Source organism: Orcinus orca, chromosome 21 (genome assembly GCF_937001465.1).
Source record: "Orcinus orca chromosome 21, mOrcOrc1.1, whole genome shotgun sequence".
Lineage (NCBI taxonomy): Eukaryota > Metazoa > Chordata > Mammalia > Artiodactyla > Delphinidae > Orcinus > Orcinus orca.
Window position 1 is genome coordinate 23,020,060 of NC_064579.1, and position 144,179 is coordinate 23,164,238.

General features: G+C 40.8%; 3 protein-coding genes across 12 annotated transcripts; 1 reads left to right on the forward strand and 2 right to left on the reverse strand.

Annotated features, from left to right (window-relative positions):
• Nucleotides 1-347: 347 nt before the first annotated feature.
• Nucleotides 348-40,532, reverse strand: TRAPPC11 (trafficking protein particle complex subunit 11). 4 transcript variants are annotated; one of them, XM_033409197.2, is made up of 30 exons: nucleotides 39,543-39,567; nucleotides 37,692-37,916; nucleotides 35,687-35,856; nucleotides 34,961-35,031; nucleotides 34,047-34,161; nucleotides 32,965-33,064; nucleotides 32,521-32,594; nucleotides 30,601-30,697; nucleotides 28,789-28,922; nucleotides 27,989-28,136; nucleotides 25,777-25,870; nucleotides 24,749-24,828; nucleotides 24,572-24,650; nucleotides 24,435-24,489; nucleotides 23,941-24,086; nucleotides 23,222-23,283; nucleotides 22,998-23,154; nucleotides 22,277-22,407; nucleotides 18,735-18,890; nucleotides 16,800-16,987; nucleotides 16,548-16,696; nucleotides 16,244-16,365; nucleotides 15,604-15,723; nucleotides 12,857-12,922; nucleotides 12,591-12,747; nucleotides 11,664-11,775; nucleotides 7,969-8,060; nucleotides 7,672-7,805; nucleotides 5,857-6,024; nucleotides 348-1,307 (listed from the first exon to the last, which is right to left on the reverse strand). In XM_033409197.2, exons 2-30 carry the CDS (start codon nucleotides 37,893-37,895, stop codon nucleotides 1,263-1,265), a joined length of 3,426 nt encoding a protein of 1,141 aa, XP_033265088.1. In that variant the 5' UTR covers nucleotides 37,896-37,916; nucleotides 39,543-39,567; the 3' UTR covers nucleotides 348-1,262. The 4 variants fall into 4 exon arrangements, with proteins under 4 accessions (XP_033265088.1, XP_049560264.1, XP_033265089.1 ...); XM_049704307.1 differs by having other exon boundaries at nucleotides 22,998-23,130; nucleotides 39,543-39,566; XM_033409198.2 differs by lacking the exons at nucleotides 35,687-35,856; nucleotides 39,543-39,567 and adding an exon at nucleotides 40,338-40,532.
• Nucleotides 40,533-40,688: 156 nt separating this feature from the next.
• Nucleotides 40,689-56,682, forward strand: RWDD4 (RWD domain containing 4). Of its 7 annotated transcripts, none has more exons than XM_033409211.2 (8): nucleotides 40,689-40,979; nucleotides 43,513-43,593; nucleotides 47,646-47,755; nucleotides 47,837-48,008; nucleotides 49,350-49,467; nucleotides 51,143-51,243; nucleotides 51,373-51,422; nucleotides 54,890-56,682. In XM_033409211.2, exons 1-7 carry the CDS (start codon nucleotides 40,956-40,958, stop codon nucleotides 51,418-51,420), a joined length of 654 nt encoding a protein of 217 aa, XP_033265102.1. In that variant the 5' UTR covers nucleotides 40,689-40,955; the 3' UTR covers nucleotides 51,421-51,422; nucleotides 54,890-56,682. The 7 variants fall into 7 exon arrangements, with proteins under 7 accessions (XP_033265102.1, XP_033265104.1, XP_033265108.1 ...); XM_033409213.2 differs by having other exon boundaries at nucleotides 55,261-56,682; XM_033409217.2 differs by lacking the exon at nucleotides 51,143-51,243 and having other exon boundaries at nucleotides 40,691-40,979; nucleotides 54,890-54,965; nucleotides 55,261-56,682.
• A 74,633-nt stretch (nucleotides 56,683-131,315) lies between these two features.
• Nucleotides 131,316-137,932, reverse strand: ING2 (inhibitor of growth family member 2). Its single transcript, XM_004281743.4, has 2 exons — nucleotides 136,730-137,932; nucleotides 131,316-132,137 (listed from the first exon to the last, which is right to left on the reverse strand). Exons 1-2 carry the CDS (start codon nucleotides 136,899-136,901, stop codon nucleotides 131,467-131,469), a joined length of 843 nt encoding a protein of 280 aa, XP_004281791.1. The 5' UTR covers nucleotides 136,902-137,932; the 3' UTR covers nucleotides 131,316-131,466.
• Nucleotides 137,933-144,179: the final 6,247 nt, after the last annotated feature.

Genomic DNA, 144,179 nt, shown 5'->3' on the forward strand with positions numbered 1-144,179 from the left:
ATACCAAGTCTATGGGATAGTATTATCATCATCCACATCTTACAGGTAAGAACAGAGACAAACAAAGGGCAACATGAACAGTCACCGGGGCTGGGATTTGGCCCTAGACAATCCGACAAACTCCTGTGGCCTCCACCTGTAAAGCTGTGATAACAGGGAATTCACGTCCTCCCAGCCCGTCACCGCCCCAGTGTCCCCGCAGATGCGTCGCGCCGGCTCTAGAAGGCGGCTCTATTTCCAGTCCTACGCGCCCCACCATCCCTCTGCAACCGTGTTCTTAGTAAAAGCTGCTCCTCGAAGCTGAAATCAAACAAGCGCAAAAGAAATAAAAGATACAGACAAGCATGTCTGAAAGAGAACACATTTATTCACATTATTCTTCTCCTTTTTGAAACTCCTACACTTTTAAACAATAAAAATCTCTGGGAAATGGGGTAGTTTTAAATTAAGATATTTTAACAAAGAGGATTTTCACAATATGATTTTTATTTACATGAATTTTCAGAAGTTTTAAATAGTTCTTTTCAAATCGCACAACATAACTAAAATCTCTTATTTAGACCTTGCACCTTTCTCAAAAACTTTTAGTTTAGGGAATTATGCTTAGAATCAGAATCTTGTTAACATACTTATAAATACAAACCTGCTTCATAAATGATCCGCCTTTCGGCTGCAAGCTGAACCTATTTGACACGTTTTGATGGTAAGCAAAGATATTTTTTAGACATCTTAAATTGCTCTGATTAAAACTTTCTGGAAGTTCTAATCAGTCACGTGCCTGCTTTCCGGTTCCTGTGGATGTATCCTGAGCACAGACTAGATTCACGAGGATGGATTTACCTGTGGTTTAGCCAACTCTGAAAGAGACACTCAGGGATTCAGAACTTTCCTGGGGCAGACACTGGCGCGTGTTCCCCTTGTCCAGTCATATTTCAGATGCTTATCTTTCCTCGGCCACTGCATGTGCAAATCCCTTACTTTGAAAAGACGTTACTACCCATAAAATGACTTTCAACAGTAACAAAGGACTGACATCCTTTCACGTCACACTGACAGATTTCAAATATTTATTAGTGAAAACTGTAAGAGAGGATAGATTTTCCTAATATTTTAAGCATGAGTTCCTCTGAAGAGTTGCTATAACATCCATTAACAAACAGCAAAGATTAACTTGTACCACGATCAAGCTACAGTTCACCATGGAAAACGTATACACTTCTGTCCAGCGTCTCCGTAAGAACAGCCGAGGCCCGTCCTGAACATCACGTGGCAGCAATGGAGGCATCGTCCATGAGTCTGCCCTGGGGCTGCCGAGTGGAAAACAAAACGGGTTTACAAAATGATAATGGCAACAGTAGCGCTATTAATTGAAGAGATTTTGAAGTTCTTGGAACTGTTTCACGAAAACAGAATAGACGTGTGCAAGTACCCAAACAAAATGTGTTGCTTTCCTCCTTTCCCCCCCACCCTCTTTCTTCACGTGAGCCGGGGATGGTGACGGCACAGCCTCCGTGCTGCCACACTCCCTCTGTGCCCAGTGGCAGACATCACCAGCCGATCACACCCACCCGCGGAATCTACCTCGTCACTACTTTTCTCTTAACCCGGTGTTCTGGCAGCTACCACCAATCTATCAATGCACCGCGCCTGAAAGGGAACCTGGCCACCATTCCTGCTCAAGCGGTAACGCTCTATCCTCTCTCCCTTGCTCGGCCTGTGTTCCGAGCTTTAAGCCGGCCACAAACCTGAGCTGACAGCAAGCTCTTTGGGATTCAAGGTTTCCCAGTCTCCTGTTTGAGAAAAAGTGATTCACAATGAACTCTAGGGTATTAACAACAAAGATTGCAAGGATTGAAGCAGCAGATAAAAACAAAATTTCCCTTTCTCGAAGTTCAGTGATTGAAAAAATTTAAAACATCACATCAGAAGAAGAAAAACTGAGAGTGATTAAAAGGTATCATGACTGTTTTTAGGTGTAAAATTTCTGACAGGTCAGCAACACCCCAGAGAGTCATCGAGTAGCTAAAAGAATGAAATTCTTGCAAGTGACTACTTTACTGCTGTACGTTAGCAGACCTCTGTGGGAAAAGCATGAGAGACGGTGTCTGGGACATGAACTAGATTAGCACTGCAACCTCAGCACCACAGCCCACTGCTGTGTTTCAAGCAGCTGATTCCTGTGGGTTCCCTGGAGCAGCGAAGGGGGCGCCCCCGCTCTGATCTGTTGCTGGGCAGCTTTATGTACGTATGTATGTATGTACGCATGTGTGCGTGTGTGTGTGAGTCAACAGGCATCTGAATGGGATGAACGAAAGAACAGGTCGCTGGTCTTTCATACTTCATGTAATTTGCAGGACTCATGGAGGACGTTTAGCTGTAGAAACAGAATAAATGGCTCCACCAGGTCAAATCCTTAACAAACACAGCTTTACAAACAGGGACAGAGAACAATAAATCTGTTTTCTTATCATGCAATAAGAAAACAAATCTATTTTGCGAAGGAAGAAAAATATGGATCCAAGCTTGCTCTAGGCGGCACTGTCCAACAAGACTCTCTGTGAAGAGGAAATGCTCCACATCAGTGCTGCTAGCTGCACGCCTACTGAGCGCTTGCGACACGGCTAGTGCAACTGGTAACTAAGCTTTAAATTAAGTTTTAATTAATTTGAATCTCAATAGGCACATGTGCTCGTGGCTACCATACTGGAATAGCACAGGTCTAAAGGTTAATAAAGGTATGACGGGATGTAAAATTTTAGTCAGTGATTGTTCATGAAGTGGAAAAAGGGTAATCCTCATTCACTGCCCTTAGTGTGACAGGTAAAACAATTTTAATTATTGAGTTTTCCCAGATGATAAAGGAGCTGGCTCTGAATAATGCAGTCAATGATTTTAGCAGCAGTCAAGTTACTAGAAGATGGTTCTTAAATTTAGAGAAGAGATCATGGCAGTTAGAAAAGGGTGTGCTGATTAGGTTAAAACTTATGAATGTTTACTTTTCTGGAACCTTTCCTTATGGACTTAAAACACCACCACCCAGAAGAGGTTTACTGTGAAAGAAAATCAGAAGACGGAACTAGATTTATCTGGGATTAGTTTGGGTGTTCTGAGCACTTCAGGGAAAGGAATGAAAGAGATTAACTGATGGGAACAAAATGCTGGTTCCTCAACATGACCAACTCTCACATCTCAAACAAGCTCTGTTTGTTCGGCTAGAATACGATCAGGTCTGTACATCGATACATACTTTCAGGCTGATGAAAGCCATACTTCTGAGTTTAGGAAGAGCAAACTTTGGAGGGTCAAACAGCTAAAAGGACATCAGAGACCACCCATCCCACCGCCACTCCCCAACCCAGTCATGACTTCTCCCCTGCAGGGTAACCTCAGACATGACAGTGAGGAACAGCAAGGGAAATGGCTTTAGAGTGTGATGAGGTGGAAATGTTAAAAAAAGCCACTGCTGTGTGCAGGCGGGCGGTATATGGGAAATCTCTGTACCTCCCTCTCAATTTTGCTGTGAACCTGAAACTGCTCTAAAAAAAATAAAGTCTTAAAAAAACAAAAAGGCCACTGTTTAAACACAGGAGATCCAAAATTATGAGATTTAAAAAATGATAATTTAAAAGTATGGTATAAAAGGGAACCCTTTTGCACTCTTGGTGGGAATGTAAATTGATACAGCCACTATGGAGAACAGTATGGAGGTTCCTTAAAAAACTAAAAATAGAGCTACCATACGACCCAGCAATCCCACTACTGGGCATATACCCTGTGAAAACCATCATTCAAAAAGAGTCATGTGCCACAATGTTCATTGCAGCTCTGTTTACAATAGCCAGGACATGGAAACAACCTAAGTGTCCATCGACAGATGAATGGATAAAGATGTGGCACATATATACAATGGACTATTACTCAGCCATAAACAGAAACGAAATTGAGTTATTTGTAGTGAGGTGGATGGACCTAGAGACTGTCATACAGAGTGAAGTAAGTCAGAAAGAGAAAAACAAATACCGTATGCTAACACATATATATGGAATCTAAAAAAAAAAAGGTTCTGAAGAACCTAGGGGCACGACAGGAATAAAGACGCAGACGTAGAGAATGGACTTGAGGACATGGGGAGGGGGAAGGGTAAGCTGGGACGAAGTGAGAGAGCGGCATGGACTTATATACACTACCAAATGTAAAACAGATAGCTAGTGGGAAGCAGCCGCATAGCACAGGGAGATCAGCTCGGTGCTCTGTGTCCACCTAGAGGGGTGGGATAGGGAGGGTGGGAGGGAGACGCAAGAGGGAGGGGATATGTGGATATATGTATATGTATAGCTGATTCACTTTGTTGTAAAGCAGAAACTAACACACCATTGTAAAATAATTATACTCCAATAAAGATGTTAAAAATATAAAAATAAAAAAATAAAAGTTTGGTATAGAATAGAAGCTTAGAGGGTTAATAAAAATGATTTGTTTTGCAGATGCAAAAGAAAAACATAACAAAACTGTGTAAGTCTAGAAAGGTAACAGGTGGGATGATTATGACACATACATGAACACAGGCTAACTTACAATTTACCAAATCCCAGATTATATAAACAAGGCTTCCCCAAAGCCTGACAGATACAAAAACGGAAATTGTAACTTGTCATCCAAAAAGGGGGTATAAACTTAAAAAGAGAACATACAAGGGACTTCCCTGGTGGCACAGTGGTTAAGAACCCACCTGCCAATGCAGGGGACACGGGTTCGAGCCCTGGTCTGGGAAGATCCCACGTGCGGTGAGCAACTAAGCCCGTGCGCCACAGCTACTGAGCCTGCGCTCTAGAGCCAGCGAGCCACAACTACTGAGTCTGCGCTCTAGAGCCAGCGAGCCACAACTACTGAGCCCGCATGCCACACTACTGAAGCCCACACTCCTAGAGCCCATGCTCCACAACAAGAGAAGCCACCGCAATGAGAAGCCCGCGCACTGCAACAAAGAGTAGCCCCCACTGGCCACAACTAGAGAAAGCCCGCACACAGCGGCGAAGACCCAGTGCAGCCAAAAATAAAAAAACAAAGCAAAACAAAACAAAAAACAGTGTGATCCTCTATCAATTATTTTTAAAAAAACACAACAACAACAACAATAAAAAAAGAGAACACACAGGATTCACATATGTTCATGTATCTCTGGTTACCAAGGGAAACCAGAACTATCTGGAGAAACAGCCTTCATTTAGGCATCAAGAGTGGCTTAACCTGAGGCAAAGCGATGACAATCCTACAGGGTCCTGTACTGAAGGAACCTGGAAATCGTATCACTGTTAAAAAATCAAAATATTAAACCAGAGTATAGCTTCTGACTGGTGGTCGCTTTCAGAAAAGACCCAAATCCAGTAGTATTACACAGTTAGAATCAGAGAAGTTCAGGGACTGTATTCAGAAAGTTAATCCATTTTGATTAAAAAATAGTTACAAATTAACTACAATTTTAAAACATACTTTTAAAAAGTAAACAAAAAATTAAAATAAAGAAATTTAAAAAAGAAAAACAAAAATAGAAATACACTTTACTAAACGCCAAAGAAAAACCATGTTTAAGGATGCCAGGAAGATAAACCTTTACCCAAGGGAATAAAAATCTTTGAAATTACATCTAGAAATATCTATAAAATAGAAATCTAAAAAAAATCTATAAAATAATAACTTTACAGAAATGAATAGCAATATTGCCAAATTTATACAGTAACAGTCAAAGTCCTATCCTGCTAGTCTCCAAATACTTAGTGAAGTTTACATGAAAAGACATCTTCTTTTGTTTGTTTTCAAGACAGTGAATTTAAAAAGCAGAAAATGTCTAAGCCTCACCTTTACAAAAATCCTGGTGGGTATAAAACGCCTGAGCAGTTGATTTGTGAAGTTGGGGAACCTGAGCAAGTTGATGTTGAGAGACGGTAGCTGCTGATACCCGGCCATCAGAGGGTAGAAATTATATAACATTTCCTGTTCGGTGCCAGGGAGGATACGTAATCGAATCTAAATCACAAAAGTTATAGAGAAAGATGATCAAATATAGATATCAAATATATCTATACGACGTTACCCATACATTACTAGCAAATGATAGGACACCTAAATCTTTCTGGTGAAATATTCACACGCTCTCCTATCCCTTCTTCCAGACAGATACCAAAATATACAGCGAATTAATGAGGTCAGGATCATGCAGTTAACAAACGTAACAAAAACATGTGCATGATTTCTCAGTTTCTACCAACATCTAAAAGGCAACCTGTACCTGCTTAACAATGGGACCACAGTGTGGATCAGTATTTCCTGTGCCTTAGACCAGGCAGGCTTTATAGGCACGGCACAGGGCGCTATGGGATAACGTGCGGAAAAGCATCTTTGTAAACATTATGTCAACATGAGACAAACAGATTGTTTCCTGTGTTTTGTGTTAGGGACTCTACCTTTGAGGTAAGGTGAGTAACTTCAGGGGAAGAAAAGATGTTTGTACTTTAGGAAAGAACACCAACAGGTAAGGTTTTTGGTATCTTACATTATCTAATTATTTTTAAGTCAATATGTGAAAGAGATCAAAACAATCAAGAAAAGCTTACTCATTTGCAAGTGAGTACATATAGGTGCATGTTGCGTCAGAGATAATACATGTGTGTGTAACCAACATATTACAGCTAATATTATATTTGGTATACACTATAAATTTAAATTACTGTACAGATTTACAGTATACTTCATGTGTAATTCTACTTTCATTTAACTGCAAACACAGCACTAAGGACATGCCCAGCCATGGCATGGCTGGTGAGTCAGGGCGGATGCTACTAGGTGTTAAGACAAGTTTGTGCTCTAATTACATCCTTATCTTACTGACCACTGAGGTGTGTCCCTGTTGCCACTCTTTTTTGTTTTGTTTTTGTTTTTGTTTTTGTTTTGGCCACACTGCACAGCTTGCAGGACCTCAGTTCCCTGACCAGGGATTGAGCCCAGGCCCTGGCAGAAAGCCCAGAATCCTAACCACTAGGCCACCAGGGAGCTCCCCTCTGTGGCCACTTTGAAGAGGAGGACAGTATTCTCACTGCAACATGGTTTTGCCTGAGAGTGTACGTCCCACTCAAAAATCTGATGAACTTTTCTACCCCTGATTTGAATAGATGAATCAAAACATCTTAATCACTTACTTTTATGTATAGATACAAAATCGTGCCTACACGAAACAAAGATAAGTAAATTCTATGCAAGATCAAAATCCCTTAAAAACTGTACTGATAGTTCAGAAGGGAATTAAGCTTTGATCTGTGTGGTCATGCCTCAAGGCCTCAAATTAAAAGACACACACACACACAAACTCATTAGTAATAAAAGGGATATTTTTAAATTTTCAGGAATTCTATTGTAGTCCAAGAATTTGTGAACTCCTGTTTTATATGGAGAAAGAACCTATATGTGTGATCTCAAAGCAAAAAGGGTTGCCCATTTAACTCAGTTCTATAGCAAGCTGTAATTAACCTTCAAAAGTGACTGAAGATTCCCCACTATCAAAACAACAGGGACCACAGTCAGCCTTATCAATTCATTTGTACACAAAATGTACAGCTTTCCACTTCCTGGCCATACTTTTGTGTCTTCATAAACAACCCAAAGAGATATGACCTGTACCTGTTTAAGACCTGAGAACATGAAGGCATCACTGGGCTCCACAGAAATCTCCACATCTTGAACTAAGTCAGTCTTATTCTGGAGGTGATACTTGACTGGTAACGACTCTCTAACACGCCCGAATGATGGCAGATCTGCAGAGAAAGATGACACATTACTCTTGGTTTAAAAAAAAAAAAAAAAAGCTCACCATTTATGGGTTCTTTTTTTTTTTTTTTTTTGTGGTACGTGGGCCTCTCAATAAAGTAAATATTCTTCCTGGATTTTTTTGATCAAATAAAATGTGAGTGCCGTTACCTGCGTTCACATGGAGAGGGATATTTTCTACAATCACGTGTGGCAGAGTGATGACAGTGCTGATGACAGGGATGTCGTCCATGGCTGAAGTCCTACAGCAGAAAAAGGTACCTTTTAAATCCACATTTCACGCGAGAAGTTAATAAATCAAAACCAGGGAACACGTATATTCACCAACTAATTACGAAGGAAATATAAATTATTCCTTTTCTAAAAGTTTATTAATGGAAGGAGTTTTGTGAAGAGCTTTTACAATCCCATTTTTGTTTTGAGGATTTCCGATTAACAAATGCTGTAACTCAAGGCTGCTGTTTGGTCCCAGTGATGAAGTAAGGAGTTGCGTCAGAATGTAAGTCAACGGCACACGAGCACGCCACGTAACATAGTGTTTTGGCAGCAAAGTGTTCTCAATGTCAGCAGCAGTGCGGTGCTTTACATTATGACACAAACACCTTCTCACACCAAGGACCATCTCCAGACGAGCACCAGACCACTGGACATGCCCTGCTGAAACTGCACTGTGGGCACACAGGAGAAACTGAAGACTAAAAACATTTTACTATCAGTAGACACAGTGGCATTCCAATATTCCTGAGATAAAGTGAGTTACATTATGAGACTGTCAGATATTTTTCCCTGTAGTACAGTCAGGGTGGGAACTCCTGGCATCTATCTGACTGCTGAGCATGTACGTAGAGGTGGAACCGCTGTGACACTATTACAGTAGTGCAAACCACTGACGGGCAAAAGCACCCAACCTCTCACCATTGAGAAATACATGTCTTTTTTTTTTTTTTTTTTTTTTTTTGCGGTACGCGGGCCTCTCACTGTTGTGGCCTCTCCCGTTGCGGAGCACAGGCTCCGGACGCGCAGGCTCAGCGGCCATGGCTCACGGGCCCAGCCGCTCCGCGGCATGTGGGATCCTCCCGGACCGGGGCACGAACCCGTGTCCCCTGCATCGGCAGGCGGACTCTCAACCACTGCACCACCAGGGAAGCCCCAAGAAATACATGTCTTTATAGTAACACAGCAGAGTAATTAAGCAGCACCTTCAAAATGCTGTTTTAATTCCTATAAACATGTGAATTAAACTAAACATCAATATGGTAAATTCAAGGGGGGGGGGAAGAAAGACAAGTCAATTTTTTAAAAATAAAATTACCTATTTTTCCTTTCTCATTTTTATTATCTTAATTACTGTTTCAAGACTTATAAGATAATTGAGCCATGCCAAGAAAATAACACATGAAATACCATGCATCTACCTCCTGGCCTAAGAGAACATAAGAACATAGCTGAATCTTCCTGTGTACCCCTTCCCACTTGCATCCCCCCAACCTCCACTCTAGAAGTAACTACTAGCCTGAATTTGGCTTCTATCATTCCTATGTGTTTCTTTATGCTTTTCCAAATTATACGTATAGCCCTAAGAAACATGTTTTACGTGTTTTCTAATACTATATATATGCAATTTGTTCATATTCTGCAGTTGCTTTGTTTCATTTAGTATTAATAGGCTGATAGGTGTAGCTCTGGTTCCCTCATTTTCACTGCTATATAATATTCCACTGTACGAATGTGCCACAATTTATCCAATTTCCTGTTGGTGGACATTTATTTTCTAACTTTTAACTATCATAAGTAGTGCCGCTATGAACATTCTCAGACATGTCCCCTTTGTGTATGTTTTTGAATCTTTTCTAGGACTGACTGCAGGGTATAGCCATCAGATTTACCTGGTACTGCCAAATATATTTCCAGAGCAATTGTTCTAATTTATACTCCTCCTCTTGACAAATTTTGCACTGTTTAACCTTTTTATTTTTTCAAAGTAGTGGGAGTACAGCTGAATCTCAGATAAACTTATAAGGCTGACCTTCTCTCCCCCTATGTTTACTGGCCATCCAGCTTCTTCTGATCACTGTACTGCCTACTCAAGTATTTTTCTCAACTCTCAGTTAAGAGACTTGTGTTTTTCTTATGATCTGAAGAAGTTCTTGATCTGAATTCGAATCCTTTGTCAGTTTTAGATGTTGCAAATAGCTTCCCCCAGTTTGTATTTTCACTTTCTTCATGCTGTTTTCTAATGAACTGAGAAACAATTTTGAGAAATCAAATTTATCCATTTTAGTGGCTTGTACTTTTAGGGTCTTATTTAAAGAAATTCTTTCCTATGCCAAAGTCATAAAATGATTCTCTTATTTTTTTACTAAAAGTAATAAAGTTTTGCTTTTTACTATTAAACTTTAATAAACCTGGAATTTTTATATACAGTATACAGTGGTACAGCAGATATCCCATTTTTTTCCCAAGTCAATATCCAACTCTTTACCACCAATTATAAAGCAGTTCCTCCTTCCCCTACTGATCTATAATGCTACCTCTGTGAAATGTAACTTCCATGTGTGGATCTGTGGAACTATGTCTAGACTCTCTCTTCTGTTCCATTGGTTTATTTATATCTCCCAGAGCCAATACCATAGTGATGACTACTTACAATAAGTCTTAGAATCTGGAAGAGCAAGTACCCTTGCCTAGTTGTACTTCTTCTGGAATATTTTGACTATTACTGCCTCTTTGCCTTTCCATACAAATTTTAGAATCAAGAGTGTCAAGTTCCACAAAAACAAAAACAAAACAAAACAAGCTGTTGGGATCCTGAAGGACACTGCATTGAATCTATAGAACAATTTACAATATTAAATCTTATCCAAACCCTATCAGAGATTATTTTGTATCTCTCCCATTTATTTAGGTCTTCCTTTAATGCTTTAAATTTTTATAATTTTCTCCATAAAGGTGACATCTTCTACTAGATGTATTCCTGTGTATCTTACCATTTTGTTGTTATGTAAATGACACCTATTTAAAAAATATTTTCCCTAGACGTTTATTACTGATATATAGAAATTCAGCTGATTTTTGTATGTTGATGTTATATCCAGCAACCTTGCTGAGACTCTTTATAATTCCAATAACTTGTTGATCCCCTTGGGTTTTCTATGCGAACAATCCTATTCACTGTAAATAAGGGCAGTTTCTCCTAATGTTTTTAATGGTTGGTTCTATCATCAGAATTAATTTGGCTAAAATTGCATAATAGTTCACAAATTGTAACAAACACAAACGAAAGTTTATCCTTTTAAATCTTTGTGTTTTTGACAGAAGGTCAATGACAGCATGTGACTTCTAGTTTGTTCTCCAGGCTGACAGAAGCTCTCAACTATTAAATGACAATGAGAAGGACTTCCCTGGTGGCGCAGTGGTTAGGAATCCACCTGCCAATGCAGGGGACACGGGTTCGAGCCCTGATCTGGGAATGTCCCACATGCCTCACAGCAACTAAGCCCGTGTGCCACAACTACTGAGCCTGTGCTCTAGAGCCCGCGAGCCACAACTACTGACCGCACGTGCCGCAACTACTGAAGCCAGCGTGCCTAGAGCCCGTGCTCCACAACAAGAGAAGCCACCGCGATGAGAAACCCGTGCACCACAACGAAGAGTAGCCCCTGCTTGCCGCAACTAGAGAAAGCCCATGTGCAGCAACGAAGACCCAACGCAGCCAAAACTAAACATAAATAAATAAATTTATTAAAAATAAATAAATGAATAAATAAATAAATGACAATGACACATAATAAAGGCATTAGAATAACACAAATAATGAAGAAAAGGTAGGGCTGATACAATTTTACCTCTTCCAGGAGATAATATAATGCCCAGTTGCTACTCCACCTTCAACATTTCCAACAGATGGGCAACGAAGACAAAAGCATTCACTGGCACTCTCTGCAGTCCGTAAGACAACTACAAGAAAGAGACTCATAATCCTCATGTAGTGATTTCATCTATAAAAAGAGAGCTTTACATCCAAGAAATACAACAAAAAAGAATACTTTATCAATTATACATTATTTGTAGAGACTTGGAAACTAAGGCTTAGAGATGTTAAATGACTTTTTCAAGGAGACAGGTAAACAGAGCAAATGAAATGACTCACTTAAACAGAGCAAATAAAATGGCTCACTTATATTTGGTCTTAAGAATGCATCATGATTTTTTCCCCTCACAATATCTGCCCTTATAACCTAGTTGAGCACAAGTTTGCTTGGGTTAACATTCAAACTAATTTTTATTCTCTCTAACAGCTCGAGAAATATACAAAAGCCCAAAGTACCCTGAACCAGAAAGGTAATATCGCCTCTATAAACTGTTTTCAGTTGGATAATTTAGAAAACTTATCGTCTGCTTTTCTGTATTTTCCAAAGTTTCTTTGGTAAACATCTTTTCCCATTTCAAATTATAAACAACAGTAAACATCAATTAAAAATTATAAAAAACAATCTATAAAAACTCCAAATATGAAAAAACACTTTATCTTCAATTACATTTTTCAGTCACTTTCTTACAGTATCAAGAATCTGATTTTTAAAAAAATAAGGTATACTCAAGCAAATTGTAAATGATGCTAATTCTAACTTAATTCTAAGTGTACCTGCTTTTTGTGAGTGTAAGTCTCAAATTCCCTTCCTTAGCAAAAAGCTAACTCTTACACCACCAGCCTACACACGCACACACACTACTGTCTCCTGCTAGTTAAGGGGGATGGTCCACATTCTCACCGTTGTCCACCTGGGACTCCAGCTGGTCCACGGGTGTCATGGAAGGAGCAAGCTGCAGCTCACTGGAGACAATGGTGAGGGCCCAGGGAGAGGCACTCAACAGGTCCGTCATCAGCAGGAAGGGGATGTCGGCATAAACCCTTTCCAGGTGCTCAAACTGTCACGGATGGAGACAAAGGTCTGTCAGGAAGTAAGTTAATCCATTTTCTCTTTTCTGTTAATTTCTACAACCTCAATGATTTCCAGTATGCTTCACAGGAACGTACCTTTGTAGAAACAAATTTAACTGCAACGTCAAATGGAAAGACGGTTTCTATTGTTACAGTTTCATCCTGCAAGGAAATGTAAAGGGCACAATCAATGGCTTTTCTAAATCTTAACAACAAATGAAGTTTTAAAAACAGAAGGCATACAAAACACAATCGATTACTGATCAATAAATAATTCCAATTTAAAAATTAAGAAGCTAGGATCTTTCCCTTAGGTAGTATTTGTAAGAATCTATGCAGAGAGCAGACTAATAGTTCTAATTATCTGTGGTTTTGTAACAGTTCACACTGCAAAGTGCTTTCTCATACATTATCTATCTCAGGATCTAGCAACAGTGGGCAGGGTAGGCACTGTCACCATTTTACAGAAGAAGAACCAGAAGTTAAGGAAGGTTAAGTGATTGGCCTTAAGCCACAAAACTAGTGGTGCAAAGCCTAGAATCCGGGTCTTCTTTTTGTCTAAGTCCTTCACCTCACCTTGACTCAAGACAACTAAAACAATGATAATAATAATAATAATAATGTAATATGACATAGCATTATAATCACTGCACACATATTAGGAAATGCTCACAGTAACTCAAGGAAACAGACACCAGTATCACTGCCATTTTAAGATGAAGTGGTCACACAGCTAGTAGGTGACAAAGGCAGAAACTGAACCAAATCTGACCCTGGAGCCTGGACTCAACCATCCTGCTCCATCTCCTCTGCACAGGGCTGTTCAAAAACCAGTGGGCTTATAAAGCAGAAACTAACACACCATTGTAAGCAACTACACTCCAATAAAGATGTTAAAAAAAACCCAACAGAGAACGAACAGTGGGCTTACTACATCTTTTTAAAAAACAACCCACACTGTTGGTGAGAAACCTTTAAAAAAGACCACGTTGGGTTAAGACTCCGGCTGTAAGGCCAAACGGATCTGGACTTTATTCCTGGCTGGATACGTACTTACTAGCCATGTAGACCTTGGACACAGTGATGTGACCTTGGGAAGGGTATATGGTCTCTTTAAGTCTCAGTCCTCCCAAGGTTGTTGTGATAATTAAATGAGATAATGCACACAAAACACTCAGTGAAATGCCAACATCATTTTTATTATTATTATATGCTTCAAATTATTTCCTCTCTCAATTATTATCAAGCTATCCCACCCCTCTAGGTGGTCACCAAGCACCGAGCTGATCTCCCTGTGCTATGCGGCTGCTTCCCACTAGCCATCTATTTTACATTTGGTAGTGTATATATGTCCATGCCACTCTCTCACTTTGTCCCAGCTCACCCTTCCCCCTCCTGGGTAAAATAATTTTGAAAAATAATCATTACAGCCTTTTGCGAAGCTTCACAATACACACTAGCAAATTTAAATGCTGTGCTAAGTCCTGAAGTAAAAATACCGGTTTAACACCCTTTAACCCAGTATTTTCCAAACATATTTGACCAATTAATTCTTTTCTTGTGTAATATCTATTTCTATTCCTCAGAATTAGCGTCCCTTACAAGCACATCTTGGTAATGTACTGGCTGATAGAAGAATAAATACATTCTTCTCTAAAAAAGTGGCATGTACCTCGATGATCTCATGTCTTGAGAACACTGCTTAAAGATGTAGCAGCACACTGGTTTCGCTCGAGTTCAGGATAGTTCCGAGGTAGCAAACGGTTATTTCAAAGTACATTCCAAGTCTACCATCAGCTTCATTATCAGAAGTAGAAACAACATCCAAGGCTTAGGACTTTAAATGTGCACAGAACTTTAACGTTCTTATTTTCTAGATGAGGAGATGGAGGTCGAAAGGAGTTACCTGGCTGACCTGGGTTCAGGATTTAGGAGGCAGTGCTGAGACTGGCACCCTTATCTCCTAGTTCACCAGTAGGGTCTTTTAATTATATCAGGCTGGTGAAATTTTTGACAGTGTATTATATGCCTTCCTCCCTGCCACTTGGGGAATCCTCCTGAACTCTCTTAGGATGGTTTTGTTTCCCAGTGACGTATAAAACAGCCTGCGACCCAGCCCTGTGCAGTGACCAAACTACAAACCCCCAAATTCCTAGGGCTTCTCCTCTGCTGGACTGAGGACCCCATTCCTAAGAAAAGGCTGCCAGGACTAAGAAGATACCAAATATCATCATTTTCCATTAATAAAAGGGGATACAAGCATTATATACAATGTGGTTAAGTCTATATAAAAACACGTCCCCCTGCAATCTCTTGAAACAAAAAAGACCGATAAGAAATTCATCAAGGAGTTAATAGCAGCTGCCCCGGAGTTGTTGGACCCGATAGCTTTCTTATTTCTTCCTCACCAATGTGCACTCACCAAAAAGTGATGTTCAAAAGAATCTTTTTTACTAACAGAAGAAATATTCCACAAAGGGAGACCTCCCTCCCACAAGATCTTCTTCATATTAGCCAACTTACAGATTTTATCTAATGTGTGATTTTATAAAGAAGCAGATAGGTTTAGAGTCTCAAGACTTTTTTGCATGAGATCTTAAAGCTTTTGGTTCTCTGTACAAAAAAACCATATAGGCCAATTTTCTAATGTTTGAGCAATGAATACCATATCATCCCATCATTTACAATAAACATAAATGATAAAAAAAATCAACAGATGTTTCATTAAAACTTGTAATGGACTGTAAGCACCTATGCTGTTTATTTTACAGGTTAACTAAGATAATACAAAATAGGAAACACTCCAAATATGGTATTTCTCGAAGTAGCTATGAAATAAATACCTTGTGACACTTGCAAACAATTTCTTTTTCTTCAATAGTTGTATTGATCAGGTAAGAAACATACACAAGAAACATTCTTGAGCCCACTGTTCCACAGCGAACATATAACATTTTTTCCAGCTGCAACAAAATAAAAGTATTTTAGTTTAATTACTATTACAGAGATTGCCTCCTGATATATATTCTAGGATAATGCTCCCACCTTTCAGAGTTTACTGTACCAACTGGCTAAATTCTTGAACACTTTTTATAGCTGTTCCTGTCGCAGCATGAGTGGGATCATTACTACTCCATCTTTTTTTTATTACCATTCTCAATTTCCCAAGAATTCTTTGTGTTTGGCTTGGAAATAAAAGTTGACCGAAAGGTTATTTAACTAAGCTACAAATTTTGTGTTATTTAGTTATTTTATCAGGCAATGAATTCTCCACATTAGCATCGTTTGTTCTAAAATCCCTTGTATGAAAACTGAAGACATTTTACACATTAAATATGTGAAATGTGAATAAAACGTGCATTAGTTGAATCACTTTTTTAGTCTCGGGATATGCTGTTAAAATGCTCTAAAACTAAAACTCACTACATATTTAACACTACAGCCTAACCGATTTCCTCTCCAATCACAGTTGGCCAAGTTCACCTGCTCCCCGGGATGTAGGTCTCCAACAGGTATGTCAGTGAGTAGAGCCGGGTAGGACTCATCACACGGTTCTGTTCCATGAAGAGTCACATGAGTTTTCTGAGTTAAATTGGCATCCTGTCCTAAAAGTATGAATGTTGGCGTTTTAAAAATACAGGAAATTCAATCGCTATCTTGACAATTAATACTGCATAGAGAGCACTAGATCATAACCATTTTTTAAACCAACTTCCTGAAGTTGATATCACTGATGTTTATTTTATGTTGGAGCAACACGGCTCAAATTTTAAAAAGGCAAGTTTACCGGGTTTTAAACCAGCAGTGAGCTTCACGTCTCTGATGCAGGTCTTCTCGTGGGATTGCACAGTCACAACCAAACAGTACATTTCGTTAGTCAGGGCAGGAGGGTCATGTCGCAGATGGACAGAAATGTTTGGAACTCTGGAAATGATCCTTTGGGAAAAAATGTTAGCTAAGTCACTGATTTTTTAAAAGAAACAAAGTATTCAAAAGAAGTGAGGTGACCTTCTCCCATCTGCCCACCAGGCTGACTCACATGGTGCTCGCCTGGATCACTATGCTGTCCCAGTGAAGCTCGCTGTCGGGGAGCCTGGGCCTTCTTTTGAAAGAACGGGCGGCCTGTAAGGCTTCCTGGGTGGAAGCGGCATCTCCTCCTCCCCCCTGCCAATTCAAGACCACGCATCTTCCTGCCTCGCTGCCCAGAACCAGATCCAAGGATGTGATCTAGAAGGAGGAGGTCTGTCAGAAACGCCATCTCATACCAGTTCGTCACCATCCCCTCCCAACAAATTACAGCGTGGGCTGCTGGGCTGTGGCGTTCCTCGGACCCACGACGTGACACAGGTTGGAACACCTGCTGTGGGAGTCCAATCCCAGACCCTTCTCAGCTGTGACACTGGCTAGCCGTGTGTGGAGTTTCAACCTCTTCACCTTTAAACAAGGATAATGAGCTGACTCCCCAGCTCGGACACGACGGTGAGGTGCTGCTATCCCAGTGCTCGGCGTGGTGGCTGAAGGAGCAGACACTGCAGTAGTGGCTGCTGAGTGAAATCAATGAATGTTCTGCTAACCATTAACATACTCACAAGCTAACTCCTAGTGGCCACACGTATTCTTCCCGACGACATCAACAGTATTAGCAATGAAATTCTTTATTAACTGAATAAATGTCCTTTCCACTAAATCCCTTAACAAATATACTCAAAATAGTATTATTAATTATGATTTACACCTGGTAGGCTTCCTTAGGTACCTTGTAAAAAATTAAAACATGTCACGAGGGATTTAGCCAAAATCATGCAGAGTTTTTTTTTTAATGAATAAGCAAAAACTCTGGATATTGGTAAATAATAAAATCAACAGATTCACAGAAATTGTTATGAGAACATAGGGGTACAGCCTTAAGTTTCTGTCTTGGAAATGGTCTCTAGTTCACGTTAGCCGACCATTCCCGTTCCAGCCATGGGAGAGCAGCACTTCATGAGTGCTCACCTCGTCCTAGTCACTATCCCAGGAGATTTACGTTAACTAACTGATTTAATTCTCATGAAACACTGAGAAGTAGGTAATGTTACTATCCCCACTTTACAGATGAAGAAATGGAGACGCAAAGAGGTCAAGTGGCCCAGGGCCACAAGCAGGTGAGCCAGAAAGCTGGCATTGAAACCCACGTAGCTTGGCTCAGAGTTTATGCTCAATAAAAATATGACTTCCATCACGTATTTCTGAAAGCCATTTTAATTATCTACATTAAATGAATCCTTTGAAGTATATATCTTCATTTTTTCTTTAAAAATATGCAATCAGCAATGTTTAAAGGTCAAAATGATATAGCTCTTTAGTGTGAATTATGTCATATTTTACAAAATATAATTACTACATTATAATTATTAAATATAATTACTATATATATATATATATATATATATACAGTTTAAAATTCCTTAGCTGATTATGCAGCCATTAAAAATGAGGTTGGTCTCATGTACTAACAGGAAATGATGTCTAATATATCACTATCAAGTGAAAAAAGCCAACTACTGAATATTACGTATAACATATTCTCACTGGGCTTCCCTGGTGGTGCAGTGGTTGAGAGTCCGCCTGCCGATGCAGAGGACACAGGTTCGTGCCCCGGTCTGGGAAGATCCCACATGCCGCGGAGCAGATGGGCCCGTGAGCCATGGCCGCTGAGCCTGCGTGTCCAGAGCCTGTGCTCCGCAACGGGAGAGGCCACAACAGTAAGAGGCCCGTGTACCGCAAGAAAAAAAAACAAAAAAACAAAAAAACATATTCTCACTGAGGGGAAACCTACCAAAAAACCATAATGAATGGGTTCCCTTGGGAAGTCCAAGTGGAAGATTTTCATTTTTTACTTAATAAACTTCTGTATTATTTTTATTATAATTTTTTCTGACATACACATTATTTCATCACTTAAAATATTTTTTAAACACATTTCATAACTAACCTCAATTTTCTTTCCCACATCTTCAGTTTTTGCCACAAATTTAAATAAAAACTTCCTTGTTTCACCAGGAACTAAGCACATCTTTCCCTGAGTCAAATTTTCTAAAACGTCACTCGCTTTGGATGCTTCTTCGATTACACAGAACTGGTTGTATTCCTGAAAAAGAGGTGAGCAAGGGTCATGGTTTATGAACTCAAATGTCATATGTTTTGCTAACACTAAACACCGAATTACTTGGAGCTTGTTAAGGTTAACTGCACTGATACTGAAGCATTATGAATTTTCTATTAATAAAAGAAAAAGTATTTTTATGCCAGATGGTAGCAGTTAACCACTCACTGCTGCCACAAGATAAAGACGGTTCACACAGAAGCTGACCTCTGAAAACATTTATTTAGCCATCCCTTTCCTGGAGACAGAAACAAAGACTTTTTGTTTTGCGTCGGATGCTACTGTCTATCATCTTTTCTTAAAGAGCTTCCTTTTTACCTGGCTTCTGTGACACTATAATAGCTCCTGTTTCTCACTCTCCTGCTTTTCCCTCAAAGGTCTTTTTTCCCTCTTGTTCCCCTAATTCAGAGGTTCCAAAAGTTTCAGTCCTTAGCTTTTGGTTTTGCTTTTCTCTTTATGTTTACTTCACTGCAAAGTCTATCCATGTCTACGTATTCGGCACCTCTGTGCTAATATCTCCCACATAAAAACTTCTAATTCTGACCTATTCCTTAACTAAAAGCTTATATCCACAATTGTCTCAGGGATAATTCCACTAACACTTCAAGCTACCTTCCCAGAAAAGCACACTCCTTACAGATGAATAAACAGAGACATCTTTCATATACATATCTAAGGGATCACCATTCTCATCCTTTCAATAAATACTGAGAACTTTCCAAGAGCCATCTTCTATCCCAGCAGGTGAATTATCTTCACAGAAGATTTAATACAGTTAAGTTTTATACCTTCCTTCTAATTTTCATTTCTATTCCAGGCTTATGAAGCCTCGTACCCGCTACTTTTTTCTTTGTGATTTGCATCCTGCATTTCAAATAACATATATTCAGAATACAACTTTAAAAACAAATTGTTTTATATTTTATTTTAATATTTTTATTAGTTTAATTACAGATGTGGTCTGTGTTGCTAAAAGGGAAAAAGAAGGAAGGAAAAGAAATGCAATAGTAGGCTATGATGTGAAAGGAAAATGAGAGTGCCTTCCTTGACCCTCTAAATTCCAGATTTAGAATATTTCACAGTGAGTGAAAAAAAAAATGTCTGTCCTCTTGGAGCTTACATTCTAGTAAGAAAAACAAGCAATTTACCAAATAATCACATGACAAGAGTGAAACCACAGCTGTGACAAGTACTATGAAGGGTTATGTGAGCCTGGCTAGGTCAATCAGTCATGTAGGTCAGGCGAGGTGTCCCTGAGGAAGTGAGGCTTTTAAGGGGATAAAACATGAGGAGGAACTAAGCAAATAAAAGAGGAGGGAAGACCAATCCAAGCATAAGAAACAGCACATACAAAGCTCCTGTCCTAATACTGTATGATCTTACTTATATGTGGAATCTACAACTTATAGAAACGGAACTCATAGAAACAGAGAGTAGAATGAGGATTGCCATAGGCTTGGCGTTGGCAGAAATGGGAAGATGTCGGTCAAAGGGTATAAACTTCCAGTTATCAGACAAATAAGTCTTGGGGATCTAATGTATGGCATGGGGACTATAATTACTGTATTATTTACTTGCACGTTGCTAAAAGAGTAGATCCTAAATGTTCTCACAAAGACAACAACAAAAAGGTGATTATGTCAGGTGATGCATGTGTTAACTAACCTTACTATGGTAATCATTTTGCAAAATATGTGTATCAAATCATCATGTACACTTTAAACTTACACAATTTTATATGCCATATCTCAATAAAGCTGGAAAAATAAACAAACTGTTTTGGGCCTGCAAAAACCAAATAGCCCATCCTTTATCCATCCTATTCCCATTCTGTATCCTCTGTATACACTCAGCAATCCAAACTTACCTATTTTTAAATGACTCTTATTCCTTTATCTCCATTCCCATCACTAAAATCCTAATCCAAATCCTCATACTTTTGTACCTGGGTTCATACAAAGAGCCTCTGGTTTCTAAAATATCATTTCTTTCCCTCTATTTTGCTACTGGAATAAAGTTTCTTAAACATAAATTTCATGTTCTTGATTTAAAATTCTCAAAATAATTGGAATCCTTGGGTAATGGTTTGAAGTTGAATAAAACATACTAATCTTCAAGTGACCCAGGTTCATTTTACGAATTCTATTACAGGGACATTGCTCAGTTCTTATGAGTCAAAAAAAACCTATTTAAACCGATAACATTCTTTCTTTACCACCATTCAATAAATAAACAGGTAACGAATAGATGAATGAATAAATCAATCTTAAAAGGCTTCTATTGATACTTCCCAGACTGACTCTGCTTAACTCTCCAGGTTCCTCTAAGCCACGCAGCCTGACTCCCACTCACCCCACCTATGATCCCTCTGCTCTCGTGAGGCTGCTGTCTTCACTTGCCCAAAAACACAGAACATTCACTCCTGTTTCCATTCAGCGTTTCCTCATTGCCAAACACATCCTTTCCCTCTCATCTTTTTAAACCTATCTTAATTGCATCTTCAATTTTGAAACTTCCTCTTTTCTCCAGCATGCCTGCCATAACAGTATTTCTAGGCTACACACACATTTAGGCCATCTGTGAGCCAGTCCTGGCCTTGCTCCCAAAACGCTTATATTTTAGTGGGGTTGATATATGCTAAACTTTTTCAGGTTCACCATGATGCTAAGAATATTGTAACTCTCAATAAATGCTTGCTGGTTACAGCTCAGTACACTTTCTGTGTGACCAGAAAATTAGAAGTGAGCTTATAACTGAAACAGAATGTAATCAAGCACTTGACTACATCACACTATAAAAATGTTCAAATGTAGGAAATATAGTACGATCCCAATTCTGGAGAAAAAAGTTGCTTATATATGCGTGCACATAAGATGTCTAGACTATTCACGAAGTTAATTGTGACGCCCCCTAAGGAATGGAATTGGAGGAACACACATTTACTTTCTACTTTATATCCATCTATTCCACTTTCATTGCTTTAACATCAAACATATAACAGTTTTATAATATAAAGCTAATACCAATGTTAGAATAAAACAAATGGTTTTGAAAATTATATTCATTCTGAATATATCTTATTTGAAATTCAAGATACATGTTACAAAACTTTTTGTCTATGTGTAGACAAAGTTCTCAGGTTTCCTAAGCAGGGAGTGAAAACAAAAATTAGAATAGAAAAGTATAAAACTTGAATTGTGGATACAGAAGTTGAGAACTATAAATACAATTATTCTTAAATAGACTCTATCAAAATACATTTGTTAATATGAAACCATTAAGACCTAAAATTCACTAAGCACATTTTACCTCATTTAATAAGCTAAAATAAGATACACACATGGTAAAAACACCTTAAAAGGTGCCATTACCTGATTATTAAAGCTGACACAGAGCTTAGAAAACCTAATGGGATGTGGGCAGTCAGCCTTCAGATAAATATCGAACTGCACGGGAACGTCGACATGAAAACTTGGGGCGTGGAACTTGGCTTTGCATTGCACTAGAAATAAAACAAAAAGGGCCGAGTCAGACACCACCAGACACGCTAGACACACACACATTATTCTCTGGTCCACATCTGCTCTTCAGAAAGAAAACAGCTACACTGGATATTCTTACTGACTTCTGCACCTGAAGCATTTCAAAAGACATAAATCAAGCCAAATTTAAATAAACTCTAGCTCCAAAACCTCTCTAATTTTAAAAACATGGTTCCCCCTAAAATGTAACTGACACAGGATTTTAAAGAAAAAAGAACCATTTTGTTATTTTTAACTTATTTCAAAATACCTGCCTAGACAATAAAGCATAAACTTTTTAAATAACTGTCTTTCCAAATGCATTTCAAATAACATCTGAACTACAAACGAACAGAGTAAACGTTAAGACCTCAACTAAGTATTTAAAATTTTGACCATCTTTAAAGTCGATGGGCAGAAAATTAAAAAAAAAAAACAAAAAAAACCACACAGTTCATCTACAAAGTGACCGTACTTGGAAAATTCTTTGACTTCATTATTCTGTGTCTATTTATTTTGTAAAAATAAGGACGATTTCTCTAAAATAATACTGTAGACGTTGGTTACCCACCAAATGGCACAAAGTCCTGTACGCCTATTGTGAAAAGATTGCTGCCGGCCAGAGAAATTCGGTCCGCCCACAGCTTCTGAGCAGTTTTCACAGCTAATATGTCACAGTCAGGTTCAGGAGCAGGACTTTCATTCTGTGCCAACATGGAGTTAAACATCTGTTCAGCTAGTTTTATAATATACACACATCCAGATACAGATGTTATATAAAGAATTCCAGCCTACCATTAAAACGTTTATGAGGTTCTTCTCTATCCGAGATTTCTGGTCATCTTTCAGAGTTGAAGCTAATAGGAAGGAAGAAGGAAGAAAATTAGAACTATAAGACAGGCAAGTAAGCCCACTACCCCCATTTCAGGTATTAAAACCCTGCAGATAAATCTCTCTTCTTTTTTTTTTTCTTTTTTTTTGCGGTACGCGGGCCTCTCACTGCTGTGGCCTCTCCCGTTGCAGAGCACAGGCTCCGGACGCACAGGCTCAGCGGCCATGGCTCACGGGCCCAGCCGCTCCGTGGCACGTGGGATCTTCCCGGACCGGGGCACGAACCCGCGTCCCCTCCATCGGCAGGCGGACTGTCAACCACCGCGCCACCAGGGAAGCCCGATAAATCTCTCTTCTAAGATGGCTAAGCACAACTCTGGAAAACTGACAGCACAGCTTCCTAAAAGTCAGCCCCAATGCTTTATGTATGTGCGTTTGAACTCTATGTGAAAAATTATTTTATGTCATATTTTAAAAAGGCAGATTTTTCTCAACTACAATAAGACCTTCAACTCTAATAAGTTCCAATAAAGTATAAAACCTCTTCACTCCGCAAAGTGACTTGCATGTGATAACAGTACTACCAGATATTTGATACTGAATTATTCTTCCAATTTAAAGAAGCTTAAAGATGCTATGTAATTGTAAAGATTCAGAATTTTACTGAAAGAACATCGAGTTACCTCTTCCAAGGAGTTCTAGGGAATAAGTGATGTAATCTTTCAGTTGGGCCATGAGGTAGGAACACTTCAGAGCTGTGGTCAGTATAGACGTGAGCAGGGTCCACCATCCTTCACTCCGATAATCACACATCACATAATCGAGCAACCTGACAGAGGACAAAATGTCAGACGGGCCAAGACAGCTTCACGAGGAAGGGTTTGAATAGTTCATGGAGAAACTAAAATAAAAGTGCTTTACTCATTTTATATAAACTTCAGAAAATCTTACTGAAATAGTTTAACAGGTATTTTCACATTAGGTAAATGTGAGGTTTCCTTAGACTCTGATAATGACTGTACCTGCAGACAATACTCGAAAAAATATCACGGAAATGGTGTTTAATAGAAGTAGGAATAAATATGGAAATAATAAATCCTTCAATACAGATTTCCATGCTAATTCTGTTGCAAGAGAATCAGAATACTTGTAAAAATAAATAGTGAACAGAACTCACTTCAAAGCTTTGGTATAATCCTTTGCATAATAATATTCCTCTCCCATTTGAACCACTATAAAGGAAAAAAGACTGTATGAACATAATTTAAAATTACTCAAAGTTGCACAAAGTTGTGGCATGTTATGGATACCTACTCAGATGACTTTTCATTCTTGGACACTTATATTTCTTAAATTGTGCAACAGCATTGCTCAGAAGAGTTATTATTATTTCCTGTTAGAAAAGATAAAATGTGAAACATTCCAATAAAAATAATCTCATGTTTTCCTGGAATACTGTAAAAAATAGTTCATACTGGAAAAAAGACTTACAGAGTGAACAACACTTCTCTCCTTCAGCTGAATGGCAAGAATCCCCACCTTCTCTTTTTCAGGATCAGAAAGATCAAAACCTGTATAAGATAGGACACAACCCATTTTAGATAGCTCATTTAACACAAATCCTTCACACGAACACTGGACGGGTACACTCCCTGAGTCCTTCGTATACAATGTACTTAAGATTCTTAAACATTCTAGAATTCTAAAGATTCTAGCAGACAGCTTTATTAGCATGGAATCTTCTCTGTGGTCTCTGTTCTGAAGGGTAGTTACTGAGCTCTGTACTCTTTTGCCCAGTGGAATCAACCACCTCAAAAGTAATACCAATATCATTTTCTAGACAAAATACATTTCCTGTAGATTAAAGTAAATAATTTCTTAACAAAAAGTTTAATGGCCACAGAAATTGCTCAAATTAAGTGTGTATAAAACAAAAAAGATAGAGAAATCATTTTTAAGGTGGTTCAGGTAATGATGTTCTAAAATGTCAAACATAAAAAAATCGTTAAACTTAACTGGAATTAAAATATTTAAATAGACCAGAGTGGCTTACTAACTGTGTCATTTAAGACAACAGATGTCCAAATATTTTAGTCACATCTACATCTTTAATTATAAGTCATTCTAAGACGTAGTGATAAAAACAACACATTTTTAAAGTAGGTCTTAAAAAGTGTTTAAAAAGCACATATTTTTACCTCAACATATTTTTTTTTTTTTTGTGGTACGCGGGCCTCTCACTGTTGTGGCCTCTCCCATTGCGGAGCACAGGCTCCGGACGTGCAGGCTCAGCGGCCATGGCTCACGGGCCCAGCCGCTCCGTGGCATGTGGGATCTTCCCGGACCGGGGCATGAACCTGTGTCCCCTGCATCGGCAGGCGGACTCTCAACCACTGCGCCACCAGGGAAGCCCTACCTCAACATAATTTGTTATTATGTTGTGCAGCCATGGAAAAATTATGATAGCAACCTTGTGCTTTTGAGGTTGAGAGGAAGGGAAAGAGGAAAAAATTATTTACTTAGGATTCCTTGTCGCCATGGTCGCTGTCCATAGAAGTCAAGAACTCCTGTCTGTGTTTCTAGGGGATCAGGACTGGGGTGCGCTACAGAAGCCTGTAAATCAAAACACAGCCCATCAAGACCAACTCTCCCTTGATCTTTGTTAGAATAAAAAAGCTTTCATAAATATGAATAACACATTCAAATATCAAAGTTGTGAATATTTTAACATAAATTAAATTTCCATAAAATTAAACAAGAAATGTTTCATTTAATATTAGGTAGTCTTATAAAAATTAAATTGAATAAATCAACCTGATTCTGACAAATGATTTCATAGTAACTAACTGCTCTACATTTTCTTTTAATTTATACACCAGTAAAACTACATTACAAATTAAATTTGATGGTTATTCCATATGTATAAGTGTTTTTTGTGCAAATAAAAATAATGTTATAGGAGTTTTCAAAAGAAGACACTATTTTCCTTTTTTATTGCATGTGTATTAAGTCTTGGTATTGATGGGGGGAGGATACTTTTGGCACCAGAATTTACAAATTTATACTGCTTTTCTTTTTTATAACTTTTCCCTCTAAAACCTAAATGTAATACAAGTAATTGTTAAAAAAATGCAGAAAACGTCCAAAAGGAAAATGATAAAAATTTAAATTACCTATAGAGCTACTACCACGGTTAACAATGTATATACATTATTCTTCCAGATTTTGTATGCAAACGTTTATTCGTCATCAGCTGAAATAATTTTTCAACCTGCTTTTTTCTTTTAAATACATTCTGTATATCTCACCATATCATTAAAGATTCTTCCAAAATGTTATTTTTCTTGGCTGCCTGCTGTTCCACATTGTAACAGATTCCCTATAGCTGTTCACACTGTTATTTTTATTTTACATTACAATTAATAAATCTGTCAGAACAACTCTATAAATAAATTTTTTTTTTTTTTTTTTTTTTTTTTTTTTGCAGTATGCGGGCCTCTCACTGTTGTGGCCTCTCCCGTTGCGGAGCACAGGCTCCGGACGCGCAGGCTCAGCGGCCATGGCTCACGGGCCCAGCCGCTCCGCGGCATGTGGGATCTTCCCGGACCGGGGCACGAACCCGTGTCCCCTGCATCGGCAGGCGGACTCTCAACCACTGCGCCACCAGGGAAGCCCTATAAATAAATTTTAATACTTATCTCTTAGGATCTCTTATCTGTCTTAGGCTTCCTGAATATGAAATTCTGGGTCAAAAGAAAGGCATGATTTTGAGGCTTCTTAATTTATTACTTGACAGAATATTATTTTACATTCCAGCCAATATTTGCTAATGCCCATTTTCTCATAGCCATACAAGACCCAGTTTTAATCACCTTTTAAAATACTGTGCTCAAATATAATATGCCAAACTTTTAAAATATAATACATGCAATGAAATTATACATCATATACAAATAACATGGTAGAAAATAGTCTAGGTATATCATGATTTAAGGGGAAAAAAATCCAAGCATTTAAAGTACTAATATGCAAACTGTTTTTTTTTTTTTGAAGTTTTTTAAGTAGCACTGTTGTTAAAATTCACCTATCTTCAGAGAAGAAATCTGAGGTTTTAAGTGAAAATAAACTGATATAACTATGTGAATGTAAATATCTCTATCTATATACACACACCATGTTCTTATTTTAAAGGTGCTTATGGGGAAACTGGTATTTAAATATAATCATCCAAGAGAAAGGCAAAATGAAATGTCAAGTTTAAGAAAATATGCAGTTAACATTCTCAAATAGATTCTTTAGAGTTTTCCATGGAGAACCCCAGGAAGAGAAAGAAGGCCAATGTTATGCTCTCCAGTGGGTCAACATAAAGCACATTTCTCAGTGTCCTTCAAACTCTAGCAGTGATCACAGAAACGAAACAATGGATTTACAGTATGGCATGGACTAAACTGTGGCTTTTATTTTAAAGTAACTTTCTCTCCTCTAAATCACTGACTTATCGCTAATCATAAATCAGTTCTTCAAAGAAAAACTTCTGCTTAATTCACAGGTGAAAATAGAGTACTCAGGCTAAAACCGAAAATAATCCTAATTCCTGAAAATATAAAAGATAAAAACTTGTTACATGCAAAGGCTTGGAAAAAATTATCAACACCAATCAGCATTATCTTCTTTCAAGAGAAGGTTAATAGATTTCCTAAATGCCAGCTAATACAGGAGTCAGTGACTTACTTCATGGTTACAGAGGGTTTTCGTAAGCTGTTTCCGCTCCTGGGCATAGTATGCTGCCTGCTGGTAATAGAAACCAGGATTCTGAGTTTGAATAGCTGTCAACCCCAACTTGATAGCTTCATCAAATAAATCTCCAAAGGCCTGGAATCTTAAAGAAAAAAAAAATCAAGAAATAAAAAAATGGAATGAAAAAGAAAAAGGAAAGAAAAAGCAGCTTACTTCTAGTAGTTATTCATCCAGGAACCATAACCTCAGCAGACTGTATCAAAATAATGCTACTGCTGAACTATTAATTGTGGGGATTTCATTGTAAATACTAACACACTAATCGTAGGTTACAGAAAAATTCTTTAAGTCATCTCCTCTGTGTTAGCAGGTCTTTATAAATATACCATCAAGCCAGATGTCAACATAGTTCCCACCACTCAAATACATCCATGTTTCTGGGAAAATTTTCATTTTAGCAATTTTTAGTCATCAGTCTCAGAGGGCAAGTTCCATGTCAGTAGGGATACTGTCTATTCACTGCTATATTCTCGGTGTCTAGACACATGGTGGAAACTTGATATATATATATATTGAATGAAAGAGATGGTCCCAGGAACTAGCTAATTTCCATTAAGAAACTGTATGAATCAGTATCTACCATTACTGGGAACATACTTATGGTGGATCATTAAAAACCTACTTACTGACAAAAATCTTAGTTCGATTTAGAACCAAAGTCCATGCTTACTCCATTCCTCCAAACCCCAAGTATTTGTTTAAAAAACATTCTGAAAATATAATTTAAAACATACTGTTTAGACATCCATGCAGCATGCTCAAAAGACAACTCTGCACTTCCGATTTTTTTCTTACACAAGTCGATGTGCTTTCGGAACTGAGCAATTGCGTCCAGTGGGGTGTTGTGCTGAAAACACAGCCTACAGATCTGGAAGATGTAAAATCAACCCCAAAGTAAAGAAGAAAACCAAAGTCAAAAGGCGTATTCATTTAAAAATATATAAAAATTGAGACTAACTTTAAAAAGAGTATGGAATTTCCTTCTCTGAAGTTCAGTAGAACTGAAGTGCAACAGAACTGATTTTCTCTATTACAAAGGTTATGCTAAAAACAGAGGATGTCCCTTTGATTCATGAATAAAATTATTCACTATTTGTGATGAATCTATTCTATACCTTACAAAGTTTTTTAAAGTATAGAATAAAGAAATATTAAACCCAATGAAGAGCATAAAGACGGGCAAAAATGAAGTATTTGCAACAGGTAACTGAGAAAGGACAGATTAACTTTCTAGTTTTAGAACTGTCAGAAAGCAAAAGATTTTTTGTAGAACAATTAGAGCACAGTAGACTCCATATCAAACAAGGATTACAGAAATTCTTGAAAAATTATCTGGGATGTTATTTCAAAGTAATAATCTATATGTATGTAGGGTAAATGAAAAAAAAAGAAGAAACAAAGCCTAAATTTATTTCCACATGCTTATTACCACTTTTAATTTTATTTTTTCAGGTATAAGGGAATACATGAAAAGTTAAATCTCTCATCCATCCCTGTCCCTCAGCCATCCAATTCCCCTCTCTAGAGGCAACAAGCTCCCAGCATACATTTGGTGATATATTCTGTCCACAGACAAGTATGTGCATTTACAAATAAACTATTATTTTTATACAAATAGCATCACACTAAATATGCTGCTTTGTGCCTTACTTTTGTCACCTAACAATATACCTTGGATATCATTCCATTTCAATGCACGGAGCTGCTTCATTCTCGATAGTTGTATAATATTTCGTTGTTTGGAGTTATAATTTATATTGACCAGTCAGTTATTGTGGGGTTGTTTCCAACCTTTTCCTATTACAAGAGGCAATAAATATCCTTACATATGTGATTTGCAAGTCTTAGCACATATGTGGGATAAATTTCCCAAAATGGAATTGCTAGGTCAAAAGGAATATCCACTTTAAATCTGCACTGTCATTGCAAAAATAGCCTCTATAGAAGCTGTACCAATTTACACTTACACATGCAGTGAACAAAGTGTCCCTCTACCCTTACATCACTAACCCAGTGCCAGCCTCTTGAAAAGATGAGTGTGGAAAGATTAAAAGCAAAAGACAAAGCCTCATCTGCCTTCTGGGGGTGTCTATTTCTACCATATACAACTTTAAAATGCTCACATAACAGATATAAAAGTTTTCTCTAAGGGGAATAGGTACACCTTTTCTATGGCTGGCCATTAAACCAAGGAAGGCTTACCCAGTTCTAATAAGTTGCAGCTTCTAAAATTCAATACTGTAGGCAGCTTTCTTCTCACTCCCTCCTGCACCCACTTAAAAACAAACAAAAGACCCTCCTCAAGGAGTTTTACCAAGATAAAACTCCTCTAAATGAGAACTCTGGGACCATAGCTCAAAACCAAGCATTACAATTAGGCTGCTAAGAACCAGGGTGCTCCTGGAGATAAAGGACATAAAATAGCATAGCATAATTCATCAAATACTCACTTTTCAGAGCAAGTGAGTCATCTGGATTTCCAAACTTTAAAAAGATACTCCAATATTTAAAGCCAAATTTTGTTTATTTGGAAGTAGAACTATTACCTTGTAGTTTATAAATCCTGCCATGGTCTTAATTTCCAGAATATTAGTTTCATGGGCTCTCAATTCATGTACAAGATTATAGGCAGTCCTGTAATTCCTAATATAGACATGGGGAAGGTAGTTAATTATGATATAAATTAATTTTAAGAAAAGATTCCTAAGAGCAAAATTATTAGAAATAACAGAAACAATATTTACTCAACATTTCTTAGCACTCAACAGCTCAATAATAACATATACATAACAATCTCTGATGTCCTGAAAAATGATATATTGATTCACTATGTGTGGGAGGAATCAATGACTTTTCTCTAAGAACAGAACCACTGTACACTGCTGTCATTAACATCTGCCTATAACTGATAGGAGTTCAGCTGCAAAATGAAAGTGGAAAAGTGTCCAGAGTTACATGACAAAATTAACATTGTTAAAAACAATTAGTATTTTTTAAAAGTACCATGTTGAGCTTCTCAAATAGAAATTGTATTAGCGAAGAAGGTGCTATCAAGACAGAGATGGGTCAACAGCTTTAAACCCAAGTATCTCCACAACTGAAACGGGTGTCACTGGTCTCGGGTACGGGCTGCAGTGCGGATACCCTCAGGGCAGCTAGCGCTGAAGGAAAGAATAGTGTGAGAAAGGCAAGTCTGATAGAAGATGGAAGGTGATGAGAAAATCTCAGTCTTCTCCAAAGAAAAGTGTTTGCTCCTAACTTCTCCACGTAACATTTTTCTTTCCAGAACTGTGTTTGAACAGAATTGGAATTGAGGGTGTTTCACTAATACCACAGATAAAAAATGAACTACACTAAAACCAACTAAAACTATATGAAGTTTGAGATTTATAGAACACAATTTGGTGCTTAGCACCTCATTAGCAACAAAAGAGAGGAGGTTTCTGCAATATTCCTCTGAATGACAGACTTATTTATTTCTCTGTTCCACCCTCCCATGTATATTTAGCCTCTCCCCAGTTTTAGGATATATAGCTGGTTTTTATCCTTTTGCTACACTGGCACTGTTAATCTTAAAAAACTGAGTTAAAGCTAGAAAGAGATGTTTTATTAAATTGTGTTTAGTAAATTAAAAGCAAAGGGATAAAATGCCTAACCACTGCCAACACATCTGCAACTACTCTTCAAAGCTCTAAGCAGAGCCTTAGAATGAAAAATGGGACTTCCCTGGTGGCGCAGTGGTTAAGAATCTGCCTGCCAATGCAGGGGACACAGGTTCGAGCCCTGGTCAGGGAAGATCCAACATGCTGTGGAGCAACTAAGCCTGTGTGCCACAACTACTGAGCCTGTGTGCCGCAACTACTGAAGCCTGCATGCCTAGAGCCCATGCTCCGCAACAAGAGGAGCCCACTGCAATGAGAAGCCCGCGCACCGTAACAAAGAATAGCCCCCGCTCGCCGCAACTAGAGAAAAGTCTGTGTGCAGCAACGAAGACCCAATGCAGCCAAAAATAAATAAATTTTAAAAAGAATGAAAAATGATGCTACTGGCAGGTATTATAAACTGAAAAAAAATTAAGAAATTCAGTCTGATTCAGATAATGTTTAATACACATGAAACTTTGAAAATCAGTCTTAACACAAGGATTTTACTGAGTATACAAAGAAGAAGTAGGTAACAGAATGGGAAAAATTTTAATATGTTTCTTTAGATCATGAAATTTAATTAAATTATACCAGAAAGCTTTCGGACACTATAAAATTTACTTCTGATAATAAAATGGATATATTTTTTAAAAGCTCAAATATATTCCATTTAACTAGAAAAATTAAAGTGAATATTACAAACCTGACTCTAACCAACATAAACATTTTAAACTTAAAGTTTGGTTGAGATTCAGAAATTGCCACTACTATGTTATTGTTAACATAAAGAAAAAATTAGTTTGACAACTGTTAGAAACTTACTTCAGAGCATTTTGTGTATCTTGTTTCAACTCACTGAAGAAAGCTATTTTGAACTGATGTCTAACAAATAAAAGCTGAAAAGAAGAATGGAAAAAAATATCATTATTACATATATTCTCTTAAAAATGTAAAAATTACAATAATGTTTAAGAGGAGACCTAAAAGTATGAAGGCAAATATCCAAAATTAAAGTTCAAGAATTATTCCAGTAAACAAGTGTAGTTAAGAAGGCTACCAAAATCTGTCTTCAAGAGCTTTAAAGGCAAAGAGGACAAAAGACAAAATAGTTTTTAAACGCTTTAAAAAAAAACTTCAAAAGCACAGAAGCCATTTAAAGACATCAAAGTATTAAAGACATTAAATCATCTCCTCAAAAATAATCAACGATGAATAATCTACTCTAGAATGCCGCTATTATTTCCTTCTTTAGGAAAAGACACGTACCTGGTGTGTTGTTTTATTCAAAAATTCTTTATGAGATTTCACTCTTCTAATCTCAGTGTAGTAATAAGTCTGTGCATGTTCATAAAAGGCGTTTTCTAATCTGTTAAAAGAGACCAACATTCAGTGGGCTTCCCTGGTGGTGCAGTGGTTGAGAGTCCACCTGCCGATGCAGGGGACACGGGTTCGTGCCCCGGTCCGGGAAGATCCCACGTGCCGCGGAGGGGCTGGGCCCGTAAGCCATGGCCGCTGAGCCTGTGCGTCCAGAGCCTGTGCTCCGCAACGGGAGAGGCCACAGCAGTGAGAGGCCCGCATACCGCAAAAAAAAAAAAGACCAACATTCAAACACTGAAGTTATTTTAAACCAAAGTGTTTCAAGAATCATATTTATAAGACCTGAAAGTAAAATCCTGACAGAGATAATGTCTGCTTTACTTCATGATTAAGATAAAAAGTAAAGCAAAATATAAGCTAAATTTTTAGATTAAAAAATCTAAAAAGAAGACCCACCAAAAGCCATTTAAAATTTTACAATCTAAGAAATAACTGATAAAAATAACTTTCTTGTAATTTGTAAAACTTAGGTAATCACTAATAATCTCCTATTATTTTATAATTTTATAAGTATGAAAGAAACAAATATCTAATACTCAACTAGATTCAATTACCTTTTGTGACTCTGACATTTAGGGTTTAAAGATTAAGGAAAATAATGGGAAAAGGACCAAAAATGAGAACTGGCAAATGAGGTGAAAATAACATTTGTATAAATTAAATCCTGCTTCATTCTATAACTATGAGACTACAGAGGAACCAAGAAAATTTGCCCAGAGATGGATAAACAACTCAAAGTTCTGTTTGTGAAAATAAGTACATATCAGAAGTATCTTCCTAGGGCATGAAAGAAAGCTGAATTCAAAGTCAGATAAGGATTGAACTTCAAGGTTCTTCCTCCTCAGAATAAAACAGAGTTCTGAAGCTGCATTCAAAGGGTTTAAATACATCTAAGAAAAATATGTAAAAAAATGAAATAAAATGGAATAGTCAAAACTTAAAAGATTCAGTATATATTCTAGGTTATTTACCTTATAATATAGCCCACAAGGTGGTCCGTATGGGGCAGTACAAACAAAGACTTCCCCGAGAGTTCACATGCATTGCACAAGGCTGCAGCCCTTTCTGAAGCAATGACATCTTCTCCTGTTGACAACAAGTGCCATAAAGAGAGAAAATAATTAATGCATTTTTTCTAAATGGACATTTCCCCAAATCAGGACAATGTAATTAAGAAAAAAAACCCAAACCACTTTTCACCACGTCTGTAAGACCCCTGGAATCCTTGAGAGCTCTGTGGGGTGCTTAGAAGTTACACAGTACATATATGTTAGGAGAAAACTGGAATTTTCTACTAGGCCAAGACAGGCCGAGTAATGCCAACAGATATACCGCATAACTGTAACTAAAAATGGAAGCAACAGTTCATGAAAGTTGTTTCCAAAACTATTTAAGATGCTTCAAGTTTCAAGATAGAAACAAAAATAGTATTTTGGCTTCTAAAGTCTGAGATGGTAGAAGAAATACGCATTTGAAACCAGGACATTTTCTTATAGGAAACTAGAAATCCTGCAGCATTTTTCTTTGCTCTATTGCAAATTAAGAAAAAAATATTACGTAAGGAATATAATTTCAAATAGATCTCAGATAAGCAAAAAACCTTCTTTTTTAAAAATCAAGTGAATAACTCTTTTGTCAATTGACATGTGCCTCCCTGGAGGGAAGGGGAACCAGGCAGCAGGACTTGAGAAGATCTACACTCTTTAATGTTTTTAATTTTTAAAATAAGCATTTACTCATGCATTACTGGTACTTTTTAAAGTTAACACACCATATTTCCCATAACTGAATGCATGAAAGATTTCAACATTAAAAACTATGCCTCCTGGTAATAAGAATTGGGAGGATACACAAATCAATTAGTTATTAATTAACCTTTTGCTACCTGGGGGCAAAGGGGTTTTCTTCTGAATCAGAACCACTGCAACTTTTGTGTTTCTCCCTTGTAAACTCTGCCTGCAGTGGAAAAATAACAATAAAATTAATTAAGTAATTAAACTGTTTTAACTTAAAAAATGTATTCAAGACTACATAAAATACAAGCTTGACAATTCAAAGAAAAACAAACTGCAACTTAAAAACCCCAAGATTGGGGGAACTCTTTTCCTACATACAAAGAAACACACATGCCACAATGATTTAAAATTTAAAAGTATAATCTCAGATCAAGCTTCTGTTCCTTACAAAAACCTGCTTTAAAGGCAAAAGTTTAACATATACTTCAATGTAAAAGTTACACTGCAACTTATTTCTTTATAGTGATATATTAGTCATCCAAAAGAATTACTTTGAAATAAATGGTGATAAAGCAAAAAGTGTTTTATGAGACTAAACAGCAAATCACTATATCTCCCCCCCAAAAAAAATTATAAATGCAAGAAAAAGCATTTGGAACTTCAGGTCAATTTGTCTTAGAAATTTCTTCACATTGCTTACCATTCCTTAAGTTAATATTAATGCTACCTGTTGGAAGTGAACAGGTTTCATTGGAGGCCAGTGATCCCCAAATGACCACTGCAGACTTAACGGCACTCAGCTGCCTTCGATAAATGTCAGTAAACTCCAGATGTGAGTTTGACCCCACACAGTCAACCTGACAAACGGGACATACCTAACTATTTCCACTCTGGTCGCGCACTCAGACTGCTTTTCTTTCCACTGGGGCTCATCCCAGTCTAGTTCGTAGAACACAACCACCAGGGCTGGCACCAGATTCAGATGTTTATTCATCCAGCCTGTCTTTAGGATCCCTTTGGGAATGTACCATTCATACGAAGTTCTCTGCAAACATTAGCCAAAGTTGAAAAGAGGTATTCTGACAACAAGAGCAGCAGAAATCACCTGTTATGGAGTGCAGGCACTTTCTCTGTATTTATCTCATTCAGTATACACACGCCGCATTTCTAAGATGAGGACGTTCAGGCCTACAGAGATCAGGTAAGAGCCAGCAAGTACTGGAGGTAGAATCTCAACCCTAGAGCCAGTACCGTTTCCATTTAAAGACTGACCAAAGCCAAAGCATTTCTAATGATGTCAAGGCTTTCAAATACCCTGGAAGTAAACAGCCTTCTTCCCAATAAATTCTACTTATATTCCTCCCCATCCCAGATTCCGTTCTTGTAAAAGCTGCTCAAATATTCTCTAAAACCCAATATGGCTTCATCTGCTTCAGAGTCGTGTCACCAGGATGGCATTACACCTCACTTGTGGGTGAAAGAAAAAAATGAAGGACAATTCTTAAATACAGAAGCGTAAGGGCAGTCACTGGGGGTCAGCGCTAAGTGCCACGTCGTGGGGAGGGGATGCCCTGAAGAAGCCGGGTGAAATCTCAAACTACCCCCAAAGCACCCACACTGGCCAGACTACTCCAGTTCACGCTGGTCCAACGGTTATTCCACGTGAGGAAAGAGAGGACAGGAAGGAAGTCTGACACAAAACACCTTGGGAACTCAGGAGAGAACCAGGAGGAAAATGAGGATTCTGAAGAATGAATCCAGGAGGAAAAGGGTGAGTCCTGCTGGGTCGCTGGGCTTCCTTGACACAAACACCGCATTAAAAGTAGTGTGTAAGAGCCAGGGGTGCTATTGCTCCCACAGTTTCAGAGAAAGCTCATAGTTCCTGGCGCTGGATATATGAAACTGTGTCTGTGGTGTGTGAGTCTCAAACACATGCAAAAGAATCAGCAGGTGACCAAATCTACAGGTCCTATGCTCCCCCGAGTTTAACTGAGGACAGCCAGTATTGACATGCTTAATAAACACCCCAGGTGATGATATACTTGGTCCAAAGACCAGTCTGTCAGAAACATTGCTCTAGGGGGAAAAAAAAGTAGGCAGTTTATTTTAATCAATGTGTCTTATTAACTGACTTTCAGACCAACCTGAAAAGATTACAATAAATGACAAATCAGTCAATGTACACAACTTTCTTAAAAAGCAAATTGACATAATAAGCAATACACGTGTATGAGCTGCTATTATTAATTCATACTATCATCATTCTAAGTATTTTTTTCTAAGTAAATCAGAGTCTCTACCATGATGTTCATTCTAAAAGTCAGTTTTGAACTTAATACCCCTCCTATTCCACACTGAATAAACTGTTTTAGTTTATGTAGAACTCATCAAGGACAGAGAGTATGTATTATTTAAATTTCTATCACCAGCCTGTTGCATAGTTCCAGGTACTCTAAACCAAAGCAAGTGCTCAAAATATGTCTGTGAAATCAAACCAAGCTGCAGAGACTATGGATTTTATAATGACACTGGCAATGGTGAGACCTTCCTTTTAGAGAGGCCTTTGTTAAAATTATGGAGCCTTGGGGTCTCTTTTTAACAACAAATAAAAAATGGAAAACCTAGGCTCATAGGATAGAAAGCTTAATAATTATAAAGTAATTATTCTTCTGGAGTAAAAAAAAAAAGGGATTATTAGATACATCTGTAGCATATTACATACAGGAAAACGTCTGGAGTTTTCTTCATGCACCACTATAACCATACCCTTGATAAACTCAGGGGTTTTCCTGCACAGATATAGGAACAGAAAAGATACACACATGCAAAGAAAGAGACAGACGGAGAAGGAGAGTCCCCTTGCAATCATAATGTCATTACCTTGGGTCTACATTTGGGATACTCATGGTCACCTGGGAGCACCTTGAAAGAAATCGGTACCCGATCAGCCCTCCGATTGGCACAGAAAGCATCCCAGACAGCTCGATGGACAGCATTATAAACCACATCCAGGCCTGTGAGAGTAACAAAAGCCATAGGCCGACAACATAATTCCACAGGGAAGTCCCATTGTGTGGGGCTCATGTTCAAGGTGTCAGGAAAATTCTGAAATACAAATGTTAATACGTTAATAATTAATTTCTTAAAAGCCCACATCCACATCTAACATATGAACCTCCACCATTTGTAAAACATTACAAAAAGACGAAAGTCTTTGAGTGTCTACAAACTGTCAAGCAAATCCAAAAGAAGAGAGCAAAAGGGCAAACTTTAATTCTTGAATTGGACCTATTAAAATTTAATAACTATTGGTATAATATTTTTAAAAATCTTTCATATACAAGGGTTCCAGTCAACTTTAAGACAAATCACTATTTCCAGTAACATCTCAAAACCACACAAAACTTTGGGATAAACAGACCAGGAAAGCAGGAGGGTGATCAAACTTCTGATTTCAGTTATAAAGAAAAACAACGATTGATTTACATATATAATAAAGTGCAACTATCTCTAATTTCTCTGTAATTGCTAACATCTAATTTCTGATTTCCTGAGATATCATTAAAATAATATGCTAATTATCTAAGTAGCTATGTTTTCTCATTTCTCCACAATTAATACAAATGTACTACTTAAAGGAAAATCTACAAGGGAAAAGCTAATAATGAATGGAAACCTCTAGGAGGACATGTTTCTACTGTGCCCTTTAGCTGAGAAGCGGTCTATATCAATCCAAGATGCACTACGTTTTGAAAAGCAATTATATAAAAGTGTTTATTGCGAACAAAATTATTATATTTTAAGAATAATTTCTCATTTTCAAAAACATGTATCACATGGTTGGTTTAAAAGGTGATCTCCACCAGTATATCATACAGGACTCAAATACAACTTCTGTGAGAAGTTAGGAGCACTTAGGCCACCACTTGATTGGCAAAACAGTATTTTTAACTGAAAAGTTAATTTAGTAAAGACTATTAGGCTTCTCACACTTAAGTACTGACGGAACAATGGGTACTAGATAATTGGTTTGCAAAGTCTATCAGAAACGACAAATGTCCACAATAGACAGAAGTTTTAGAAATGCTTAAACAGATATTCTGAGGACAGGATTAAGGTACGAGGGCAAAGGACTGCATGTTCAGAAACAGATTCTAGTACTAGTGAATTTGGGGTGAAAATAAAAAAGAGATGGGTCAAAACACAATTTAGGTACCACTGCTTGATCCCAAAGAGTCTAGATTAGAGCCCTAAATACCCACTTCCTTTAATAACCCCAGAGGCGCAAGAGAATTCGCCGTGTCCTTTGAATATGGAGTGGAAATAAGGGGAGACAGAAATTACGTTTAAATCACTTAAAATCACAATCCTGTCCAAGAGAAATATAATATAAACTACATAAATAATTAAAAATTTTCCAGTAGTCACATTAAAAAAGTAAAGAAAGGGATGAAATTCATTTTAATAATATTCTACTTAACCAATATGTCCAAAATATTATCATCAATTCAACATTACTATAAAAGTTATTAAGATGTTTTACGTTTTTTAATACTATGTCTCCAAAGTCGTGTGTATTGTACACTCAGAGCACATCTAGCCTATTTCAAATGCTCAATAGCTACCTATGGCGACTGGCTACTATACCAGACAGTGCAGCTCTAAATTACGGTAACTCTGTCCCAAAATAACTGTACGAAAACTGTATCAGAAATTCTTGCCACATTGTACCTTAAAAGCTTTGGCATTTGAAATGGTTGTGCCTATTCGGTGGCAAAAAATGGGAAGAATATCAGCAAAGGACAAGTGCAGAGGTTGTATGGATCTCGATGACAGCCTATAGGAGAAATTTCCAGATCTCCTGGAAAAAAACCAATGAAGCAACTAACCAAACCATGACCTGGAAGGAGGTGCAGAAGTAGGAAGCGAACACTCTGGATGGGAGATCGTGTAGTGCAATGGAAGTCGTCTGGAAGCTGGCGTGGTCATAAAATTATAAGGAAGACTCTTAGAAATAATGACGGACTGCAAAGAAAGGTGACCTAATGAAAGTGACAGGTTAAAAAAAATAATGCAGTCACTATTTTTTAATTAACGGAGGTTCGGGATGCAGGACACAAGGCCAGTAAGGATGGGATTCAAAGATGTCCAACTACAAAACAATCAAAAGAGGAAAGACAGTTTGGGGCCGGGATGGCGAAACAAAAGCTGATGCTAAGGATGCGAAGCAACTGCCCAACTTAGGAAAGGATACCGCCCCAGGGTCGCAGAATCCTGCTCCGGTAGCTCCAATGAAGAAACGCTGCAGCTCTAAAGGCAGACGCTATCTTCCTCCACTCCTCCCCTACCCCCCCCTTAAACCTGGAGTCCCTAGAAATAGGTGTGTCTTTTCTTTAGAAGCTGAAAGAGAAATGCACTCGCTGATGCTGTACGAAATCACAGGCCCCCCAAACCAGCATCGTTACGCGCTAGCAATCTCTGTCGGCGGTCTCGCCCGGCCCCACTGGTCTCCCGACCCGGACTCACCCAGGCCGCACGCCCCGAGCCCGCTGCAGCTGTGGCCGGTCGCCGCCAGCCAGGGGAGAACCAGGGGAAGCAGGCGGGGGGGTGTGGGTGTCACAAAACGCCGGGGGCCGTCCCTACCACCACCACCGCCCCTGATCCGGTGCCCACAAGCGAGACTTCCCAGGGCCCATCCGCGCAGGCACAGGAAGCACTTTCTGGGCTTGACCGACAGCGCCCTAGGCCAATCTCCGTCCCGGAACTCTACGCTGCTCCACGAAACGTAAGGAAGACGCTCCGCTTCCTAGAGGAGCAGGAGCTGGGGGCGGGGAGAGAAGGAGCCAATAGGAGAAGCGAGAGGGAGGGGGCGGGGTCTCTGCTGTTAACGCCTTTCTCCCTCTCCTGCGACTCGCTGGCTCGCCTGTTGCGGAGGCCGCTGGCTCCTCGCTTGCAATCCTCCGCCGACGGCTTCGCGCTGCCCGGGGATCGGGAACCTGCGAGACTCTCGTCTGCGGTGCTAAGGGTGTGCCTCAGCAGCCCAAGGCGCAGAAGAGGGACGCCCCGGCCTTGGGGCCACTGCCCTCGCATTATTTTCGTTGTCGCGAACGCCGTCCGCCCGGGAGGCGCCCCGTGACCGGCGCGATGAGTGCCAACGAGGACCAGGAGGTGAGTCCGGGTGGACGCTCCTTTCCCGCGCAGGCGGGGTGCCCCTCTCCGGCCCCGCACGTGCCCTCGCCTCTACGGCGGCAGCCTCGCTGAGGTGCCCTATGTTTGCGGGTGTCCTGCGCGGAGAGGCCCAGCGCGCCTACCTGGGTAGGGGACCACCTCTGCCCTTCCTCCCCCGCACTGCAGTTTTGAGTTTTGCAAACCCTGGGGTTCCCCCCAGGTCTCCTGATAACGAGGGCGAGTGTCCTTGGCCCGCGACCCGGTGCACTTGGCTCGCCTTAAATCCCGTGTGTTGTTCAGCGCCTGTGTTCTGAGTTAGGCTCTTTGGGAATCTAATCACCTTTATATTTTAAAATCTGTTGGCTGGTAGAGAAAGTTAATTGAGTTAGTTAAATTTCTGGTGCAGGGAAATAATGACACTAGTGTCTTCTGGCTATATTGCGTGGTGGAAGGAATCATTTAATATATCCATCTGATAGTTGTCCAGTCTGTTTTGACCATCCATGTACTACCGGAATTGTATGGTTTACACTCAGATATTTTCTCGTGAAATGCCACTTTGACATTGAATCATATGATATTAGAGTTGTAAGTAGGTGTTCACTTTTCATTTACAGTATACTGCTTGAAAGTTAGTACTTTTACATGACACATGTCATGGAATCGCGGTATTGGAAGTTACCTTTAAAGAAGACCCAAAGTTCAATAAGCTGTGATGTCTGAATCCTTCTAAAATATTCTTGCCAGTTGAGTTTCTAAGCTAAGGCGTGAACAGTTATTACTGTGTAGCATGAAGCGTATAGTGTAAGGTTTCTCAACGTTTTCTCAAAGTTTGGCCCATGGACCACCGCCTAGAACCGTTTGGGTGGTTGTTAGAAAAACAATTACCTGCACTCTAGCTCAGATTTACTGAATTGAAATTCCTGCGGTGAGAACCAGCCATCTCCATTTAACAGTAAAATAGCATCTTCTTCCACAGGACAGTTTTTCAGATGTTTGAAGACCATTTTCCTGCCCAGTTTTTCAGACCTCCTCCTCTCATGCCAACTGGTTCGTTTTAGCTCTTCTCCATTTGTTCATTCTTTTTAGTTCCTTCACCCTTCTGGAATTGTGTATCTGTGGACACATTATAAGTTTATTTATGTTCTTTTTTTAAAATTGGGGCATTGCAGTTTTCTACAGTTAGATTTACTGTCAACAAAAACCCTTAAAGTGCTTTATGCAGAGCAGTTTGTCTTTCATCTTCTGCTCTGTATGTTTAGGTACCTAAGGACAAGTTCTTCTTATCCTGTAAAGTTTCATCTTGTTAGATTGTTTTTAAAGGGCTTTTAAAATTCTTCTGCTGCTCCAGCATGATTCACTATCCCATCAAATTGTCATCCACAAATTTGATAAGCCTGCCTCCAACTTTTGTTCCTGTCCAAGCCATTTAATTGAAATATAGGGAAGGATTAAGGACAGAAGGAGTAGCACTACATTTTGAGTAATGTTGTTTTTCTAATCCCATCTCAGTTATTCCTCGATCCAGTTTGAATTCTTATATTTTTTTTTCCTGTGAAGGTAGCAAGAGAAACCCATGGGGCCTTGCTGAAATCCAGGGAGACTGTTTTGTCTCTTTCCCTAATGTACCAATCCAGTCACTCTCCCTAAGAAGGGTTGTGAACATATACCTTGTTTTTCATATTCTTGCCAAGTCGTAGGGGCTACTCCTTAACTCTGCTGGGTCCTCACAAACTCTTTCTTTAGTGATCTGTCTTAAAATGTTGTCCACGTAGGTCAAACTCACCATCCTGTAGTTTGTAGAATTCTCAACATGCATCTTTTTGAAAACTAAAATATCTGCGGAAGTGCAGTCTTTCTTTTCTTTACCTCTTCTGAGGTCTTTGTCAGTAAACACGACAGTGATTGGGTCTTCTCATTTGTAAGCCCACAGCATTCTAAGAAGTATTTCCAGCCAAGGATTGCTAGTTACATTTTCTCTTGCAGTCCTTTTTCCCATCTTGGATAGATACTTGTCAACCTCTTTCTAACTACCATTTTTTAAAAGTTCTTTTTATTGTCCGTAAGTGTTTTTTCAAGTTTTGTGTCCTTCTGTGGTAGGGATTACAAATATAAATAGTATGTGTAAATCATGGGGAATGACTGTGTTTCATCTCGTCCGCAAGTTTAATGTTCTTTCTACCCCAGGCTAGCCTTTAGCAGAGTGAGAAAGCACAGGCTCTGGAGTTGCTTTAAACTGAATCTTATTTTCCTCCCTAGTAGGAAGGAGAAAACAGTAAGATCTTCATAGGATTGATGTGAGAATTAAGTGAGATAATCCACTGCAAAATGCTTAGCGGTGCCTGGCGCATAGTGTTAAAGAAAGGATTAGGGTTGTGATGTGTTAGTATAGCACCTGGGTCATAAACGTCGAACGCCATGTAAGTCAGCCAAGTTTTACGCTGTTGAGTGGACTTGAACCAGAAACAAAAGATCCTCTATTTCTAATCCGTTTATATGACCAAACAATGCTCCTGTGATTCATTTCTTTCAGATGGAACTGGAGGCATTGCGTTCTATTTATGAAGGAGATGAAAGTTTCCGGGAATTAAGTCCGGTTTCATTTCAATATAGGGTAAGACCTGGCATGAATAGAAGCACTTACTACTTTGTGGGAAAAGACGAAAGTTGCTTTTTAAAATGCTGGGGGTTTTTTTTTGTTTTTTTTTAATTTAGTGGTTTATATTTATTATGTCTTTGGATTTGCTGAAGCATTTAAATGAAAACTCATCACTATGACATGAGTTATTTTCAACTTTTGAAAACTTAATTCAGAAACTTTTAAAAACTAAGATAAACGTTTTTATTGTAAGAGAATTTTAGAATGTTAGAAACAGAAGAAACATTAGAAATTATGTGGTTTTACCTTCTAATCTTAAAGATAACTTCTCAGTCCTTACTTCCCAAGCTCCCACAGCTGATATTGATAAATGTTAGGGTTAAAATCCAGGTCTCTAGTCCAAGTCTAGCATTCTTTTTACTAGCCTATAATTTAGTCAAGAAAAGTTGATATTTTCTTAATTCTGTATTACCAATGTGCATGAATATTTTATGAGTATGTGAAATGTCAATTTTTCTTTAAAATAAATGTTGCTTATAACTCTTTTTCAACGTGGAACAGTACCAGTATTTTATTTTATAAATAAATAACATAAACCGTTTATCTGAATGATTTTAAGTAGTAGTGGGTGGTATGGAGAACTTTTTTTATAAAAGACTTATGCAAGATTTATGGTTGTTAACATTGTCATCATTTAAAATAAATTGTTTGATGGGCTTCCCTGGTGGCGCAGTGGTTGAGAGTCCGCCTGCCGATGCAGGGGACGCGGGTTCATGCCCCGGTCCGGGAGGATCCCACATGCCGCGGAGCGGCTGGGCCCGTGAGCCATGGCCGCTGAGCCTGCGCGTCCGGAGCCTGTGCTCCGCAGCGGGAGAGGCCGCAACAGTGAGAGGCCCGCGAACCCAAAAAAAAAAAGGTTTCTCCATTCCTATAGAATGAGGACTAAACTCCTCAGCTTGACACCCAGTGCCTTCTGTTTGCTTTGGACTGTGTCTCCAGACTTTCCTGGCACTGGCATCTGTTAGACGTGATACCTTGTTAAATGTTTCCCTGCACTGTCGTTACTACTCTGTCTTGGGACACGTTGTTTGCTCCTGCCCTCGCCTCTCCTCCATCATGCATCCGACCCTTCCGTTAATGCTTACCCCAAGCCTCCTCTGTGGCGTACGTGGGCCATGTCTCCTCTCTGTCCCCTGACTTCAGAGTAGGATCGACTAGTCCCCATTTCCTCATGCTGTGTTCTGTCGCTTTGGAGCTTTTCCTGCTGCTGCAGTTTAGTCAGTTGTCTGAAGGTCTGTCTGCCTTGAAGACAGCGGTGCTCTTGTCTCTTGGGTGATGCACAGTGTGAGGCGTGTGACAGTTTGTTTCTTCTTATACTTTGAGTAAGCGTTTAGTGACTGCATAAAGCAAGTAACTTTTATTACTTTTTTTTTCCTGCTGTACAGCAAAGTAGAGTTCCCTGTGCTATACAGCAGCTTCTTATTAGTTATCTATTTTATACATGTTAGTGCGTATATGTCAATCCCAATCTCCCAATTCATCCCACCCACCACTTTTCTTACTTTTTAATTATCTCTACTTAAAACACAAGCATAAACCGATGACGTCCATTATGCAGGTAATCAACTTGTGTAAGTATAGCAACAGATCCCGAAGTTCATTTGACATAATTTCTAAGCCTCACCTTATATTGATGTGGGGTATGATTGAGGGTTAGGAGATGTGAATAAAAACATTAGTGGTCAGAAAATAAAAGTGAGTCAAGTAACAATTTAGGGTGAAAATTTTTTAAGTCTTTTGACTGAAGTTTAATATTAAGTATTTAAAAACCCAGAAAGCAGCACATATACTAAAAATACTACAGAAGAGATTAGCATTGCCCTGTGCAAGAATGAGATGCCGATTCATGAATCATTCCATAGTTTTATTCGAAAATCATCGTTCTGCAGCAACCAGTGTGATGATTGTTTCAGGCAAGGATCCTTAATGGATACTGAAACCTTTGGGTGAAAAGTTGTTGAGAAACAAGCTATGCACATGGTTTTGTAGTACCACCCACAGATTTCTTCGTAATTACAAGATGAAAAAGATACCTTTCCATTGAAGAGGTCTGGAGAATATCACCCTAACCAAGTGATCAAACTTGGTATCACCACTAATGATTCTGGAAGGTCTTACGTGCCTCATTATTTGGTGCTGGGGGAGTGCACCACATCACCTCCCCAGTATCTTTATCAAAGCCATTTACCAAAGCCGTTTAGTCTGAATCTGAACAGAGGAAACAGTCAGTCCTGATCTGGGGACTTATACAAGAAAACTGGCCTAGGTTCTTTTTGTCATGAAAGACATTTAGGAGGTGGGGTGGGTACTGGGGACTGTTCTAAATTAAAACAGAATAAAGAGATCTGACAACCAGATGTAATCCACGATCCTCAACGGATTATGGATTTGGGGGTTGAGGGAGTGCTTTGTTAAAGGACACTTTAGATACAATTGGTGACTTTTAATATAAGTTATGAATTAGATAATATTTTTGTATCAGTGTTGAATTTCTTGGGTGTGTTAATGGTTTTGTGGTTATAAAGGAGAAGGTCCTTATTCTTAGGATACTTTAGTTTAAGGACATTTCATGATGTCTGCAGTTTACTTTCAAATGGTTCAACAAATGCCAAAGGAAAACAATCACATACATTGGGGAAAGGGAGTTGGTCCTATAGTGGAAGAAAGAGAAGGCAGGTGGAATAATAGGTATGTGGTGAATAAGATACGTGTCAGTGAATGTTCATTGTTCTTCCAAAATAAAAAGCTGGGGAGAGCAAAAGAAATAGAAAAGACATCTTAAATTCAGGTCAAATAGGTGATCAAAACATACAAACTTCCAACTATAAAGTAAATAAGTTGTGGGGATGTAATGTACAACATGGCGACTGCAGTTGATAGTACCCTATTGTGTACTTTGAAAGTTGCTAAGAGAGTAGATCTTAAAAGTTCTCATCACAAGAAAAAGAAAATTGTAACCATGTGTGGTGATGGATGTTAACTAGATTCATTGTGGTGATCATTTTGCAATATATACAAATATTGAATCATGTTGTATACCTGAATAATATAATGTATGTCAATTATACCTCAATTAAAAAAAATTTTTTAAGTAAATTTACTTATTTATTTTTGGCTGCATTGGGTCTTTGTTGCTGCACGCTGACTTTCTCTAGTTGGGGCGAGCGGGGGCTACTCTTCGTTGCAGTGCGTGGGCTTCTCACTGCGGTGGCTTCTCGTTGCGGAGCATGGGCTCTAGGTGTGTGGGCTCCAGTAGTTGTGGCTCACGGGCTCTAGAGCGCAGGCTCAGTAGTTGTGGCACATGGTCTTAGTTGTTGCGCGGAATGTGGGATCTTCCTGGACCAGGGCTGGAACCCGTGTCCCCTGCATTGGCAGGTGGATTCTTAACCACTTCACCACCGGGGAAGTCCCTAAAATTTTTTAAAACTTTTTCAGGAGTTTCTGTCCAGCCTAAGGCACTCCTTTTCCTTATCTCTCTACCCTTTCCTTTTTTCTATAAATTTTACATTTCATTTTCTACTTTCTTGGGATCGTGCTAATGCATATCGGTTTACCTGTTCTTAAAGCCTCTTATGATTTAGCAATTGGAAAACTTAAGACAAAAATGAGGTGTTTCAAGTTTGTGGATTTTCATTTTTGTCCATTCTCTTCTTGTTCCCATAGTTGATGTCTTATCTTTGTCCTCAGAAAGCTTTGATGAAACAAAAAAATACATGTGTCAGACATAATCTTGGGGTTCGAAAAGATTGGAGGGCTGATGAGAGAGACAGACCATGGACATCAGCTAAAGCTGTTTAAAACAGCCTAGGAGTGAGTTAAAAGACAGATTAATCAAAGGCTGAGCCCTCACCCTCTGCTGGGTCTTAGCCCATACCCCGAACTTTTCAAGATATGACATGACTGATCTGATCACGAGCATTGGAAAGAAGTCAACATTTTAAAGATCATCATTTAATATTCTGCCTTTGTAGCACTTTTTACAAGCCTAAGATTTCCCTTTTCTTCAGATAGGTGAAAACGGTGATCCCAAAGCCTTCCTAATAGAGATTTCCTGGACAGAAACCTATCCCCAGACACCTCCAATCATATCTATGAACGCCTTTTTTAACAACACCATGTGAGTAGTGTTCCGTTTTCATGAGGTGTTTTCTGTTGGGGGGCGGGGGCAGGGTAACTGTCTCTCTTACTTTTCTCTTAGCGATGTATATCTTGTGCATTGCAGATCATCAGCTGTAAAGCAGAGCATATTAGCCAAGTTACAGGAAGCAGTGGAAGTCAATCTCGGGACGGCCATGACCTACACATTGTTTGAATATGCCAAGGACAGCAAAGAGCAGCTCATGGAGAATCACCATCCTGTCCATTCGGCTGTGAGCAGGGCATTCAGTTTCACCATACTTTGTTTGTTTTGGTTTCACTCTGCTAGTAATTCATTTTTGCTAGTTATTATTGTTTAAAAATTGGAGGGAGACTTTGTGTTAGATTTAAAATGATAGTCACATCTGAGTTAAATAAGAACAGTGAATTTTAGATTTCTCAGTGTCTGCTTATCTTTAAAAATGAAATGATATTCTCTAGATTTTGCCCTTCACATAAGCCTAGAACACTTCGTGGGTGTGCCAGAACTGAGCTGTGTACAACCAAATACTTTTTCAAGTGTATTTAACATCTTCATAAAGCTCAGATAGAAGATTTCTTACCTAGTGCTGAAATACATATGAAATTACATACTTTCTCCACGAGGCTTATTTAGTTGGAAGTAGTCCTGCCACAGTTCAATTGGAAAGTGTTGCAGCTTAAGGAGACTTCATTAAATAGGAAAAAATTATTTTATTTGTAGAATTATTTTAGGAAATAATTATCTTTTATGACCTTAAGCAGGTATGTGTTAGACCCCTCTGCACCAAGTCACGCACTCCAAGACTTTCAGTGGTCAGTATCAGTTGAGTTTTGTCTTGTAAACCAAAGGCCACGAGCAGTTCTGGCTTCCATGTTCCCCATGACCACAAGTGGACGCTGACAGGCAGCTGGAGACGCAGTGGAGGGCGAGAGCTCCTGGACTGCAAGAGCTCCTGGACCGGGAGCCAGACCGCATGGCCCTGAGCATGCACTCCTTTGCTGTGTGATTTCGGGCAGTTTCTTAGTCTCTCTGTGCTCTGTTTTTTCATTTGTAAAATGGGGATTACAATAGTATCTACCTCGTGAGATTGTTCTGAGGATCAAATGAGTGATGCTGTACAGCATTTACGGCAGTGCTTGGCACGTAGTGAGCATTTTAGGTTTTGTCTATCTGACTACATGACCCCAGATATTTTAAAAATTTCCTTCATTTCCTCTGGGAACCAGGAGGTTCTAAGTAGGCATATGTGATTTTTCTAAAGACATATTTAACTTTCACATACTAGCGCATTAACTGAACTGTAACATTACCTTGGCACTTCAGAGCTTCAGCATAATCCTGGGATCAGATCTTGTTTCTCAGGGACCTGGTTATAACAGTATAACTAATATTATGGCCTTCAATGCGAACTTTTAGGAGAGTGAAACCAATAATGTGCTAAGGTTCCTGATCTAATAAACGAATACAATAATAAAGGATTCTTTTACTTCACAAACCTAAAAATTGTCAACTCATTTCAGGATATAGCCATATTTAGTGTAATTCAGTAAGTTTTAAGGCTTGAGTCTAAGAATTTGTTCTTTTTTTCTAGGCGTCCATAAGCAATATCATCTCAGTTGAAACTCCTAACACAGCCCCATCAAGTAAGAAAAAAGACAAAAAAGAACAACTCTCAAAAGCCCAGAAACGGAAGCTGGCAGATAAAACAGGTTTGTGTTATTTTTTTTCTTTGATAACACACGTAACTGGGTTGCTTTTTGGTATGATATGAATGCTTAATAAGTATATTTAGATTTAGAAGATTAGTTCTCTATACTCTTCATTCTTGGAACATTGGGATCAGAGACTGTTTTAGGTCACAGACGTACATTGAAAATATTTACTACTACTTTACCACAAGAGTTAAACATTTGAGAAGAAGGTCAAGTGGCAAAGTAACTATAAATGAGTCTGAAGATTGTAGACCATTAGAATAGTGTACAGATGTGTGTCCTACTGGTACCCTCTCTGACATGTTTGGAATTTTCCTGTTTGTTTACCTTTATGACAGATAAGTGTATTTTTGAAATTTTTTTGAAATATAGCTTTTATCTGAAATGAAGTCTGGTATACCATCAAATCTTAACACAATAAATAATTTAATGTTTTCGTCTGTAGTTGACTTACTTATACAACAAGATTTAAGAATATATATTTGGTCCTTTTTCTTTATTTAACCTAAAACTTTGCAAATTGACATCAATTTGTAAACTTTTTTCCCAGTTAAGGAAAATGAGGACATTATCATGTGTGCGTATAGATATTTCTATCCACGTACACAAGTGTGTACCTATACTTACGTCTGTATGTGTGTGTTATTGCTGTATGGTTACAAGCTGCCCTTTATTAAAAGAAGTGACCCCTTTACTTTGATGAAGAGGTTTAAAATAACACCCTTTCTTTTATAAAGTTATGGTAGTTTTTGGTTGTTTATGTTTTGTTTAATGTCATTTGTGGCAAAATAAAAAGAAAGCAACTGTGTTGGCCCTCAAAATACATTTTTTGAGATCGTATTGGTTTATGAAATAGAAAATCTGGGACTCCATTATACCTACTGTCAAAGCAGCATTAAAGTATAAACAACTGAAGCAGTAAATTGTTAGCCATTATAATCTGTTTTTTAGAATTTTGGTTCATCTCTTTCCAGAATGTTTTAACATATATGTCAGTTAGTTTGTTACTGTTGCTTTCATACATAATGACCTACGCTTGTTCCCTTCCATTACTATCTCCCTACCTCCCTCTCCTTGGTGATGCCCACCTAAAGTCCGTATCTTCCTATCAGTGTGGTGCAGGAGCTTGTGACTTGAAACTTGCATTCTAAATAAAAATTTAATGGGACAGTCATGGCACTGTGGGTGAGTTTTGGTTACCAGAATTGGTGATCTGTCCCCGTTCCCCCTTATAACCAGTGAGATAAGATTCTTATTGGCATGAAGGAGAAAAGAGCCATTAGCATCTAAAATTGAGCTCCAGTGATACAGCTTTTCTCCTGTAAGAATCACAGGGTTAGTTTCTGTTTCTCTTACTATACAATTAGTGTCCTTTATTTGAATGCAGATTTTGAAGGTTTCATAAAATGAGACATATATAGATACATGAAGCAAAGAGGAAATCAGGACAGTTTAGATTGAAAATTTTTAGACTACATTTATTAAACTATTTTTCAAATTTGAATAAAAGAGTGAAATTACTTCATAAACTATAAATTCTTATAAAAGGGTTGAGCTTGCTTTTAAGCGCTCCCAACAGATTAAAGCCCTGATTAAAGAATGTCAGGTTAAATAATGGATATTTTATCAGAGCACAGCAGTTAATAAATAAGTTGGCCCGGCCTCCTCTTAGGTTTGCAGGCAGACGTGTTCAGAAGGCGTCTTGTCTTGAGCCTGCTTCCTGGTATGAACACTAACTCACAAAAGAGCAAACTGACCCAACTTCTCACTTCAGTAAGCAAGGACCTTTTATTATTTAAATTTTTAATAACATTTGTTGTGTAGAGTAGTATATAAACTCTTATTTAAATTTAAATATTACTGATTGGTCTTAGATATAAAGTTACTGTTTTCATCCTTTAGATCACAAAGGAGAACTTCCTCGAGGTTGGAATTGGGTTGATGTGGTGAAGGTATGTAATATTTATATTTCAGTCTTCAAAAAATTGTTACAGTTATTGCCATCAAGTAATGAAATTTATATCTTCCATTTTCTCCCCTTCAACCTTTGGATTTTACTGGGATGTCTGTTTCCTTTTTCACGTTCAGCATGTAAGTATCTTTGAAATATCTTTCACATTTTTCTCTTCCCTACACCCTCAGTTTTAGGTTTTCTTTTTTTAATAATGGAAAATCTGTAGAAATGAGTTATAACTACAGTAAAGTGTGCCTGTTTATGTAAGTACATCTTAAGAATAGATGTGCTAAAATATGACTCTAAATTATAGATAATATGGAATTTGAAACAAGTCATGAAAAGGAGTGCTTTGATTTCTTAGTAGAAGTTAAGTATTTTTTTTACGGCAGACCCTAAATGAAATTTCCCACCATCGTCAAGAAAGATTTTCTGGTTTTGTTGTTGAAAATTGTTTACTTTCCACTTGGAACTTTTTTTTTTTTTTTTGTGGTCACGGGCCTCTCACTGTTGTGGCCTCTCCCGCTGTGAAGCACAGGCTCCGGATGCGCAGGCTCAGCGGCCATGGCTTACGGGCCCAGTCGCTCCACGGCATGTGGGATCTTCCCAGACCAGGGCACGAACCCACGTCCCCTGCATCAGCAGGCGGACTCTCAACCACTGCACCACCAGGGAAGCCCCAAAGCAGTGTATTCTTAAAGTTTATTTTGAAGCCAGCTGTTTGGGCCATAGGATGCCTTTTCTGTAGAACCTATTTGAAGTAATTTTTGTGCTTCTAAAATCTAGTACAAAAATATTACCTGAGAGTAGGGAGCCATGAGCCACAACTGGAATAAAGAAACACAGTACACGCAGACCTTGTTTTATTTCAGTTCACTTTATCTTGCTTCGTAGATACTGTTTTGTACAAATTGAAGGTTTGTGGCAATCCTGCATTGTCAGACGATGGTTTGCATTTTTTAGCAATACAGTATTTTTTGATTAAGGTATGTGCATCTTTTTTTAGACATCATGCTATTGCACAGTTAATAAGCCACAGTATAGTGTAAACATTTATATGCACTGGGAAACCAAAAAATTCGTGTGTCTTGCGATGTTTGCTTTATTGCGGTCGTCTGGAACCCAACCCGCAAAATTTTGAGGTCGGCCTTTACTACTTCTTGCCTTCCTGGGAAGAGGCTGACCCTATACAAGCGATCGGTGTGGGTGAAGCTTCTCTGGCGTTCTCTCATTGACTTGGGCCCCCGCCACTGATCCTTCATAGATACTTACCATTGTCCCAGGTGCACCTGTATTTATCTCACCAGCTAAGTCTGCTCTCCCCTTAAAATGCCGCCTGCTCCAGAAGGAGCTGTCTCCCAAATCAGAGTAAGGATCCATCTTTCTGGTGAGGCCCATCGCAGCCAAGCATGAAAAGGAGAAGAATATGCATCATCTTAAGTGATCATGCGCCTCTTTCCCGAGAGCCGTTTTCAGTTTTTTTTTTTTTTTTGATGTGGACTATTTTTTAAAATCTTACTGAATTTGTTACAACATTGCTTTTGTTTTTTGGTTTTTTGGCCGTGAGGCCTGTGGGATTTTAGTTCCCCAACCAGGGATCGAGCCCACACCCCCTGCATTGTAAGGCAAAGTCTTAACCACTGCACTGCCAGGGAAGCCCCCAGTTTGTTTTTAAGAGAGACTTTCTTAATATAAATTAGAATTTTAAGCCAAAAAATAAAGTAAAATTCAAATAATCCAGTAATCTTGGGAGATGGGAGAGATTTTTAAGGAGCTTACCACCTAGACACGGTTTGGACTCAGAATCCATTACTCTGAGCTAGTGGTTTCCACATGTGGTCTTTGGAGGCCCTCTTGGAGGGACTGTCAGGTTCAGACTATTGGCATCAAAATAGTAAGGTGTTTTTGCCTTTTTTACACTTCCTCTCGCACATGTACAGTGGCATTTACGAGAGGCTGCATGAAGTGTGATGATGCCATCACTACGTTCTCTATTAGAGCACTAATGGAATGTGTGCTTTTACATTCTTGCGTTTTCCAGAATTTTCTAAGATAGTAAGTGGGTTTAGGATCTAAGTACGTTCATTTCTGTGTTCACTCCGTTTGTTCCTAGTACTTGGACTGTGTTTTTCTTGGCCATTTTCCATTATATCTGCCTTACTATAGAAGCAGATTTGTGAGCACCCAGCTATCTTCTGTTGAGCTCGATAATAAAGAGATTTGCAAAAATGTGAAACAACACTACTCGTCACTTTAAGTTTTGGTTTTTTGTTTTAGAAAATGCAGTTTTTCTTTTTTTTTTTTTTTTTTTTTTTTGCGGTACGCGAGCCTCTCACCGCTGTGGCCTCTCCCGTCGCAGAGCACAGGCTCCGGACGCGCAGGCCCAGCGACCACGACTCACAGGCCCAGCCGCTCCGCGGCATGTGGGATCCTCCCGGACCGGGGCACGAACCCGTGCCCCCTGCATCGGCAGGCGGACTCCCAACCACTACACCACCGGGGAAGCCCAGTTTTTCATTTTTAAAATGTGACTGGGTTATCATTATTGTTATTTTTATTTATTTATTTTTAAATTTATTTTATTTATTTACTTTTCTTTTTGGCTGCGTTGGGTCTTCGTTGCTGCACATGGGCTTTCTCTAGTTGTGGCGAGTGGGGGCTACTCTTTGTTGTGGTGCGTGGGCTTCTCATTGCGGTGGCTTCTCTTGTTGAAGAGCATGGGCTCTAGGCATGCGGGTTTCAGTAGTTGTGGCACATGGGCTCAGTAGTTGTGGTGCATGGGCTTAGTTGCTCTGCGGCATGTGGGATCTTCCAGGACCAGGGCTTGAACCCATGTCCCCTGCATTGGCAGGCGGGTTCTTAACCACTGCACCACCAGGGAAGCCCCTGTTATTTTTATATGAATTAAATTTCTCATTTTTCAAATGCAGGTAGGTATAATGTACATTTTAAAAAACAAAAAATCTCTTTAGGATCCTCAATTTTTAAGAGTGGGAAGAGGTCCCGGAGCCAAAATGTTTGAGGCGCACAGTTTGAGACTTACGTCACATTTTCAAAACTGTAAGAATTATGTAGTTAAGATGAGTCTTAAGTGTTTTATACATTGTTAAAATTTTAGAATTTATTGTTTGTAAAAAAACAAAAATAGAAGAATATCATTCATTTTATAAATGGTGCCTTTTGTGTACTCTTGGTTCCAATTATTCTTGGAAAGCTTCAAGGGATTTTTTTACCCCTCTTGTTCTGTTGAGGTTATGTTTTCAAAGAATCCTGTTTAAAGTAGCTGAGGCTAAAGTTGAAAAGTATTTCCATATGGTGGAAGCTGTAGATGGTGCAAGTTACTTGAACCTTGTTGCCTGTTGTTCTATTAACTGTAAATGTTGACTTGATATGATGTGGAAATAGTGAACTCAAATAATATGAAAGCTTAAGTTTGTTGAATATTTCTTTCATCTTTTTTTATAGTTAAGCAAAACTGGCTCTAAAGATGATGAATAGCACTTGGAATTTGAGACGAGGGAGGAACAGCATCCTTTAAAAAGTAAACTGGGTTCAAAATCTTTCATTACTCTTTTCTGGTATTGAGGTGGCTTTCTATAAAACAATTTTTTTTGTATGTTTCTTATGTAAAAAAATGTTTTAAGCTGAAAGTTCATGAAGAGATCTGGTTGTATTAAATTACTTTCACAAACTTGCCTTAATAAAAGGTGAAAATGCTACTGTTTAGTATACTTTATGAAGCCAATTGGCCTTTATAAATGGACAAGTATGGAGAATTATAAATCATCAGTGTTAATTTATGTGATCTTATTCTGGTGGATGTGATTTTTTTTAAGGAGTATGAAGCGCTTTTCAAATTCTCATCCCAATGGAGCAGAAGACTGAGTGAACAGTGAGTTCACAGCGTGATCCATATTAATAGGCTTCTCGTCTTTACGTCTTCATCCCTTCTTTCTCTTAATTACTGAAGCATAAATTGCTTCAGAGAAATTTAAATACTAGTATTTGAACTTTATACATAATATTCTTTGTAGTTCCTTTTTATTTTTCAAGGGTGAACTGCTTTTTAATAAATGAATATCTGTTTATACTTTCCTCCTGGTTTGGGTTATGTTTGATCATGAGAGCTTTCAATGGTATGTGGAATAGGAGAAAGAAAAAAAAAAACCAAATCTGCCAAATACATTAGAAAGCATTTGACTAGAAGTGCTGGTTCCTATTTAAAACCGTTCCCTTTGCTGCATATACCAAAATGGGAGTAAAAGATGCCTTAATATTTAATTTTTATATTGTTAGAGACAGTGGTTTTCATAAATTCCTATTTATCTGTTGTTGTGTATTTTTAGTTGTTTGATAACTGAGTTCTTCTAAGTGGTTTCACATAAAACCACATTTCAAGCATTGTTTCTTTTCAAGTATCCAAATGTACGTCTGAGCCCACTCATCTTTGTAAAAATAGACATAGAAGTCTTTCAAATGCTGTTTTAGCAGGAAGTTACTGATGTGTATGTGCGATTTACAGTGACTCTGTATATACTCCCCAGCTTGAAAAGCACTTAGAACTACTGCTGTGGTTTCTGGAAGAGTCAGTTGTCGGTTCCTCAATTACACCTGTGCAGCTCGGGTCTGAGTTTTTAAAGAATAGTTAACTTTTAAAGAAATTTCTTTATCAAAAGAGCAGTTTGAGTTATATCCATGGTTTTTGCTGGGTTAACATTGGCTTCAGTTAAATCGTTTCAATTATAAAGTAAGTATAACTATGGTGAAGAAGCTTGTCTCATTTTTAAATGAGTCACATTTTATTTCTTGAATTAATACGATGGAAACGTCGAAATTCAGGGCCACTGGAATATGCCAACTTTCTTGTTTTGGGGTTGTGTGTATAGTTTTGTTATGCTGATTTGTTTGCTTGTTTTTTAAAGAAACTGAAACTACTATGTCTGCTAGTGGAAGAAAATGCTTTGTTTTGCTCTGAAGATTCTGAAATTATTCAGGCATATTGTGGTTCATAGATTACAAAGAATAATGCTAGTTAAACGCCAATGAACTATTTTTACTCTTTTTATACGAAATGTACAAATTTCGGGGCGGGGGGTGATGGTGCCAGCGGTGCCTCTTACTACCTTATGTAAAACACTTGAACATTCTCATCAATATTGCCATCATCTGTTTAATACTCCCAGTATATTTTCTCAACGTCTGTTTACCTAAAGTTGTATGGAATGACATAATAAGCAATAAAATCTGAATTACACTCAGTGATGTTTCTACATGTTTTATTTCACATCACTTGGAGAGAGAATTGTTGGTGCTGTAACTGCACAGACTTATGGTACAAGATGTACCATCCAGCTAGAAACTGTTCCAAATGTTGGACTAAAAAAGGTTTTTTAAATGAACTGATGAGGGTAAGATATACCCAGAGTCTACAAAATTAAATGAAAGTTGGAGGTTAAGGGCAGCTTCAGCTTTCACAGCCTCAGGGGGCCCAGAGACAGGAGATGAAGTCCAGGGTCACCCCAGGGTAGGGAGACATAACACACGCACACGTGCACAGCATGCGTGAGGCTGAGACCTGTCCCCCGTGGGGGCCCTGAGGAAGAGTTCTGGTCTTGAACTTTGGTTCTGGGTATAGCAGAAAATGTCAGTATACATACATGTACTCTCCTGCACCCATAACAAGTTATCTCATACTTGGGTTTCAGCCCAAATTCCTCCCCCATGTGGGCAATCTCAAAAAAACCCTCAAGCCAGGATGGTACCAGGTGGGTAGAACCTCTGGACAACTGGTAGAAATGACCACAAATCCACTCTGAAATGTTGAGCCCACCTTCAATCCAGACCTCCAAAGAAGCCCCATGGAGTGAAAACAGAACAGGAGGTGTTATCTGGTAGGAATTACCTGGTAATCTATGATTCTGAATTTCAGTGTTTTTGATTATTTGACCAAATCAGGAAGTGATGTATGGTCTAAAGTGTTTTTCAAACTGCAGTTTGTGATCCATTAGTGAAGAAATTAATTGAGTGTCTTTACCAGCAGTTTTTCTAATGGAATGGACTAGAATAGGATTACACAGAAAATACCAGTATATACTACATGTTGTAAGGGTATTTGGGGGTGTGTATGTGTAAGTATTATGTAAAATTTATTTCTTAAAGTGAGTAATGGTGAAAAAAAGTTTGAAAACCGCTGATGAAAATATACAAAAGATGGAACAAATTTTATATGAAAACCGTTAATTTTTAAAAAGACAAAATATGCCTTTCAGAGTGCTAATAACATTTGTCATTAATTTTGCATTATTACCGAAGACCAGTTAAAGCCACATTGCATAGTATAATGGGAAAGGAGCAAAACGTTGGATTTGGAGTAGGACTTTTTTAATGACTTTGTCCTGCAAGAATTTTCATTATTACAGATTTACAGTGTTTGCTTATATGAAGAACTGAAGAGAACACCTAAGAGCTAATACCTGAGTAAATAAATAAATAATTTTAATAGCTTTAATTTCATACTGAAAAGAACCCAAAATAAGAAAATTAGTTCAATTTTCCCACCATTTCTAGAGGTGTGAGCCTTTTCTTCCTGGGCTTCCTGTATCACTCCAGTTTCCAAAATAAATTATAACCTGCTGATGGTGGTGATAAGATAGACAGGAAACACTCCCACCCCTGCCCATTTTCCCCTATTTGTTACTGCTGGCAGCTGGGAAGTTCGAAGTGACCTTGCTCATTTCTCTGCAGCCTTCTGGTGCTATAAGAGGTCTTTTTAGATTTGGCCTGTTGGGACACTGTTCTTGATGCTTTAAACAGCAAACCGTCTCTATGATCAGTTCTTTCTTATTTCATTCATAAAAGAGAATGCAAATTATAAAAGGAGGAAACTGTCCCCAGGGTTGGGGGAGGATGCAGATGAAATCATTTTGCTTCATAATTAAGTGGTTAGAAATTAGCCTTGAAAGGTTTAATCTATGACAGCGTTTAGAATGCAGAAGGAGATAAGAAAGGTTTTCATGTATGGAGTTACAGAGGACAAGCTTCAGCAGCCTCACTGTGTGTAGACCGAAGAATCCTTTGCCCTTACATGCTCCAGAGTTTCATTCTGCGGCTACCGCAGGGTGACACTGCATGTGTTTCTACGGAGGGCAGTAGGTGCTCTGGATCACCGCCCACCTCATTTGCGAAGGAACATACTAAGACTTGGACCCTTGTATCCTCGGAAAATCTGAATCCCTCTGAGGTTTCAGTGGATGCAAACACTTTATTAATTCCTACATTCTTTTCACTGTTTTGAATTCTTAAAATCACACCTTTTTCAAGTTCTACCCAATAGTGTGATTTTTTTTTAACACAAATGTGAAAAATTAAAAGTGAAAACTTTTCCTCCTTTTTCTGTCCTATTTCTCTGAAGATTGCTAAATCTAGGATTTGTCAGTTGGCCGTTTCATTCGATAAATGCAGACTACACTAAATGTTCCTCACCTTCCAGGGGCTGCTCAAAGATAAAACTTTAATTGGTAGATGCTATTTATTTAAAATTCTCATGATAACGGAGAAATCATGGAGTGGTTACAAGAATGGCCATCCATCTGCTAAGAGAAAAACTTCACTCCCACTGCATGCTGACAAATGCCATCTGTTAAGTTTTTCCCTTAGTATCTTTTTCTCCAAGTCTTTTTTTTTTACTCTGAGTAAGGTGGACAGCCTCTACAGGGGTTTTTCCCCCAGCTTTATTGAGCTGTAATTGACATATAACGTTGTGTAAGTGCAATGTGATGATTTGATACACTTATCACACTACGATTATTTAACACCTCCATCTCTTCATATAATTATTTTTGCGTGTGGTGAGAACAGTTAGGATATCTATTTGCCTTGCTAAGTATAAAATACAGTATTGTTATAGTCACCATGCTGGACATTAGATCCCCAGAACTTATTCATCTTATAGCTGGAAGTTTGTACCCTTTGACCAGCATCTCCCAACCCTCCAGCCCCGGCAGCCACCATCCACATTGTTTCTACGCGTTGAGCTTTTTTCGGATTCCACATACACATCACACAGTGTTTGTCTTCCTCTGTCTGGCTTATTTCACTTGGCACAAGGCCCTCAAGTTCCATCCATGTTGTCACAAATGGCGGGATTTCCTCTTTCTCATGATTGAATAATATTCCATTCCGTAGAGGGCTTTGAGCAGAGGAGTGAGGCTATCTGACTTTTGTTTCAACGGTTTATTGTGGCTTCTGTGTTGGGGATGGACTGAAGCGGAAGGGACGGCAGGGAGAGACCAGTGGGGAAGCTGTCGCAGAAATGCGGGTGAAAATAATGATGGCTTGAACTAGGATGGGAGGTGGAGGTGGGTGAGCAGTGATCAGCTTCTGGATGTGTGTTGAGAGAACTGCTCACGGGATTTGCTGACAGATCACATGAAGGATGTGGGAGAAATAAATAGATGTGTATCAACAATGATTCCTAGGGAATTCCCTGGCGGTCCAGCGGTTAGGAGTCTGCGCTTTCACTGCTGAGGGCCCGGTCGGGGAGCTAAGATCCCACAAGCCCTGTGGCGCCAGCCAGAAGTCATATAATAATGACTCCTAAGCTTTTGACCTGAGCAATTGCAAAAAGTCGGTTTTGTCCGAGACATTAATTCTCCCTAAATTATCCTAAAAATTTAAGGTAATCTCAGTGAACTCGCAACTTGATTTTTTATTTTTTTGCAACTTGATTTTTAAAAGGAAAAAAAAAAAAAGCTTATTCTGAAGTTCTTAAGGAAAACCAAGCACACTAAAACAGCCAGAAAAAAATATTGAAAAGAGTAATAAAGCAAGATTAGTTCTACCCATTAGTAAAACATACTTCAAGCAACAGGAATTAAAGTGATAAGGTACTGGCACCTTCTGTGTTCAATGAAATAAAATAGAATCCAGAAATGGACCTAAATATATACAGTAATTTATGATATCTCTGTAGAAAATACAGTTTCTTCAATAACTGGTATTAGAACAACTGGATAGCCACCTGGGGGGAGGAAAGGAAAGGCATTCCTGTCTCACTATTTACATCATAGTAATTTCCATAGGTCAAGAAAAAAAAATGATTCTTAAGTATATAATTTCAGAATGAGACGACCTTCCTTATGTTGGACACAAAACCCTGAAGCCATAAAGAAAATGCTAAGTTGGATGATGTAAAAATGAAAAAGCTCTGCATAGAAATAATTTCCATAAATGACAACAAACTTTATTTTTCTTTTTGAAAAAAAACTTACTTTTTGAAAGAAAAATTACTTTCAATATATATACATAGAAAAAACTCTTAGAAATTATCAAGAGAAGAAATTATCAATAGAAAAATGAGCAAAGAATGTGACAGTTTTAGAAAAGGAAATGTAAATGACTTAAAGAAAAAGATGTTCACTCATAATAAGAGAAATGAAATCTGCAATGAGATTCCATTTTTCTCCTATGAGGTTGGCAAAGCCTGAAAAGTTTGGTAATACCATTTTGGAAGGTGTGAGGAAACAGTCTTTCTCCTACAAAGTTTTTTGAGTGTAAATTATACAACCTTTATGAAAGACAATTCAGCAATGCCTGTCAAAATCACAAATACCAGAAATTCCAGAAATTCCACTTCTAGGAATTGTTCCCACTTCTATGCTTGTCTATGTGTGAAATGATCCGTGTGCATGGATAAGGTCCTTTACTATTACTCATCCATAATCAGTAACAGTATCTTTAGGTATATCCTGAATGAAAGGCACCAGATTGGATTTGGGATCAAATCCAATGTGGTAGAGTGACTCTTAAGCTTTTGACCTTAGCAACTGCAAAGAATCAATTCTTAGAGATATTAATTCTCCTTAAATTATCCTATAAATTTAAGGTAAACTCAAGGGTAGAGTGAAAAGGGCATTTGCATCAGAATCAAGCAGATGTATTAAAGGTATGCCCTTCTGCATTATTCGTGTGAATTGAAGTAAATGATGTCTCTCAGCCTCAAGTACTTCAACTGTAAGATGGGGACTTACTGGGAGAAGCAGACCACCATGAGGCCCGAGGACCCCACGTGTCTTTGCTGAGATGCCAACCTACAAGGCCTTCCCATCCTCCATCCCGAGCCCTTTGTGTAGCTGAGTCACATGGGCAACCACAGCATGACTGCCGTGCATCCTGCTCGCCCTGCTGGTCGTGGGACTGGCTTGTCCACTCTTGCTGTAAAGGGTGCTGGGCCCTTGGCCCTGGACCTCAGCTACAGCACAACCCACAGCTGCCGTCGGGCCCATCCCATGGGATGTAGGGTCAGGGACACTGGTTCCATCACGCTGAGCTGCTGTCACTTGCTGTGCTGAGAATAACAAACTACCTCACTCTGGTCCACGGAGTCTTGTTTACTTCCCAAAACTATGGCGTTATGGCCAGTCGATCGGCTGGCTTGCTTTGTCACTCCTTTGGGGGCTCGTTACTTCTTGCCGTCCTCTATGAGGCTGGGGTTCTTCCCTTGACAGGAGTAATAAATAGTACCTTGAACTGAAAAGTTGTTATGAAGATGAGAGGAAACATTTGTGAAGAGCCTAAAATCGTAATGGGTACAGAGTAAGCAACAAGTGGCAGTTATTATTTTAAAAACAAATACTTTGTCAACTTGGTTCTTCAAATCAGATGTCCTTGAAGATCAATATCAAATGTTTTCTAGTTTATAATCTTGGCTATCTGTCATTGCCTTATATAGATAAATGAAGTAGAGAAAAATGCATTTTTTAAATTTATTTTTTATCGAGGTGACATTGGTTTATGTTTCATGCGTCCAACATTAAAGTTCTACTTCTGTATACCCTACAGCCTGCTCACCACCAAAAATGTGGTTTCCATCCATCACCATACAGTAGACCCCCTTTACCCATTTTGCCCTCCCCACCCTGGCCCCTGCCCCTCTGGTAACCACTACTCTGATCTCAATATCTGTGTGTTTGGTTTGGTTTAGTTTGACAAATACATTTTCCAAACCTGTGTTTTCCTAACTGGTTCACAACCCAACGCATGAGTGGGTATAAATTCAATTGTGGGCTTCCAACAGCAAGTTTTTTTAAATGAACAGAATAGAGTAGAATAGAATAGATCAGAATACAATATACATACATGTAAGAGTAGATAAAGTTCTGTGAAACATTTCCAGCTTGTTTTAGAAACAGTGTGTGTTTATATTCTGGGCTGTGGTGGAAGATGTACTGTGAGTTCTGTTTTCTAGAAATCGAAAACCACTTTTCTAAATCCTAAATTGCTGCTTGCCTTAAACGCCTGTGAGGATTTCCATGGAATTCGATCAGATAATCCTGTGTTTAACCAGAACACTGCTTAGTTGGGACCAAAGATGGCAGAAAGTCTGCAGGAGTGAATTCTAACAAACCAGCTGACCGGAACGTGTCTGGGGTGCTTTATTCTGATACCAGTCTGTCTAACAGAGTCCTGAGAGTTCAGTTTAAGAGATCGCAAGAAACATTCTACCACTTTCATTGTCAGCAAATGGATCCTTGCTTTGAATTTTTAGTTTCCTTCAAATTTATAGCAGAATCATGCGTTTTATTTAAGCTTCCTGTGTCCTTCATAAGCTGCAGAATTAGCTAGTGTCCCACGGTTTCCCACCTGAGCTGTCCCTCTGAGTCATTCTAACCACATCATGCTTTATGGCAGAACCGTTACTTTACTACTGGGTTGAGTCAGTGATTAAAAAACAAAAAAATACTCCGTTCTGCCACCCAAACTGTGATTCTGCAAGCAGAAGGAGAATGTCATTCCGGAGCAACCTGATAATCAGTTTAACATTTCTTTCTCCGTCTTTCTAAATCTCACACTTCAACAGTGTGCTTTTTCCATACTCACTGGTTTTATTGATTAGTGAAAGGAATGCTGAGTGACAGTGTTTTAGTAGGAAAGAACTGTCGGGCATCTCCACTCAGACAGCTGTCCCAGGCCTGTCTGCAAAGGAAGCGCTTGAATCTGTGTCCATACATGGTGACATGGACTCTGGTCCCTCCTCCTTGGGCCATCGGGCTGAGGCATGTTCCCCAGCTCTTGTCTTATCTTCTCTCCCCCGAGAGGACTATACTTTCTTGACCTTGTTGATTAACTCAGTAGAATTTGGTTTCTGCAAGGATTTACAAGTTAGATCAGGAAAAAGCAGTCTGTGGGCACTTAGGTCAAAGATTCTGGCGAATATTCATTAGCTCAGCCCTAGCATAGGCAGCCCAAGTAAAACCACAGAGAGAACTGTACTTCCCCCCGGGGTCCCCCCTTCCCTGTCTCCCTCCTCTGTTCCACAGACAGCGCCCACATGCTACTGGGGAACCCCAACGTTCCCACTTCCCGTCCCCCTCCTCATACCTGCCCATATCCTAAGTTCCGTGTCAACATTCCCCGTGAAAACTCACATTAACGCCTCTGATTAAATGCCACTCCTCAGTTTGGGGGAAAACCACTTGCTTAAAGTAACTCATCTTCCCAGCATCACACTACCCCCTGGGCTGCGAGTATGCTCAGGTTCACCTATGTTCACTGAGTTAAGGACCTCCGTTCTAGCCGAGGCCCACCTCCCCACTTGGGTTCTAAATCCTGTTGCCTCTCACGGTCTCCAGGACTTCGCTGTCACCCCTTGCTTGCTGCGTCATCAGTTGCTATCTACCGGATCCTTCCCTTGGGCCATTTCACTGGGTGCCCACTGTACCATGCTGACCAGCAAACGTCTTCTTTGATTCAAAAAGAGACACATTTGCATACACAGTGGCTCGTGGAAGGGTTGTGCTCTACTGAGAGCGCTGGAATACTGGGGAGCCTGACCTCACTGGCTTCTGGATATCCCCTGAAGGCCAGGGAGTGTTAAAGCCCCTAGGGGGTCAAAGTCAGGTCTTCCTTCTCTGGAATAAGTTCATTTTCTTGTTTCGTCTTCCGCGGGAGAGCCCTAGAACTTGGCGTTCAGCCATCGGGACAGATGGCCTTTATTTCGGCAAATATTTCTGACTGAGGCTTACAGAAGATGTGCATCGCAAATAGCTTCAGTTTCTGTAGAGGGAGGGAGAAAGGACATCGCCAGGAGAGTCTTCAGGAGTGCCGGGCGCTTGTTCTCCTTCCCCACCCTGTGCACAGATTGTGCTTCCTTGTCCCAGCCCCTCGGTCTGAAATAATCATCCAGCTCCTAGGTTCCTTCACCTTCGCCTAAATATAGCTCAGGAACAATGCCCTCCTGGAAACTTTACTCTGCCTGAAATCTAAACACAGTGTAAATCCATTATCCTTCCTTTAAGCCACCATACCTTAAGGATGTGAAAAATGTGAGATTGCAAACAAATGGAAGTACAGAAATGCAACATTCAAGACATTCACGTGCTGTTGTAAGGTTTGGTCTGGCCCTACTAAGAGCCAATAGTGCAGCGAGATACGGCAGGACTCAGAGATGCTCTTGCTTTTTAGCCTAAAACCAAGAGCCTGTAAGGTTCGAACTTGCTGCTGTGTGTCACCTTGTGATCAGAGAGACAGATTGTAACACGGACGGGATGCTTAAAAGCCTATGGGGGCTAGGCAGTCACAATATGAATGAAGCTGGTTGGGTTTAGGGAAAACAATACAAAGCATTAAGGAAGGATGCTTTCTACTTGGCCTTTGAGTCTTCTGCAATTGGGCTGATGGGAAGCACGGAGGTCTGCAGAGCAACACATTAGCAGCACGGCGTGACTCCAGCCTGTTTTTGCCATGGGAGAAGGAAGGTGCAGTATTACTAGATCTTTAAAGAAAAGCAAAAGTCTGTATTTTTACATAGGGTCTCCTGAATTTCGACCATTAGTAAGTAAAATATATGTAAAACAGGCCAAATAAACCTAGCCATGGGTTAGGGCCTGGGCCATGAGTTTGTGATCCCAGCAAAGCAGAGCCATCCTGTGTGTTTGTGCTTTTCACAGGGCCTCAAGTGGGGTTAAAATCCGTGTCACACACTAATCGCCAAGCTGCATGCCCAGGCTTGAGACTGCCTTCCGCCAGCGCGGGAGAAGGAGAACGCTTTTCTGGTCGGTCTGCCAAAAGGAGGGATCCTCTTTTCCTAATTTGCACAAAGGTGCCTGTATGTACCAGCAGTGATCCTGCAGCAAAGATAAACAACAGAACAGTAAAGCTACTTTGGGACACAGGACTTTCAGTGATACAACTGGAAAATTCACAAACTGGTTACCCTATGTACAGCTGCGGCCAGCCTCTGTTCCTGGTGTTAATTTCTTTGGTGCTGAGCATAGCTTAGTTTATGTCTGCACAAGCTTTTATGTTGGAAATGAATAGAAGTGCTTTTGCTTATAATTATAACTTACAGTAAATTTTAGAGGAAGAATCAGGGTTTTATGAGCTAGACTGACCAGAAGGTCCCGCTCTTGTTAGGCGATGGCCAGGTGGCAGGGTAACTGCACTCCAGGAAGAGAGAAATAGGTGCTTTGCCCAGCCCTTGGATTACCCATCTTTACACCGGGAAGGCAGCCTCTTCTGTGGGTCCCTGGGACTCCAGATGTGCCAGCCTGGCTGCTGGGGGAGACATCCAGAGCTGATGAACTAGTAAATGCATCGGCTGTTTCGATTGTCAATTGTAGGTTCCAACGGTTGACCCCAAAACCACATTTCTCTACTCAGTCTCTTGGCTTTAAGTTTGCAGTTTGTATCAGTCTTTTTTCCCCAAAGGACAATGAGGGGGGAAAAAAAATCACCACTCATTCTACCACTTTGACATCTTTACAGCATTTGTGACTCCCTAAAAATTTTTTCTAGCCTGACCCAGTTCTTCTCCAATATGATACATGAGTGCATCATCCGTGAATGTAATTGGTTTGAACTATTTATATACAAATTTCAGGGAAAATACTCTTTATTTTGCTAAAGTTCCCTCTCTCTTATGATGTATTTCCACATGCTAATTTTATATTTATTTCCCAGACGGTTTAACTCTTGCCTGAGAACAAACTCTGTGCGGAGAGGACCTTTGTGCATAAATGAAATGACTTCCCTCCCTCTGATTCTCACCTTTCAAGAAGCAATACAGTTCCACTTTGCTAACAGTTGCAGCCGAGGGGACCAACTGCCTAGGTTCAACCCGCGGTCCCCCCGCTTCCTAAACTCGTGAGCCTGTGTTCTCCTTAATACGTCCGGGCTTCAGTCTCCCCATCTGCAAAATGGGGAGAGAAGTATTAGCAGCCACCTGGTGGGGTTGTGTGTACATTAAATAAGACAGAGGGTGGGCAGTACGGAGAGCAGGGCCTAGAATCTAGTGATGCTGAAATTGAAGTTGTTATGTACCTGCTGCTTCGGTCCACAGAGGATTCGTGGCAGATGAATAAACACACAGACAACCAAAAAGACATCAAGATGAGGGAAATATAAAAAGCACAGCACCAACGGGGATAAATAGAACACAGAGAATTTCCTATAGGGTCTTATATCGTGGCTACAGTTGGCCAGAAATTTAGCTCTGAGCTTTCTGCAGCTCAAAGTGAAAAGGAAAACAGGTACACTTTTAATAGGCAACAAGAGAAACGAAAAAGTCTTTGGGGGGACGCAAAGCTTTTCTAGCTTTTAACTCTAGAAGAATTTTCTCATATTAGGTTTCACAGCAGAGATGCAGAGAAGCTTAAACCTCCCACAACAAAAATAGTAATGGATTTTCATGAGGTCATTTTTTGTTTATTTCCATTTTGACGTAATTTCAGACCTAGAGAAAAATGGCAAACACAGTACAAAGTCCTTTACACTTTCACCCAGACTCTCCGAATGTCGCACGTGTTATACTTTACCATATATACTTCATCATTCTCTCTCTCTCCCCACTCCTCCCTCCCTCCTCACCCCAATTTCTCTATTTCTCTCTCTATATGCATACATATATACAAATATACATATTTCTAAACCATTGGAGACATCATGCCCCTTTACTCCTAAACACTTCAGTGTGTATTTTCAAGGACAAGGATGTTCTCTTTTTTTTTTTTTTTTTTTTTTTTTGCGGTACGCGGGCCTGTCACTGTTGTGGCCTCTCCCGTTGCGGAGCCGCAGGCTCAGTGGCCCTGGCTCACGGGCCCAGCCGCTCCGCGGCATGTGGGATCCTCCCAGACCAGGGCACGAACCCATGTCCCCTGCATCGGCAGGCGGACTCTCAACCACTGCGCCACCAGGGAAGCCCGACCTTGACATTTTTGAACAGTATGGGCCAGATATTTGTAAAATGGCCCTCGATTCTGGTTTGCCCAGTGTTTCTTCATGATTATATTCAGGTCATGTTTTGGCACGAGTATCTTGGTAGTATCGCGTTCTCAGTGTGACCCGTTAGGAGACGCAGCATACCTACTCTTCTCATCCTGATGATGTCAACTCTGAACACTTGCTTAAGGTAGTATCCGCCAGGTTTTCCCCACTGTGAAGTCACTATTTCTTTTCTTTCCTTTTTTTTTTTTTTTTTGGCTGCACCGTGTGGCCTGTGGTTCTGAGTTCCCTGACCAGGGATCGAACCCGTGCCCCCTGCAGTGGAAGCACAGAGTCTTAAACACTGGACCGCCGGGGAAGTCCCTGAAGTCACTGTTTCTTATAATTGAGAAATATTTTGTAAATAGATACCTTGAAATTAAGCAAATATTTTGTTCCAACTTTCCCCCTCTAGTTTTTATTGCTGATTCTTGCTTGAAACAGCTATGACCATGGAGGGTGTCAAGTGGTGATGTTCTAATTCCATCATTCCTTCTGCATTTATTTGTTGGCATTCTATGGTCCAGCATTTTCCTCCACACATCAGTGTGGACTCATTTCCATGCTGGATTTATTCTTTAATCCATTTTATCCTATTTAATTTACTGCTCAGTTTCTCCCAGATTTGGCTGGTGAATGCCCTCAAACTGGCTCTCATCACGCCTGAGTGATCCTTCACTTTCTGGCACAGCAATACACGCGGTTATAGCTTAATGAGTTCTTGGACAAAATCCCAAAACGTGGCTCAATGCAAGCAGCTCTGTAGAGAGCCAGGACGTTGGGATCCAAAAATGCTGTTGATGGTCTTGCTTGATTCAAGGCTAAAGCTCAAAGAGACCATAGGAATGGGGCTTCCCTGGTGGCGCAGTGGTTGAGAGTCCGCCTGCCGATGCAGGGGACACGGGTTCGTGCCTTGGTCCAGGAGGATCCCACATGCCGCGGAGCAGCTGGGCCCGTGAGCCATGGCCACTGAGCCTGCGCGTCCGGAGCCTGTGCTCCGCAACGGGAGAGGCCACAACAGTGAGAGCCCCGCGTACCGCAAAAAAAAAAAAGAAACCATAGGAATGAACCCTCTTCCACCAACCTTCTGTAAATATTGCTTCTCTAAACAGGCTTTTGATAAGATCTGGACATTGGACAATTCAAGGTTTTGTTTCCTGGCAAAGGTCAGTAGCACTACCTAACATAACTTTCTGATGATGGAAATGTTCTATAGCCACGTTATCCAGTGAGGTAGCCACTAGAGACAGGTGCCTATTGAGCGCTTGAAATGTGGCTCGTGTGACTGAGAAACTAAATTCTTAATTTAAATGAGTTCATTGTAACTTTAATGTATAGAACCGTATGTGGCTAGTGGCTACCATATTGGACACACAGGTCTAGAGGGAAGGTTTCCTATGGCATTGATAGAGGATGGATTTAAATATGTTCCAGACAAAATGATGAAACGCGGCCCTAAATGATTAAATAGTTAATTTTGCGAAGTTTTTCAACTCGAACCACTTGAGTAGTTCTATGTATGCATCCTATAAGTAGTAGATCGTGAAATCACCGTGCTCCACTGAGGCTACTCCGAATTGGGGACCATATCTTCACAGCATAGACTCAGGGGGTCCATTTTTTTTTTTTTTTTAAGAATTTCTAACAATGATAAAGGTCTGCTTTAATTCCTCCTTTTGCATTTAGGTAAGACTGTTTCCCATACCAGTTTTACACCTTCTAGTATAGCTTCAAAAACTATAAACACACTAAAATTAAAACATGAACTATTAGGAATCAAAAATACCACAAGGGCCAAAGACCATGGTATGAGGCAGTCAGCAGTGTAGCCTATATGCACATCACCCCACCCGCTGTGGTCTCTCTTGAAGTGACTGTGTGTGCAGATCATCTAAAAGTTCTTTCAAATCTGTAACCTCTGCGAGCAGTAATGGAAGGGAGAGAGGCCCAAAAAAAGTCCTATGTAATGTTCCCTCAACAATCTAAACTTTACTTAAGATAGGCTTTCTTTACGAATTGTCTATATACTTTGCGGAAAGACAAACAGGATTGTCTGACCCTGAAGACTCAGGTTGCCTGACAACAGTCTGAATGGGTCCAGAGCCTCCCCTTCCCCCAGCAAGAGGGGCTGTGCCCAAAGGCAACTTCCCACAGGTCAACAGGTGCTGGCAGCAGGCGCTACAGACAGCTAACTTCCTGAACAGCTGCCATCTAACTTCAGACTGCCCGATGCCCAGGCAGACACTGCATCCCAGTTGGCAAGGCCACTCCCATGCCTGCTCTATAAAAAGGGAATGCAACTGAGTGGGGGTGGGAGACTTGAGTCCTTCTTCTGGGGTCCCAGCCCAAGCATCCCTCCACAGAGCGCTGAGATCACAGACCGTGCATCTGCCCCACATTTACCCATACATTCCCACTTGTTCCGAAAAACTCTCACCTTGTTTGCTCAAGGACAATGTGAAGGACACATTTTTAATAAAAATAATCTGTATTTTCTCCCAAGTAGCTGACATCAAGGAAAATCGTCAATGAAAATTCAATATATGAATCATAGAGAAAAGAATGCACTTGAATGAGGTCCGTGGAGTAGATGGTATGAAGATTTCACTGTTAATTTCCTGGTTTTGATGGTGGTCATTTCGCTTAGGTAGGAGAATGTCCTTGTTTGTAGGAATTACAAACTAAAGAATTCAGGGGTGATGGGGTATCGTAACAGCATCTTACTCTCAAGTGGTTCAGGAAAGTTTCTTCTATTCTTGAAACTTTTCTGTATGTTTGACATTATTTTAAAATCAGCAGCAAAAGAAGTGTGTCAAATAAAAGGGAAATCTATACCCCTCCCCAGGGAAAGCCCTCTGCCTGGTCACACGCTTCCACTTCCTTTCTGCAGGAAGCCTGTTTGTGTACCCCCATACCTGTTCCCTTCTCTTCCTTTCCAAAAGAACCTTGGTTGGGTTTAGAGTGGAGACCTGCGTGCAGCCTGGGTTCCTTTGCGGCAGGGACTGGGCGTTGGCCTCAATTCTGGGCAATGAGATGTAACCTGAGGCTTTGTGGAAAAGCTTTTGTTTTCTTGATACAGGTGACACCTCTAACTGTTACCCTTACCTTTCTTCCTTCATAAAAGGTGGAAATGAGGTTGGCAGTGTAGCCCTTATCTCTGCATTTCCCCCTAGTCTCTTGGGTCATGGTCAAGAGCACATTTTGAAGTCGTGTAGTAAAGTACCGGAGTGTTACCCCCAGAAGGAAAGTAGTTCAAATACCAAGAAGAGCTAATTTGTGGATTTTTCAGAAAAGAGGGAAGATAAAAGTCATTTCATCCTAAAGGCTACTGTATGCTCAAGTGGTTAATAATAGACTAATACATTATTAAATAAATGTCTTCTCCGGTTGTTTTTAATTAAATGTGAACATCCCTGGGATACTAATAGTGGGTCCGATGTTAAAATTTCCAAATGATGGTCAACTTGACAACAAGATTAGAATATCAAAAATTAAAACTAAGGTACATGACTGAAAGTCTGTACCAGAGTTCAGGCAATAACTTGAGGAGAACGAAAATTCACACTATGAAGTCTTTATATCTGTGCCTTAGAAAGAGAATTTATTTGAACATAAAAATGTACTGATTTTTTCCAAAAGGTGGTCTTTATGATAACTCTGAAGGTGATTAGAAACAACGGCTTCCCTTAGAAATGTGTTCCAAAGCCTGGGGAGAGGACATAAGACCGATGCTAATGGCCCTGAAAGATGAAGCGCAGGTCAGCACCGCTGGATGGTGTTTAGGACAAGGGGCATTGTCCAGGTAGCAGGAGATATGGGAGCAGGGGACAGAGAGACGTGAGAGAGTGACAGCACACGTGAGAATGACCTGTGTATGCACAGGACCAACCCTCACTGAGATGGAGAAGATACAGCAGACCCCATACTCCGGTGGTGGCCGGGGAAACAAAGGTACCCATGAGAGGAGGGTGGGGGACATGTAGGTGTCACATGGCAGCCAGAAGAGTGCATGCACGTATGTGCTGTAGGAAACGGGGCCACCCAACCCCTCCCATATTAGTCGGTTTCTCCAGAGAAATAGAACCAACCAGATATATAGAGGGACAAATTTACTTCAGGGAATTGGTTCACACCATTGTGAAGCCTGGCAAGTCCAAAATCCGCAGGGCAGGCCAGCAGACTGAAGGCCCAGGGAAGAGTTAATGTTGCAGCTCAAGTCCAAAGGCAGTCTGCTGGCAGAATTCCTTCTTCTTCAGGGGACCTCATTCTGTTGACTCTTAAAGCCTTCAACTGATTGGACGAGGCCCACCCACATTATGGAGGTTAATGTTCTCTACTCAAAATCTACTGAGTTAAGTGTTAATCTCATATAAAAAATACCTTCACAGCAACATTTAGACTCGTGTTTGAACAAATATCTGGATACCGTGGTCTGGCCAAGTTGACACATAAAATTAACCATCACCAGATTTAGGGAGGCCCTAAATCCAGGGACTGGTGTCCGAATAAGAAGAGGTTAGGCACAGAGAAGAAGGTAATGTAACGATGGAAGCAAAGATCGGGAAGCTGCATCTACATGCCAAGGAACGCCAAGGATTGCTGGCGAAGCTGGGAGAGACACAAGGAAGGGTTTCTTGCTCGGAAGCTCCGGAAAGAACCAATCCTGCCAACACCCTGATTTCAGGCTTCTGGCCTCCAGAGCTGTGTGACAATACATTTCTATTGTTTTAAGCTGCTCAGTTGGTAGGAAACTAATGCAGAGTGTTTTGCAGAATTCAAGGAAAAGTTGAACAGAATGGGCGTCAGGAAAGGTGGGAACCAGGGTCACCTCAGCAGGGCCCCTGCAGCAGGCACGTGGACCCTCGGGATCGTGCTCCTCTGTGTCTTCTGCTCCAGCTCTTTCAGCCTCCGTGACTCAATTTAAATAAAATGAGAGAAGCAAATATGGCCCAAGTTATGCCACAGTCCTTCCCTTGGTCAAATCACCATGGCCTAGAAGAAAGTCCAGTACTGAAACTATACTAGTCAAGACCCACCCCTTGTGGATAAGGGAAGAGTCCTCAGTAAAGGGGGTCTCAGGAAGGCTGGATATTCCTAGACCTCACCTACTACACTTTTGTCAGGTAACAGATCATGGAGAAAGACCAGTGGCTTCTAATTCTGCCTGATCATAATCCCCTAAGAAACTCTAAAAATTATGAATGACTGGGCTCCACCCCAATATCTCCTTATGGGAGTCTCAACAAGTATGGCCTGGGATTTTTTTTCCTCCCAAACTCATTTGGTGATTATCATGATGAGCCGGTAGGAACAGTGGGCTAGGGCTAAATTAGGTTGTTGAAGAAGATTTTTTTTAAAAATAAATTTATTTATTTTTGGCTGTGTTGGGTCTAGTTGCGGCGAGCGGAGGCTACTCTTCATTGCGGTGCGCAGGCTTCTCGTTGCGGTGGCTTCTCTTGCTGCGGAGCACGGGCTCTAGGCGCGCGGGCTTCAGTAGTTGTGGCATGCAGGCTCAGTAGTTGTGGCTCTCGGGCTCTAGAGAGCAGGCTTAGTAGTTGTGGCGCACGGGCTTAGCTGCTCCGCGGCATGTGAGATCTTCCCGGACCAGGGCTCGAACCCGTGTCCCCTGCATTGGCAGGCAGATTCTTAACCACTGCGCCCAGGGAAGTCCCAGAAGATTCTTGATAAGTGTGACTTGAACTTCCTTAGAGGAAGCGTAGGATGCCTGAAGGATGGAATTCCACGCACATCCTTAAAAAGATTCTCTGGGTCCTCATAAATTAAACTGCTGTATGGACCCAAAAATAGCTTCACAGGAAAGACACATGGGCGTGCAAGACATATTCGTGTTTACAACCTGACTTTCCTGCATGGGTTCGTCTTTGGATTTATTGCGTGCTGTCATACTGAAATGGAGCAGGACCCTGTGGTCCTTGCCTCTCCGTGTCCTCAGCCCGCCTTTTGTCTGTGGAAAAACTTTAGCCAAAGTTTAATCAGAGAAGTGAGATAATGCAGAAACAGAGGAACACAGTCAAAGGGAACCAAATAATAATAGTTTAGTCATTAAGCATAGTCAAGGACCTCTAGTTTCTCCTCCAGGGCTATAGATAATATTCTGGGCCGTATCCTGTGAGCTGTCTTGTAGATACTGAAACCCACACCAGGTGGAAGAAGTTAACTACATGATGACCAGGCTGTAGCCATGACCTAAGCTGCCACAATTCCAAGAATCGGCTTCAAAGAAATGGAAACAAACCAACCCTGGAACTGAAGATTAACTGTACCTAAGACAATGGAGATGATGCTGGTCAGACCGCCAATGACCAATTTCAAGATGACTGTCAGAGCTGACTGTGCTGTTTCTGCACGTAGCCCCTCCCTCCGTCTATAAAAGCTCCTGTCCCCTGATTGTCAGGGGGTGGGGGAGGGAGCTGGCCTTTGGACAGGGATCTGCCCTCCGTCACCCTCCCCACCCAAATATAATTTTTTTTTTTGCGTCCAAAATAAAGCAAACTTTCCTTTCCACCAAACTGGCCTCTTTATTTGCTTTTGAGCAGCGAGCAGCCAGACCCCACTTTCGGTTACAATATCGTCATGAGTTTAATGAATCAACCGATTTTATCCCTGTTTCAATGAGAATTGTGTCACACCCTGGGAGAAATCAAGGTACATGTAGCCTTGAATTCAAAGGCATTAATGGAACACAGTGATCTCTACCCTATATCATCTGGATTTGATAACATCTTCTAATGGAAATACTGACATTCTGCCAGCAACCAGGAACATAATTCACTTAAATATCTTGTCCAAAAATCATTCATCAATTTCTGATTTGGAAAGATATTTTTTCTTCATGCTTATCGAAAGCAAGGGTTTAGAACTTATCTGTACATATTACTGTACTGATAGTAATAACTGAAAGCCTAGATATACTCTATCTAAATATTGGCATAATGGAGGGTGGAGTTCTCTAAATGTCACTCACGCACTTGCACACACACACACATGCACACACACACACACCCCCCCTACGCTATGCAGTTTCCCCATTTAGAAGAAAGGACACGCTAACCAAACTCACCTCTATCTAACACTTATTAAACTACTTGCTGTGAATAATATGAAATTGAGGCTTTTACAGAAGCCCTTTGGAATTTAATCTGTAGGCAGCAGAGGGGTTAGAATTTTATCTTACGATGGGGTGAACCAGGGAGTGTGAATAGCAATTCAGCACTTTCAGATTGCTTCCTGTGCGGCACTGTTCTAAGTGCTTTTGTTAACCCATTTAAACCTCACAACAAACCTGTTAGGTTGGTTCTATTATTATTACGACCATTTAACAGATGAGGAAACCGGGGTACATGGAAATGACTTAATGCTCCGGAGTCACTCAGTTCATAAATCGTGGTGCCTGGATTCAAACTCAGGCAGTCTGGCTTGGAGACTGTGGTATAATAAGAAATACGTTTGGTCTCTGTCCCTGGTCCTTGGAATTTCCTGAATGATAGGGATGTCTTTTGTTATTTGTAATGAACCCTCTGCCACCTTATCTAAGTTTATGTTGCTGAGGTGATATAGGGTGGAGCCCCTACATAGCCTCAGGATGGGGCTGGTCACCAGAAAGACCAAGTTATTAGAAGGTTGGAACTTCCATCCCACCCACCAACCTCTGGGAAGGGGAATAGTGGCTGGAGGTCAAGCTCAGTACAAGCTCTGGAATAACAAGATTTGGTGAGTTTTCCAGTTGGTAAACATACTGAGGCATCGGAAGGGTGACACACCAGGGAGGGCAAGGGCGCTCTGGATCCCCCATCTCGCCACCTTGCCCCGTGCATTTCTTCCATCAGGCGGCTTCTGAGTTGTAGCCTTTATAATAACCTAAGGAAAGTGTTCCCCTGGGTTCTGCTGTTCTACCAAATGCTTAAACCTGAAGAGAGGGTCATAGGAAACCCTGACTTATAGCTGGTCAGTCAGAAGTACAGGTGGGTAGGACTTCCAACTAGCGTCTGAAGTGAGAGTAGTCTTGTGGGACTGAGTCCTTAAATCTGCGGAATCTGATGCTAACTCCAGGTAACTCCGGATGCTCAGGTCCAGCGGCCATGGCTCACGGGCCCAGCCGCTCCGCGGCATGTGGGATCCTCCCGGACCGGGGCACGAACCCGTGTCCCCTGCATCGGCAGGCGGACTCTCAACCACTGCGCCACCAGGGAAGCCCCTATTTTTTTTGAAGATGTTGGGGGTAGGAGTTTATTAATTTATTTTTGTTGTGTTGGGTCTTCGTTTCTGTGCGAGGGCTTTCTCTAGTGGTGGCAAGCGGGGGCCACTCTTCATCGCGGTGCGCAGGCCTCTCTTTTTGCGGAGCACAGGCTCCAGATGCGCAGGCTCAGTAGTTGTGGCTCACGGGTCCAGTTGCTCCGCGGCATGTGGGATCCTCCCAGACCAGGGCTCGAACACGTGTCCCCTGCATTAGCAGGCAGATTCTCAACCACTGCGCCACCAGGGAAGCCAAGAAGGTCTTATTTTAAAAAATAAATCCACAGTAAATTGCATTAATCTTCATTCATGATTTAATCTATTACCCAGGAAAGGGGTATGATCAAGAGAAGCGTTAGGGAGAAAGCCTTGCAGATTTATAAGGTAAGAGAGCATTATTTTAAAAAAAACTCTCTTCTGCACCGCTGTGTCCTCAGCACCCAGCACCCTGTGCAAAGTGAGCATTCCAGAGATACTTGCTGAAGAATAAATGAGTAACTCCAAGCCATAAATTATTATAATCTGCTTGGTAATGTTTATTGATGCTGACATACTTTTTAGTCGTGATGAAAAGGAAGAAGTCGTGAAAGAGAAAAGTAGCTTTTTTTTTTTTTTTTTTTTTTTCTGGTACGCGGGCCTCTCATTGCTGTGGCCTCTCCCGTTGCGGAGCACAGGCTCCGGACGCGCAGGCTCAGCGGCCATGGCTCACGGGCCCAGCCGCTCCGCGGCATGTGGGATCCTCCCGGACCGGGGCACGAACCCGCGTCCCCTGCATCGGCAGGCGGACTTGCAAACACTGTGCCACCAGGGAAGCCCAGAGTAGCCACTTTTCAAAAGTACCTTCCATAACTTCTTGTTTCGTTTTTCATACGAAGATTACTTAGTTAAAAAATCTAAATCTAAGGGATATTCCCCACTGTCCCAGTCTTAGTCCGTTCGGGCTGCTGCAACAGACACCATAGACTGACTGGCTTGTAAGCAACAGGAGTTTATTCCTCGCAGCTCTGGAGGCTGCAAGTGCAAGCTCGTGGTGCCGGCAGATTTGGTGTCTGGTGAGAACCCGCTTCCTCATCCGTGGCACCTTCTCACTGTGTATTAACGTGGAAGAGGTGAGGGGTCTTGCTTAAGTCTCTTTTCTAACCACTAATCCCATTCATGAGGGCTCTGCCCTCTGAATTAATCATGCCCAGAGGCCCCACCTCCAATACCATCACCTTTGTTAGGATTTAAACACATGAATTTGGGGGAACATGTTCAGACCATGGCAATCTCCAGTTAGTTTCTGGTTTTTTTCCTCCCCTTAAGTGTTACTTGCTGTGTGTGTCTGTGTATGCATGGTGTGTTTTTTTTGGTTTTGGGGTTTTGTTTTTGTTTTTGTTTTTTCCCTAAATGATCTATGTTGCTGAAACAGCAGAGGGAGCTAAAATTAATGAATTGAGGTTGCTGCTATCATCCAATGCTTCCAAGCACAAAATATTTCAAAACCAGTCCATTCCACTAGAAATGAGGTTTGAACAGGGAGTAGGGGAAGTGTGGCAGCCAAAATAAGGTGCTAGAGTTGAAGTATTGCTTTCCTGGGTTGAGAAAGCCTAACTCATCCAGCAATACCTTCCAGAGGGGACCTGAGGGAGCAGTACTCTGACTTCTAGACCTGCGAATCCACACACTAAACTTCACGCATGTGGGAGAGAAGTTAGGCCCGGAGGCCTCTGTTAGTCGGCTAGCTCACCTCCAAAGGATATAGTGGTCAAGTTGGGCAAAGAGTTCTGGGCCACAGAAATCCTTTAACTATAACAGATAGTCCACTTAAGTGTAATGTAATGACAACATATTTGGGTTTAAATCTACCTTTCTATTTGTCCCACCAATTCGTATATTTTTGTGATGGTTAATTTTATGTGCCAGTTTGACTGGGCTGCAGTGTGCCCAGGTATCTGGTCAAATATTATTCTCGGAAGGTTTCTGGGAGGGTGCTTTTGGGTGAGATTAACATCTGAATCCACAGAGTAAAGCAGGTCATCATCCTTAATGTAGGATGGGCTCACCCAACCAGCTGAAGGGCTGGATAGATCAAAAGACCAACCCTCTCCCAGTGAGAGAGAATTAGCAGGTAGACTGTCTTTGGATTTCATCTACACTGTCGCTCACCTGGGCCTCCAGGCCGCTGATCCACACTGCAGATGTGGACCCGCCCGTCTTCATAATCTTGTGAGCCAGTTCCTCATAATAAATCTCTTATCTCTTTCTCTGTATATCCACACCTTCTTGGTTCTGTTTCTCTGGAAAACCTGAATAAGAATAATATACATATATCTGAATCACTTTGCTGCTGTGCACCTGAAACCAACACAACATTATAAATCAAATATACCTCAGAATAAATAAATGAAAGCAGTTACCTATGTGATGTTTTAGAGAAATTTCCTTCAAACTGATAAAATTAACATTTCAGAGCTTACAGAAATAAGCTTCAGATATTGGGAAATCACAGCCTGTTTGTGATGCTGACTGCCTGAGCTGTTAGTGCCTGCTTATTAGCCTATTTATTGGTCCATAGCCCTGTCTCACTCCAGGAGGAACATAGCTGAGAATTATGAGGTCACATCATAAGTCTCTGGTGGAGTAGGGGGTATTGCTTCAATCTTCTGATTTTCCATTTACTGATCCAGACACTAAACTAACTGAAGACAGTGAGTGAGCCTATTTTTTCTTGCTCTATCTGAGAGAGTTCTCAGCATTTTTTATCAGTGCCATCCCTGCTATTACAGAAAGGGCCAGTGCATTGCTCTTATTAATATGCTGAAAATATTTGCTTCTGACATCTGCCATTTTGCAAAACTATGAATACAAACCGTAGACACCATCTGGGATGTCAGAACAAGGGGGAATGTGACTGCTTGAAATTCCCTTCCAATTTAATTTCACAGTTTTTGAAACTCTTGTTTTTCTTCTGTGATAATCATAGGGGAAGATAATTAACAGTTATTCTCTGAGTGATAAAATTACTACAAATTAAGAAACTGTTATGAGTATAATTTACAAATAATTATGTGACAGGAGCATGAAAAATGCAGAACTAATGAAATAAAATTAATTAAAGCTACTAAGAGATCATTTTGTTTTTTATTTGTTTTGGTCCCTTGAGGGCAGACTGTCCCAAGATGCTTTACAACAGTGAGAACCACAGTGCAAAAAGAAATCTGAGGAACTTCCCTGGCAGTCCAGTGGTTAGGACTCCGAGATTCCACTGCAGGGGACACAGGTTCGATCCCTGGTAGGGGAGCTAAGATCCCGCATGTTGCGTGGCATGGCTAAATAAATAAATAAGAAATCCGAACAGCTTGCTCAGAAATGTATGTGGCAAATGTGTTGGGTTGTATTGACCGTGGTGCATGGTATAGGTCTCATCAGAACCTTCAAGAAAACAGAGGTATCATAATGCAAAACGTTAAATTTATTGACATGAACATGAGATGGGGGTGAATGTGTTGATATCTAAACCAGTGCTTTCTTATTGGGGGTTAACATCAGGAAAATAAAGTAAGACCTCTGAAAATTATTTCCTCTATAAAAGCAATGAGAAAACTGTTAAAAATTTGTCAGAATATAGTCTTTTCAACAAACGGTGCTGGAACAATTGGATATCCACATGCAAAACAATGAATCTAGACACAGACTTCATACCCTTCACAAAAACTGAAAATGGTTCATAGACCAAAATGTAAAATGAAAAACTATAAACTTCTAGATGATAACATAAGAGAAAACCTAGATGACCTTGGGCATGGCCGTGACTTTTTAGATACAACATCAAAGTCACCATCCATGAAAGAAATGATAAGCTGGTTTTCATTAAAATAAAATAAAATAAAATTTAAAACTTCTGCTATGTGTAAGATAGTATCAAGAGAATGAGAAGACAAGCCACATTCTGGGAGAAAATATTTGCAAAAGACACATTTTATAAATGACTGTTTCTGAAATATACAAAATATTCTTAAATATTCTTAAAACTCAACAATAAGAATACAATAACAGACACCTCACCAAAGAAGATATACAGATGGCAAATAAGCATATTAAAAAATTGCTTTACATCATGCGTCATCAGGGGAATGCAAATTAAAACAATAACAAAATAGTTTGTTTTATTTTTCCTCCAGCCACCTTCGAGATTTTATCTTTCTCCTGGTTTTTAGCCATTTGACCACGAAGTGCCTGGGTGATCTTTTTTCTTTCTCCAGCTTGGAGTTCTCTGAGTTTCTTGAATCTGAGATTTGTTGTGTTGCATTAATTTTGAAAAATTCTCAACAATTATTTCTTCAAGTATGTTTTTTGTTGTTGTTGTTATTCTCTTTCTTTTCCTTCTGGGACTCCAACTTCACATGTATTAAGTTGTTTGATATTGTCCAACAGCTCTTGTTACTCTAGGCTTAAAAAAAAAAAGCTTTCTCTTTATGTTTCAGTTTGGATAATTTTTGTGAAACTCTCTTCACATTTCTTGATCCTTTCCTCAGCTCTTCCCAATCTGCTGATAAGCCCATTATAGGAATTCTTCATCTCTAATATCATGGTTTTTATTTCTCGCATTTCCATTTTACTCTTTTTTCTTAATTTATTTATTTTATTTAATTATTTTTGGCTGCGTTGGGTCTTCGTTGCTGCACACAGGCTTTCTCTAGTTGAGGCGAGTGGGAGCTATTCTTCATTGTGGTGCACAGGCTTCTCATTGCGGTGGCTTCTCGTTGCGGAGCATGGGCTCTAGGCATGCAGGCTTCAGTAGTTGTGGGCACGAGGGCTCAGTAGTTGTGGCTCGCAGGCTCTAGAGTGCAGGCTCAGTAGTTGTGGTGCACGGACTTAGTTGCTCTGTGGCATGTGGGATCTTCCTGGACCAGGACTTGAACCCGAGTCCACTGCATTGGCAGGCAGATTCTTAACCACTGCACCACAAGGTAAGTCCCCCATTTTACTCTTTTTTTATAGTTTCTATCTCTCTGCAAAAATTTCCCACTTGTTTATGCATGCTGTCCACATTTTCCTCTAGTTCCTTTCCTTTAACATATTAATCATAATTATTTTAAAGACCTGTTTGATAGTTCCAACCTCAGGGCTGTATCTGGATCTGGTTTTTCTGATAACTTTACCTCTTAACATATTGCTTCTTCTTGCTTTTTTGTGTATCTCACAGTTTGTCATTGTTAACCAGCTTTTTAAAAATAGACTATTTAAAAAATTTTTTTAAATTTTACTTATTTGGTTGCACCGCATCTTAGTTGCAGCTCACCAGCTCCTTAGTTGAGGCACACGGGCTCCTTAGTTGTGGCATGAGAACTCTTAGTTGCGGCATGCACGTGGGATCTAGTTCCTTGACCAGGGATTGAATCCGGGCCCCCTACACTGGGAGCGCGGAGTCTTATCCACTGCGCCACCAGGGAAGTCCCAAAAATAGGCTATTTTTTTTTAAAGAGAAGTTTTAGATTTACAGAAGTAAAGAGAGTTCCCACATACCCCCAGCCGCCCCAACAGATACACAGCTTTCCCCACTATCGGCATGCCCCACCGGAGTGGTGCATTTGTTATAACTGAGGAACCTACACTGACACGCCATCCCCCAAAACCCATGGTTTGCATTAGGGTTCACTCTTGGTGTTGTACATTCTGTGGGTTTTGCCAGATGTATAATGATATGTATCCACCATTACAGCGTCCTACTCTGAAGATCCTCTAATAATCTCTCCCTCCCTACAACCCCTGGCAACCGCTGATCCCTTTATGTTTTATGTTAAACTTCTATGGTTTTGCTTTTTCCAGAATGTCGTATGGTTAGAACCATACTGTGAGCAGCCTTTCGGATTAGCTTCTTTCACTTAGTAATATACGTTTAAGATTCCTTTATGTCTTTTCATGGCTTGAGAGCTCATTTCTTTTTTGCGCTAAATAATATCCCATTGTCTGGACGTACCACAATTTATTTATCCACTCACTTACTGAAGGACATCTTGGTTGCTTCCAAGTTTGGGCAATTATGAATAAAACTACATAAACATCCATGTGCAGATTTGTGCATGAACATAAATTTTCAAATCCTTTGAGTTAATACCAAGGAACATGATCGTGTGTTGAGTATCATACGTTAAGCGTATGTTTAGCTTTGTAAGAAACTGCTGAGCTGTCTTCCAAAGTTTCTGGACCGTTTTGCATTCCCACCAGCAATGAATGAGAGATCCTGTTTCTCCACACCTTCATTAATAGCTGGTGTCATCAGTGTTTTGGATTTTTACCATTCTAATGGATGTGCGGTGGTCTCTAATGCCGTTTTAATTTGCAATTCCCTAATGCCGTCTGATGCTGAGTATCTTTTCATATGCTTATTTGCCATCTGTACGTCGTCTTCTTTGATGAGGAGTTCAGATCTTTTTCCCACTTTTCCCCCTTTTAAATAGACTTTATTTTTTAGAGCAGTTTTAGATTCACAGTATGTATGTAGCCCTTTCAGATTGGCTTCGTTCACTTGGTAAAAATACATTTAAGTTTCCTCCGTGTCTTCTCATGGCTTAATAACTCATTTCTTTTTAGCCCTGAGTAATATTCCGTCGTCATAATTTTATATAGTATGGTAAATAATGATACTTTTAAAATGTGATACATTGACTTAAGATTTTTCTGGCTTGCTTTTCTGTAAATTCATTGATTAGATCATCAAAAACTATCCTTTTAGCAATTTCACTTTCAATCAATATAATTGAAAGCAACATCAGTCCCTACTACCAGATGCAAGATCACTAATAATTTTTGATGATTTTTTATTTTGAGAAAGAAGAAACTATTTCCGGAGCTGTTAAGAGAATTTGCAGTCTGTAACAACATGATAAATTTCTGATACATTATTTTGAAATTTAAAGTTTAGCACATCTAGAGATTATTTTCACAGGATAATTTTTCTAAAAGAGATTTTACTCAATACAAAATCAATTTTGTGTAAGTCTGAATTCTATTAAGTTTTAAATTTCCCACTGGCATTTTAAGGTTTTCCCTGGTATTTCCTCTAACTTGTGGAGGTTTTTGAAATTGCCTTCATGATTCTTATATAACTTAAAGCACTTATTTATGCATTCTATACTTATATCTTCAATTACAATGAAAATTAAAGAATTTCTCTCTTATTGATAATTGGTTTACTTGAAGCTTCTTATGAAAGCGGTGTTCTTTTCCGCTGAACGCAATGACCTTTAAATTTAATTTTCAAGCCTGTGGATGTTTGCTTTGCTTTGCAATGTTCCAGCAGTTTTAAAAACTGGAGATCCTAAACTCTGAGACTTCTAATAACTTCCTGATATGCTTTGCTGCAGTTCCCATGTCTATGATTTCCTTTTGTAATAATTTGCTGACAAGCTTTACTGCTCCCCGCCCCAGGTGCTGGCGCTGGCTGCATACCGAGCCACTATTTTCTCCCCACGGCTGCAGCTGGTACCGCTGCCACCACTGCTTCTGCCACAACTGCTCATCACCACCGATCAGGGCCAGGTCTTGGCCTGGCCACCTTAGGACCCCATGGGGCCCAACTATCCACAAGGCATACGTAGGTGTGCTTGGCCGTGAGGCTCAGAGCCTGGCCCCCGGCCTATCTCTGCTGCTGACACGCGTATTCCATTGTCCCGCAGGACTTCCTCGCAAAACACAAGCTCAAAGAGGCAATTATCAAAAATTTCAAGGTGGCAACAGCAGAGCATAAACCCCACACCCTAAGCGAAAGACCACGTATCACGTGAAACCAAGTCGCGAACTCAGGAAGGCAGCAGTGGCCTTTGCTTGACCGTTTCCCAATGTGGGACCACCTCCCATCAATAGCACCGGAGGGCCACGGGGTTGCTGGCAGGCATCCTTTACCCTGTGTAAACTTCTGCTGTCCCCCAGGGCAGTCACCCTGTCTCCTCCATAGGCTCCACGTGTCAGGCAGTCCTCCACAGTTCTCGTGCCCAATCTTCCCCACGGGCTTTCAAGACTATGACTCCATGGTGCCAAAGGGCCCCTCCAGTACGACGGCCCTTCCGATCCATGTTCTCTCGTGCCTGCAATCCACACCCTGCCGGTTTTGCCAGATAAAGGACTGACATTCCTGGCATGAACTGGTCCGCTCTTCTCTTCCTGCCCACGGCCCCTCCCTGCTGGTGGCAGTGTCTGGAAGGTAGGGGTGCAGACGACATTCAAAGAGATCACATTCTAACAATGCAGGGATTACAGTGTAAGGAGTGCAAGAGAAGACCTGTTCAGATGATGAGTTGTTCCATGTTTAAGCTGTCACATTCCAAACAGAAAAGCCGACCTGGCCAGAGAACACATCCCTGTTCATATTTTCCTGCAAATTCTGGATCAGACTTGCATTTGTGGTCACCATCAGTGAAGCACAGTGACAACCTTTAAGGTGGTCATTGGAAGCCCAGTGGATTAGGCAGCCTCATGAGTAATGACGTAGCCAGCGTTCCCTGTGGGGACGAGCAGAGACTGAAGATCTATGCTGTTTCAGTGCATCCCGGTTCTGAAGAGCCGTGCGTCGTGAATAAGAACAGTGCTGTTACCTTTTTCTCACGATGAGAGATGTGAACGTGGTCAGGAAGGGGGCATCTGGCAATAGAGAACACAAAAGGTGATTCCTGGACGTGAACAGAAAGAGATGGGGCTTGGGCGCTAAGAAGAATTTTTATGTGCACTGACTGGGCGATAAGCAAATACTTTAATAGCTCTCCTCCAACTCTTATTCTGAATCTTCACTAATAAATCACTGTAGCTCATATGGGTCCATAAATTTTCTAATGCTTTTTTTTTTTTTTTTTTTTTTGCGGTACGCGGGCCTCTCACCGCTGCAGCCTCTCCCGCCGCGGAGCACAGGCTCCGGACGCGCAGGCTCAGCAGCCATGGCTCACGGGCCCAGCCGCTCCGTGGCACGTGGGATCTTCCCGGACCGGGGCACGAACCCGTATCCCCTGCATCGGCAGGCGGACTCCCAACCACTGCGCCACCAGGGAAGCCCATCTAATACATTTTTAAAATCAAATTGTTTATATAGACAAGGAGCTTGGAAAAATGTATTTGCCCAGAATGTGCACATGGTAGGAATAACCTTGACTTTCTGTGAGACTATAAGCTTCTTGAGAACAGGATTTTTGTCTGCTTTGTTTATATGTATCCTTGGTTCCATACTGGATTGAACTGATTGTTTATACTAATCAACTTCTAGTGAAATTCCTGGGTGTCTCTAAATGATGTGATATGTTGTGTAGAAATTGTTTTGCTGGAAACTGTTGCAATAATCAGGATTTAGAAATTATTTTGTAAAACAGAGATTGCTATATTGGTCTTTGCATAAGCCCAATTGGAATCATGTAGCTCTTCTCCGATTCAGTTAATGGTTTACAGAACGCTTGCCAGATTTCAGGCACTTTTATATATAATTTCAGTTCGCCACTCTGACAATCAGTACACCATCCAAGTGTACAGTGGAGTAAACAGACATGACAGCTTGGTGTCACCATGTCATTAACAGAACAGGCATGAAAGCAGAGCACTCGAGTTTCTAGGGCATTCATTGCCTGAGAGCTGCTGGGCAGCCCCCTGTGCTTGCCTCTATAGCCTAGGCTACAATATTTTATTCATAAGTCTTTCAAATTAATCCAAGAAGCCTCTAACTGCTTTGAGGGTGTCATTTCGTTCATACAGCAGGTGATGCCATTCACTCTGGGATTGTAATGATGGCTATTCATCTGCTCCTGCTGCCGCTACAGCCAGTGCCATAAGTACTAATCTTCAGTCAATGAAGTAGCATCATTTGTGAAAATGATTATTGGCAAGTAGGCTACACCTCTCTGCAAAAATTGTTTGAGGTTATGTTTGCAAATGAGCCCCAAAGTGCCCTTTATAGACAGTGAGTCATCACTTCTGGAAGGGCCCCATTCAGACCCTGCATCTCTCTGCAGCCTAAGATTGCACGCAAATCTTCCCTCACCAGGGTCAGAGCAGGGCAGCCATTTGAAAGGCTTGAATCTAGAGAATGGGTTTAGTTTGGGAGAGTCTGGAAGTTCCTGGCTACTTAGAACAACCTGGATGAAGCATGGACTTAGCTTGTAAACTAGAACCAGAGACTTGTTGAAAGTGAAGTGTGCAAATGTCAGAGGAAGGACTCTACTAATTCAGAAATGCCTGAATAAAACGCCACACATTCTACAACTCATTTTCTGTATCCTAATTCATAACCAGCCTTCCAGGTAAGTTACACTTCAACTAGGATTTAGACGTTCTTGCAGAACATGTGCAACAGACAACCAAGATAAATTTCATGATTACATATGCGCCACTATTTTTCTTATATGGATTTTTTTATTGACTGTCCACTAGCTGATGAATGGAGAAATAAAATGTACGTACCCACAAAACACAACAGTTATTATTTTGGCAATAAAAATAAATGAAATACCGACACATGCTACACCATGGATGAACCTTGAAAACATTATGCTCAGTGAGAGAAGCCAGTCACGAAAGACCACAGATTGTAGGGCTCCATTCCTGTGAAATGTCCAGACAGAAAGTAGATTCATGGCTGCTTGGGGCTTGTGTATGCGGGCGGCAGATGGGGGAGTGGAGGGAGTGGAGAATGACATCGAATCGGTACAGGGTTCCTTTTAGAAGGGGCGAAAATATTCGAAAATCTGATAGTGGTGATGGTTGCCCAATCTGGTGAAGGTACAAAAAAAACATTGCGTTGTAGACTTTGAATGGATGGATTGTATGATATGTGAATCATATCGCAATAAAGCTATACAACTTTTTGTATTTGGGTTTTAAAGTATTCATGGTTTATTACAAATTACAGGCAGCCCTCATTTGATCGCACTTTGGAGACGTTGCAATGTTTACAGATTGGAGTTTCATGGCACAAGCCTATGGGCACCACTCTTCCAACAGCATTTGCTCACTCTGTGTCTCTGTCTCACATTTTGGTAATTCTCACAATACTTCAAACTTTTTCATTATTCTCATAGGTGTGATGGTGATCTGTGATCAGTCCTCTGATGGTACTATATAATTGTTTTGGGGTCCCATGAACCGAACCCGTATAAGACAGAAAACTTAATTGATAAATATTGTGTGTGTTCTCACTGCTCCACTAACTGGCAGTCCTCCATTTTTCTCCCTCTCTTTGGGCCTCCCTATTCCCTGAGACACAGCCCTATTGAAAGTCGGCCAATTAATAACCTTACTGTGGCCTCTGAGTGTTCAAGTGAAAGGAAGAGTCCATCAATGTGACAAACTTCATTGTTGTCTTATTTTAAGAAATTATCACAGTTACCCCAGCGTTCAGCAACCCCCACCCTGACCAGCCAGCAGCCACCAATGTCAAGGCAAGACCCTCCAGCAGCAAAAAATTATGACTCGCTGAAGGCTCAGATGATGGTGAGCGTTTATAAGCAATAAAGTATTTTTAAATGAAAGTATGCACATTTTTAAAAAATTAATTAATTTATTTTGGCTGTGCTGGGTCTTAGTTGTGGCATGCATGTAGGATCTAGTTCCCCCACCAGGGATAGAACCCAGGCCCCCTGCACTGGGAGCATGGAGTCTTACCCACTGGACCACCAGGGAAGTCCCCTGTACATTGTTTTTTTAGACATAATGCTATTGCACACCTGATAGACTACATTATAGTGTAAACATAACTTTTATATGCACTGGAAAGCCAAACAATTTGTGGGCCTCACTTTATTGCCATATTGGCTTTATTGCGATGGTCTGGAAGTAAACCTGCCATATTGGTCTGGAAGTAAACCTGCCATATCTCCGAGGTCTGCTTGTATAACTCTAAACATTAGAAGACTCTCACTTCAGAACTGGGTTCTTTAGACCAATAACTTAGGTTAAGGCCATGTTCATAGTACAGAACATGACCAAAAAAAAAGGGCAAAGTTATAAATAGGCTGGTTCTCAGGCTCCTCCCTCTCTGGAACTTTACTACTGTTCTTCCCTGACGTCTTGTCAAATTCCAGCGTGAGGATCTCGTGAAAGCTGTGGGGACACTGGGGAAGGCGGACTGGTGTAGTGTGGCGTGTGCCTGGCAACTGCAGCTTATAAATCAAGCTGAGAGCTGGTGGATCCACGAGATTTATAGCTCATGTGAAAATATGCTAACTCAACTGCAAATTGATACCACACCAAACTGGGCTCCATCCTCTTACGTAACACCGCTCAAACTGTCAGGCGGTCTTTGGGAGAATTTATTGCAGCCTGTTCAATGGAAATGGAGTGTCTGGAGACTTGACTGAGCCTTTCAGATGCAGCTCAAAATGATCTCCAACCAGCTTGCAGAAGAGATGGACAGAGCCTCCAACACATGCCTTCAGCCAAAACAGCAGAAGGGATTTGAAAAAATTAATGCATGGAGTCCATAAAAAAGCGATGGGAAATTTTGGCCTTAAATTTAACTTCATTTAACCCTTTAGGACAAGTGTAAAGGCACCCTATGCCTTTACTTATGAAAGCACAACTTGGCTTTAAAATCTTTTGAACACGATGCGAAAGGATCACAAATTAGGACGGTTGAACAAATTAGGCATCATGAATGTCTCTATCACTCTTTTTTTCCCCTTCTGTTTCTCTAATGGAAATTACAGCGTTTGAAGTTCCTTCTTGAAATAGCTGGAGTTCCAACCATCTTTCAGGAATCCCCATTTTCTGAGCAGATTTTGTCTCCTAATCCTAGGTCAAGAGGGCGTGAACTCTCTCTGAGATGAGCCATTCAGAACTGGCTAAGAGCCCGCATCCTCTGGTCTTTGTTTGTTTCTGGCTCACTTTTGGGGGGACTTCTGTTCCATCCATAGAGTGCCTTTGTGTCTCTTGGTGACGCCCGGCCTCCCCTCATGATAATCAAGAGTCATATGAGCAGCAGCTCCGCTTAAATCAGAAAGGGCCTCCACGGAAGCTTCTGCCTCTGAATCTTCTGGTATTTTGAATAATGACCTCAGATCTAATCTTGTTCATGCAGTCCTTCTGCATCCTGAATTCATGGCATAGGTCTTAGGATTTGATAGCCTGCATTTCAAATGCTCACTTTCTGTAGTTTAAACTAGTTTATGGTCTTATGCTATCAATCACGAGGTTGAGTTATTTAGTAGGACAGTCTGCTTTCTTTATATACTATCTCTGACAAGAAATTTGAGAGCCGTTTTTCACAGATTCATGTTCCTTCCGCCCTGACTTGGTTATATTTTAAGCTGTGTTTTCAGGTCTGATGAACACTGGGATTCCAAGATTCCGACGATCCTCTTCTTCCCTCTGTCTCCCTATCTCCTATGCATACAGCTCTCATTCTCTTCCTCTGCCTCTTTTTTTAAAACTGGTCATAAAACTTAAAATATAGCTCACTATTTTATATATGCCCTAGGAGATTTTGTGTTCCCTATTCTTTTTTTTTTAATTTATTTATGTTATTTATTTATTTATGGCTGTGTTGTGTCTTCATTGCTGCACATGGGCTTTCTCTAGTTGCGGCGAGCAGGGGCTACTCTTTGTTGCGGTGCACAGGCTTCTCATTGCTGTGGCTTTTCTTGTCACGGAGCACGGCCTCTAGGCGTGTGGGCTTCAGTAGTTGTGGCATGCAGGCTCAGCAGTTGTGGCACACGGGCTTAGTTGCTCCGCGGCATGTGGGATCTTTCCAGACCAGGCTTGAACCCGTGTCCCCTGCATTGGCAGGCGGATTCTTAACCACTGCGCCACCAGGGAAGCCCATGTTCCCTATTCTTAATTCAGGAAATGGGTTGATTAAACACTGTTTACTCCAAACCTTCATTTATTAAACAAACTTCTAATCTAATTTGATCTTCTGAGTGGGTTTATTCACACCATCACATTAGACTTATCTTTCATTGTTAGTTAATACATGGGGAGTCTTGTTAATTCAACTTTAGAAAGTGGAGAAAGAAGATGTGAAGGACAATAAAGAGATAAAAAGACCAGTTGACTAAAAAATCCAGTCTAACCTTGACATTCTCTAATCCCTAAGAGTGGACGAGTGGAACGTTTCGTGTCTTTAAAGCCATGCTTATTCAAAAGGCTTGTTGTTATTTGTTTCTTGAATAGCATTATCAAGATGCATTTCACATACCACATAATTCACCCACTTAAAGTGTATAATGTAGTGGTTTTTAATACAGGCACAGAGTTGTACAACCATCACTAAGGACGTTAAGAACTTTTCCTCACCGCAGAAGAATCCCCGTGTATATTAGCAGTCAGTTCCCATCTCCTGGCCTCGTCTCCCAGAGCCGTCCCCCTGGCCCCCCGCCCAGCTCTAGGCAAAAACGAACTTACTTGGTACCACTATGGATTTACCTATCCTGTGCATTTCATATAAATGGAGCCATCCTCTATGTGGTCCTCTGCGACTGGCTTCTTTCACAGAGCATAATGTTCTTAAGGTTCATCCATGGTGTAGCATGTGTCAGTACTTCATTACTTTTTGCTATTGAATAATATTCCATTGTATGGCTAGATCTCATCTTATTAATTCATTCATCAGTTGATGGACACTGGCTTGTTAAATCTCTTGGGCTATTATTATAATGCTGCTGTGAACATTTGTGTACAAGTGTTTGTGTTCACATATGTTTTCAGTTTTCTTAGGTATATACTTCGGAATGGAATACTGGGTGATAGGGCAACTCTATGTGTATAACCTTTAAGGAACTGCAAGACTATTTTCCAAAGTCTGCACCATTTTACATTCCTACCACCAGTGGTTGAGTGTTCCCATTTCTCCACATCATTGCCACCACTTGTTATTATTTCTTTTTCATTGTAGCCATCCTAGTGGGTACGACATTGTGACTATTTTTAATGGGTTGATAAAAATAAGCAGACCAAAGCAAGTAAAAAGAAAAGAGACTTTGCCGATTATGATCACCTTTGTCATCTGGTAGAGTTTATGTTCTCTGTGCTGATTCCATCGTCTTTTAGACTAGCGTTTCTCAATCTTTTTTTCTTTTTCCTAACCTATGCCCCCTTGGAAAAATATAAAAGCTCATGACACCCCAAGTTTCTCATATACCTCCTAGGTTGAGGATCATCTTAATCTGATATCTGAGACTTTCTGATTTCAAAGATCAGGAAAACAAATTTGCCAACTTTGTATTTGGCCAATTATCAAATACAGTAAACATAATTTCATCAATTAAAGGACAATTTAACCCTCAAAACAGTAGAAGAAATACTTCAGGCTAAAAGATAGTCTTTGCAATTTTACCTGCACACACACACACACACACACACACACACACACACACACACACCCCACCCTACTGTCCTTAATTTCCAGTGCTAAAATGCTAGTTTCCCATATGGATTCCTATGAAACCCCTGGTGAGGACTTACATTAGAATAATGCTGTTGCTACTCTAACAGGCCGGTGCCTTTTTTGACAAGTACACCCATCTGGAGGCAGGCAAAGGGGTGAGGGAACAGAGAGGCCGTGGAGAAAGAGATTTTTCCTACACCCAAGCAAAGACTACTCCTACAGCCACGTCCACACTACCTGACACAGCTCTGCGCTGAAAACACTGGCCCTGCTTATCCTCGTAATCTGAGTACAAAATGGTCCTTTGTTGACAGAGGCCAAAACCATTAGATGAAATGTTGGTAGGAAACTTCATAATGGAGGGATCAGTCTGACAATCTGGCCCATAATGATCAGTCTTGGCCTTTCTAAAAGTGGAACAATAAGCCATTATGTACCACATAATGTGATGCCAAAAGAAGTACACAGCACCTCGAATAAAGGATTCTTGACCGTAAAATTGAACCTAAGTTCATGTACAGGAAATACACGAGTTTGCAGAGCAAATCAAATGACGCCATGGGAAACAGTCAGCCAGTACAGATTGTGGGAGAGTCTATAGTCAAATGACTCATTGTCTTTTACGTACCATACACAGCATGTAGAAAAGAGTCGGCTATAGAATAAAAGAGAAACAGCAACCAAACGTAATGTGTGATACTCGTTTGGATCCTGATTCAAAAAATAACCTGTAAAAAAAGGCATTTTTAAGATAAAGTGGGGCATTTCCAGTATGCTCTGAATTTAGATTATCTTAAGGAATGGTTAAGTGAGGTATAGTTGCCATACATCGTTATATTAGTTTCAGGTATACAACATAGTGGTTTGACATTTGCATATATTGTGAAATGGTCACCACAATAGATCTAGTTAACATCTGTCACCGTACATAATTACAGATTTTTTTTCCTAAGGAATGGTTATTAATAAATGTGGTAAATGTCAGAGTGGTTATGTTTTTTTAAAATTCCTTTTAAATGATCACTTAGACATGCACATTGAAGTATTTGTAAAAGGACACATTGTTTGAGATCTGTTTCAAAATGCTCAAGAAAAAAGAAAAAGAGAAATATATGGGGAAATAGATGACGTAAGATTGGGAATGTTGTGACAATAGTTGGAACTGCATCATGACAGATATATGGGGACTCATTATACTCTTTTCTGTTGTGTATGTTTGAAAGATTTCATAATAAAAAGTTAAATAATAAAATAAAATAAGCTTTCCTCCTAGGAAATAGATGTAGATTCAAATTTTAAAGTACATGGTTTATTAGGGAAACAAGTGAACACTGAGTGGGGAATAAATTTCTCTATGCATTATTCTTTTTTTTTTTTTTTTTTTTTGTGGTACGCGGGCCTCTCATTGTTGTGGCCTCTCCCGTTGCGGAGCACAGGCCCCGGACGCGCAGGCCCAGTGGCCATGGCCCATGGGCCCAGCTGCTCCGCGGCATGTGGGATCCTCCCGGACCGGGGCACGAACCCGCGTCCCCTACATCGGTAGGCAGGCTCTCAACCACTGCGCCACCAGGGAAGCCCACTCTATGCATTATTCTTTTGCATTGTTACAGGGAGGTAATTCGGTGTTAACTCACTGATTTAAATATTATAAGAACTCATAACTCTACAAGTCACTGCAAGATTAAAGTAAAACAAAAGTCCCTCCGACTAAATGGAAGGTAAAGTATAGAAAAACTCCCAATGATCAAGCCATGAAAAGGAGGTGTTGTGACTGAAAGCCCAAGAAATCCAACTGTGTAGCCAAACGGAGACAGGGGAAATAGCGTTTTTACCCTGGAATTATAAAATTAAACGGTTTTTAGTTGATGTTTTTCACACTGATCCCCTAATCCTGTTACTTCTGACAATGAAGCTTTCTGCTCTAGGCTAGAGTTATACTTTCAGGTGAGTAGAATGAATGCCTTGGACTCCAGCACGCACAAGCCCTAGAATTTAATTTTGTTCCCCTGGTAGTTGCATAACTTACAACATGTCCAGTAACCTCTTATGCAACTGGCATCTCATGCCAGGTAGGCTGGAACCAGAAGCTAGTCATGGGCTCTAATCTCTACTAACACCCAGTTGCTTGCTTGGACAATGTTTGACAGAGGTGATTAAGCCACAGGAAAGGACTCACACCAGTGTGGACGAGATCAAGTGTTCTGACTGAGGTAACCGGGCAAGGAATTGATGCCAGGACACCCAAAGCCAGCTTCTAGATCAGTGTTGTCTACAAGAAATACGGGAGCCACAAAAGCAATTCTAAATTTTCTAGTAGGCATACTTGAAAAAGTAAAAAGGAATAGGTAAGATTAATTATAATAATATACTTTATTTAATCCAATATATCCAAGATGTTACCTCTTGTACAAGTAATGAATATAAAAACCATTATGAGATATTTTACACTCTTTTTTATACTAAATCTTCACAATCTGGTGTGTACCTTATGCTCTAAGCACATCTCAGTTTGGACCAGCCGCGTTACACGTGCTCAGTGGCCACATGAGGATATTGGCTACCATATGGGACACGTTTTTAAATGACTGATGGTGGAATTGTATAGATAAAACCCAGAAAACTTTCAGCAATGCATCAGTACAAATTAAATATTTTTATTAGCAAGGAAAAACATTCAATATTAAATACACATTCACTTCTGTCTTGTGGATAGTGAGATGAGGAAGGAAACTCTAGTCAGTGTTAGACACGAGCTAAGCCTTCTCCTCTTAGGTCAGAGGACTGTGCACTGGATATAAATAACCTCAGGAATGACAAAACTTGTTCATACAGGCTTATAAACGTGGGTCCTGCTGAAAATATAATTTGTAAGTCCTAGGAGGAAAAAGAATTGGTAATAGCTAGGGAATTACTAAGAGAGAATCAGACGGAAACTCTTCCCAAACTTTATGGTTTAATAACATTTACAGAGCCTGACCTCTGGCTAAGAACCAAGTTCTACCTGGAAAGTTACAATACCCAGATATACTCTCACAAGGGTCAGCTCATCCTTGTTATTTTAGTTTTATTAAATTCACAACCGTGCCCTCCTCCCACTGGCCCACTGAGCACATCTGCGACACTGTGTGTACACTACTAGTTTCGAAAGAGTGTGTTTTACAAGATGTACTCTCATGCCTGGCATCCTATTTATTGAGATTCAGGAAAAGACATCTACCTCTCCTGCAGGAGTAGTGGGGTACCATGTCAGCCCATTGCCGGACAGTCTGAAAAGACCAGGCAATTCCAAGTTGTGGTCAAGAAAGTATCTGCACCAATTAAATTAAACCTAATGAAGTTGCCAACAGTGCCCCTCTGAGGGCCACAGCCTACCAAGCTACGAAAACTCTAAGTAATGACACTTTTTTTTTGGCTGAAGAAAATTAGCATGTATAAGAATACAATGCTTAGGTAAAATTCCTGAGGACCGGACGTGTCATCTTTGGACTCAATGAACTATGGCAAATTGGGAGCTAATTTAGTTTGAAAACCATTTTTATCAAGATCCAACAGAACTAGAACAATCTTACCCAGTGTTATGTTAAAATTTAATACAAACATCTGCTTTCCATTTGTGAATAGTGGCTTGCTGGGCGCTATTGTCATTAGCGGATTGAGTGTCATTATTTTACTAGTCCTATGATGTTGCTGAGACAAAAAGACACAAGCCTCCTTCTTTCATTTTCTCGTGGGAAATGTCAAGTACAAGAACTGGCCATATCTTAAGAGAATTGCGCCCAAATAGTCCCATTGCATGGGAAATAGTGAAGGTAGTATATGGCCGGGGAACCCAAGGAAAAGCCCTTTTAGGGACTCCTAAGCCTTTTGCTCTCTGTGACTCTCTCCTTCATCAGGGAAAACCTTGGCTTGATAAAGTGTTGCTAAAGTCCCGAGAACAAGATGTTGCCAGGCCTGGGCTGTACCGCTTCCCAAAGATGATTAACAGAATTTTTAACGAAGGAAGGTGTACAAAGTATTCGAGGTTCTGCAAAACTTTTTTTTTAATTCTAAAGAACTTAGATTTATTTCCTGAAGTATAGTTGATTTATAATATTGTGTTAATTTCTGCTGTACAGCAAAGTGATTCAGTTATTTATATATATGTATATATAGACATACACACATTCATTTTTTATGCATATATTCTTTTCCATTATGGTTTATCTCTATAAAACTTTTTCACCTAGCCATGCCCAAGTACTACTTTGTAAGCACAAGTAAGCATGTCTTACTTACTACCTCTATTAGAAAATAGAGTGGGCCCTCCTCCCAGTGTTCCAAACGAGAGGAAAAGTTCTAAGTGGATGTCGTCACTGTCATTGACCCCAGCTATTTATTTTTAAGGGTCAGGGACTCACCCAGAAAGGCAGGGACCAATTCATAGCCTCTAAGCTTGACCGTGGATGACTTCTTTTTGCTGGTTCTACTCCTGAGACAGAAGGAGCCTTCAGTATTTAGACTTTTAAGACAGAAAGAACCTAGCAGAGGGCTGAGAAATTGGTGTGTGTGGCAGAATATTGCATAGAAAATGAAAGGGATCCATGAAGAAAAATGAAATCGGGTTCTAACTTTAGACCATATACTAAGGTAGACTCCATATGGAAAGAAGTCCTAGGTGTAAATGATAGAAGCTATACAGTTAACAGAAAACAATATAGGGGAATATCTTTGTGACTTCGAGATGAGAAAGAATTTCTTAAGCAAATCCCCAAGAGCTTTAGGCATAAGGCAAAAAATGGATGGAATTGGGGACATTAAAATTAAAGGTTTCGGTTCAACAAAGAACACCAAAAATAAAACTCACAGACAGATCACGAATTAGAAGAAAATGTGTACAAGATTAATATTAATATCTTAAGTATTTTAGAAAGTCCTGCAAATCAACAAGGAGGCTGGGGACCTCTTTCACACCGTCTGTCGCTGGTGTGAGGCACCATCTCAAATCAGGAGAATTTTCTCCTTTCTGATCTTGCTAAACACAAGCCTTTTGCTTAAAAACCCATCCCGGCCTTCAGCAGGCTCACTGGTGAGTTCATAACTGCAACGGGCTCGGAGGGACGTCACATAAAGAGTAAAATAAACCCTGCTGTGTTGCAGAAACACAGGCTGGTCCCACATTTTGATGAGGTGGGAGGTGGAGCAGGACAGCCTGGGGAATTCCCTGGCAGTCACTGGGGAAGACCGTGTGGGGAGAAAGGATTTCAGTCGAAAATCTGTGCAATGTTCTGGAAGGGAAAAAATGTAGGACGTGGAGAGAAGGCAAGGGATGGGATTCTAAATTATGAGAGGGTAAAGAGCAGAGCCAGACCGGCTTTCAAACCCGTGTCAAGGAATTTGGACTTTATCCTGAGAGCAGTGTGGTGCGGCTGAAGGATTTTAAGCAGGGAGAGATTTATTTGTATCTCAGAATGTTGACTCTGGCGAACGTGCACCGCAATGATCTTTAAAGTGCAGCACAAGCAGCCTACGAGGTGTGCAGAGCAGTCTGCTGAAGAGTGGGAAGAAAATATGAGATCTCCTTTTTCTAAAAAAGGAATCCGTTAAGCTTCCCTGAAGTTTAATACCTACAGGTTTCAGCATATAATTGTATGCATAATTTAGAAATAAATACAGTTAATCCTTGAGCAACTCAGGGTTAGAAGTGCCCACCCTCTGCTCAGTCAGAAATCTCTGGGTAACTTCACAGTCGCTATTCTGCATCCAGGGGTTCCACCATAGATCAGGTAGGTAGTGCGTATTTGTTGAAAAGATTCCGCATATAAGTGGACCCTCACAGTTCAAACCTATTTGTTCAAGGGTCAACTGTATACATCGGGGGTACATGCTCAAAACATTTTCGCTGATAGGGATGTAGCATCAAATACATTTAGAGACCACGGATACAGAAGATGACCTGGAAGGATCCATGGGACGTTGTTCCTTTTCAGTTCCTAGTAGACTTGATCCTACCTTTGGGAAGAAGGGCCGTAACCAGGGCCTTGTTCACAGCTGAGGCCCGCACCAGATGCCACCAGGCCCCAGGATGGAGGGGCGACGTGAAGGGGTTTCACGGCTGCCACCCCAGCAGTGGCCGCAACAGAGAACTTTCCAGGGAATGGAGGAACCCCGCTGATGCAAGATAGAAAGGACAGACACAGGCAGTCCTGGTGGGACCCACGGAAGGAAGCTAGCGGGGGCATTTGGCTGACACCCCCAAGGTTGAGGGAGTCTCAGACTTTAACAGCTGTTCAATGACAACTTTGTGCGAGGACCAGGGTAAGGCTTCTTCACACACGTAGAGTTTGACCTTGAAGTATATTTTTTTCTAAGAGGCGCACTGCTAACCTTTACAGAGGCTGTTGTCATGGTTACTCATGGCTGGTCATTCAGTGCAATAGTGAAGAGCTTTTGGTGGCCAGGCTGTACGGCAGGGAGAGAGAGGGTTTTTTCATGTGAAAAACACTCCCTCACATTCGATAACCTATCTCCAAGAGAGCACTCTGAGATATGAAAAGACTGATTTAATTGTCTGCGCTACTGTAGATTGTGATAGCATTGCTTGATGAGGCCCCTTGGAAAACACGTATTTTTCTCATTTGAGCCTGCTTTGTATTAGGTTTTTCACTTACTATTTACTTTTCTCTTAGCTTTAAATTGAGGACTTGGAAAATAGGACATTGCACTCAAGTTCGTTTATTGGTGGCTTCCCATTTTTAAAAATCTGCTCTGTGTACGACTTTCAGCCTATTTAAGCTTTATAATCCTTATCACTTGCCACCTAATAATTAATTGTTGTCAATCAAACACTAGTTTTTTCAAATGTCAGCCTTATTCAGAATATAATTTAAGTAAAATGTAACCAATGAATAATGCAAGGATTTAGTTATTGCAGGTTTATCATTTTCAATTTGTTCATAATATAAAGTCATTGTGCAATGACTTTATTGTTTTCCCAGGGTTCATTATTAGATCCTATGGAAACCCATGACCATTAGTACTAGCTAAATGTGAGGGTAAAAGGATAGTTTTGAGAGAGCGGGACCTCAGAAAAACCTGTATGCTACCTGGTTTCATTGAAATTCCTTAGAATTTGTTTAGACTAGCATGTGACAGTCATGCTAGAGGAAAAATCCACTATTTAGGAGGTTAAATCAGCAGAATTCTGTTGTATTACATTTGGAAGATAAAGATAAGTGACAGGTTGGGCATGACACCTAGGTTCTCGCTTGTATACCTGCCTGGCGGTTCCAATCACAAAGCTAAGAAACTGTGGAAAAGAGCCAGCTTTCAGCAGGAAGATAAACTCAGTCTTGAACATGTTGAACTTGGAAACTTTCGAGATATTCAAGTAGAGAAGTAAAGTAGGCAAGATCTAGAGTTGAGAAGAGAAGCTTGAAGACGTCAATTTGGGAGTCATTAGCATAGACAGTGATTGAAGATATTGGCAGAGCTGAGATTTACCCAGAAGAGTAGAGAAGGGGAACAGCGCTTAGGACAAAGCCTTAAGGAGTCCTGAGATTTAATGACCAAAAGATGAAAGTGTTAAAAGAAATAGCTATTGTGTTAAATGCTGTTCAAAATGAGGTAAAATGAGCGTGGAATGATATCAAGGGCACTGCAGACCCTGACGTAAGCTGCATGGATGTGACGGCAGCGGGTCTATACACATCTGTCTAGAAATCTAGCTATAAAGGCAAGAAGAGAAACGCGGTGGTTGTTGGAAAGGGTGCAAATCAATTGGAAAGAGAGCAAATCAAAGCAGAGATTTTTGGTTTGGCTTTGCTTTGTTTTAAGATGGCAGAGCACGTCGTGGAAAGACTGCAGTTGAAAGCGAGAGGCTGAACCAACAGAAGGGCAAAGGGATCCGTGCAAAAGGGATAGGGATGGAGGTCTCCAGGTCAGGAAGAAAGAACGCCTCCTAACGGAGAGCAGGAGAGGCTAGATATGGGGGCAGGTGATTAATTCACAGCGTGTCAAGAGAGTTCTTGGCTGATGACTTCAATTGACTCTAAGAAGCTGAAGAAGGAAGGTGAAAAGATTAGAGGCTGGAGGAAAGTGGGAAAGTTTCAAATCAGTCACTGAATAGACAGGGAAGATGAGTAAAGCAGAGAAACGTATTAGGACGTCCAGGCAGCACTGAGAGTCCATTTGAATTCGGTGATGATTAATTTATAAACACCCCTTTTCACAGCCCTTGTGAAAAGACTGCCAGAAACTCATTAAATAAGTTAATATCAGGAATTCCCTGGCAGTCCAGTGGTTAGGACTCCGCGCTTCCATTGCAGGGAGCACGGGTTCAATCCCTGGTCGGAGAACTAAGATCCTGCATGCCACTTGGTATGGCCAAAAAAAAAAAAAGAAGTTAGTATCTTTCTTGATGATTACTCTTAATAAGGACACCATACTGTTTTCTTCCACACATATTCTATTGTCTATATTTGTCTTTTGTCATTCTTGAACATCAACTTCAAATCCATGAGAAAGAGTTAAGGTACCTGAATCTCATTCTTTCTTTCCAATTAAAAAAAAAAAATTACATACCAGAGTGGCTGAAAAGCTAATCCTTGAAACCTCCAAAAATATCAATCTTAGAATTCGTTTTTAGAAGGTGGACGAGGCTTCACAGATAAAACCATAGCAGAAAAACAGCAAGACGGGCTGCCAGAGGAATTAGCTAAAAGTGTGCAGAATTCAATAATTCATGAGGAATAACAAAAGTCATTAAGATGCAATTAAGGATATAGTATGGAAAACCAAACCCAGAAAATTAAATAAACCTAAGAATTTGAGTGTGTGAAAGCAAAGAAGCTATGTTGCCTTGAAAAGGACCTTACGAGACAAGCAGTAAGGGGCAGCATGAGAGCGACCGAAGGCTGATAGGGTGAGAAAGGCAATGGAATCCACAAGGAGGGGAGATGGTGAACAATGAAGGCAAACATTCTGGGAGGGGTATGAATACAAAATGAAACAAAGTCAGGAAGTACAGAGAACATTTTAAATGTACCAACACTTATTGTATCGCTTGGTCTCTCACTATTAGGAAGTTCCTGGGGTCCTGGGCAGAGAAACAGTGAGGGATCTTCTACCCAGGATTTCCATTCTAACCTTCACTGTTGACGTCTAGGCAACATCCAACACGAGCTGGCCATTTTCATGTTGAGCTCTGCTCCCTCCTCTGTGTCCTCTGCTGGGAGATGACCCTTCCCTTCACATGTGCACATCTTCCTCCTTTTGGGTATGTTCAAGAAAAGTCTAAATAAGAGATCAGCGTCTAGGTCAGGAGGTTCCCTGGCCACCCACTCGGCTGCCCCTGACAGCAGCCTGCTGCTCTCAACTCTACTATCTCCCCACCACTTGCCCAGATTTCATCCATCTACAGGCCCTCTCTCATCTCAGCCACAAGTTCTACCTCTGAAATGTTTTTCCAATCCCTATGCCTCTCCCTCAATCCCCCTGTTTCTACCTTCGACCGCCATCACTTCTCACACAAATTACAACCATTACCTCCAGATAGGCTTCCCTGCCCAGGTTTCGTCCATTTTCACCCTCTCTCTTTCCTAGTTCGGTTTCTTTGTGGCCAGAGAATTTCCCCAAATGCAAATCCAATCATGCTAATTTACTGCTAAGTCATGCAGCGTCTCCCTATTGCCCGAAGGATAAAGTCCCACATCCCAAAGCCTTGATCTCTCGGCCCTCTGCAAGCATCTGTTGAGCCTCCCGCAAGCATCTAAAATTCCAGCCTAGGTAAGTTCATTTGAATCATATTTTAGATTCCACATATAACTGCTATCATATGGTATTTGTTTTTCTCTTTCTGACTTACTTCGCTTACTATGATGATCTCTAGGTCCATTCATGGAGCTGCAAATGGCATTATTTCACTCGCTCTGCTGTGCACCAGAAATTAACACATTTTAAATCAACTATACTTCAATAAAAAAAGTTAAAATTAAAAAATTAAAAAAATTAAAAAAATAAAAGGCCATCCTAACCGAACTCTCTGTTGACTTCACCGTGCTTCTCCTTCATCTGATTTTCTCTGCTGTCTTCTACCTCTTCCTGCCCCATTCACTGCACTAACTCCTAATTCTAGTTTCTATTTAGGTACTGTTTACCCCAGAAAGACTTCCTGAACCTAATCATTTCTTCTAGACTCAAAATTTTTCTTTTTTTTTTTTTTAATTTTTCTTTTTTTAAAACATTGATGCCAAGAAACCCTTGTCATATGTTATTATAACTATTGTCTTGAAAGCTCTCTGTCAGGATCACATCTATTTTGCTCAATGCTATATTCCTAAGCAAAGTAGTTGGGCTTTAAGATGCTTCCAAAATATTCAACTGAATGAAGAAATGATCAAATGAATTCCCAAGTCAGTCCACAACTTTTTGGAACTCAGAAACTAGATTGAGTCAATGTTCTGGGTTTGATCAGATTTGGGGAAATGCCTGACAAGTCATTGAATGATATTAATCAAAATTCCAATGTATTCATTTCAATAAGAAATAATACTGACAAGTAGGCCCAGAGTTCATGTAGTTCTTATTTTCTCTGTGGATTTGAGAAACCAAATCATAGAACAGTTTTTGATTAACATAGATTCAGAGAAAGGGAAGTGATGATTCAAATGTTTATGACATAAGGCTTTAATTGCCTGAGTCCCTCACTTTTATAACTGAAGGGCACACCTGCCAAGTAAAGACTCTGGATCTTTTTTTTTTTTTTGAATTTTATTTTATTTATTTTTTATACAGCAGGTTCTTATTAGTTATCTATTTTATACATATTAGTGTATATATGTCAATCCCAATCTCCCAATTCATCCCACCACCACCACCACCCCGCCACTTTCCCCCCTTGGTGTCCATATGTTTGTTCTCTACATCTGTGTCTCTATTTCTGCCCTGCAAACCAATTCATCTGTACCATTTTTCTAGGTTTCACATACATGCATTAATATACGATATTTGTTTATGTCTTTCTGACTTACTTCACTCTATATGACAGTCTCTAGATCCATCCATGTCTCTACAAATTTTGTTCCTTTTTATGGCTAAGTAATATTCCATTGTATATATGTACCACATCTTCTTTATCCATTCGTCTGTCGATGGGCATTTAGGTTGCTTCCATGACCTGGCTATTGTAAATAGTGCTGCAATGAACATTGGGGTGCATGTGTCTTTTTGAATTATGGTTTTCTCTGGGTATATGCCCAGGAGTGGGATTGCTGGGTCATACAGTAATTCTATTTTTAGTTTTTTTAAGGAATCTCCATACTGTTCTCCATAGAGGCTGTATCAATTTACATTCCCACCAACAGTTCAAGACACTTCCCTTTTCTCCACACCCTCTCCAGCATTTGTTGTTTGCAGATTTTCTGATGATGCCCATTCTAACTGGTGTGAGGTGATACCACATTGTAGTTTTGATTTGCATTTCTCTAATAATTAGTGTTGTTGAGCACTTTTTTTTTTCTTTTTCTTTTTCTTTTTTTGCGGTACGTGGGCCTCTCACTGTTGTGGCCTCTTCCGTTGCGGAGCACAGGCTCCGGAGGCGCAGGCTCAGCGGCCATGGCTCACGGGCCCAGCCGCTCCGCGGCATGTGGGATCTTCCCGGACCAGGGCACGAACCCGTGTCCCCTGCATTGGCAGGCGGACTCTCAACCACTGCACCACCAGGGAAGCCCACATCTCATAGGTTTTGGATCATCGTGTTTTCGCTGTAATTTGTCTCTATGTATTTTTCAATTTCCTCTTTGATTTCTTCAGTGATCTCTCGGTCACTTAGTAATGTATGGTTTAGCCTCCATGTGTTTGTGTTTTTTACATTTTTTCCCTGTAATTGATTTCTAATCTCATAGTGTTGTGGTTGGAAAAGATGCTTGATATGATTTCAATTTTCTTAAATTTACCGAGGCTTGATTTGTGACCTAAGATGTGATGTATCCCGAAGAATGTTCCATGTGCACTTGAGAAGAAAGTGTAAGCTGCTGTTTTTGGATGGAATGTCCTATAAATATCAATTAAATCTATGTGGTCTATTGTGTCATTTAAAGCTTGTGTTTCCTTATTAATTTTCTGTTTGAATGATCTGTCCATTGGTGTAAGTGAGGTGTTAAAGTCCCCCACTATGATTGTGTTACTGTCGATTTCCTCTTTTATAGTTGTTAGCAGTTGCCTTATGTATTGAAGTGCTCCTGTGTTGGGTGCATATATATTTATAATCGTTATATCTTCTTTGATTGATTCCTTAATCATTATGTAGTGTCCGTCCTTGTCTCTTGTAACGTTCTTTATTTTAAAGTCTATTTTATCTGATATGAGTATTGCTACTCCAGCTTTCTTTTGGTTTCCATTTGCATGGAATATCTTTTTCCATCCCCTTACTTTCAGTCTGTATGTGTCCCTAGGTCTGAAGTGAGTCTCTTGTAGACAGCGTGTATATGGATCTTGTTTTTGTGTCCATTCAGTGAGCCTGTCTTTTGGTTGGAGAATTTAATCCATTCATGTTTAAACCCCCATATGACAATGACATATTGTTCAGATAAGCAAACATCTTCTATGTATTACTAGGGTCCTTAACGAGCCTGAGAGTCATCAAAGAGATTTGCCTATCTCTCTTCGGATCCCTTGGAAATTTTGATATTTCCCTCATTTCTAAGTCCTCGGTGGTAACGTGCCCCAGGTAACATTTTCCACTTGGGTATTCCAAGATTGTACCAGTGATCGCTGGAGCTACAGTCTGCATTAGGTAATTTACTGGGTCACTGACTTGTTTGAGGGCTTCTTGGCAATGATATTTGAAAAGAGAAAAATGTTGAGTCTAGGGGACAAGACAAGCATTAGAATAGCTTTTGAGGGCTAAAGCAGCACGGTGGCTCAGGCTGAAGAGAAGACAGGCTGGTGGCAAAGTACCAACTCTTTGGAGCTAGAGGATGGTTATTTCAAAATAAAAACCCTGGGGTTGGGGGAGATAAATTAGGATTTGGGGATTAACACATACACACTACTCTACATAAAACAGATAACCAACAAGGACCTACTGCATAGCACAGAGAACTTTATTCAATATTTTGTAATAACCTGTAAGGGAAAATAATCTGAAAAATATATATATACGTATATATGTATAACTGAATCACTTTGCTATATACCTGAAACTAACACAACATTGTATATGAACTATACTTCAATTAAAAAAATAATAAAATAAGATTAAGAGCCTACGCTTTGTAAAATGCATAGGTAAATACCTTGTTATTTGCACTTCCTATCATTATTTCTTCTTATTCTCCCTTAATGTGTGCCAGTTCTTCTTGTCAACCCTGAGTGGTCTTTCAGTGGTACTTATGACTAACAATAACTAACTTTTCTATTTAAGTGTTCATTGTATATTCTCCCACTAAAATGACAGCTCCATTAGGGAAAGAATCTAGGAGTCCGCCTTACTCACCTCTGCTGTTCAGGACCTGGAAGAGAATCCAGCACAGCGAAGATGCTGAATTAACTATGATCAAGTGAATGAATGAATGAATGAACACCCAGGGGAGCCAGAGAAAGATCGTTTTGGTCAAGCTTGGGGTAGAGTCTGCAAGTGGAATGGCGGCACTTCCTTTTGGCCCAGATTGGGAGGTGGTAGAGGCAGCAGTGCGATTCAGAGTCCCCTAGGAAAGTGAAGCCCCCAGAAGGAAAGAGAAGACAGGTTACAGAAACAATTCAGCCCAGATTGAAGATCATCTCCCAGGATCCCCTGAGCTGAAGCCTGTGCTTTGTGTTAACATAGAGGGGGCTCCCTTACAAGTGCCACTGGGGCCAAATATAGTGTAGGATGGACACCTTACCCTCACCCGGCAGCAAACACCACAGGAGCGTTCTGTATTTGAAAAACTTTTTACTTATTTACGGTAACAAAATGTTACATAAATAATTTACTTTTTAATCCACAAATAAACCAAAATAGAACAAAGGGAAAGAAAACTGGAAAAAGTGATAAGGTAGGTAATGGCTTTGCTGACTTGACCTCTTGAAACTCAGTTTTGAATCACTTTTTCACCCTATTTTCATCTTGAGAAAAGAAAACCAAACAACCCATGAAGTCCTCTTCATGACCGCCTCTTCATATTGCTGTATCAGAAGGTTCTATAGATTAAATCACTTGAATTCCCTGTCAAAACAATGTACAGAATTATCTTGGCACATTGTCTTGTGTCTTGACAAGAAAGGCCATATATTTTTGAAATTTCTAATGAAGACCCTGCCTTAGCTGTTCAGTGTCCCAGGACCAGCTTCTCTCACAGTTTGACGGTGGAAAGAAGTTCAGATCCAAAGAAGTGGTGATTTTTTTCAAAGTCAAATAACAAAAGACACATAAATCAGCATCTTTCCCTGGCTGCCATGGAGCTCAGAGCTAAATACTGGGCTCAATTGAAGTTACCTTTAGCGTAGTCCCTGACTCAGGAATCCCTGCATTAGATGTATTCAGACCACAAGTTTGCACGTCGGTAACTTTTACACTGTAAAATCATAGAAGTGTATGAACAATGAATATTTTTTTCATGCCACTTGCTTTTGTCCCACAGTGAGCTCCAGGAAGATTCCTGTTCACAACTCTTTTGTTTTCTTTAGTCTGTTATGGATATTCATATTCTCTTATGAATATCCATACTCATCACTTATACAAGTCAGCATTCAGAAGAGGGTATGCTATACGATACTGTGCTTTATAATTATAGTAAAAGTAACCTATATAGCATATTTACACTTATAATGATACATGCTTTTTTAAGATATGCGGGACAATGGTAGTGGTTACAAAAAAAATAATCTTGGTTGGACGTTACTCTCTTATCTTGTGCAAGATGTGTATTCATATGAACAGTTACGTTATGTTCCGAAAGACAAAAGGTCACATATCAGGAAAGTAACCCTTCAACAATCTGTAGACTAAGCTCTAGATACAATTATCTCCCTCCTTCACTACATGATTCTTATTAATCTATCCACATTTTTTAAAAAATTTATGTAGCTTTGATTGCAAACTCTCAGAATCTTCTTGAGTAGGCTGGCTTTTCAAAATGCATGAATTTTAACACAAAATTAACCCTACATATACTATATATCAATTAAGCAAAAGTTTCTTCACAGACTTGAGTTGAAATCTTTGGGTGTTCAAGAAGTTTTTGTGGTGGAGAGTCCCATGGCTTACTGATCATTATAATGGTGATTTACTCCTGTACTTATTAAGTACCTACTGTTTCCACTAGGTCTGATTAGGCTCAGAGGTAGAGAGAAATATTAAAGTTATCGAATATAATTTCCTTTTCTTTGTAGGATTATAATCTGTAGTGGCTGAGGAGACGTAACCTGGAAAAAAACAATTTTTGAAGCAAAATAAATATTAATTATATAGTTTTGAAGTTTGGTTAGTTTTGGAAGGTTCTGTGGACTTCAAATTTGACCTTAAAGCAAGTGTAGGATTTAGGTGAAGGAAGGTAAGGAAAGAATTCTTGTTCAAGCAGAAGAAATGCATAAACCAAGTTTACATAAAGGAAATCAGTAATGAGATATGGGTGTGTCCATGTCCAGAAGTGGGCAGGATGGAGAGAGGTCTCAGGCGCAGTTAGAAACAGAAGGCAGACTCTCCTAATAAAACATTGGTTGGAGGGCTGCCTATGGGACTGGGGAGTTGGGGGTTAATCCCTCAATCTGATATAGACTGGAGAGCCATTATAAACTCTTGATGAGAGCAGAGAGATAATGGAAAGGGTGCTTCAGAAAGAATCCAGTTGTGAAGGTGAGAGGTTTCATAATTACAAGATACGAAGAGGATATAATGGTTTTCATCAGCATCGAGAGCTCTCTGGGCTACAGAAAATCTCTAGCTTGCATAGAAAATGAAGGCTTAGGTAAAGAAGCAGAGAGGAGAAGAAAAAGTATTTAATGAGAATTTGTATTCAAAAGAGCATACTTCACAAGAGACTAAAGTTTCTAGCATAGTACTAGTGACAGAGTAGAAATTAACTATGACATTATTGTTAACATCATTGTAAGATTATTTCGCATTATGTTTTCATACAGATAGAAAGTGAGGGAATCTGACATTTGTTGGGTGCCAGCTGGATTAGAATCGTATTTCTTTTGATCCTCACAATAACCCTGAGATGTAGATATTAATATTCCTATTTTTTTAATAGTTGAAGATATAAGCTCAGAATGGCTAAGAACCATACAGCCAGTAAATGGTAGAGCCTAGATTAGGACCCAGGTCTGCCTGGCTCTGACAGCCATGCTTTTTCTACTCTGTCTCTGAATTGGGAATCAGAAGATCTGCCGGGAGATAGAAGAGCAGATGTATAATTGAAAACTGATTAATACCATACACATACCTAGAGAATAGTGTCAGTGAGAGGGAGAATGTTCAACAATGGAGCAGAGAAAGGGCATCTGAGAGGCAGAATTGGGAGTAGATTTAGCTCTTCACAGCAGAAAGATGGACGGCCCGACTAATACACACAGTCCAGTGGTTTCCTTGAAACACTGTTGGTGCTCTACCTTTACAAGACTGGGAAGCTACTTCCCTCAACCTTTTACATCTACCCAGTGATTTCATCATTGGTTTGCCAGATACTTTGTTAACAAGTACATGCTCTTGGTACTGTAGAAACACTGCCCAACCATTTCCCCAAACTTCGTTGCTACTTGTGCTACCAACATTTTCTTAAAACACCAAGCCTGCCGGTGACAGCGTTCATTAGGACAGACTAAGGATTGCTGTGTTGGGACTTCCAAAATGTGTAAGCCCTGATCTCACCATCCAGAGGCATGTAGCCTGGTGGAGGAGTAAACACCCAACATATGGAACAATTAAGAAACAATATAGAAACATAATTAAGTGTTAATTGTTTGGGAAGGGCTGCATATTTTCCGAAGGGGGATAATGAACTCAGCCATATAATTGGTGCATAATTTGTAACACGCTGTGCACACCACCAGCGAATTTAGTGCAGCAGCAAAATAACTTGTGATACAACAAAGAAGGCTTTGCCCGCCCTATCATGGAGAGGGGTCAGAGCTGTGGAAAAACAGACCTGTTCATCTGCTCCTAATGTGAAAGGGGTCTCTCTCGTGATGGTATGTGAAAAGAAACAAAAAAAATTCTATAGATTGGGAGTTTGGGATTGACATATACACACTGCTGTACTTAAAATAGATAACCAACAAGCACCTACCGTATAGCACAGGGAACTCTGCTCAATATTTTATAATAACCTAAACGGGAAAAGAACTTGGAAGAAGAATAGATACATGTATATGTATACTGAGTTACTTTGCTGTACACCTGAAACTAACACAACATTGTTAATCAACTATACTCCAACATAAAATAAAAATTAAAAAAAGAAAAAAAAACAGAAATAGAAAAAGTACTGCCCAAATCCCGATTTCTGGAGTCCCTTCCACAGAGCATGGAGTCCCCAGGGATGGAAAGAACTGGAATTTTATTTATTTATTCATGTATTTATTTAACTTATTTACTTATTCCTAGGGGAGAAATTTGAGAACAGTTCGGGGGTTCATCCAGGGTCCCAAGGTCCTCACTGCCTCCAAGAAGCTCTCATTGTCAAGGGCAGTAAGAAAACACCAGCCATAGTCTGAGTATTTGTGTTCTCATATAAATGTTTTTCCCTTTGAACATCCCTTTCCCAGACCCCTATTGTCGCTGCTCCCAAACCTTCGTAAGCCCCAAGCCCGGTGTGTAGCTCCGATAGGAACCAGCACAGCGCTCAGACTTTCTTTCCATCCCCACCCTCCCAAGGGGCCAGCTTGGCTCTTCCTGTGGGTTGCGGGCCAGGTCAGGAGACTGGGTTCCAATTCCCAAAGTTGTCTGCAACAAATCCAGCCTCTCGGAAATCCCCTCATTGAGTTATCCAGAGGTTTATTCTGAGGAGCTCAACCTCTACCAGAGCGAATCGTCCTTACCTTTTTCCTTCACACCATACCTTCCCCCAGGGAGTTTAACTGCCTCGGACAAACCAACCTGGTGCAGCACAGACAACACAGGGACCGTTGCTTAAACATGTTAACTACATTTGTGGGACTATTAGGCCTTGGGCACCAAGAAACAGAAAAATTAGATGTGATTTCATAGGCATAAAGTGTCTATATTCAAATGCCTTAAAAGATCATTGGAAAGACCTTCTTTTATCAAGACTCTCTGTCACGTCCATCCCACATTACTGTAAACAAGAGCAATTAAGAATTTATGAGAGGTTGTATCGAGTCAAAAATGTAGACACAGGGACTTCCCTGGTGGCACAGTGGTTAAGAATCGGCCTGCCAATGCAGGGGACACGGGTTCGAGCCCTGGTCTGGGAAGATCCCACATGCCGCAGAGCAACTAAGCCCATGCGCCACAACTACTGAGCCTGCGCTCTAGAGCCCGCGAGCCACAACTATTGAGCCTGCATGTCACAACTACTGAAGCCTGCAAGCCACAACGACTGAGCCTGCACGCCACAACTACTGAAGCCCGCGTGCCTAGAGCCCGTGCTCCGCAACCAGAGAAGCCACTGCAATGAGAAGCCCGCACACCGCAACGAAGGCCCAATGCAGCCAAAAAAAAAAAAAAAAGTAAACACAAAATCTCTGAGACCAAGAAGGGCAGATTCTCATGGTAACCCGGGTCCAGGTTCAACACTTGCAATTAAAGTACTGAAAGGTTCTAGAAGGCTTACAGTGAAGAGTCCAAGACTGAGTTCAGCCCAGCAGGCTCTGCAAGGAAATAACACTGGAATCCCGCTGACATCAGTGGGCTTGGATTTAAGGATCTGTTAGGACTAAAGACTTGTCGCTGCTGAAGGAAAAAATTTGACTCGATTTTTATTCTTCTCTTAAATAAACACTTTTTTCCCCCATTTACTTCTGATATTACGATGACTCAATGAACATTTGCAAACATGATTCTTTTTCTCTTGTAGCACAATAACTAGAATCTTCTCTAAAAATCTTTCTTCCAAAAAGAAAAAAAAAAAAAGACTTGCATTTGAAGGAAGCATTAATATTTCCCATCCGTGTTGGCTCCTGAGGGTGGGAACTCATATCATATTCAGATTCAACCCATGTGGATTGGCGTGTGCAGGCCTGTAAGTCCCCAGGAAGTTCCAGATGCGGGAGTCTTTAGCTACTCAGCAAATCCACCAAGTTCAAGGGTGTGAAGTGCTGATGAGAATTAGCGGCTTAGCTCTGAAATCAAGCCTTCAGCCTGTCTTCAAGTTGAAATTTCACAGGCGATGCTGATTGAAACACCTCCTCCGATAGAAAGGTCGAAAGATGCGTTTTCACTTTGTGAAATGAATAGACATAAGCATTCATGGAATGTCCAAGCTGAGAGGGGTTAAGGAGATCATCCACGTTCCAACATTGGACAGAGGATGGGGGTGAAGCTCACCAGAGCCCCAGGATCTGCCCAAGTCTGGGCAGAACCAAGGGCGTCCATCACCAACCTTAGTTCTAGGGCCCCCCCTCTACGTCCAGGACCACGAACACATTCCACCATCTGCAAAATATTTGCCCATTTTGAGAAAAAAAATATTTAAAATTTGCATATTAAATTGCAGTAAGCGTAAAGAAATAGATGTAATTTTTCTGGCCGTTTCAAGCTGTCATTTTACAACAATTAGTTCTGTATGAGTAGACAGCACGTAAACACATACAAGATTCAAAATATATAAACGGATGTAGAGTAAAAATACCTCTCCCTCCCACTCCTGACCTCCAGGCCTTTGGTCCTCTTCCCCAGAGGCAAGCATGAGTTTCCTGTGTATCCTTTTAGACAAAACACTAACGGCAACCTTTTAAAAGTATTTAAAATGCATTTTTGTACTTTTCCCTTGTGATCAGAAATGCCTTATGGATACTCTGGCCAAATAATACATAGTTGTTGCCAGGTAATTTCTCAGGAAGGCTAAAGAGCGACAACCTAGAGGATTTGAACGTTAGAGGGGGAAGATTGTTGCCTAAGTGCTGCATTCTCTCCATATTTTGTCCCTAACATCTATATTTTCCTCCTAGAGTTCCTGTGTCCGTCAACAAGTGAACACACAGGATGAACAGCTCACAACAAGGCTGTTCAGAGTTTGTGGCTCTCAGTGACCACCTGCCTAGATTTAGAATATTCAACAGAAAGCCAGTCCTTTACTTCTGAGAGACGAAACTTCACAAACTTGCCTTTCCAGATAATTCGTCATTATCTGTGATCTAAACTCAAGGGCCACAAAGAATTAAAGGCAGAAATCAAGGACAATCCCTATTGCATCTCCTTTTGAAATTTCTATAATATTTGCGCACATGAGCATCTCCTCCCTACCCCCAATCCCAGACCCACTGCTCCAGGCCAAGCCCTCTTTCTTTGCTGGGATTATTAATGTAGACTCCCTTTTGTTATTCCAGCATAATCCAGTCACTGGAGCTGAATCCTGAAAGCCAGCAGGAACAGGCTGCAAAGCAAAGTCAGAGGTTAACAGGGGCCACACATCATAAAGAGTTTAGCTTTCATGGTACTGACACTGATGTTGAGATGCAGGATTTGAAGCAGAGGATACACACACACACATATCACATACATATAGCATATATTTAGATCATTCAGGCTGCCACGTGAAGAATGGCTTTCCGGAAGTTTAGCTGGAGGGGGTCTTGGGGAAGAACAGAGGACTGGATGGTTGTGGGTGAGAGGTAGAGTTATTTTCAGAGATGTGTGCGATCATACTGGTTGTAGACTGAGAAGAATGGTCCAGCAGAGATAAAGTGATGAGGTAGGGATGAGAGCAGCCTCCTGGAAGAAGCAAGTCATTAATAAGGCAAGCGAGGGGATGGGACACAGGTGGAGAGGTTGGCTTAGGATAAGAGCAAACAGGAAGCAGAACAGAGGGTGTAGCTGAAGGCACAGGTGGTGGGGGGTTTGGGTGATGGGGCGATGAGGACCCCATCCCTGATTACTTCCCTACAGTTGTGTGTGTGTCCATCCCTCCTATTAGGTTATAAGCTGTGAAAGGACACTTTTCTCGGTCACCCCTCTCCCTGCTCCCCCTCAGAACTAACGTGATGTGAACACAGAGAAGACTCACGGGGTGAGGGGTTATTTGATTGAAGGGTGACATTTTGGCAGAATGATTATCTTAAGTTAAAAGCATTTGAGATTTTTTTTTTCTCTCTTTTGGCCGCACCAATCAGCTTGTGGGATCTTAGTTCCCCGACCAGGGATCGAACCCTCGCCCTCGGCAGTGAAAGCACCAAGTCCTAACCACTGGACCACCTAACCATATGCCTTAAGTTAAAGGCATATGAAAAACAGCAGATGTAAGAAGGTTGCTCCAACCTTTCTCTCCCTGAAATCAGGAGATGAAGCTCCCACATGAAAGATGACCTCCCTACCCCAGGAGGAAAAGAACATTCTAATCGCCAGAGATGGGACTCAAGGCCAAGGGGAATCTGTACAAACAAAGCTTGTTAAACTAACCCTTATCTTCCTAGTCAGTTCTCCACGATGGGCTGCCTTGACAAAGTCCCTTTGTCTTGTCATGTTTGCACAATTTTACTACTCTTTGTCCAACTTTTCATATAAGTATTTGGTTCTAAGTACTTCTGTGGGTCTTCATTTTCCTATGGGGGCTCCCATGCACATATGAAAATCTGTCTGCTTTTCTCCTGTTAATGTTTTTTTTTTTTTCTTTGCGGTACGCGGGCCTCTCACTGCTGTGGCCTCTCCCGTTGCGGAGCACAGCCTCCGGACGCGCAGGCTCAGCGGCCATGGCTCACGGGCCCAGCCGCTCCGCGGCATGTGGGATCTTCCCGGACCGGGGCACGAACCCGTGTCCCCTGCATCGGCAGGCAGACTCTCAACCACTGCGCCACCAGGGAAGCCCTCCTGTTAATGTTTTATGTCAACTTAATTCTCAGGCCCAACTGGAGACCCTAATAGGGTAGAGGTAAAGTTTTGCCTCCTGTATATCACTTCTGCTAGCAATGTTCCACCTAGCAGCCCTATCTGGAAACAACTCCAGCTCACACACCAAAAAATCTCCTGGAAAAAAAACAGGGTGGATGGAAAAAAACACAAACTGGCCCTACTCTAGCCTGGAACTGCACTTAGAATGGCCAAGCTTCTTTTTTTTTCCCCCCGTTATTTTTAGTTTGCTTGCTTTTTTGGTTTTGTTTTGTTTCTTTGTTTTTTGGCCACGCCGCACCCTGACCAGAGATGGAACCCGTGCCCCCTGACGTGGAAGCATGGAGTCCTAACCACTGAACCACCAGGGAAGTCCCAGCCAAGCATTTATTAACTGGAAATAAATACAGTGCGAGACCTGAAATGTCAGCGGCAGCATGAGGGATGAGACATGATTAAACCAAGCAGTGGGTACAAAGAAATTGGGAGCATGACTGTCCTCCCTGCTGAAGCCAAGCTGCTTGGTTGAATCCCCCCGTCTCTCTGCTCCATTATACACTCTAACAATACATGAATTGTCTACATACTACATGAATTGTCTCTAAGCAGAATATGCTAGACTAATTAGCTCTGTCCCACTGCTGACAACCTGCTCTTCCCAGAGTTCTGTTCAGTCTCTAGTGGTTGCAGCCTGTTTGGAGCAGAGCCTGAGGAGGAAACACAAATCATGACCCCCCTCCGGAATTCTCCTCCTTACGGGCCCCCTCCTCTGGGGTGGGCGTGTGACTGACACCAAAACAGAAACTCATCTGCCCACAGGGAGGACACTTCAGAGAGTTGTCCAGCTAGCTCCCACGAGGATTAAGACATCTGGTTTTCTCCAGCTGAGTAATTGCTAGGTTTCCTCATTAGACAGGTTCCTTTACCGCAGGGCTTTTTCAGCATGGTACCATAGCAAAGGAGTCCCGGTTTCTGGTTAGGCTTAGGGTCAGCGTCTAGGCACCTCATACAGAATCATCTGGAAGGAATTCTCCAGGCCCAGCCAGTGAGAATGCCAGGTGTCCAAAAGCAGACTCCTCACCCTGGATGGAAAGAGCGAGGCTCTGACCGGGCTGAAGGGGATCGTCCACTAATCTCAAGTGTCTTTCACAGGCTTTCAGAAATCAGGAGGTTTCTGAGCCAGGAAGCTGAAATAAAGTAACGCAAACAGTAGGCTGGAAAGCAGAATGGAGGTTGTTCTAGAGCAATCTCTGTAATAAAGCAAAACAACTCTCTCTTCCAAAGGTTTGAAACCTCTTGCAACATTTCCAAAAGTAACGAACTTATTAATCACATTCTTATAGAACAAAGAACATCATACAACTCATAACCATGTATCAGTCCTTATTATTCCTGCCTCGATTGAGAGAGGCCCTTTGGCTCCATAAAATGAATATATTTCCACAGTTCAGGGTCTTGGAATCCTATTAGTGGTGTGTGTGCAAGACTAGGCTGTTTCTGTGGTCCAGTGTGGAGAAGATCTCATGCAAAAACAGATACACGAAGTCTGCAGCACGACTTGACTATGCTGGGAAAGGCAATTGTTATCTTTTGGAAAGCATCCCTGCTTTTTGGTTTTGTTTTATAAACTCTTCTCCCCCAACTTTTTTTTTTTTTTTTTTTTTTTGGCGGTACGCGGGCCTCACTGTTGTGGCCTCTCCCGTTGCGGAGCACAGGCTCTGGACGTGCAGGCTCAGCGGCCATGGCTCACGGGCCCAGCAGCTCAGCGGCATGTGGGATCTTCCCAGACCGGGGCACGAACCCGTGTCCCCTGCATCGGCAGGCGGACTTTCAACCACTGCGCCACCAGGGAAGCCCTCCCCCAACTTTTTATTACACACTATTGTAATAGTTATATGTATGTGTATACTATTTTTGTTGTTTTTGAACCATTTGAAAATAAGTTGCAAACATTATGAAATTTCATACCTAAGTACTTCAGCATGCATCTCCCAAGAGTAAGGACAGTCTCCTACGTAATCGTGATCACAACTAAGACAATTAACAATAATTTTGTGATATCTAATATCCAGTTGTGGTCAAATTTCCCCAAGAGTGTCTTTTGTAGCTTTTTTTTTTCAAGCTAGGATCCAATCAAGGTTCACACATTGCATTTGTGTAGGTCTCTATTACCCAGAATGACTCTCCACCCCCTTGTTTTCTAAAACATTAACTTTTTGAAATGTCCATGCCAGTTATCTCACATTCTGGAATTTTCTGATTGTTTTCTTATGTTGTAATTGAACTTGTTCTATCCCCTCTAGATGTTAGATCTAGATACATTTGATTTGATTTAGATTCAACATGTTGATAAAAGTCTTCATAGGTGTTGGGTATTTCAGATTACATCGTGTCACAAGGTACATAACAGGGAACTGTCTCCCTGTTAGTCATGATGTGTTTGGCTAAAGTGCTGACAGCCGACTCTTTCCACTGACTTGGTACATTTCCTTTTTTTTTTGGTCCATGCCACGTGGGATGCAGGATATTAGCTCCCCAACCAGGGATTGAACCCGTGCCCCTTTCAGTGGAAGCACGGAGTCCTGACCACTGGACCACCAGGGAAGTCCCGGTACGTCTCCTTTTGAAGTGAGTCAATAATGTGTGGGGTTTTACTTTGGCACCATGTAAATATCCTCTTCTTATGAGGATCGTCTTGGTTGGGTGGATAAAAATTCCAAACCCTTTCAACTTGACTTATTTAGTGATCCCCGAGTTGTGGGTCTCCATGTCTGTATTTCAGCAAAGACCATGTGGTGACCTCAAAATTCCATCTTGAGAACTTTACATTCCTGGGGAACTGAGAATCCAAGAAGCAGAACTGTTATTATTGGCTGGAGGCAGTGAGCTGATGACTCCAAATTTAGGAAGAAGACAGAGGTAGGAGGGATACAATAAATACAGCACTGCTGCAAAGTCGAGGATCAGGTCAGAATGACCATCCTCCGTCACTAGGTGCAGATGCATATCACGTTAGTTGTTTATATTGAGGGTCCTCAAGAGTGGGCCTGATACAGCTGACAGCAGTTTTGAGATAAAGGAGTTAGAGGCATCCTTCCTATTCCTGGGTGGGCAGAAGAGATGTGAAATTAGCTGACTGTATCAATCCCTGTGCTGCTATAGGCCTCTTCTGGAAACTCCAGGCTTGTGTGGATGGGCCACTTAAGTGGAGGGGCCTCTTTAAATCACTCTCTTTTATCCCCTGTATTGTTTCAGCTTTTTTGGACTCCTTGGGACAGGAAAACTGAAAACAAGGCAACTAGAAAATGAGCTGAAATAGAAAATGGAAAATTTTCAATAAGTATCGAATGAAGGCAAAATCAGACAGCTTAGAGAAATGACAACACTGTCAATCATGACAAAAGTCAGGGAGACTATGGAGTATTTTGAAAGGAATCAGGAAAGATGCCAACTCATTTAGAATTCCTTACCACTACCACCAAGTCTTTAGAGCACTCTAAACAAGGGCAGAATAATGACTAAGCCTTGCACATCCCACTCTTCGCAATCTGTTGATGATGAGCCTGTGTTTGACCTGGGATCTAATCTAGAAGCATGGATCTCTGCTTCGCCAACTCGATGTAGCCTGAAAATTTCCAAGTACTTCACTCCATACTAAGAAAGTGGGGAAAACCAGCTTTGGAACCCAGCAAACAGAAAGGTAAATTCTCTTTGTAGATCCTTTTTAACCCAGTCTGTGATGAGTTGACCAACAATAACTTGTTTTGATCTTGTGCAAAATTATCTGTATAGAATAACAATCAGAAAGCCAGACGCCTGTCTGTGAAGAATGTCTAAGTTCCATTAGAACTGCAGTAGCAAATGGGTTTGATCTTCAGCACTACCGCTAATCAACTGATGAGGGATCCTTCAAACTGATTGGGAAGACTTTTGGAGGTCACTGTAGCTCAGCAGTAAAGAATCCATGAAACACTTAACTCTTGTCTGGCATGGGAAAGTAACTGCAGCACTTTTGCCAGATATTTTATTACTATTCCTCCCTTTCCCCAAAACAAAAGACTGGTGTCAGTACCTTCCTGGAACATAGCATTTTGTACATTTCTTCTAACCTACTGTGACCTTGCACATTTGCTCTTTGATCTTCGGCTTCTTTATGTGGAGAACAATACTCTGGAAAAGAAAGCATTTGTACACTGACAGAGGCCACCCCTGGGAAAGGGCCTCCCTGATCACAGTAATACAGTTGTGATGTCTGCATAGCAGAGGATGGTTTCCTACATCTTGACACAGGAAATCAAAAGCCCTAAGCTGACCCTTCAACTTTCCCAGCGGACAAGCAGCAAGCCTGGTGTGTGTGGCTTGATCATTACAGAATCTGACAAATTTTGTTTCTGAGGTCATAGTAGGTTCAAGTAAAATTTCAGAGAGCCCCGCCTTCCTTTATTCAGACCAGACTTCCAGCAGGCAATTCGTATTTTGTAATACTGACTGTCCATTTAATGCCTCCATAACAGGGGTTTGTGTTATAGAAATACGCTTTATTAAAATTGATTTCTCATTTCCTCTACTCAACATAAAAGTTTACTTCTTGCTTTGGAACCAAATGCATCCCTGTGTTTTTCTCCAAAACATGTTTTCTCCCCAAACTTGAACTAAATGCATCAGCCTTTAAATTTAGAGAAAGAAGGCATGAACTAAATGCTCCCATCATGCCCTGACAAGCAGATTCCCCAACCAGAATCACTCAGCATTACTTAGTGACATGTACAAACACCTGGGCCACTCAGCATCTTCATCCTAATAGGCCTACTGAGAAGGAATGATATGTTTAAAAACCAAAGACACTGGACTAGATTAACAAAAGTTTCATGACATTCATTCAAAAAATATTTATCAACGAGTTTCGCATGTTAGCACTGTTCTAGCACTGAAAATACAGCTGTGAAAAATCAGACATAGTTCCTGCTCCCAAAGGAGCTACATTCTAGTGGTAGGAGACAACCAACCAACCATATGTTATGAAGAAACATTAAATGTAATAGGAGGATAACACGTCATTGGAACATTTTCTCTCTTCATTGGTGTTTTCTCCTATTCTGAATCGTCTTTATTTATGATCTCAAATTTCCACAGATGCAAGTTTTGCTTGGATTAATGTCACATTAGCAGAACTAACAATATAACAATAGTAAAGTTCTCTGACAAGGTGAAGCTCTGATAACCCTCCTTTAGTTAGAGTTTCACAGACTGTGGTCTTCCTCCTAACCTAGACGGCATTGGGTAAGAGCTTTGATGGGTCAGAGGAACATTGGACATTGCAAAGTATAAAACAGGTATCTGTGGAGAAGTTGGGTGGCAGAGGGAGCCAGTGAAATGGACATCTGAGAGCGCAACCTTGCTGCGGAGGGTAGAAGATGTGCACAGACCTGCGGTCGGACAGCGGTGAATGTGCTCAGGACACAGCAGTGGCCGATGTGGCTGTAACAGAATGAGCAGAAGAAGAATTGCCAGGAGGAGTTGGAACTCGAGCCAGATTAAGTGGGGTCTTTGAGGCTATCTTTAGGACTTGGATTTTACTGTAAGATGGGAAGCCACTGAAAGAATGACTTGCTAAATCTCTTTAGCTGCTCTGTGGAAAAGAAACATAAGGCAACAGTGGAAACGGGAAGATGGGTTAGGAGGCTGTTACAATGGTCCTGGAGGCCGTGACTGACCCTGGTCTGGAGGAGGCGAGGACCAGGGAGCAGCAAGCTGTCCACTACATTTTGAAGGTCAAACTGAGAATTTACAGGGACTTCCCTGGTGGTCCAGTGGTCAAGACTCTGCACTTCTCAGGGGACATGTGTTCGAGCCCTGGTCCAGGAAGATCCCACATGCCACGGAGCAACAAAGCCCGTGCGCCACAACTACTGAACCTGTGCTCTAGAGTCTGCGCGCCACAACTACTGAAGCCCGCATGCCGCAACTACTGAGCCTGTGCTCTAGAGACCGTGCTCCGCAACAAGAGAGGCCACCGCCATGAGAAGTCCGCACACCGCAACAAAGATTAGCCCCCGCTCGGAGCAACGAAGACCCAGCGCAGCCAAAAATAAATAAATAAATAATTAAAAAAAAAAAAAAAGAAACTCCAGGGCAGTCGCGCACACACACACACACACACACACACACACACACACACACACACACACACAGACTCTGTACCTCCACTGCAGGGGGTGCGAGTTCAATCCGCTGTTGGGGAACTAAGACCCTGCGTGTCATGTGGCCAAAAAAAAAAAGTCCTGAGAATTTACAAACTTGTTTTGGAGTAAAAGAGAACAAAAGGAATCAAGTCGGCCTCAGCAGCTAGAAGATGGAATTGCCCTTTACCGTGAGGAAGAAGACTGGGAAAGGGTAAGTTGGTGGCTGGGAGGGCATATGGAAATCAGGAGCTAACACGTCAAGGTCTGAGATGTCCATTAGACAAACAGCAGAGAGTGTTGAGAAGGCAGGCAGATGTGGAAGGCTGGATGTGAGGGCTGGGTTGCTCATTACAGCTGGGAGTCATCAGAGTATAAAGGGTGTTTAAAGCCACCGTACGGGACAAGATTCCCTAGGAAGTGAGTGCAGATGGAAAAGACCTCTGAAGCCTTTGCCTAGGACACTCTGGTATTTGGAGGACAGGAACCGGGGGCCTATCCAGCAAAGCAGGATGAAAAGGAACAGTCTGTGAGGTTGGAGGAGATTCCAGAGCAAGTATACTTTGTACCCTGGTGGCCAAGAGGAAAACAAAAAAAGTGTTTTAAGAAAAAGTGATCGTTTGTGTTAAATGCTGGTAGGAAACGATAATGACAGAGGACTGACTTGAATTTGGTACCGTGAAGGCAGTTTCGTTGGAACGCTGGAGACAAAGCCATTAGGGAAAGAATGGAAGGAAAGGGAGACAAACATAGACAACACTTTTGAGGAGTTTCTCCATAATGGGGAGCAAAGAAAATGGGACACCTAGTTGGCAGGGAATGTGGGCTGTTTATTGTCACTGTTTTTGTGGTTATTGTTTTCAGGATTGGAAGTATAACAACATTACATGGCAATCAAAACGTCCAGCAAAAGGGGGAGCATGGATAACTGAGACAGAAGGGACTTCCTGTGCACAAGCAGAGGGGTTGACCTAGAGAACAGACTGTCATCCATCATGGGGACATGGAAGCAGGGAGGCCAATGGTTCCGGGAGAATCGGCAGGTGGGGATCTCTGATTAACTTGGTGGTGGTTGTTTTTAGTGAAATAAGAAACGAGTTAATCACCTTGTGAGTGTGGAGGGAGGATGGGTACTGGAGGTTTGAGAAAAGGAGAAAAAGTAGAGTAGGGGTCTCAGAGAGTGAAAGAGCAAAGTGACTCAGAAAACGTAGCAGGGTTGCTTGGGCTTTGCCATGACCGGAAGGAACGAATGGTGAGCACAGTTGTGTATTAATCTAGCTTCTCTCTAGAGCCACCCAGCTGCAGAAGCCAAGTGGGGTGAGTTGGATTTAATCAGGGTTGAGGGAGGGAAAGAAGCAAAGGAGCTGAGAAGGTATGCAGGCAGGTGATGGGCACGATGGGCCATGGAATCTGAGTCAGGTAAAGCGCAAAAGGCAACCTGAGAAGCTGAAAGGGTGGGAAGATTTGGTGGGAATATTTTGGAGGTCCTGGTGGTGCTGAAGAATCGCTCAGGTCACGGTGGAGCTGGGAGTGAGTTAGAATGACGGGAGGTGGTGGTCAGAGGGCAGGAGGCTAGAAACTGAGAATTTATTTGGGGTAGTAGGTAGATTTTGGTAGTCACAAAGTCTGAGATAACACCATGCAAGTGCGTGGCTGAGGTGGGCTAGATCATTTGAGGTGAAGCGATCAAGGCTCTCGTATCCCCTACATTTTTGGGAAAGACCGTGTATATTCTTGCACACATGAGTTGACCTCTAAGATGTTTCATCATAAGCTTACATGAGTGCAAAGAACATCATTTCTGGCATATTATCTATACTGGCATTTTAAAATAAAACCATTACATCACTCAAATATAGTCAATGGAATATAAACCCCACACCATACATTTAAAAAAATACCAACAAATAGAAGTTTAATATTTTCCCTGAAATTATATTTCCATTCTGCTTCCCCCACAAGATAGTATCCTAATGATGTATTTTTATTCTTAAGAGTCGTTTGATTACCCTATTATACTTCTTTGCAATAAAAATAGATATTCCTCTCAGTTTAAAACTTTCTTCTGAACTGAGTATTGCAATCATTCATTCACAATTGATTAAAATATTATCAAGGTGATGTTATTAAAAATAAGCTTAAATTATATTAAGCATGACAAAGAGTTGGGAGTGAATTTTATGATACTTTGAGAAAAGGAGGTTTCTCAATATCAGTATTTCAAATGTTCCCTATGGTGCCCCAGAAGCTTTAAAAATTTGAGGCAACCAAATGGGTTACTCTCCAATCTCACACGGTGCCCAAGACTATAACAAAAAGTTACAGTAAAAAGTGGGTTATTTCTCATTGTTTTAGAATATATGGCAGCCCAGAAGCTATAAAACTGGAGGTCATGCATCACAGGAAGATGGTGGTAGGTGGAGAATTTTGCCTTTTTTTCTGTTGTTGTAAAATGAACGTGACTGTGAAAGGGGAGAAGGAGATTTTCCCTTTGCACATCATCCTCTCCTGGACTTGACACTTTATTCCCTTCAGAATAAACATTAAACTATTCTCAAACTAGCTTTATCAAACACATTTATAGGGACTAACTGGGAGCCAGTTACCTCTCAGTATATGGACATCAGCACATTCAATATGGCTGTAACTTAGTCTTCTGGTTCCAGGAATAATTTAGTTATCTTATCCTTCATGGCTATTGATCTTCCTGAAGACCCCAGCTAATGACAAGGTGAAACAGACTAAAAGATTTCCCTCTCTCCCATTGATCTGTGCTAGAAGTGGTACATTTGGAACTTTGTCAGTGACAGTGTCTGGAGTTGTGGCTCTCGGGCCATCGGCGACCCCTTTCTCTAGAGGCCGTGTGCCTCATGCACAATCCAGGGTTTTGTTCTATCTATGGGAGATATTTCCCTACCCTCTCATAGACATTGTTTGACCATGACATTGGTTAAGCAATTCTGCCTTTTCAATAAATGCGTTTTACAGAAACAAATTATATTACTTTGAGATAACAATGAAAATCCCCAAGGAAAACAGTTTAGTTGATCTTTACAGGTTCTAGAAGCACCACGACGTTAATTCTAATAAACTTTAGAGCCCACAGGGAGCAGAGGTCAGCTCTCCCAGCTACCTGACCCATATGGTAATAATAAAATGTGGCTTCACTTCAGATGCTCATTATTACTTGCCTTTTGTAGTCCATGTTTTCCCAGAAACGGGTACAGAATTATTAATAGTGGTCTCTTCTCGGGTTTCTCTGACCAAAATATGAAGGTTACAGTCCCTGTGTACCTTAGAAATCTAGGCCAATTCTACCAATCGAGAAACTGAACAAGTTAAATTGTTTTCAACATTGAGCTAATAGGCTACATAACCCAGTTATATTTGACAGACAATTCGTATTTGGACAGTATTGTTATTTGTTGCATCAGATTCATCAAGGAAGGCTTAAAACACGTACACTTCCTCAACCCAATTGAGTATTACTGTCTAACAAACAGAAAGAAGGTGTAAGTCCCTATCCCTGACAGATACCTCCTAAACAATGGTATGAATGGTATCAATACTGAGGATATAGGAAGGGGAGGGGCTGGGGTGTAACTCCCTCTACAGTGCAATTACCCAGAATATTTGAATACGATCCATCTTCTCCTAGTATATGGTTTAGGGCAATATTCCCCCAAAATGTGAAAGGCCTCCTACTGCCTCAGGATAGGAGTGGGTATTCTGGGGGAAGTAGGTAGTAGGAGTTTGAATAGGCATTATAGTGGCAAGATTTCTCAGAACCTCTAATATGTACCTTCTGAATCTCTAAGAGGTGGGGCATAACATGCAAAGTACCCCAGCTTTCTTGGGCAGATTAGCACTCTGGGACCCATGGAACACTTTGGGAAACTCTGGTTTGGAGCATAATCCCACCCCAAGATGGAAGATGTTGCCTAGTTACCATAGGAATGCTCTTCTAGTTCTATGTTCTATGTGGTACACTTTTGCAAATTACTTTTTCAGGCTATTTAAATTATCTTTGAACTGTCTTATTAATGTCAAGAGTCAGGATGAGGTAGGTCTGAAATGGGAAAATATGTCAAGGAAATAAATGACACTCAGTTTATGCCTGGGGATTATTCACAAATGACTGTGTACAGTAATATCCTCTTTTAGTGCATAACATTTGCATCCTTGCCCCTTCAGAAGGACAGAACTCAGTGGAGCGTCACAAGTAAAACAAAGATTCAAGAATCTGGTAAAAACAAATAAACCAAAAAACCCAGCAAATCGTCTACCGTAACCCTACATGTAAAGTAGTAAAAAAATCTACCTTTAGCTACTATTTTGCAACTCACTGGATTAACAAACGACTTGCTGAGGTACTGCAAACTCTCTCACACATAAAGTACTTCTTCACAAAAGCACTTTCCCACAATCCTAAATGTACTCTTGTTAGCTCAAAAGGAGCCACGTCTTGTTTCAGATCTTCAAATGGTACGAACGTGACATTTTAAAAAAAGTTTTAAAATCTCTCAGTTCCAGATCATTCAGAATTTAATCTACTACTGGAAAGAGAAATCTAATTAATTTAAGATGAATTTTAATAAAGACTTAAATAGAAAGAAAATAATCTAGATTCTTCTGTCTTTTTTCCTTCTCTTAACCAGCCATTGGAAGTGTCTGCTTTTCATGGTGCAATTAGAAAAGTTCCACTAAATTACACCTTAAATTTAGTCAGAATTATCCTGAAGCAACACTAAACTGATGTAGATGTAGAAAATATTCAATGCAATACTTAAGCACCATAAATTCAGGGCCAAACCTACTACAAACTTTTTGTGGTCAAAACTGAGTAACTTTTCAGTCATTATTTTGCTACAGTTTGTAGTCATTTAATCTGTGAGAATTTGCCTTTTTCAAATTGATAGGAAATATAAATTTATAAAAGCCAAAAGGCAAACGTGCTCTAAAGATCACAGAAGAAATTTTCTGCCATTTGGAGCATGTTATGTCTCAAGAAGGCACAAAAGTACAATAAAATCTGTCTAAAGGCTTGGGATTCTTATGTGCTACCATGTTACATCCTTGGTAAGTAAAATGGCAAGTTATCCTCTCGGTACCAAAACCATTACTTCCCACTGAGGCCACGATCCCACATTACTCATCCAGAACCTGAGGCCCTGGGGAGAAAACTAGCCAGTTGGTCCAGCAGCATTGTTTATATGTGGGTAGTTTCTAAGATTAGTGTCCTATATAAATAAGTTAAGGGCCCTGGTCAAACAATTAGATCTTGCTGTTCAAAGCAAGTATATAGCAAAAGACTGCTACCTGAAGACAATTGAGAACAGCAAAGAAAAAAAATTCACATATTTGAAAAAAACAAATCCATACATTGATGCCCAGGCACTAGATCCTCTCTTCGAATCTATTTATTTTTAAGCTAGACACAAATTGGACCAAATGCTTTTCCAACACACAATAAACTGAAAGAGGGACACAAGCTACCAGGCAGAGTCAAAGGATGAAAGCATCAAATCTTTATGTCCTACCATATGCCAGAAAGGATTGAAGGACATACTTAAGAAGGCAAGACATTTTTTTATCCAATACAATTCACATGTGAAAGACTACCTCAGTGCTTATAGGTACACAGCTACCCAATATACCAAAATATACTGCTACACCAAACATCTCATTCCTTCCGTGTTGATGGCAGGCACGGACATAGTGGTGTTATCCAATTCAGAAGGAAAATGGAATTTTTTTTAAATAACGGAGACTTCTAAATCGAGAATCCACTAGCAAGGGGGTGACTGAGGAAATTATCTGGAAAATTCTAGGGATTTCTTTGGGTCTACAGGTCCAGCAGTGACTGTGGACAAGGCTGCCCAGAAATCTCTCTCAACTCCCAAAGAGCGACATTGGAGGGGCTGCAGTGTTTTATCCTGAGGTTAGAAAACAGACGAAAATAAAACTTCTGTGGAGTCAGGATCACATCAGTTACTCTTAATAATAATACAGATAAAGCTGGTCAATACCTCATGGTGTTTACAGAGACCTTTAGAAAGAGGCACGTTGCATCTGCATGTAGCTAGATAAAGGCCTTTAAATAAGACATGTTAACATTTCTGTTTTCTACTGATAGACAAGACTGAAACTGCAGTGGTTAATCTTCGGTTGATTTAGGTGTTTCCCAGAGTAGAACGGTAAAGAAGTGCTCAAAATCCTCTTTAAATCCTTTCAATTACATCATGCAGAAAGACTCAATTTGGTGCTTATTATGTTTTTTACCCTTACCTAATATTATTTACTAATCACACCTTTTCAAAGAGAGGTGATTTTGGCCTCTGCTTTCACAGGCAATACTACAGAGGTGGAATTTAATAACACTGCCTTGTTTTCATTATATTTTAGTCTTAAAAAAAAATAAATTAAAAAAATAAAATAAAAATAATTTATTTATTTTTGGCTACGTTGGGTCTTCGTTGCTGCGTGCAAGCTTTCTCTAGTTGCGGCGAGCAGGGGCTACTCTTCGTTGCGGTGTGCCGGCTTCTCATTGCGGTGGCTTCTCTTGTTGCAGAGCACGAGCTCTAGGCATGCAGGCTTCAGTAGTTGTGACACACGAGCTCAGTAGTTGTGGCACACGGGCTTAGTTGCTCCGTGGCATGTGGGATCTTCCCGGACCAGGGCTCGAACCCGTGTCCCCTGCATCGGCAGGTGGATTCTTAACTACTGCGTCACCAGGGAAGCCCTACAGTCTTTTACTCACAGAAAGTGATACTAATTTTCCATTTACCAAAGTGATATGCTCCCTTTTAAAAATAAATTGACATCACAAAGTGAGTCGCTTTTTAAAGAAAAGTATTGAGTAAATAAGACTTTTAAATATAAAATTAGAATGGTTTACGGAAAAGGCAAAAACCCATCAGTCTCATTCTAGCGTCTGGAGTTTAGAAATGCTGCTTAAAAGTCTAGTTACCACATACACGAATTAAAAGCTGTTATTTTAGGGACTTCCCTGGCGGTCCAGTGGTTAGGACTCTGCGCTTCCACTGCAGAGGGCATGGGTTCCATCTCTGGTCGGGGAACTTAGATTCTGCACGTGGTGCAGCCAAAAAAAAAAGCTGTTATTTTATAAACTAGTTAGTGAACTAACCAGTTAGTGAACTTTGTGACCAGAACTGTTTCCTATGAGTAATGTTAAGGGGCATGAATAATAACCAAATTTTCAGGATAACCATATCTGAAATCACTCGTTTTACAGCTGAACAAACTGCAGGCCAAGGACAGGTGACCTGTGAGACCGGAGGAGCCCACAGCTGCAATCCTGGTCCAGAGCCCTGCCTTCACATTTAGGACGTGATAAAGGAGATTTGGTTTCTCTAATTGATATAGAGTTTAGGCAACATAGTAATTTCAAGATAACTTGTACTTTACTTAAAATAGATTTTGAATGACATCAAACCAGGACTTGATTCAAGGGCTGAAGAGCTGTCCAGCTTATTAATACCAACTGCTCCTGGAACATGGGCTCCTTTTATTTCAGGTGGGGGAGATGAGAACAGATTCCCTCAGAGGAAGCCACCTGCTGGGTATAGAAAAAGGATGGGGCAGCTGCCATTTTTCTGGCTTACTGTGCAGAGATTTTGAAATTTTAAGTTATTTTGAACACTTTTTTCACACCTGCATCCAGGCGACAGAATGAGTCCATTTGAAGTTACGACCAAAGACTCCAGCTGCCCCTCAGCTCTGACTGGCACTCCGGGCCCATTCACTTGCCCCATCTCCCCAGTGAGAGTTTACACACACCTCCCACCAACGGCTGCAGACTTCCAACCCTTTTTCCGTCTCAGCCCTTCACTGGCAACGCGGAAGCTTTGGAAGAGAACGATCCCATTTTCCCAGTACAAAATCTAGCAAGCTATCTGCATTAACATCCATCCATGCACTCCAGAACCTATGCACCACTAAGTTAGAGACTTTTGTTTTGGTCACTGCTTTATCCTCAGTACCTAAAATAGTGCCTTGTAAATAAGAGGTACAACAGGTCCGCATTAAATACTTGAATAAATGAGCAGAAACACTGCCCTCCCTTCTGACACGGGAACTGGCGCTGTCCCTGGGCCTGTTGGAGGCTAACCTCGTCCTAGCTCTCGCTCTTTCTTGCCTGCCCACTCGAGTCCAATCGGCACGTAATATGTTTTTCTCCTTCCAAGTTAGAATCCTCCCTGAGCTCCCCTGCCCCTCAGCTGCATCCCACTCCTATTTCCCTTCACGTGAGAACTGGAGCCGCCCCGTTGCTGGCTCTGCTTCAGTCCCCTTCTGCTCCCACTCCCTTCTTGAAACACTTTCTTCACTTTTGTTTCCGGTGTGTCCCATTTTTCCGGTTTATCTCACCGAGAGATCTGGGAGTCTCCTTCGGCTGGCCCCTTTCAAATGTCGGGGTACCACAAGGCCCACGCCTCCCTCTCCTGGAACTCTGTGCTTGCTACTCAAAATGTGGTCCCTGAACCAGCAGCGTTGGCATCACTGAGGAGCTTGTTAGGAAGGTAGCGTCTCGGACCCCATGCCAGACCTACTGAATCAGAATCTGCATTTTTGGAAAATTAGGTGACTCACATGCTTATTAAAATTTGAGAAGCACTGATCTAGTTACATGAGTGATTTCAGTCACATGACTTTAAACTCCCTTCCCAGGCTAACTCCCAAATATTTATCCCCTGTCCCTTCCCCTAACTTCAGCCCCCCAACTCCACACTGGAGTCTCACTAGAAATCTATCAGGCACCTCGAACCTAAGTGCAAAACAGAAATCTTGATCCCTCAAGCCCAAAACCCAAGTCATCCTTGTCACCCCTTTGCTTTCCAATCTCTGGACCAAAGTCCTGCTGATGGCTGTACCTTTAAACACAGGCAGTCCTACCACCTACCACCACCTCCGCTGCTCCCACCCTAGTCTAAGCCAGCAATATTTTTCGTACAAAGACTTCTGACAGTCTCCTATACCTCCCTATCTTCACCAAGGCTCCCTATGATAAGTTTGCACAAATTTTCCATCATGGCTTCCAAGAAGCCCCTCCCACATTACATCAAATGCTCTAGTCAAACTGACAAGACTGTTCTGTTCCTCCCTCCTCTAAATCTTTGCCTGCCTCACTTCACTATTTCTTTCCGGTCTCAGCTCAAGGATCACTTCCTTAGAGAGACCTTCTTTAACCACATTAAGTAGAAGACTCACCTCCCTTTCTACTCATTTCCCCTCTCCTTACTCTGCTATCCTTCCCTTTTGGGATTTAACACCATTACCTGGAGATATATATATATATATATACACATAACTCTGCCCCTAGAATGTCTGGTCCATGAGCAGGGACTGTTTCCTGTTTTGAAACCATCCTACTTAGAACGGCGCCTGGCACATAAGAAGCACTCAAGTACTGAGTCCTCAAGTATTCTTGGTGGAACTTTTGGGGACAGGGGACAAACTCTCATGTACGTATCCACACTTATATAGGCTTCAGTCACACAAACCTGGATGTAGAGAATCCACTAGTGGTTTTCAATAAGTTCAAATTTTCATAATATGGCAGTGGTTCTGTAACTTTTCTGTACATTACAATCACCTAGGAATCTTTTAAAAATTCTAATATTAAAATTACATTCCAAATGAATTAGGTCACAACTGCTGGGTGGGACACAAGTATCAGTATTTTTTAAAGCTCCTGAGGTAATTCCAACGTGAGACCAGTTTGGGAAGCACTGGTATATAGTATGAGTTGGTAAGCATGGTATGAAATAGTATATGAAATCTATTATACTTAAAAAAAGAGGGCTTCCCTGGTGGCGCAGTGGTTGAGAATCTGCCTGCCGATGCAGGGGACACGGGTTCGGGCCCTGGTCTAGGAAGATCCCACATGCCACAGAGCAACTAGGCCCGTGAGCCACAACTACTGAGCCTGCACGTCTGGAGCCTGTGCTCCGCAACAAGAGAGGCCGCGACAGTGAGAGGCCTGCGCACCACGATGAAGAGTAGCCCCCGCTCACTCCAACTGGAGAAAGCCCTCGCACAGAAACGAAGACCCAACACACCCAAAGATAAATAAATCAATAAATTTATAAAAAAAATATATCAGTCATTCTCAAAGAGAACACATCTTCCAGGACTTTCCACGCTTGTTTTCCTGTCAAGCCTAATCCAAATTTTGGGACTTCTATTTGTAGGTTCATTTTTTCCCCATATGCTGATGCAAATTTATGTATGAAAGTGTTGACCTGTATGTGAGTCACATCTGGAAGCTCTGGGGGGCTTTGCACATACTGATATTTTTAATGGTGTCAGGTGAACAGCTCTATCCTGGTAACAAGGATATAATCACTAAGACAGAATGCTATATTCTCAAGAGAGAAGAGGATTTCTTCACAACTCAGTATTTCTTGCTCAATATAATCAACTCCAGTCATCAATCAAAATATCCTTAGGACAGAAGCTAATAAAATACTGTGCATTTACCCGTCTCTAAGCTCACCTTTAAACTGTCTTCACACCACAGAATGAAGGACAAAATTAATGAAAGAGAAAAACAAGTCCTTTGATTATTAAAATCCTCACTACAGTGCAAATACTGTAGATTTCAAAAGAAACTTGGAGATATTTAAGCCAACTGCATACTACTGATGAGTAGCCTGACACCCGGATGAGGTGAAATGATATGCCTAAAAGTCACACAGGAGAGCCAGAAGAGAAAAACACACTTTTTTTTTTCTTTTTCCAAACAAGCAAACAGGATTTTTCACATGTTAGTCAAAAAGAATCAAGATCATCAGATTAGGAAGAAATGAGGAATAAAAAGTATGTTACACATAGATTTTAAGGACTAGTCAATCCACTGCCCCCCACCCCTGAAAAACCAAAAAATTCTCCAAATATACGGACATATATCCATCAAGATGTTTACCCTTAAAATATCAGAATCTTGGAAAATTCAATTTTAGAATCTTGGAAAATTCAATTTACAAATACATTAAACGTGAAGACACCAAACAGCACCAATACCAGAAAGTTAAGAAAGTAAATACACTATTACTTAAAATAATATATAATTTCTGATTGGGACAGAAATGACCTATAGCTACTAGCAAAACTATTTCAACTACTGTCTGACATAAAGGCAATATTTAAAGACTAGTATATGCCATTTTCCCGCTGATAGGCCTGTGTCTAGGCATCCCAGCCATGGGTCAACATGAAAAATATTATTAAATGTCTTTTTAAAATTGCTCAACCTTGAACCATGATACTGCATAACCCAAATTTTGCCAATATAAGCCAATGGCAGCATTTTTGGTATCCTAACTGTCCCTACCTGTCCCAATTAAAACAAAACAACTCCCTTATTAAGCACTAGACTGAATGCAGCTATGAAGCAGCAGCAAGGTATTTATAAATGGGCTACTGACAGTGTATCAAAATGCTACTATGGAAAATAGAGCAGCAAATACTCTAATAAGAGCACATTATTCCACATGGAATCCCAAATTATTCTTATCTCTAGTTCCTTAAATTCTTGGAAGACTAGAGATGACCAAGTGTATGTATAAATGGGGCCAGGAAGAGAGAAGCTCTGAATGGTATAGTGTTCATATTTTAAATTATCCAAGATAATCTGAATGCTTACAGAGAACTCCAACTATATCTAAATTTTTTTAAGCACATAGACTAAAATGCTAGCAAAACTTTGGTGTTTACCCCAAAATTAGCATTGCATTTTCAGTGAAAAGGAAATAGGCATGGTTTGTGAAGTTATTATGTTCACACCACCCTTCCCTACTCCCTGCTCCTTTCATCAGGTGATCTGAAGATTACCTGGCTTAAAATATTTGGTAATTCAGTGCAGAAAATTAAGGTCACAGACAAAGTACAACAACTTTTAATACACCATTAATACTAATGATTAAAAATTATTGCATAGTCTTATGCATTTACCCTAAAACATTTTCTGAAAGTAAATTCTGAAAGAATTATATAAAAGACAAATAACCCTTTAAAATGCAGACGGCCTTTACTACCTCGATCTTCTCTCCTTCTTTGTCTTTTCAGTACTTTTGTCCATCGTTTTCTCATTATCTCCCCTGCACTTTGGGCAATACCATTTCCCCTTTGGTTTATAGGTAAGTGAAACACATGAAAAGTGAAACCATTCAATTGGACACTGTTCATTGTCACATCCGATCATTTCCCCATAAGACACTTGGTTACATAAACAATATGTAGGTTCGTTGGGATCTATTGCAAACTCAACAGGCGAAGCTTCCCTTTCCTGCTTGGCCTTGGAACGTTTCTTTTTCTTGGCTGACTTGGATTTCTTTTCTTTAGGTGGCTGATCATCACAGTCTTCAATCCCATTCGTCATGTGACACAGATCACGGCTTTCACTGGTTCGCTGTCGGCGGGGTCTTCTCGAAGATCGTTCTGGTTGGCTGGAATCCATCTTTGCTTTATCTGAGGCTCGCTCACTTTCAGCAGGATCTTGAAAACACTGTGAATGTAGCTCCATTTGCCTTGCCCGATTTTCCACCAATTCGAGCATCTGTGTGACAATCTGAATTTTTTCATCTCCCAATTCTTGACTATTGATTAATGCTCTCTGGAGATGCTGCTGGAGGCGTTTTTTCTGGTTTGAATCATCTTCTTTCTTATATTTTTCATAGACATCATCAATTTCCTTTAATGTTTCTAAAAGAGGAAAAGAAAATATATGGTAGCACATATAACATTTTTCAAGTTAGTTATTTTTCACAGAATTGGTACAGTTAGAATGAACTCAAACCATAAAGACCACACTCCTCCATAGTATGAATACATGAGAAACATTTCATTTCCCTTACAAAGACCACATATTATCCAACATGAAAGTACATTTAGAGATAAACTAATAAAAAGAATGAACACAAAACTCTCTTAATACCCATTAATCTATATTAGAAAGGATAAGAGATGTGTGGCTAATTATTAATCAAAAGTCTTTACTTGGGCAGAAACACTCTGTGCCACTTTAGAGTTCACCCAGTGCCGTATCACCTATACTTCAGGTAAACCTCAAAACTACCCTGTATATAAAATTTCCAGGCTGGACTCCAGCCGTAAAACTTAAAAAGGTTCCAGGACTACTCTAGATTACTGTCCAACTGTGTTTACAGGGTTTATGGTTCAATCGATGACTTGCCACAGAACTCTAGAGAGACGCTATACCTTGATTTTCATATCATCCCCTGGACGTTCTTAACAAAGCAGACACAAGTAACTCTTAGCTTCCCATCATATTAGCCTGAATGGCTCTTTTATTTCATCACATGGGAGAGTCTGAAAATCAAGCTATTTCCGGAGCAGGTTTAGGTTCAGGTTCTGGCATCAATTGACTAAGCTACTAACAAAATTATAGTAAAGTTGGCATTGGATCACTGTGCTTTTGTAGATAACTCAGCCGTTGGTTCTCAGCCTTTTGAACTGCTGATTTAGATATTGTATAGCATGAGGACCCACTTACATCAATTAAAAATGGCCGAGTCATTAGAAGGTATACAAATATCTGAAAATATAGTTCCAGATGTCACCAAAATTTACATAGATGTCTTATTCAAATCTGTTCTGTTTCTCATCCTTATGAGATACAATGCTATCTGAAAGAGTTCTGTCTTAGTAAAGGTGGAGAAACAAAAATTAACTGGAATTTATCACACCCGATGCCATATCACTGTTCTATCTTCTAATATCACTGCTCTAACGACAACAGAAATGTTAGACGACCAAATACATACACTGGGGGTGTCTGTGAGTAAGGTAACATAGAGCAAGTATTCAACACAACTTGTGAATTCCCGTCGCCCTGGAGAGTGTAGGTACTCACACTTGACGGACAACTATTTAACCCGGGATTCATGACAATGTGCTCCCACACATTTGAGGGTACTCATACCTGCAGAGCATATTTTTAAACAATGTTCACATCTAGCCCATTTCCCCAGCTAGGTATGTAAGTGGATTTCTTAAGAATCCAATTTTCCTCCAGGAAAAATAAGGAAATTATATATTTTCCCCTCAAACACACAAAATGTGAGGTTTAAAAAATAAAAGCAGGGCTTCTCTGGTGGTGCAGTGGTTGGGAGTCTGCCTGCCAATGCAAGGGACGCAGGTTCGTGCCCTGGTCTGGGAAGATCCCACATGCCGCGGAGCAACTGGGCCCGTGAGCCACAACTACTGAGCCTGCGCGTCTGGAGCCTGTGCTCCGCAACAAGGGAGGCCGCGATAGTGAGTGGCCCCCGCTTGCCACAACTAGAGAAAGCCCTCGCACAGAAACAAAGACCCAACACAGCGATAAATAAATAAATAAATAAATTAATTAATTAATAAAAGCAAAACTTATTCCAAACACTCTGTATCGAATAATCAGGAATTAGAAGCTAAATATATTATTTAATAGCAGCACATTGATATTATACATGAAGTAAAAATTCACATTTTTAAGACACCTTAATTACCCGGTGAAATAACATTTACTGAGCCTCTTCCATGTGACTTTCTCAGTAATCCCCACAGCTATCCCATGAGGAAGCCACCACTTTTATATGTGAAGAAGATTAAGCTCAACAGGTATCAACCCCAGACTTTGAACTCTGCCATTATCTGTCAGTCTGGCTCTGCTCTTTAAGCACTTTCTACTCAGCTGCATGGAAGGCACTTAAAATTAAGTACGAAATTTTAGTTCAAAGGTTATTTACCTTTGAACTATGAAAGAGAAATACTGGAACAAGAATACTGGAACAAAAATTGACGTTCTCTAATAACCATACCCCATAATAAATACTTCATTCAATTGTGAAATTGTTTTCTTCATTTCTCTCTGTTTTTAAGGCTACTTTTGAGGTTGTTCAGTAACTTCTGAAAGTGTCTCAAATAGGTAGGAGAGAAATTTCTTTGACTACCTATATAATTTATAACATCGAATTTTGCTGTAGGTATTAAATCTAAAACCAGGAAATACTTAAGAACTAGCAAAGAAACAAAAAACATGAAAAACCAAGAACACACAAGTATATAAAGCTAATAGAAAACTGAGAGTTGAGCTTAGTAAGCATGTGCAGAGTAAAAACTAGATCACTGTTTTTGTATTACTCTTCAAAAGAACTACAATTTTAATGGGGCTAAAATTTTTTTAAATCTCTCGATCTTTCAAGGCCTAATACTGTTTCTCATGTTACCAAAGCTACTTCTGTCAACTTTAGATGGTCAAGATGGCAGATTTCCCTGGAACAAATTGCCCCCCCAGCAATTCAAATGAAAAAAAAATAGCTTAACTTTCATGAAGGCAAACATGTCTTTAAAGAAATGTAAAAGCCTGCAAGGTTTACAAACTTCAGAGTTATGATTATTTGAAAAACTAAAAATGTTCAACATACAATTTTTAAGCACACATGTACAATATATAATATTTTAAGGTTACAATTCAGGTATGTGCTCCATGTCTATAGAAAATACCTTTGGAGAGCTTTTATTTAAAAAAACAAACAAAAAAAGATTTAAATAATTTAAAAACGAGCATGTGCACCTGCAGCAGCCAGGATGTGGAGTCAAACATTCCCCACTTAATTGGACAAGTTACTTAAACTCCTTGTAAATTTTAATTTGTCTGCAAAATGAATTTTTACTTCATTGAGTTGTGAAGATTAAATGAGATAATGTTCTGGACGTGGTGCAGCAATTGACACACAGTAAGTAATCGTATTAATTCTCTTCCCCCCAACAGAGATCAGTCCTGTCAGTCATATGGGTTCAAAAGGCAGAAATAAATTATAGGTGAAAAAACAGAGACACTTAAACGTTCTATCAGGCTACAGGCCCGAAAATATCACCCCAGAAATGCGTTCCTTAGACACTAAATCATAAAACTAGCGACGTGTCGAAAAACAGAGAATGGGTCCAAGAAGTTATCTTTTTAAAGTCCGTATGGCTGATTCCACATTATGTCTAAGGTCTGTTCCTTGATTCAGACCTCCTTGTTCCTTAAACCAAACGGCTCCCCATTTAAACTCCTCCCCTTGTAGTTACAGGCGAAAGGGCCACCAATGGTAAATAGTAAATGTACTCTCTGTAAAAAAGCTGATTCCAGGGAATCAACCCTAGCTCCTTGGGTCTGACCACAAAGGGTGGCTTTTGCCTCCGTACTTAAACTTGGCGAAGTAGGGATCCAGGGGTTAAGAGACGCCAGGCGGTTGCCCGGTCAACTAACCCACATCCTCCAGAGGCCCGGAAGTGACGCAAGGCCCGGAACCTACGCGGTGCAGAGGCCAGCGACGATCACAGTAGCTGTGTCTTTGTCGTGATTGAGTGATTGGGAAAAAGTCGAAAAATCAAACAAACATGTCCCAAATCCCAACACTGACTCCGCTCAGGACGAGCTAATGTCCCGCACGGTCCCCGCCCGAACAGCCAGTGTCGCCCAAGCCTTCGTGCAACCAGCCATTTTCCAGACGGGAGGCAGCGCGCGCGTCCGCGCCCCGCCTATGTCCTTCGTCACGACCGCAGGCCCCGCCCCCAGAGCGGGCGGGGGGTCCACCCCGCCACACACACCCCTCTCCCTTCCCCCGCGGGGACCCCTAGCCTTTTAACCATTTGGCTGAAAGAGCTGTGAAAAGCTGTGGCCCAGAACTTTCCCTGGGGTGGGAGAGGGAAAGCCTCCTCTACTCCCGAGCCGGGAGCCGGAGAGCCGAGGGAGGGACCTCCCCGGAGGCCGCCTTCGCAGCCCTCTCGCGCCCCCTCCCCCCTGCACGTTCCAATGCATCTGCTCTCAGGGGGTGGGAGCCCGAGGGGGGGGTGGGGAAACCCAGGCCCCGGAGGCCAGCGGGAGTCCGGCCGCGGCCGGCCGCTCACTCCCCACAGTCCCCGCCCGGCTGCACGCTCCCGGCCGGGGCAGGAGGGTCTGCGACACCGAGCAGGCGAGGGCCGGAACAAATGCTTCTTAAAATGGCTGATTCCTCGCCACACCAGCTGCAGCCGCTGAGTCTGCAGCGGGGGCTGACAAGCGGCCACCACCCTCACCCTTGAGACCCCCGAGAAGTCCTCGCCGACCGCAGCGGGGGAAGGGAGGGCCGCGAACCCGGTCTCCAGTCCCGTTCCCCCGTCCCACACACCAGACCCCCTCTGTGCAGTCGGGGAGACTGTCACAGGAGAAATGGAAAGTGGCACTTCCCCGGGCAGGCTCCGAGCGACCGTGCCCGGCGGCCAGCGGACCCGAGTGGGGGAGGACTCACCGGCAGCCCCGCGGCCCCTACCTTGATATTTGTTGTCCAGCTCTCGCAGCACGGACACGTTCCTCTGCATGTCGTGGGGCAACGACTCCACGCACTCGAGGTAGTCCTGCACATAGCAGGTTAGGAGCCGGCTCCGCTCCCCGGTCAGGAGCGCGGCCGACGAGTAGAGTTGCTGTTGCTGCTGCCCTAACATCCTGCCGCCGCTGCTGCTCCTCGCCGCCGCCGCCGCCGCCGCCTCCGCATCCAGCAGCCACACATGCAACAGCCACGGCCGCCGCGGCTCCTCTGCTCGTCAGCCCGGCGCCGCGGGGACACCGGCAGCCGCTCGAGAGGGCACAGCCGAGTCCCCCGATCTCTACTCCCCGCAAAAGAAGCCCTCACTCCCCGCCCCCGCGGTAACAAGCCCAGGGGCGGGGCGAGATCGGGGCTCCCTCCTTTTCCCCCTCCCTCCTCAGGACTAGAGCAGCGGGGATCCCCCCAGCGGAGCTGGCGCCGGGGTCCCGGGCGTTGACACTTCCTGTCCCCCTCGGAGTCACCAGATGCTACCAATGCCGTCTCGTACCTCGGATCCCCATGACAAGCCTCTCGCTGGCCTCTTTCCTCCCAATCACCCTCAGTGCCTGACGGAGAGTCTCTCACTGGACCGCCCCCGCCCCTCAGGCTGCGGCCGCCTCTGCGCCTGCGCAGGACTCCCTCCTAATAAGGCGGGGGGCCCGCCCCTACCGCCCAGCCGAAGGGTTCGCATTCTCCCGCCTTCCCTCCGCCACCCGGGCGATTGGTCTGTCAACTCTTGGCCCGGGGGGAGGGTGCGGAGAGCGGCCAAACTGTAGGCTGCGCCCCGCCCCCTCTTAAAGGGGAAGCACTGTCGGGTCCGCCTCTTTGCTCAATGTCTGAATGGGACTTGAGAGGGCAGGTGGTTGACCCCTTCCTTCCGTCCTTCCCACAGGGAGGGGGAGGCTTGGCCCAGCTCCCTTGGCCCGGTGTTACCGACTTCTTCCCCATCAGATGGATGTAGCGCGGCCCCTCGCGAGCCTTAAAAGGAGCAGCAGGCGGCCACCTTACGCAGCGACCCGGAGGGAGTCCTGCGGGGACTACGCGGCGGGCTTGAGGCGAGCGCGGCTCCGGGCATGCGCGGCGGCTGTGTGCCCGCCGGGCCGGCACCGCCCTCTGGCTGTGTCTTCCTCCAGCCGCGGCCTTCGGGCTCCCGGAGCACCGGGGCTGATCGCCGAGGTAGGCGGTGCCCTCGCGGCCCCCTGCGTTTCTTTCTCCCTTAGTCCGTCCGCTTTTTGAATCTCCCTCCTGGCTTCTGCGAGCTCCCGCCCTTCCGCAGTCGCGGGGGTCTCCCGCCGCACCAGGACGTGCAGGTTTTGTCCACCCTAGGGCTCCTGAGGAATCGCGTTTAGTTCAGGCTCACTCTGCCCCATACCTGTTTGTCCGACAGACAACCTTTTAAAAAAAAAAAAAAAGTTTTCCCCCTGGGGATCAGAACGTTTAAACATTAAACGTAGGCAAGGGCTTCCTGGCGGCGTGAGGGGCACCACCACCTTAACATCTACGTAAGACTGAAAACCACTGGGGGCCGGGGTCCAGGGGTGATGGAGACGCGAGGACAGACCGAATCCGAAATCAGGCCCACGTCCTCATCTACGTGACCGGCCGACAGGGTTTAATTCCTATCTGGGGTTAAATGAAATGCCAAGCAGAGGAGTTGATTTTAATTCCAGATGGACTCAGTGTATATAACAGCGTGTATTTTTCAAAGAAATGGGTGTAAAGAGAACGAATACGCGGAGAATTTTAACGGAATGCCTATCTAAACAAGCACTATTGTGAGTAGTACATTTGAGTTAAAAAGAAAACGTGAGGGGGCGATAAATTGGGATTTCTTCTTATATCCAGTTGGTTTGCAGCGGTGGGGCACCTGTATGATGACCTATTTAGGGCAGTTTTGAAACAGCTGTTAATAGTACGTAACCACTGACAGGGAAAGAGAAATCTAGACCTTGATCTAGAGGATATTTTAAATTTCAAACCGAAACAAAGCACTATTGGAAATTTGAGTCTTGGGAACAAGATAATATTGCTCAGGACTCAAAGATTGTCTTGTATTATTATCCTGTGACACTTGGAGGTTTTGACCACTTGAATATTATTAAGTCAACCCAGGCAATCCAGTGTCTTGTATTTCTGAGAACCGTCTAGGGATTTTCTTGTCATTCTTTAAATCAGATTAAGCAGCCAGGTCTTGTCAAAAAAGTCACTGTTAAGAATTGAATTTTAATCACATTTTACTTAAACCCTACTATTTTTGTTTACTCATAGATTTAAATCAGCTAGGTTTTATTGAAGGCCTAAAATAATGCAAGATGCCTTATTATTTACTGATTCAGATTAGACACAGAACGCACATATGGATTTTATTCAGCCTGAGAAGTGATCTGCAGGCAGATATAACACATGGTTAGAAACTAGAAGTGAGAAAACGCAATGATTTATAATACCTAGAGCACTCCTTCCAGGAACCATGAGCCGGATGAAGAAGGAAGGATGAGTATGGAAATGAAGACCTTTTAGAGCATTATTTTGACCTTTCATAATTCTGTTGAACAGGCTGAAAGGAAGCAAAAAGTCTAAATAATGATTTTGCAGCTTGTGTTGATCTAAACCTATAAAGAACACTCTCATATGGTAATCTATGTGTGTATATGAATTGTCAGACATGTGCTTTTATTGCTATATTAATTTATAAAAGTTAATCAAAGACTTACTCCTGCGGTACTTGTGAAAGCAGATTGTGTGAAGAGAGTAAAAAAAAAAAAATCACTGTACTCCCCAAACTCAGCCCTTTGACTTCGGTTATTTATCATGTCCTTTTCTTTTTAGTAATCGCTTAACTGGAAATTTGGGGCCTTTTGAAATGGGGTTCCTGTACCCTGCTAAATGCAATATTTAAAAGTCCCCAATTCTCCACAATATAGAAGTTAATTGGTGACATTTAATTGTGTGAATAAAGCAAAAAGGCATCTTATTTGCTCTTAAGTATATTTTCTGAAGTAACCCTAAAAAAGATAAGTAACCTACACCCCCAAATTAGTAGAGCTATCTGAGGTTAACTTTAATTTCTAAATCAGTTACTGTGAGACATCCCTGGTAGAAATGTTTAAGAGATCTCTGGTAGGCCCTTATTTATACTGTAAAGGGAGGGGGGACCACTTCAAACTCTGATGGAAAACAAACTAGCAAGTAGTTCTGAAGGTTTCCTAGAGATACCTCCTGAGAAGATTCAGCTACTGCTTGAGTCAGGACAATTAAATATGAAGTCCTTTTTTTCTTTTTAATATTTTTTAAAACTTTCTTGTGGAAAATTTCAAGCACACACAAAAGTAGAGGTAATGGTACAATAAACCCTAATATACCATTCACCCAGCTTGAACATTTATCAATATATGGTCCTTAATATCTCACTCCCTTATCCTTGATGGATTATTGTCATTTTCTCTGTACTTTAAATGTGAACGGATAAGAGAGAAGTTTTTCAAAACATCCACAATACCATTATCCCATCCAAAAATTATCTTACTGTCATTTAATATCCAGACAATTGAAATTTCCCTATTGTCTCATTAATATTATTTTACACTTGGTTTGTTCAACAGGATCTGAACAAATTCCACACTGCATCTGGTTAATGAGGTCTTTTCTAAACTAGTAAAAGGTAGTTAATTCCCTGTTTAATTCAGGGAAGCAGATAGCAATGTTTTTTCTAAGGAAGGTATTTGGATTGTTAAAAAGCACTGTTCAAAATGTAGGGAAATTCAAGAAAATCACTTTAAACAAAATCCTCATATTGAAAGGTCACCAACTGATAGCCCACTGTAGAAATGTAATTGTACCTAATGCAAATAAATAAATCCTTTAAAAATCTAGACATTTGCTTTAGAGTGTAATTTGTTCTAGAAGGTCCAAGCATTTTAAATTGTGCTGAAAAAACCTGAAACTTTAAATCAATTCATTAGTACAACAGGCGACAACAATAACCACAAATACTAACAGTCTACATCTCCACTGAGCTCAGTTTTAAAGCATTTTTGATTGCTTTATTGCATAAGTAGTACATCTTAATTGTAGAAAAAAAATAAAAAAGAAGACATATAAAATCACTAAAGACTGGAACTAGGTCTTCTTGGTATCTAAGTATACTCCCAAGATGATTCCATTTAGTTTTTTGTTTTAAGGAAACACTTTGTCTAGGACTAAAGGACAAAGTTAAGAAAATACCAGATTCTCGAGATGGAATATTGCTAATATGGGTACTGTTAGCCTGTACATTTAGTTTATGAGGTAGGCAGCGCAGATGTGTGTATACAATCAATCTATGGGTTATAGTACTGTGCAGCAATTAGAATGACCACTAACAGCAAAAGAGGATCCTAAACCTTTTAATGAAGGTACTGTGAATGACTGGGTCTATAGTCATAGAATTTTCAGTATGATAAAATGTCATTCCCATAACCAAGAAGAAGAGCAAACACGTATTATCCACTTTGGTTATCCCAGAGAGAAAAATAACACGTATGGTATACTTTGCATATTGCTGACCAGAAAAACATTCAATTTTCCCTGGATGGTTACCATAGTTACATGAGCCGTTTATAACATCAAGAGGAGGAACTAGGTCACAGGATTAAAGGAGTTTGAATTATGCAATTATGTTTCCTAAAAGAAGGGGAAAGGGTTTAAAATTTAGGGAAGAGAGATTTATACTAATGTTCAAAATTGAAATTCTAGTCTAATTTTGCTGGTGAAACAATAAATCTAAAATTAAATGGTTGATATTGTAGGTGTAAATAGTTTATCCTGTACAAATAATGTAATAGCTTGATCCATAAGTGTGATAAAAGAGATGCCAGCACATTCTGTCCTTGTCGATACCCCTTTATCTTAGTGAGCTACCTTACCTTAAAATGTTTTTGTAGATAATCAATAAACCCAACAATAGCCTAGAATCTTGGAGTAGCCAAAACATGTAAACTGAAGCTTTGACCTCTTACCTTTGCAAGTTTGAGATTAAAGCTTGGTACAATGCCTGTCATATGCTACTCTTAATTTGTTGTAGAGATTTTCCTATTAATTTCATCAAAGGGACAGGGAAGGGTGGTAAAGAGGGAAGGTGTTGAAAGCCATGTTAGCATAGACTTCATCCTCTTTAAATTATGTGTTTTTTTTTTTTTTTTACTAAGAACCTCAAAAAGGTAATTTTATTCAAGAACTGTGTCTGTTGTATCAGAGCCCTGCACAGTGCTGAATACATAGAGGTTGGATGAAGGAAAAGCAAAGAAGGGGCTTCCCTGATGGCGCGGTGGTTAAGAATCCGCCTGCCAATGCAGGGGACACGGGTTCAAGCCCTGGTCCGGGAAGACCCCACATGCCGCGGAGCAACTAAGCCCGTGGGCCACAACCACTGAGCCTGCACTCTAGAGCCCGCGAGCCACAGCTACTGAGCCTGCACGCCACAACTACTGAAGCCCGCGCGCCTAGAGCCCGTGCTTCACAACAAGAGAAGCCACCACAATGAGAAGCCCGCGCAGCACAACGAAGAGTAGCCCCCACTCGCTGCAACTACAGAAAGCCCGCGTGCGGCAACGAAGACCCACCGCAGCCAAATAAATAAATAAATAAATAAATTTATTTTTAAAAAAAGAGAAAAGCAAAGAAAAAACTTCATCTCAAGGTTGCACAATTTCAGATGGTCATTTTTAATCTTCTGATCACTATAGACTCAGACTTTGTATAGCTAAAACTAATCTTAGTTCAGTGATTTCCCTCAAAGGAAGAGAGAGCAGGCAACAGGCAGCCTCACTGAGTAGCTGGATGAGCCACTGCTGCTGATGTTAATTCATCGTAACCATCATGTCTGTAGGGAAGGATGGGGAAGAGGTTGAGAATCCCTATTATAACGCACCTCTAGACCAATTTTTTTTTTTTTTACAGGTGATAATATGGGGACCCAGAGAAGTTAAGTAACTTGTCCAGGGTCACACAGCAATTCATGAAATAAGGGTACACTAAAAAATTTAAGAGTAAAACAAATATTAGTTAATCTTAGCTGATAATCATTAGAAAGGAGAAAAGTACCCATAGAAAAAACAAAAACTTGGGATATTATAAAATTACTTTTTCTGAGAAGTCTTGCAGCAAATTTGACAAAATTACCTCTAAAGGAAAATCAAAATTTCCTGAACAATAATTTCCAAAATAATCATAAAATCAAAAGTACTAGAAATCATGTATCCTTTAGACATTTATTTTCAAGGGCAAATGCCTTATGCCTTCAGCTCTAGTTAAAATAAGAATGGCCTTTTAAAAATAAAACTCATGCTACTGGCCAGGAGCTTTTTGCTGAATCTTTTGTTCCTTGTAATGATTCTAATTGATTACTTAATGAGGCTTTATTGGAGCTGTTGTTACATTAATTGCTCTTGGTAAGGTTAATTTAATCCAGCACTTTGGTGAATATTGATTTAGCTTCTGAGGGTAAATTTTAAAAAATTGTTTATCTAATTTATTTCCGTAAATTGGAGTTCTCTGACTCTTATCTATGGGAACCAGTATATCTAGCTTTATTCAATATATCTTTCTGCAAAATTGTGTTAAAACCTTATTTTGCTACAAGTAATTTTATAAATTTATTTATTTTATTTATTTTTGGCTGCATTGGGTCTTCGTTGCTGCGCGCAGGCTTTCTCTAGTTGCGGCGAGCGGGGGCTGCTCTTCGTTGCGGTGCGCGGGCTTCTCATTGCGGTGGCTTCTCTTGTTGCAGAGCTTGGGCTCTAGGCGCACGGGCTTCAGTAGCTGTGGCTCGTGGACTTCAGAACGCAGGCTCAGTAGTTGTGGTGCACGGGCTTAGTTGCTCCACCGCATGTGGGATCTTCCCAGACCAGGGCTCAAACCCGTGTCCCCTGCATTGGCAGGCGGATTCTTGACCACTGTGCCACCAGCGAAGCCCCTACAAGTAATTTGAAATGTGCTGGTTCTATAAAATAAAAGACCCACATTTTAGAAATATTTAACAAATAATTTATCTCATTTTTTTTTGTTTTCTAGACTGCCCTCAATTGTTTTCTGCTTGAGATAACAGGTTGTGTTCTTCATTATCTATCTGCAGCCACGGTGTGGCATCTTTTGCTTGTTCTAACTGTGGTATACATTCCAGATCTTTTAGCATAATACCCTTTGGTCACAGAAATGACATCTTCAGGGAGACGACTTTGAAGAAATGCCTGAAAGTGACAGTAGAAATACTTTCTTCTGTTACCTGCTGAAAGTAAGTACTAGAATTAGAGAGATTAAAAAAACAAAGATATAAAAGATATGGGGAACAATTTCTATGGAAAGTATTAGAGGCTAAAAAGCTTACTGTTATGGGAAAATAGAAGAAACAGAGAAAGGAATGATTACTTCAGCCATTAAC

Bases quoted from the DNA above. Each gene is read 5' to 3' on its own strand.
- TRAPPC11 (XM_033409197.2), bottom strand. From the start codon at position 37,895: ATGAGCCCCACACAATGGGACTTCCCTGTGGAATTATGTTGTCGGCCT. The intron at 25,871-27,988 runs GTAAGTCACTGA...TTTGATTTACAG, and splicing joins AAACCCTCTGTAACCATGAA to GCTTCTGTAGCGCACCCCAG. The intron at 24,829-25,776 runs GTAAATAATTTT...TATCTTATACAG, and splicing joins ATGGCGACAAGGAATCCTAA to GTTTTGATCTTTCTGATCCT.
- RWDD4 (XM_033409211.2), top strand. From the start codon at position 40,956: ATGAGTGCCAACGAGGACCAGGAG. The intron at 43,594-47,645 runs GTAAGACCTGGC...CCTTTTCTTCAG, and splicing joins CGGTTTCATTTCAATATAGG to ATAGGTGAAAACGGTGATCC. The intron at 47,756-47,836 runs GTGAGTAGTGTT...CTTTTCTCTTAG, and splicing joins GCCTTTTTTAACAACACCAT to CGATGTATATCTTGTGCATT.
- ING2 (XM_004281743.4), bottom strand. From the start codon at position 136,901: ATGTTAGGGCAGCAGCAACAGCAACTCTACTCGTCGGCCGCGCTCCTG. The intron at 132,138-136,729 runs GTAGGGGCCGCG...TTCCTCTTTTAG, and splicing joins GCTGGACAACAAATATCAAG to AAACATTAAAGGAAATTGAT.